At 42.5% G+C, this 144,179-nt stretch overlaps 1 protein-coding gene and 1 long non-coding RNA gene across 2 annotated transcripts; one reads left to right on the top strand and one right to left on the bottom strand.

The window, feature by feature from the left end:
* Nucleotides 1-30,519: 30,519 nt before the first annotated feature.
* On the bottom strand, nt 30,520-37,715 carry LOC307202785. The gene is made up of 2 exons (XR_013832999.1): nt 35,284-37,715; nt 30,520-34,911 (listed from the first exon to the last, which is right to left on the bottom strand). It is a non-coding gene; the product is annotated as an uncharacterized lncRNA (long non-coding RNA).
* Nucleotides 37,716-37,940: 225 nt separating this feature from the next.
* TRIM44 (tripartite motif containing 44) lies at nt 37,941-120,332 on the top strand. The gene is made up of 5 exons (XM_079952633.1): nt 37,941-38,640; nt 46,476-46,553; nt 64,629-64,868; nt 70,577-70,596; nt 120,196-120,332. The coding sequence occupies exons 1-5, from the start codon at nt 38,242-38,244 to the stop codon at nt 120,281-120,283; spliced, it is 825 nt and encodes a 274-aa protein (XP_079808759.1). The 5' UTR covers nt 37,941-38,241; the 3' UTR covers nt 120,284-120,332.
* Nucleotides 120,333-144,179: the final 23,847 nt, after the last annotated feature.

Here is a 144,179-nt window from a genome sequence, read left to right as displayed (position 1 = left end):
GAATAAAGCGGCTGAATTCCCTCTGAACTGTATGTGCTTATCAGATGAGACTACAATCTCTGCCGCATCTGGGGAGATGTCTGCCTTTGTAGACTGGAGGTCAGAGGGCATTTTGCAGGCATCAGATAAAGTAAGTGCAGTTGACATCGTTTTGAGCATACAAATATCCTTTGTAAGCTAAGAGCTTCGTCACCAACAGATTGCACCCTTTCTGGTAACAACGCTTCCCGCAAGTGATGAGGCTGGTTCGAATCATCTTGATCATAATTACTTCTGAGCCCAAGAGCACAATGATGTTTTTACAAAGGTTAGATGCTGGACCTTTAAAATACATAGGACTTGTTAACTAAGTATTGTTCTCAGACCTCCTTAACTGCCCTAAGAAGGCTCTTTCACTCCACTGCCCAGACTGACAGGACTCTTTTCTTTAACTCTTATTTATAACTCTCCACTCCTTTATCACTGTGCACAATGCACAGAGTCCCATGTGCTGGTTCTTTTGCCATTTGCATGATAATATACAATTTAGCTGTGTGATTCTTCCTAGCACTGTTTGTCAGCATGAGTTTTGTTAAGTAGCCTGGCTGCAGGGTTTTGTTTCCCCCCCAGATGTGTTCACTTAATGAAAATGCATTTAAATAATATAGCAGTGGCATAAAGTCTCAACCACCCGCAAGAGCAAACGGTTGGTGCTACAGAGATCCTTAAGGGTTTCCTTCCGCTTGAAATGTCTCTGAAAGTATCAACACAATTGCAGTTTCAAACTGCTTTAATGGGTGATACGTCTCTGCAGCAGTGCCAGAGCCGAGCCTTAGATAATTACACCTTTCAGAAAGCAGCCGGGGCTTCCTCTCTGATGATTGGTGACTATTTCAAATTATATGTAGGCAGTGATGTTTGGAAATGGGAGAATGGTTTTAAGTGGATGATGTGGGAGGGGGGCAGGAAATCTGCAAATGGGGAAAATGGCTTCATAGGGGAGATAGGCTGTTAGCTTGATTGTATTCCACCAGATTCAGAGCATGTGACTAGAATTTATTAGGGCCAGGAATCATAGAATTGTAGAGTTGGAAGGCACCATGAGGGTCATCTAGTCCAGCCCCCTGCAATGCAAGAATCTTTTGCCCAACGTGAGGATTGAACCCACAACCCTGAGATCATGCTCTCAGTACCACTGTTCTCCTGGTCAACTTGTACTTCCCATTCCCCCCCCCTTCTTCTTTCCCCTCCTTTGCTTCTCATCTCTGCTGGTCCCCCCTGCCTTAATCCCATTGGCTGATTTGATACCATAGTTGCTCTTGTTTCTCTTTCAATGAGTTGGTGATTCTCTACTTGAGCTCCACCACATAAACGTACAAGTACGGCCTGCTAGGACTAAGGATTCTTTCTCCACCTCTGCCCCACTCAAATATTGGAAATTGTAGTTTGTTCAGGGTGCTGGAACTGTAGCTCAGTGAGGCATAAATTACCGTTCCCAGGATTCTGTGGGGGAAACTTTAATGTATGTCGTGGATGTGGCCTATATCTCTGCTTAGGAAACTAAATGTCAAGCTCTAACCAAACATTCAACCTGACATTCTGCTTTTCTATGGGTAGGAAACTATTTTGTGGAAGAGCATTTTGCCATGTGGTACAACCCATGTAGTATAGAACCTCAGTAAGAACTTGACCCAAGTTGGCTTTCTGCTATTGATCACAAGCAGCCTTATGTAACCTATATGAGGGATAGGGGAACTCTCTCAGCCTGGGGGCCACAGTCTGTTGTTGACAGCCTTCCAGTAGCCACACCCCGGTGGTGGGTTGGGCCAAATGCAGAATTAAGTGGAGCAGTAGCACTCAAGGATAAGGGAGGGAGTGTGGCCTAGGGAGACTCTCAAGGGACAAAGAGATAGGTTGGGGGGGGCACACTTGGCCCCTGGGCCTCATGTCCCCCCCTATTCTGGCCTATATAGTACATTGATAAAGGGAAACCCATTTTATTCTGGATTTCAGAATCAAGCTATGGATGCAAATCAGTTGAACTTTCTCAGCATCTTTCCCAGGGCCAGGCAGATGGTCAGCAACAGGATTAGCCACAGTTGTTGAACTGTTGGTGTCTATGCAGTTGCTCTAATAAAATGCGTCATAGTATGTTGTGCACTAAGCTTTAAATCTGCTTCGGCCGCTGTATTTTGAAAAAGGAACATCCCTAGCTCTGGCGCAGCTGAGGCTATCCAGTTCTAAATAAGTGTTGAATTGCATTCCGATTAGTTCTGTAAGATCAGGTGCCGGTTCATTGTTGCCCCTCTGCCCTGCCTCTGGAATGATTCAGCCGCAGAAAGCCAATGCAGACAGGAGGGAAGAACCAATTAGTCCACTCAGCTGGGGCTGAAATCTATGAGTAAGACATCTTTTTGTCCTTCCTCGTCCTCTCTTCTTTAGGAGGGTGTGGGACAGCTTGCCAATGGCTGCTTCAGAATAGGAAAGAAATCAAGGGGAACTCTGGCTTATCTATTGCCAACGGAAAACAAAAAAATAAATTTAAACAGAGATTAAACTCTATAGTTTTGGACTAGATTCCATAGTAGTTAAGAAGCAAGACTCTGAGGGACCAAGGCTGCTTCCAGATGACCCATCTAGTCAGCGATCATCCCCATTTGTTTGCAGAGAGGTTAGATGCTGCTGCATCCGTCAGTGACATTACACACTGTTCAGGGCATTTGCCTACCGCTTCCCTGATCGCAAAAGCCAAATATAATTTTGCAACCTGAATTTGCTGGTATGTGACTGAATCCCATCCAAAAATAGTGACAGCCTGGAAGCACCCTAACCAATACCTAAACTGTGTAATGACATTTAACAATGTGCTTCAGAATTGCAGAGAAAATAGTGTGGGTTTCTCTGCAGATTAATCTGCTGGTGCCAGGGACACTGGGTCTCCGAGAAATACATTCTTCAGTTCCTATCAAGTTAAGGAACCCTCCCTCATCCATTCCTTTAAAACAGAACACTCTCTTATGCATTCTTGGTCTTCCACATTCCTTGGATTCCAACTCCTGCTTAATACCCTGCCTGAGCTTCTGCTGCTTTTAACCCAAAGAATCAAAACTTTTTTCTAAACTTTTTACTGATTGTGCTCTCAGCATCGTTCCTAGTGTGGCTTCCTTTAAGTAACTTCAGCCATTTATTTGAGCACAAATGGTAAAGCAGATTGATTGGCGAAATGGAGGAAAAACATGAACGGAAAAGTTATTCGCAAATTTACCTAACTTGTATACAGATCATTCTGTAATACTGGGTTTCCTTCCTCAGAATCTGGAGGGTTTGGGGAAAGGGACAGGAGACAGTAAGAATCCATTCAATTGCAGGAGGGTGACTTCATATGCAGCACATTCAGAAGTGTTGGGAAAGCGCAGAGGTCCTGCTGAAACCATCTCTGCATAATACCTGTACATTTTCAATAGTTACACTCTCTGCTTCTTCAGTTTAGTCATTCATGTAGGTTGCATGATATTGCTATTCAATTTGATACTGTTTCACTAATTAATTCAAGGGCATTATGAATCACTCGTGAATCATCTAGTCCTGTGGAACCAGATCCAATGAGTACACTATTCACCTTCACCCATGTAGTATGCTGCCATGTTTGAAGCGGAGATGTACTGCAAATCTGAATTTGATATACCAGTATTTGGTAACTAAGGGTCAGACTGAGTGAGACACCAATCAAACACTTAGCAACTGCATTATTGGCTTTTTAATGGGGGTGGGGGAATCCAAATGAGGATTGTGGCATCTGGCATCATCCTAGTTTGGACTGGGCCCCATGCACCTTCAGTTTGCATTGGGGGTGGGGGTTCCCATTTGCTCCAATGGCAGTTTCCCCCCTTATGCAAATAACCAGTATAGAATGCATAATCTGCATCAGGACCACAGTAGAGTGGCAAAATGTGTGCAGACTCCTTTTGTAAGTTGATCCCTTGTTTATTTGTACTGAGATGAAAAGAGAGGCCTTTTTTATTCTTGCGGAGGTGGAATCAATATGGAAGGTTGGAATCACATGCGTTTGTAGGTAGACTTCTATCTGGAGAGGTCAGGGTCTCTAAAGCAGAGCTGTGATCTGCTTACAGCTCCATGCCATTTCAGTACAGACAATAAATACTGACCACATAATGAACTGGTAGAAGGAGAAGAACAATTTATTAAACACACACAAGCCACACTAAGAACCTGTGCACATTTTCCTATGAACGAAGGACGGTTAGTGTCTCTGAACAAAGGAGAAAGGTAACTAACTTCAACTCTTAATCCCAGGGTGATGGGTTTGAGCCCCATGTTGGGCAAAAAGATTCTTGCATCTCAGGGGGTTAGACTAGATGCCCCTCAGAGTCCCTTCCAACTCTACAATTCTGTGATTATATGGATGGCTGTTTTCCACAATGCAATTTCTGTTCCAAGCTTCCAAATTCAGCAGGATGCTTGTCAATGGAATCTTCAGATGCCTTTTCCTGCCCCCAGCTCATTCACTTACCATGTTTCAGCAAAAATCAGTTCTCTAGTTGCTTGCTTGTCAAACAGTTTAAAGGTAAAGGGACCCCTGACCATTAGGTCCAGTCGTGACCGACTCTGGGGTTGTGGCGCTCATCTCGCTCTATAGGCTGAGGGAGCCGGCGTTTGTCCGCAGACAGCTTCTGAGTCATGTGGCCAGCATGACCAAGCCACTTCTGGCAAACCAGAGCAGCACACGGAAACACCGTTTACCTTCCTGCCGGAGCGGTACCTATTTATTTACTTGCACTTTGACATGCTTTCAAACTGCTAGGTTGGCAGGAGCAGGGACCAAGCAACGGGAACTCACCCTGTTGCGGGGATTCGAACTGCCAACCTTCTGATCAGCAAGTCCTAGGCTCTGTGGTTTAACCCACAGCGCCACCCGCGTCCCTTGTCAAACAGTTTAAGCTGCTACTGTTGAATAGTGGTGCTTTAGCTATGGGATTCCTTCCCGATTCTGTCTTTGCTTGAAGTCCTGGAACTGGAAGTGACCATACGCACCCTCCACGCTCATCTACCGCAATTTCATTGGCATCTGCTATTTGACTATGTTGAATTTGCTGGTGTGTACCTTGCAGGTGACAGCATTCTGAATTTTCAGAAGACCAGCTTACGCAGTGATGGTTGCAACTGCTAGATAACACGCTGCTGCAAATCTACCCCGCATGTCCACCATTAAAGTGGTTTGTGACTAGGCATATGCTTACTGCATGTATAGAGGCTGAGTCTTTTTTCAAAAATTGTTTGGGATTTTTAGCTTTGGGAAATGCATCACACCTCATTCTGAACAACTTTTTCCAGTTGCCAAATTCCCCAAAGTGCTGATAGTTTGTTTGTTTGTTTGTTTTTCAAGCAAGCTGCTGCTGCACAGATGGGGCAGAATTCAGTATTTGCACAAGTAACATTTTACCATTGCTGCATCAACAACAGAGAACTGTCTGATCACTTAACAGTTTGAAAATGTTGCCAATGCCCGGCAACGAGGGATAAAGATAGCAGCTTCATTTGGATTCCTTGGGGTTGGCAGCAGATGCTACCTTTCGCTTGCCCAGGAAAAGAAAGGAATTTTTGTGATTTGTTTTCCTTGGGGACTTGTCTTCTCCACGGCGATCACATCCACAATGTTCCCACTCTCATGCTTGGTGGGTCCAGGCCTTGTTTGACTATGAGATCACATTAGGACCTAATTCCATTTGGTGTGTTACTCTGTCTTGTTCTGGATTCACACTGTGCAATTTTAACTGGGGCTTCAAAGCTGTACAAAGACGTGCCAATGTCTCTTAACAATAATAGGGCAGACTGTGTAATCTAACAGCTCCTGCTGAGGCCAAGAATGACGGCAGGGATCGGCCACGACCTATAAACCCTTTTACCTTGAGGTTGTTCCTTGGCCCAAGGCATTAGCGAGGAAGGACTTATCTGCATGGGGGACGCGACCTAGATTTACAGGCATGAGAGGCCACGCAGTGGGGTAGATTCACACAGGCAGCAGGCTACCATCCTAAACTGTAGGCAGGCAGTCAAAACTGCTGCAGGCAACATTCTGTACTACTTCTTTGTATTTGGTTTCCCATATCTTCCCAAACTGAACTTCCATTTAGTAACCTGCCAGGTCGATGAGCGCCACCAGTCCACAAGTGCTCAAAAGCATGTCATGAGCTCCGTGGAGAGTTCTTGGCAGGTCTGGTCTGGTCAGAGTGGGAGGAGAATTGGGATGAGAGTGTGGATCAGATCCAGTGAGTTGTCTGCAGGAAGTCCTGCCTCAGTGTCTTCTGATGCAACTCGGGGTGGGAGAGGTCTCAGAAAAAAGACATTTTATCAGTGGTAGAGCCTCTTTGCTCACCATCATTACACAGGTCAACCCAGAACTTACAGAACCAGAGGAAATTATGGAAAATAAGCACCCAATGATAATTTGTGCAGTTTATGCAAGCAACAGAAAACAACCCCCCTTTTTTTTGCAGGTGGTGGTGATGCAGTTGACTAAAAAGTTTGAAAATCATGCAAAGACTAAAACATAGGTCACAGTCAAGCAGCATTTATTTGAAGGCTCAAACACCAAAGGCATTCATGCAACATTTTTACTGTCTGCAGTTCACAAGTGCAGAACTTCAGTCTGTTCTGGTCCCCAACATGGTTGCATGGGATGTAAGCAGCCTCTTCTCACCACATTCGGGAGAGGCTTCTGGGGGTGCACAAGGACCGGGATGAAAGAGAGGGGAATATGGAGTTTGAAGAAAACTGCAGTATCTGGGATTGGAGGATAGGGCAGGAAAGGAAAGGAAAATTCTACTCACTGAGATCTAGCAACTTGGCATATCAACTTGGAATTGTCATCGACAGGTAAATCTAGACCTATACAGTGCATTTTATCATTATTTTAGGGAAGGGAATCTCTCCCAGAAGCTGGGCGCTCATGCACGTTTATGTAGTAATAAGGCCTATTGAACTTTTTGCTAAACATGCCTTTAAGATGAAACGGCTTCACACACATTTTAAGCAGGCAGACATGCTAAAACCATTAGGATCTCTGAGGGAGACAGAGCTATGCTTGGAAAGAAGCATATGTAGATGTTAAAGTCAGATAAATGCATCCAGGAGCCAGAGATTGGGCTCCATATGTGTACACTAAGGAACTCACAATGATATTGGATAAACCGATAGATTGGAAGAGACGGAGGCAAATGTGGGCTGCTGTTTTTTCCGTTTTCCAATCAAAAAGCTTTTTCACGCATCAGCAAAGCTTCCCCAAAATCCTAGGAAAGCAGCAGACACTTAGGCACTTACAGGAAGTGGGATTAGTGGGCTAATAGCACAGATGGTGCGTTTAGTGGAGGCACTTTGAAGACATTCCTTGCACTGGCATCTCAACACAGCACAAAGGGAAGGTGGCTCCTTTCTGTGCCTGTACATTTCATTTGTCGGAGTTATAATTTTTTAATGCTTCTGTCTTGCTATCTTCCTCTTTTGTGTCCTGCTGTGGGGAAGAAATGCATTAATAAACTATATTTCAAAGCTGCTGGTGCAAATTTATTTCCTTTGGTGCATATGGGTTTTTGGAATGGAGCTGGGAACCTTTCAGTCACGGTCTTTCAAACTGCTGAATATTGTTCGGCTGTTTTCATTTGTAGCTCTGTCACCTTTAGGCTTCTGAAAGTTTTCTCTTCTTGAAAGAACACTTTCCTTTGCATTGCTAATGTGGTATTTAAAAAGTTGCTAGCCTGGCAAATATTTTTGTGTTTATCCTTTTCCTCCTAACCCAAAATCACGTGACTCATAAATCACAGATGTATTTGAAAGGGAGTATACTGATATAGGGTGTATACTGAGGTCACTATTCCAGCGTCCTCTTGATCTGAGGCGTAGAACTGTCCTCCTAAGAACATAAGAAGAGACTGCTGGATCAGGCCAATAGCCCATCTAGTCCAGCATCCTGTTCTCACATTTGCCAACAAGATACCAGCAGGAAGCTCACAAGCAGGGCCTGAACACAACGGAGCTCTCCCCTCCTGTGGTTTTTAGCAACTGACATTCAGAAACATGCTGCCTCCAACTGTGGACATTGATCATAGCCATCTTGTCTACTGATAGCCTAATCCATGAATTTTTCCAACCTCCTTTGAAAACCATCCAAGTTGATGGGCAATGCTATGGAGTGATTTCCATAGTTTTAACACTATGTTGTGTGAAGAAGTACAGTGGTACCTCGGGTTACATATGCTTCAGGTTACATACGCTTCAGGTTACAGACTCCGCTAACCCAGAAATAGTGCTTCAGGTTAAGAACTTTGCTTCAGGATGAGAACAGAAATCGTGCTCCGGTGGCACAGCAGCAGCAGGAGGCCCCATTAGCTAAAGTGGTGCTTCAGGTTAAGAACAGCTTCAGGTTAAGTACGGACTTCCGGAATGAATTAAGTACTTAACCTGAGGTACCACTGTACTTTCTTTTTGTCTGCCCGGAATCTTCCAACATTCAGCTTCATTGGTTGTCCATGGGAGTTTTTTTGGGGGGTGGGCGAGGGGAGATTGAGAGGTCAAGGCTGTGTGGGCACAGCAGCAAAATGAATGCCCAAGCAGCCCTACCACTGAGGTGATGCCACTGTTGGGAGAGCAGCTATGCCCACTGCACCCATTTAAACTCAGGATGAATCTTTTGCATTTCACTATGCTAGGCCAGCCCCAATGTCAGGTTTTACTTGTATTGGTGTTGGCAATGTTCAAAGCAGACACACATGCCTGACCAATTGCACAAAGGGTGGCACAAGATCTGTGGCTTGGGCTTGGGCGACATATTAAGCCAAAGCATGGCTTAGATCACAGCAGTGCAGTGACAGTAGTACCAATGGAGCAGCATAGCTACAATTTCTTCTCCAGACAGAGCCGTCTTTCCCATTGGGCTTAGTGGTGCGTTGTGCCAGGGCACAGGCATCTCAGGGGCACCCCAGTGAGGGGGGGAGCTGTGCGGCTTTGCCAGCAGCCTCCCCTTTCTCTGCACCCGCCAGCTGCGCCTCGCCAACCATATGGCTGGCGGGTGTGCAGCTTCCTTCCCAAGCCTCCGCAGGAGGAGAGCGATCCCCGCAGGGGCTTGGGAAAAGGTTGACAACTCTGGGAAATGGGGGGGGGGGCACTGGAGGGATCTTTGCAGCACGGCACCAGATATGCTTAAGACAGCCCTGTCTCCAGGAACCCCTGTATCTGAGCTAAGCTATTATTTGGCTTAGTGTGTCATCTGACCCATGTTTGGCAGCTCAAGCGACAAAAACTCCAGTTATTTTCCAGGGTTCTAAAACACATGAGGAGTTTCCACAAGAGCAGAAGGCTCCCTGATACAGTCACCCTCCAGCTTGTGGAGAACAGTGAAAACAAGGATTGAGCATAGCTTTAGCATGCTCATCGCTGCTGCATCTCCCCACTTTGTGTCTTAGTTAATATGAAATATGAACACCTGAAGAGGGTGATACACACCCACATACATCCAAAAAACGGTGGACACTCAGATGGTTCTATGGTAGAATTAACATAACTTGCATATGTGACTCCCTGGAGCTGTTTCAGTTCTCAGTTACAGTCCTTCAAACTTCTACCGCAGGGGATGCCAACCTTTGTGGGCCTTTGGGCACATTTACAAACTGGAGAAACTGTCATAGTGGCCACAGCACACTGCAACCAAGCACACACTGACTGCAACCTACTCTGTTAGCTACCGTAGGACGCTTGTTTCAACTCTAGTATTAGTGGAGGCAAAGGATAGTCAAATTACTCTGACTGCCATCTTGCACAAGGTTCTGGTGAGGAATGGAAAACTGACCCCCAAATTTGTGACTAATAAAGAAACACCAACTGAAATGCATTTCCTCTACTCAAGCGATGTTAAATAAGTGAATGAGAGTTCATCAATGGTTAGTATCTTATACACTGTATGATCTTATTCTGTTATTCTTTTACGACAACAGAAATGCAGCAAAAGAATGTCCACTGGCAGCTGCCAAGCATCTAGGAGAAAGACAAATGTGTCTGCAGAATTCAGAGGGCCAGGACACAAGGATGTGTGTGTGTGTTTATGAACTGCTTTATCATTGGCTTTTATTTGTAGAGGCTACAAAGAAGGTGTAGCAATCATCTGCAGACTCATAAAAAACAATTACTTTTTTCGAAATCAATCCAAACTACAAGCAAGGAAATAGAAAGTTCAAAATGGGAAAGTCTAGCATATTACTTCCAGGTTTGTAAAACAGATTGCTGGGAGTTTTGTGTCAGTCAGTGTGCAGGAGGGAGGCAGAAAGTGCCAGGACACTTGACCTGTACAAATCAATTTAGGGGATGTTGTCCCAAAATAGCACAAGCAGAGTCCTACTGGAACAGATCAGTAGCTATTCCAACATCCCGTTCTCACAGATGCCTGTGGGAAGCCCTCAAGAACAATGGCCCTTTCCAGCTCATGAACCCCGGCAAAAGATATCCAGCTGATTATGGGTCCCAAAAGAACAGTAATACTGAATCCAGGAATGACTGAAATCTCAAATAAAACAAGCATACTGCTCCACCTTGTTTCTATCACTATGCTTCCACTTTTGTTTTTTTGAAGTGATGAATCACTTTTCTTTTTCGTACTATTTGCCATTTCCTTTGGGGCACTGCTTTGAAAGCCAATAAGTCATTTTAAAAGGTCTGTCAACCAATTAAGAGAACATTTACTTGATTAATCATGTGGGATTTTTCACACTGATTAATTAATCAAATATAAATAAATTTGGATGCTTCCAGTGATTCAGAAAGGTGTCCTTAGTCAATCTCTCTTCCCAGGGAAAATGGGAATTATAGCTCTGTGAGGAGAATAGGGGTCTCCTAACAACTCTTGGTACCCAGTACAACAAACTACAGTTCCCAGGATTCTTTGGGGGAAGCCATGACTGTTTAAAGTGGTGTGATACTGTTTAAAATGTATGGTGCAGATGGGTACCTCAGGAAAGATGTCTGCTGTGTAATTAGTTTCTAAATAATGAAAAACCTGCCTGAAAGAATCATCCCTTTAAAATTCCTTCTCTGTGGAGAACAGAAAGTTCTAAAATAGAAGTGAGATCCCATGTGACAGATGACATGCATATAGTCTATATGCAGCCTGAATCATACAGTTTTGTAATCAATACATAGTTGGTATTACTGCTGGGCTTATAATGTGCAAATGGAGACTCAAGGTCTCATTCCATGGTTGCTAACAGGTGTTAACAACTCAACACTTACTCAAAAGTAGCCTGGAAACATATGTTCACAGAAAAAAAGACTATTCAGTTCTTTTGTGAGAAATTAGGTACCTGACAGGCAAATATCCACAGCCCTGAAGTGAATGGAAAAACTGGAGGAACACAAACCAGACTAGTTTACCCAAGAGAGAGAGAGAAAGAGAGGAGGTTTTCTGCTTTTAACAAGATTTTGGGTGAAAACTATAGCTGAGGTATGTACTTTTTCAATTCCTGGAAATTATTCTAAAGCCAAACCAGGAGCACATTATACATTTTTATGCTTTCAGTAAATGGCACGGAAGGAGAAGTATAGACACCCGAAAGGTCAAGCCTACTAGAATCGTTAAACAATCTCAATATTTTTGCAAATTGCATTGCCGCATTAGAACTCTTAAATGGATTTTTCTGTCCTGAACTTTTTTTTGCATGCTATATTCTTTCTTGAGGAAGAGCAAATCTGAGAAATCTGACAGTTGTGATTTGGGCGAGGGCTTTCCATTAAAGGTGTTAATGTGGCTTTTCAAGTGTCTGTCAGCAGGTGACAAAAGATGTTATCTAATGACTGACAGCTTTCACACTGGCTTGTGATGCACAGCTGATCTGCAGAATGTAAGGAAAGAAGGAAAAAATTACTGACAGCCTGGAAGCATATGGAAGGGTGAAATTGAATGCTGTAGATTGTACCTCCGGAGAATTTAAGCACATATCTTTGTATTATTAACAGCACCTTTCATGATTGAAGACTGACATGTGTATTTTATTATTATTTTTACACCACCGTGCTATGTAGTCCACTAGTTTTCTGTTTGCACTGCATCCATCATGGACAAGGAACATAACAAGGTACTTTGTGGCTTCCCATAGCAGTATAATGTTATGAGGACAATGCTACAGGGTTTTGTTACCTTTGGATGAGAACACTGGAGGCTGACGTTGGCTTTGTAATATTTGCTTTCTTGTTTTTTATGTACATTGAAGTGCAGGATAGTGGAGGCAAGCATACACACATACCCCAAAGCAGATTGCACAAGACTAGTTTCTGCACCTGGAGCAGGAGCTGGCTCTAAAGGACTGTAGTTCAGCTACGCAACAACTTCATTGCATACGGAAGGCCATTCCCCAGCTTCACCAACTAGGGGTGGGAGTGAACCCTGTTTGAAATCTCAGAGTTGCTACCATTCAGTGTAGACACCACTGAGCTAATGGTTTGACTTGGTACAATAAAGATTACTATACTATACTATACTATACTATACTATACTATACTATACTATTACTATACTATTACTATACTATACTATACTATACTATACTATACTATACTATACTATACTGTTGTTTTGTTGTTTAGTTGTGTCCGACTCTTGTCTTCCACTGCCTCCTGCAATTTGGTCAAACTCATGTTGGTAGTTTCGAGAACACTGTCCAACCATCTCGTCCTCTGTCGTCCCCTTCTCCTTGTGCCCTCAATCCTTCCCAACATCAGGGTCTTTTCCAGGGAGTCTTCTCTTCTCATGAGGTGGCCAAAGTACTGGAGCCTCAGCTTCAGGATCTGTTCTTCCAGTGAGCACTCAGGGCTGATTTCCTTAAGAATGGAGAGGTTTGATCTTCTTGCAGTCCATGGGACTCTCAAGAGTCTCCTCCAGCACCATAATTCAAAAGCATCAATTCTTCGGTGATCAGCCTTCTTTATGGTCCAGCTCTCACTTCCATACATCACTACTGTGAAAACCATAGCTTTAAATATACAGACCTTTGTTGGCAAGGTGATGTCTCTGCTTTTTAAGATGCTGTCTAGGTTTGTCATTGCTTTTCTCCCAAGAAGCAGGAGTCTTAATTTCGTGACTGCTGTCACCATCTGCAGTGATCAGGGAGCCCAAGAAAGTAAAATCTCTCACTGCCTCCATTTCTTCCCCTTTTATTTGCCAGGAGGTGATGGGATCATGATCTTAGTTTTTTTGATGTTGAGCTTCAGACCATATTTTGTGCTTTCCTTTTTCACCCTCATTAAAAGTTTCTTTAATTCCTCCTCACTTTTTGCCATCAAGGTTGTGTCATCTGCATATCTGAGGTTGTTGATATTACTTCCGGCAATCTTAATTCTGGCTTGGGATTCATCTAGTCTAGCCTTTCGCATGATGAATTCTGCATATAAGTTAAATAAACAGGGAAACAATATGCAGCCTTGTCGTACTCCTTTCCCAATTTTCAACCATATCTATATCTAGTTCTAACTGTAGCTTCTTGTCCCACATAGAGATTTCTTAGGAGACAGATGAGGTGATCAGGCACTCCCATTTCTTTAAGAACTTGCCATAGTTTGCTGTGGTTGACACAGTCAAAGGCTTTTGCATAGTCAAGGAAGCAGAAGTAGATATTTTTTTGGAACTCTCTAGCTTTCTCCATAATCCAGCGCATGTTTGCAATTTGGTCTCTGGTTCCTCTGCCCCTTCAAAATCCAGCTTGCACTTCTGGGAGTTCTCAGTCCACATACTGCTTAAGCCTGCCTTATAGAATTTTAAGCATAACCTTGCTAGCGTGTGAAATGAGTGCAATTGTGTGGTAGTTGGAACATTCTTTGGCACTGCCCTTCTTTGGGATTGGGGTGTAGACTGATCTTCTCCAATCCTCTGACCACTGCTGAGTTTTCCAAACTTGCTGGCATACTGAGTATAGCACCTTAACAGCATCATCTTTTAAACTTTCAAATAGTTCAGCTGGAATATCATCACTTCCACTGGCCTTGTTATTAGCAGTGCTTTCTAAGGCCCATTTGACTTCACTCTCCAGGATTTCTGGCTCAAGGTCAGCAACCACACTACCTGGGGTGTACGAGACATCCATATCTTTCTGGTATAATTCCTCTGGGTATACTTGCCACCTCTTCTTGATGACTTCTGCTTCTGTTAGTTCCTTACCACTTTTGTCCTTTATTATGGTAATCTTTGTACGAAATTTTCCTTTCATATCTCCAATTTTCTTGAACAGATCTCTGGTTTTTCCCATTCTATTGTTTTCCTCTATATCTTTGCATTGCTCATTTAAGAAGACCCTGTTGTCTCTCCTTTCTATTTTTCAGTAATCTGCATTCCATTTCCTGTATCTTTCACTATCTCCCTCGCATTTTGCTTGCCTTCTCTCCCCTGCTATTTGTAAGGCCTTGTTGGACAGCCACTTTGCTTTCTTGCATTTCCTTTTCATTGGGATGGTTTTAGTTGCTGCCTCTTGTATAATGTTACAAGCCTCCATCCATAGTTCTTCAGGCACTCTGTCCAGCAAATCTAAATCCTTAAACCTGTTCCTCACTTCCACTGTGTATTCATAAGGGATTTGATTTCCTACTTTCTTCAGTTTAAGCTTGAGTTTTGCTATAAGAAGCTGATGATCTGAGCCACAGTCAGCTCCAGGTCTTGTTTTTGCTGACTTTATAGAGCTTCTCCATCTTTGGCTGCAGAGAATATAATCAGTCTGATTTCGATGCTGCCCATCTGGTGATGTCCATGTGTAGAGTCGTCTCTTGTGTTGTTGGAAAAGAGTGTTTGTGATGGCCAGCTTATTCTCTTGACAGAACTCTATTAGCCTTTGCCCTGCTTCGTTTTGAACTCCAAGGCCAAACTTGCCAGCTGTTCCTTTTATCTCTTGACTCCCTACTTTAGCATTCCAATCCCCTATAATGAGAAGAACATCCTTCTTTGGTGTCATTTCTATAAGGTGTTGTAAGTCTTCATAGAACTGGTCAATTTCAGTTTCTTCAGCACCAGTGGTTGGTGCATAAACTTGGATTACTGTGATGTTAAAAGGTCTGCCTTGGATTTGTATCGAAATCATTCTATCATTTTTGAGATTGCATCCCAGTACAGCTTTCGCCACTCTTTTGTTGACTATGAGGGCCACTCCATTTCTTTTATGGGATTCTTGCCCACAGTGGTAGATACAGTGGTACCTCGGGTTAAGTACTTAATTTGCTCCGGAGGTCCATTCTTAACCTGAAACTGTTCTTAACCTGAAGCACCACTTTAGCTAAGGGGGTCTCCTGCTGCCGCTGCTCCACCGGAGCCCGATTTCTGTTCTTATCCTGAAGCAAAGTTCTTAACCTGAAGCACTATTTCTGGGTTAGCGGAGTCTGTAACCTGAAGCATATGTAACCTGAAGCGTATGTAACCCAAGGTACCACTGTATGATGGTCATCTGAGCTGAATTTCCCCATTCCCATCCATTTTAGTTCACTGATGCCCAGGATGTCAAAAATTATTCTTGCCATCTCATTTTTGACCACATCCAGCTTACCAAAGTTCATGGATTCTTACATTCCAGGTTCCTATGCAATATTTTTCTTTACAGCATTGGACTTTCCTTTTGCTTCCAGGCATATCCGCAACTGAGCGACCTTTCAGCTTTGGCCCAGCCGTTTCATCAGCTCTGAATCTACCGGTACTTGTACTAGTCCTCCGCTCTTCCTCAGTAGCATGTTGGATGCCTTCCGACCTGAGGGGCTCATCTTCCAGCATCATAACTTTTATATGCCTGTTGTCTTTGTCCATGGAGTTTTCTTGTCAGGGATACTGGAGTGGCTTGCCGGTTCCTGCTCCAGGTGGATCACATTTGGTCAAAACTCTCCACTATGACCTGTCCGTCTTGGGTGGCCCTGCACAGCATAGCTCATAGCTTCTCTGAGTTATTCAAGCCCCTTCACCATGACAAGGCAGTGATCCATGAAGGAGATACTATACTATACTGTACATTAAATTCACAGCTTGTCCTCTCTCCAACTCCAGAACTGCTGTTTCTTCAGCGGCTGACTTTGGTATTTTAGATTTCAGAGGAACCCTGCGGCATCCCTACCGATGCCCAGTGTGGGGGAACAAGCCACGCTGCCCTAAATCTGGCTCTGATTTCTTTCCCTGTAACACAGATCAGAACATCCAGTCCTATATGTGAATTACCTATTCCAGAGACCATCCACAGCTATTCAAGTCGTAGGGACCCTGTGATCTTCCAGCTGTTCTGGTATGACAATTGCAAATGCAATACAAATGTGACTTTTGTTACACATATTAGTGTGTGATGTTAAGCTGAGCCCCCAGTATGGAACTGCTTAATATGTCCAGTTCCACCATCAGCTCCTTTGTCTCCTTCACTACCACACCCAGTGCTTTCTCTGTGGCTAAAAGTACACTTCTAGAAGTATACCTGATGCTCCAGAAACGTTTCTGAAACACCATTTATGGTGATATATTGAGAAAGTGAGAGAAACCATTTTATGATCCATGTGCACATAAGTGTTTGCTTCACTGTTATTTTCCAGAGTACTGGCATTTTAATAGCGATCGTAAGTTTCTTTTCAGTTAACGGCAAGTATCAATATGTTCCTTATCATTTGCAGAATTTATTTTCAGTGCGGGAAGGAATTTGCTCACTGATCACAGCAGAAAGCAGATCAGAAAGTTCATCAACATTTAATTGTTTCCATTAGGACAATACGAGAACAAATGCACATTTCCCAATGGATCCCTCTATTCCTTTAGCTGTGACAATATCTACTAATCTTTTCACATTTTCTACGTTTACAAATTTTATTGGATTTATTCACATCATCCTGTAAAAGGATGGGGAAATAGACCATAGATAATAATGGTTATTAACGCTAACCCGTGCCTTGGATTTCAGGAGTGAATTAATAATAAAAAAGTGATTTCTGCTTAGATAGTAGCACACCTTTTATCCACCGATCTCAAAGGACTTTGAAGAAACTGAACAAAAGTTTGACAGAAGTCCTTCGAAGAAGAAAATTAATGTGCTAATGAAAACAGGAGGCATAGATAATTTATCCCTGTATCAGCTCAAGGAAGCTGATGTTTTTCCTTTGCCCTCTGGAGTTTGTTCTGCACAGCTCAACCTGTGTTGCGGAGGGTTGTGGTGGAGTGTGCAAATTACATGTTGTTCAAGCTAAGCTAATCAGGGGTGACATGCACAATAATTTCAGCCTGTGGTTTGCCACTGAAAAACCACTGCCTGTTCTGATTCTCAGCCATTCCAACCCATAATGTGATGAGTGTGTACATCCGCTGCCATGTGCAAGGCCAGGGCCAGTTGTGCTGGAAATACTCAAAAAGCAACCTTTGCCGTGATTTGGCAGGGCAGGCACACTTCCAGCTTTCCAAAGGCTGAAGTGGCCAGGGAGATAGTTGCAAAAAGCAAGAAGCAACTACTGGCAGGAGGAAGGGGGTGGGAAGGACAATATTAAGAGGGGAAATGACAACCTGATTGCTACAAGGAGGGCAGTTCTGTGCTTTGCTGCTCGCTTAACGGAGATGAGAAACCAGCCTGGCCAGATTAGCGTTTGTCTTTTTTTTATATATATTTTCTTAACCTTATTTCCATAACCCTCTTTTCCCGGACTTCCCCATACCTTTCCCTTTTTGCATCCTTAATTTAGTACCATTATTCAGCAACCCTTCTTAACCAATTAAATATAAATTCATTCTCTTTTTCTATTCCACCCTAAAATTAAACACAATTATCCGCTGCAATTCTACGTCTTCTTTTCCCTCAGCATTTTAACACTCCTCAATTTTATAATAATTCTTAAGATACATCTTAAATTTCTTCCAATCTTCTTCCACAGTCTCTTTCTCTTGGTCATGGATTCTGCCGGTCATTTCTGCCAGTCCCATAAAGTCAATCACTTTCGCCTGCCATTCCTCCAGCGTGGGTAGCTCTTGTGTCTTCCAATACTTTGCTAGAAGAATCCTTGCTGCCGTAGTAGCGTACAAAAAGAAATTCTTATCCTTCTTCGACACCAACTGGCCGACCATACCCAAGAGAAATGCCTCTGGTTTCTTGTTAAAGGTGCACTTAAGCACTTTCTTAATTTCATTATAAATCATTTCCCAGAAGGCCTTAATCTTTGGGCAGGTCCACCAAAGGTGGAAAAAGGTACCTTCAGTCTCTTTACATTTCCAACATTTGTTATTGGGCAAATGATAAATCTTCGCAAGCTTGACTGGGGTCATGTACCACCTGTAAATCATTTTCATAATGTTTTCTCGTAAGGCATTACATGCCGTAAATTTAATACCTGTGGTCCATAACTGCTCCCAGTCAGCAAACATAATGTCATGACCTATGTCCTGTGCCCATTTAACCATAGCAGACTTCACTGTCTCATCTAATGTATTCCACTTCAACAGCAAGTTGTACATTCTTGATAGATTCTTAGTATTGGGTTCTAACAATTCTGTTTCTAATTTCGATTTCTCCACCTGGAAACCAATTTTCCTGTCTTGTTTGAAAGCCTCCATTATTTGAAAATAATGGAGCCAATCTCGTACCTTGGACTTTATTTTCTCATAACTTTGTAGTTTAAATTCACCACCTTCTTGTTCTAAAATCTCAGAATATTTCGGCCAATTGGTTCTCATATTAAGTTTCTTTACCTCCTTGGCCTCCATAGGTGAAAGCCACCTGGGCAGATTAGCGTTTGTCAACCCTGCGTGGCTCAGGACAACATATTGCTGGGATTGGGGAAGGGGTTTGTTCCACGGTTGTTGTTGTTGCTACTGCTGCTAAGCAGATGGAATGGCTTTCACTTCCTCAGCACTGCCATGGTGCATCACGCTTTTGTTACTAGCAGAAAGCAACCTGAAAACAGAGAGCCCGGTGCGATCGGTAGATAAGTGGTAGGAGAGGAAACCGGGCAGGCAAATGAAAGATAATATTAGAAATATAATAAATTCTATAGAATACTTGTCTGCCAGGTATGATAAGCAAGCCATAATGATGTTCGTGGATGCAGAGAAAGCATTCGATAATATAGTTTGGGACTTTTTACTAAAACAGCTAGAATATATGGAGGTCGGTATGAACTTCTTCAACGGAATAAAGGCAATCTATACGGAGCAAAAGGCCAAATTGATTATAAACAACGTGGTGTCAGAAGAAATAATGGTAGCGAAGGGTACAAGACAGGGTTGCCCACTCTCCCCGTTGCTATTTATAATAGTACTGGAAGTACTTCTGAACTCAATAAGACAAAATAAGAAAATAAAAGGGATTAGAATTGGTCAAAATGAATATAAAGTTAAGGCGTTCGCAGACGATTTAGTAATAACAACAGAAGACCCGCTGAACTCAATAAAAGAGATATTGGAAGAACTGGATCAATTTGGCAAGGTGGCTGGTTTTAAGTTAAACAAAAGAAAGACTAAAATAATGGTGAAGAATTTAGATTCGAAGGCAATCGAGGAATTACAACAACAAACAGAAATAGAAGTGGCCAAAAAGGTAAAATATCTAGGAATATGGATAACCCCGAAAAATATAGACCTATTTAAGAATAACTATGAGCAGGTATGGAAAGAGATAAAAAAGGACTTGGAGAGGTGGGGGAAGCTGAGATTGTCATTCTGGGGTAGGATAGCTTTAATCAAGATGAACGTTCTCCCGAGAATGTTATTTCTGTTCCAGAACTTACCGATAATCAAGGGCACTAAGATATTTAAAGAGTGGCAAAGAGGAATCTCAAAATATGTCTGGCAGGGCAAAAAACCAAGGATTAAGTTTAAATTGTTAACAGAAGCTAAAGAAAGAGGGGGATTCGCTCTGCCAGATCTGAAATTATATTATGAGGCATCGTGCCTTTGCTGGGTGAAAACGTGGATAAAATTGGAAAATAAGGAACTATTAGACCTGGAGGGGTTCGACAACAGAGCAGGATGGCATGCGTACCTATGGCAGGGGAAGAGGAAGCACAAGGGTTTCGCAACGCATATTTTTAAAGGCCCCCTAATGGAAGTTTGGGAGAGGAATAGATTTTTACTAGAACCTAAAGTACCACACTGGCTATCCCCATTGGAAGTTATGAGCGTGAAAAAAGTAAACATGAGAGGTGATTGGATAACTTATGAACAATTGTTAACAAAGTAGGGGGGACATGGAAACTGAAACCATATGACCAGGTTAAAGAAAAAGTCTATGATTGGTTACACTATTTCCAAATAAACGAAATGTTTAGACAAGACGTTAAAGAGAGAGGATTCGCGGATAAAGAATCTAAATTCCAGACTGAAATAATAAACAATGATTATAAAATTCTTTCTAAAACGTATAATATGCTATTAGAGTATAACTTGATAGATGAGGAAGTGAAGTCTGTGATGACTCATTGGTCAAGGGACATCGGCCATAATATATACTACGAAGAATGGGAGAAACTCTGGAAAAAAAATCTTAAATTTACAGCTTGCATAACGTTAAAAGAGAACCTCATGAAGATGTTTTACCGTTGGTATATAACACCTGCAAAATTAGCAAAAATATATAAAACTTGTAATAAATGCTGGAAATGCAGGGAAAAAGAGGGACCCTTCTTCCACATGTGGTGGGACTGCAGAAAGGTCAAAGGCTTTGGGGAAAGTGTATATAATGAAATGAAAAGTATATTAAGATATAACTTTGGGAAAAAGCCGGAGGCTTTTCTGCTAGGCCTAGCAGGAAGTGATATAAAGAACAATGATAGTAAATTCTTCCAATATGCAACAACGGCCGCAAGGGTCCTATTGGCCCAAAATTGGAAACAACAGAACATACCGACGCTTGAGGAATGGAGAGCAAAACTACTAGAATACGCGGAGATGGATAGATTGACGGGGAAAATTAGATATTTAAAAGACCAAAGGTTCATTGAGGATTGGGGGAAATTTGTGGAATATCTGGAAAATATAAGTGAAGGTCAGATAACGCTAGTTGGGTTTAAAAAAGCTCTGTGAAAAGGTTGGAATATTGTCTAAAGAGAAAAAGAAGGAAAGAGAAAATAATGTCAATATAAGCTAGGATTTGTGTGAATTTGTTAAATTAGCGTATGGATGATTTCAGGGGAAGCTGAAGGAAGTCTTATAGAAAGAAATCTGTGATAACAAGGCGTAAATTGTTTTACTTTCTTGTTTGTTATGATTTAAAAAACAATAAAAATTATGCAGAAAAAAAAAAGGAAACCCAGAAAATGTTAGGGTAGTCCAAGAAAAGTGTCTGATGTAGGACTTAGGTTGGTGAACAGCAGCAGCAGCAACAGCAGCTCATCAGAACCCATAAATGACCTTCACTTTCCTTCCTGATATCAAAAGGGAAAGGAGTGATCTGAATCCATCCCCAGCCACCATCGGTTTCAATCCAGCTAAAAGGAATATGACAGCGCAATCCTAACTATGTCCAGGCAGAAAGAATTCAGCTGGGCTAGCTCTCAGGTAACAGGGATTGTAGCATAAAGCATCAAGATAGCACACTTACTTTGAATTAAATAATCCTGTTGACTTAAGTGCCACTTCTGAGTAAATGTGTATAAGACGGCTTGTGCCATTGAAACCAATTGCTTCCAATGGAATTAGTCACAGTTAATTTAAGTTCCCTTGCTCTACTGTAACTGAGCCTGTAACTAAACAACCACCTGTTTCTTCCCTGTTCCACCCGCCCCCCCCCAGCTCCATTGATCTCACCTTCCTTTGTTTCCCCTGCATCAAATATTAAATTGTAAGCTTTTCAGGACAGAGACCTGTCCCCTTGGACTCTGAAAGCACAGGCATACTGGTGGTGCTAAATGAATAAATTTAGCTGCATCATGCTGCCCATCAATCTATGGGCAGATTTCCCCTTGTGTGGGGGGAATTCCTTTTATGGACAATAAAATCACACACACACACATTTTACATGAAATTAGCATTTTGAAGATTAGAGGTTTTGCATGTATAGTATGGGAGAATGAAGAAAGATTGGGACTTTCAAAGTTATACATGATTTCATATCTAGCATTGCCAACACTTTCCCACGCAATGCGTTTTCTTTTGGTTTGGTCTCCAACACAATGAGGTTATAGAATTTTCGCTAATCAGGATGCCTACCAGTTTGCAAAAGTGCAAATTGCAAATTGCTATTAAAAGGACATAGCAGTATGAAATTAGCCATGTTACTGTTCATATAACACACATTTATGATATTCCCTTAATTTAACTGCAGTAATATGCAGAACTTTAAGATGGCAATTTTGAAAAGAAAATCTTTTATTGGGGCATAAATTTCAGGAAATTAAGAAATTACAAGGCAGCAAGACTTTACTCTGGAATCAGTAAGGCTTCTTGTTCGAAGCTAATCTGCCCCAGCTTTAGCACGTAGACTCTATCATTTCACTATCTGTAGCTTAGGAGTTAACTGAGCTCTTGCCAAACTGTGGCTAAATTCACTGGGGCTTGTTTCCATGATAGTTGAATGATGGACAAGTATATGTAGGACCTGAATATACCTTTCAAGATGGCAGGGTAAGTGTCCTTAGAAGCGCACACAGATGTAACTGGATACCAGTCCTTTAGTACTGGGAAACTAGAAAACAGTTGGACCTGGTTCTTGCTCATGTGAAGAGACCAATACTGACGTAACAATGCTTGGTACTTATGTAACAGCTTTCCCAAAATATTTAAAGCACTTTGGATACATTCTTTCAGTCATCTTATGGACCACCCCTATTATATACTTAGTCAGGGCCGGCCCACCCATGAGACCAGGTAAGATGGCACTTCAGTCAGCAGGATCCACAAGGCAGGCAGATGCCAATGTAGATCTTTCTAACCCCTTTGTTCCTGATGTAGATCTTCCATCACCCCTTTTTTCCTGGCAGGGAAGGAGGTGCCATTTTGGAATTCACCTCAGGTGCTAACATGTATTGGGCCGGCCCTGTACTTGTGGTCATTAAGATCTTTGGTCAGTCACTGTCACTTAGCCTACTTCCAGGGTTGTTGTGGCAATAAAGGTAATGATGAAAAATAAATAAATATGATGACCCATATATTGCAGGTGGGGTAAGGGAGTAAGACAACAAAAGTGACTTGCCTACAACTACAGGCTTTCATAGGCAAATTCTCATTAGCGTAACCCTACCAACTATACTATACTGACTTCATATCATCCGGTTAGACACCTAGTACAGCGTACTGCAGAAGCAGGACTCTCTAGATTTGGAAATGATTCTGACAGATTCATATTTATTTATTTTTATATTTCTCTCCTGCCCTTCCTCCCAAAGGATCCCAGGGCAGAAAACACATCTATTGGGGGGGGGGGGACCCACCATATTTAAAACATTCCAAAAAGGTTATGAAATATATTTAAAACGTTTAAAAACTGTTAAAACACCTAAAAAACAACATCATCTAAAACATACTCTACAATTGTAATTTACTCTTTTCCAAGCACTTTATGGAAAGAGATCCTACAGCTTCAAATGACATTTTGAGGGGGAAACAAAACCAAAACCAGTCAACTTTTATTACACTACAAAGCATATTTACTAGATAATAAGTCTCATTGAAGCCAGAGGGACTAAATTCTCAATAACGATACTTAGGATGTAACTGTAGAGCCACAGTCCTAGCCACCCTTCCCTTTGAGCATAGGAAACTGACCCATACAGAGTCAAACCATTGGTGCATCTACTGTAGCTCAGGATTGTCCGGCTGGCAGCAATCTCCCAGGGCTTCAATCAGAACTCTCCTAACCCTGCCTAGAGATGTTGGACATGGAAGGTAGAACCTTTTGCCTATGAGCTGTGGAGTGTAGAACCACTGAGCTGTGGTTCTTTCTGGGATGCATGTTTTATAGAACTAAGAGGGATTCAGAGTGCATAGACCCAAACTACTATCTTATTCCTGTCATTTGTGACCTGGTGAACATCTGTTATGTACTGTATTTTAAGAATTATATGCTTCAGATGGTGGTGGTATCATGGGAAGTCTCCAGGCAATAACTTCAAATTCCTGAGTTCGATGATCTTCCTGCTAAGGTCATACCCCCCCACCCCCTTTGCTTTCTAAAAAAGAGTCTATTTACTTGTTTTGTTTGTGGGTATAACACTATATCTGGAGTTAAGCTGCTCTTAATGAAAGCTTCAGTAGTCATCAACATTCATATGCTTCTCACAGAGCAGCAGGTTTGTTCTATCAATACTCGTTGGGTGACTGCTGTTAAAAATTCTGCATGACATCTCACCTCAAGGCAATCCATTCTCTCCCTCCTCCTTCCTCAGCTTCCCTCTCTCCAGCACTCCTGGAATCTGAAGTCGTTTCACATTCAGTATTTTGTTTTCCTTTGCTCTGAGTAAAATGGCATGCAAAATAAGTGGGACTATGGCAGCAGCAAAAAAAGCAGAGACATCACCTTGCCAACAAAAGTCCGTATAGTAAAAGCTATGGTTTTCCAGTAGTGATGTATGGAAGTGAGAGCTGGACCATCAAGAAGGCTGATCACCGAAGAATTGATGCTTTTGAATTATGGTGCTGGAGGAGACTCTTGAGAGTCCCATGGACTGCAAGAAGATCAAACCTCTCCATTCTTAAGGAAATCAGCCCTGAGTGCTCACTGGAAGGACAGATCCTGAAGCTGAGGCTCCAATACTTTGGCCACCTCATGAGAAGAGAAGACTCCCTGGAAAAGACCCTGATGTTGGGAAAGATGGAGGGCATAAGGAGAAGGGGATGACAGAGGACGAGATGGTTGGACAGTGTTCTTGAAGCTACAAACATGAGTTTGACCAAACTGCGGGACCCAGTGGAACCTCCTTGGGCAGAGCATTCCACAAATGGGTAACCACTACATAAAAATCCCATTCTTGTGTTGCCACCCTCCAGACCTACTTGGAGGAGGCACATGAAGAAGTACCTCAGATGATGAACGCAGAGTCAGGGATGGTTTATAAACTAAAGAGCATGGCGTTTGATCCTTGATTAGGATCTCTTATGCTTTGCTCTCCTTTGCCATTTAATCCTGCTAGGCAGTGCTTTTTTCTGGGGAGCGCAGGGGTACACATATCCCTAAACATTTTGTGAATCTTTGTACTTTTACTGTATTTATTTTTCCTGATTTGAACTATAAAATGGTGGTTTTCTTGAGTCAAAATGAGAGTACCCCTAAACGTTTTTTTAAAGAAAAAAAAAGCACTGCTGCTAGAGCTCCTCAAGTACACATGAGCAGCTTGAACACCTAACACTGCCCCTTTCATGATTCATGGTGACTTTACTGTGAGCCTTTGTGGTTGTGAAAGCATTATGCCAACTAATTTATGGGCTGAGGGGGCCACTTAATGTACAGAAAGTTGGCAGAACAGTTGTGTGAAAGTCAAAAGCTGTGAGTGTCAATTCTCCTTGCTTCTGCATCAACAGCTTTGTTGTTGTGAGTCTCATTTCTCATAAAGAGCAGCCCCCCCAAACCTGTTAGTTTTATCTCTTTCAGAGAACCCTCTGTAGACCATTTACTACATTATGCATGGTGTTCAATCCCTGTGATAACATACTGCTGTCCATGTGAAGGATTGGTGTCACCTTCACAGACATTTGATCCTTGGCTGGGCCCTCTAAAGTTCACAGGCTGATTGAAAATTCTCCTCAGTTCTTTGAGTGTATCACACAAGCAAATGCTTTGAGGCTCTGAAGGCGGAGAGGGCAGCATTGATTATCTCAACAAAAAGGCTTTCCTGTCATTTGCAAACGGACAGTGATGGCTTCAGACATCTTGGTGCCTGAGGCAATAAAATAAAATAAAATCCAAATGGTGGCCAAAACACAATGTATTAAAACGATTCATGTATTGGTTTGACAAAAGTTTGTCAAAAATTGTTGACAATTTGCTCACCTATGATACTATCCCAAAATCTGTCACCACCTCACACTATCCAATAGGTAAGAGTGGGCCTAAAAGCTGACAGCATTCAAGTTTACAAGAAGACATTATGGAGGCACATGTTTTTGATGCTCTGACAGAGAGGTATTACAGTACTAAGTTACATTTCACTAGGTCTGAATGACATTTTCCCATCAATGAAAAATGTCAAAAGGGGGTGTGGAATCATATTTTCCCTTTGTGAATCTTCTACTGATAGGTACTTACGCTTTGTTTCTGACATTTTAGTTTCCATCAAAACGCTGTTAATGATCTTTAAGGGCTTTTTTCAGAGGATCACTTTGCAGAGGAACAAGTGCACAGGTGGTAGTCATTTGCTATGTGAGATGCATCTGACTTCCCCCAAGAAAGTGCTTCAGCTTTGAGATTATTGCTTTCCCCCAGAGTTTAAAATCCACAATATATTCTGAGGGAAAAAATGTATCTCTTCTACCAGCTAATGGGATATCCGATTTGGAGTGCTGCTGCGTATTGTTGAGTTGTGCGAACGTAATGTGCACCTGCTGAATATTATGTAGGGCTAGAGATGGGAAAGCGGCTAGAACTGTGCACCATGTGGTCTACTCCACAGCACCTAAGTTACCTTGCTTCCAGTCTAGTCACACACAAAACATGCAAACATCCATCTATGTGAAAAGAAATCTCCACAAGCAGAAGAACAGATAAAAGTCATTAATGCTTTCCACCTGCATTCCCACATACACATCGCTACACGTGGTGGCAGTGGGATATATTATGGATGAATTGGCCCAGATTTATCATAAGACAAGAGTCCATATAGCATATAATGCAAAGTAGTCCCATTAAGAACCATGAGTAATGAAATACGAGAAGTGTGTTTGTGTGCACACGTAATTTATCTAAGTGTCAGAGTGTACTGAATATTAACACACTTGCTGAATCAGCCTTGGACAAATTATACAATATGTCTGCCCCAGTTTCTCCATCTGTAAACTGGGTTAATGATATTTATCTAAAGGGTATTAACCAGAATTAACTAGGTGATTAAGATGCTGCAAAAAGTCTAAGCATAAGATTAAACTGTGTCTTTATTGTCATAAATCTTGGCTATATTGTGTTACTTGCCAGTTCTCATATGTGGAATTTGCTCTTCTCTTTGCAGCTCATGATTATTGCATTACGAGATTAACACAGTGATTTCCAGATGCAAGGCAGATCCCTCTCTGAGGGAGGTACAAGACATCTGGAGGGGATTTTATTTTTATTTTTAATTTTTTTTGGCAAGGGAAAGGATCCTGCAAAAGACAGAACCAGAGACACTTTCTTCCCTGGGACGGGAGTTTAATACGGCAGCAATGAAAGCTCCTCTGCTGCTCAGGGAGGCTGCAGAAAGGTTTCTATGGAAGTTTTTGGATGTGACAGATCTTCTCCCTTCTGTCTGCTTCCCTGGCTGGCAACTTTTTTAGGAAGCAGGAGTGAACACACATACAATCTTCCTGTGGCATGTGAAGATGCTATGTGTCAGCTTCCAAAGAGATGGATGCTGGGGGAAAACCCAAACCCATATTTGTAAAACACATCTCAGAACATTCATGAGATTTAGCCAACTTGGGTTGCTGCTGCTTTTTTAAAAGCAACTATCAGAACAGTTCCTAGACCCTAAGTCCTCACAACTAGTACAATTGCTACAACAAGGCCAACAGTGGGCCTTGGCATGAACTCAAAATACCAGCACTGGTCAAAATACCAGGCTCAGAGAAGAAGAAAGTACCTTGGATCCCGAACGCCTTGTGACTCAAACGTTTTGGCTCCTGAACACTGCAAATCCAGAAGTGAGTGTTCCAGTTTGTGAAGGTTCTTTGGAACATGAACATCTGACGCAGCTTCCAATTGACTGCAGGAGCTTCCTGCAGCCAATCAGAAGCCGTGTCTTGGTTTCCAAGCCAGTAAGAAGAGGAAGACAAGGGACTCCTGTTCTCACATGCTCCACCCCTATACGCCAAGCCTGGGAATGGTATCATTGCTGAGATGCTCTAGCTCCCTAGCACCTATCTGAGAGGGTCCAGCAGCCTAGATTTAAGAAGCTACCATGATGATAAAGCAGGAAGGGCTGGAAAGGGTGAATGGCTCATTTCCTGCTGCAGGATGAGGCCTTCAACCCCCACGACTCAAAACTATGTTATAACCTCTAAAAGAGGGGTGGAGAACCTCAGGCTCCGGGAGGCCTGTCACAGTCCGGTTCATGGGCGATTGAAGTCCCGGCTGGGGACATCTGGACCTGGGGCAAGATGGCGGGATGGGAGCAGGAACGGGAGTCCAGAAGCCAGGAGTCAGGAAGCCAAGAGTCCGAGGGTCAGAGAGCTGGGAGTCAAGAAGCCAAAGGTCCGAGGGTCAGGAAGCAAGGAATTACAAAGTCAAGGGTCCAAGGATCAAGAAGCAAGGAGTCAAGGAGTCAAACGCAGCAAGGCAGGGAAAGTGTTGCTGTGGCAAAGTGCTGAAGGGGAAAATGCTGACCTTATATCCCTTCCCGGCTCTTGCCACCAGGTGCTGTGAGTTACCAATCGGCCTCACCTGTGGGCTGCACCTTGCCTCTTCAGAACAAACTTAGGAAGGCCCCAGTTCTGCAGAGTCCTATTGGTCACAGGGCCTGGCTCCTGCACGCACACCTAACAAGGCCTCTCTGTCTGGCTCTTGGGCCTCTCTCCAGGCCAGGCCTCTCCCCAGCCTTGCTTCATAATCCCTCAAGTGTTTTTGCCTGGCTGGAATGAGCCCTTGAACTTTGATAACTCCTGCTTGCCTAGATGGAGGATAAAGAGCAGTGTGGGAGCATGTATTGAAACCAGCCTTGTATTGCAAGCTAAAATTTATATACATGGCTCTGCCCACTTTTTTGCCTCTAGCCATGCCTACCACTGGTATGTGGCCCCCAGAAGGTTTCCCAGAAAGGAATGTAACCCTCAGGTTGAAAAAATTCCCCACCCCAGAAGTTCATTGAAAGGAACTACTAAACTATCTGTAACAAATGTACCATTGACAAACACATACCTCCATTTAAAATCAACAAACCATAGTTTTACCATTTTCCAGTGTTGTTTTCACATGGTTTCTTAGATGTGTTTTTGTAGCTGAAGCAAAAATACAGTTGAACAGTATGAGTTTTCTCTCAAAATTATATTGGACTGAGGGTTTCTGAAGAGCAGCAAAAAAATCAAACCCACCTCAGCAGGCTTTCACTGAAATGGGTTCATTTCATTTCAGATTATCGTTTCCCACTGGTTGCATGATTATTGCTTGCTCCTGAATGCTACTGCTAGAAACGGTAGTTTCCCACTGAAGTTAAATGAATTATTAGGGAATGGATGAAAATCTCAGCTTGGGGGATCAAAGGAAGTCAATAATTTGCAGACTTGGGTGGATAGAATTCTTATATCAAAGCCAAAGGGACACAGAGCAAGACTGAACAAATTAACTTCTTACTGCAAATAGCTTTTCCACACCTGAAGTAAAGGAAGTCTGAGGGTCACTGCTGAAAGAAGGTCTATAGCAGTGCATTAGCACTTGTTTGTTCATAATTCGCTTTTACCTTTAAAAGGAGATAGGCAGATGAAATTGAGGTCAGGATGGCTGGATTTTATTTAACATCAAATGGTTGGGTTCACAAATGTTCTAAAAATTTCACTCATGAAACGGTCCTGTTGTAGATGTAAGCTCATGAAGTATAGAAAATGCAGGAATTATAGGAGTTTCAAATGTACCTGACAGATTAGAAAGTTTCACCTTAGTTGGATGTCACAATTTCCCAGCTTACATGTTAAGAGTCTTTAGGCAATGCATGCGACTGAAGAAATGACCTCAAAGTGTTCCAAAGAAACATCGAAAGCAGACCTAAGGTTGTGACCTAATGCAATGAGTTGTTAAATAAGCAGTGGTATGGTTTGCGGTACAGAGGAGAGTGCACACTAATTTGGAATAAGTCCCACTGAGGTTGATGGGGCTTACTTCTGAGTAGACATCTTTGGTTCCACAATAGTACCAAGTAGTGTAGTCCCACAACACAAAACAGGAGCATGGGGACAGCAAGCTGCAGTGCATGTGCTGATGGAACAATCTCCTCTATGTTGGATTCCTTCCTTAATGTGGAGATAACAGATCTCCACTGGGATATCAGGTGGGCATAGTTGATCCAAAATGGCCTCACGGGCCAAATTCAGAGGTCTGGTGAGCCTAATCAAGCACACATGGTCTGTTGTGACTGGGCAAACGGTAGATTTCTGTGTTGTTAGCCAGTTGTCCAATGTCCCACATTAACTGAGCAAGTGCTCAAGCAATTGCCCTAGACTCTTCTGCATTGTATCCTCCTGACCCCCACAAAGCCAATTTAGGGGGGGGGAGTAGTGGTAGCAGAAGTCCTTGTGTGGGTTTCTGTTTGTGGGGCCAAATAAACCTGCTTGGGGATTTCAGGGGTTCCTTCTTCGACAGGGGTTCTTCAGAAAATGTTCCATATCTGAAAGTTTGAACCCTGAAAAGGAACCTACCATGCCTTTGCTGAGCATCATCACATTTTTACCAATAATTCCTGGAAAGTATATTTTTATTCTCAGATGTTCACATAATGTGTGTTACAACAAGGGGCAGATGCATTAGAAGGCATGTGACAACAATATATAAGAACAATGTTCCATTTACGTGAAATCAACTTGGATAAATAGTAAGGATTTCTAAATATGGGTAGATGTCATTGTGTTCTAGTTAGATGATACTGTTTACAATGAAGCAATGTGCAACAATAATTAGAGAAAATGATGATTAAGGAATAGTTTCATCCCAAATGACAACATAGCTTCGGGAGTTGTTAAATGGCTCTGTCCTTATTCTTTTTTGTCTTTGTGACTGTGCATAAAAGCAGCAATACGGACATGTGAATAAGTCAGCTTAGCCCACATAATAACTTATTTAGAATATTCTCAGGTAGCAGGATGGAATATTTAGGAGTTAAATCAAACCCTTTCTCTGGCAACTCTGGCAGGTTATGTTCATCCACAGACATGAAACATTAGCGACAGCTGTGACTCTTTCATTCATAACATTTCAGAAATGGATTTATTCAACAAGAGGACATTACATTTTGCTGCCATGCACTCTAATAAGATAAGATATCAGTTAATATGGGAACAGCAGGAAATCAGATAAGGTGATCTTCGGGGACTGCCTGCTAAAATGAAACTGGCCATAAACTCTCACGGCTTGTATTGCATGAAAAAGTTATCTGCTTTACAGTCTCAATATTAAAAATATGATTCCCCACTCCCTTTCTGGAATTTACTCTTTTCATTACTGTGGCAAGGAATGCAAATAGCTTTGTGATTAATCCAACAAACTGGAAATTGTAGTCATTTTTGAATAAAAAGGATAGCTCACTTAACGTACTAAAAGATTCTCTGCAGAAGAGAGTAAGTAAATCTATTTTGTGGAAGCAGGTAAATAGCTTAGTGATGCTATGAGTAAAATTAGCCAACCATTATTTTCAGGGAAAGCATTTAAGTCTATATGCAAAAGCCCAATGAAAATAGTTTCAAAAATTAAAAAACCTGCCACTTCTTCTCCATAATATATCAGTTAAGGGAAATTTTCGGTATCAGAATCTTGTCCTAGAACCTATAGCTTATTTCATAATTTCCCCAAAGACATTCAAGTATAGAAACTGCATGGCTGATTGCTTTTGACGTGCCCAGATTTGGAGTAGGATCATTTCACTGCAGAGAGTCAGGAGGTTGTGAACTCCCCACTCAGAGGTTCTTATGCAGATGTTCGACGGCCATCTGTCATGGATGCTTTGGCTGAGATTCCTGCATTGTAGGGGGTTGGACTAAATCATCCTTGGGGTCCCTTCCAACTCTACAATTCTATGATTCTGTGGTCATACATTTAGAGCACATTTAAAGCACACATGAATCCTGAAAACTGCAGTTTACCCCTCACAGAGCTACAATTCGCAGCACCCTTAGCAGGCTACAGTTCCCTGGATCCTTTGTCAGGCATGTGTGCTTAAAATGTATGGTGTGCAATGCATCCTTCTATCATCACTATTTTATTCATGCATGCTGCTTTGTTACAGCACAGTCGTACCTTGGTTAACAAACGACTTGCAAGTCAAACGTTTTGGCTCCTGAATGCTGCAAACCTGGAAGTAAGTGTTCCGGTTTACAAACGTTCTTTTGGAACCCGAACGTCTGGCACGGCTTCCGATTGGCCACAGGAGCTTCCTGCAGCCAATCGGAAGCCACACCTTGATTTCTGAATGTTTTGGAAGTTGAACGGGTTCGGCTTCCAAGGTACCATTGTATACAAATCAGTGCTCCTGGCTCCCCACCTCCATACCCTGAGAGTACAATTTTAGCCATTTGCACAGTACATGAAAATGTAAGAGATTTCTGCTGCATTCCAGACCCCTCTGTGCTCAATACACAAAACAGGATTTGTATACACCAAGATTAAAGTGTTAAGCCAGGACATGGGAGACTCAGATTCGAAATCCCCACTCAGCCATGAAGCTCCCTGGGTGCCCTTGGACCACTCCCTGACTCAGTCTAAACTACATCACAGAATTGTGGTGAAGATAAAATGAGGACCACCTTAAGCTCCTAGAAGAAAAAGTGAGATGCAGGTAAAAAAAAAACCTAGTACCTGTACCCAGCTCTACTATTTATTTATTTTTTGTCTTACAATTATACATTACATTGTGTGTTGTTTCTTATTCTGAAGCATTAAATCCTAACCGACTGCAGTATGGTCTACAGGAAGAATAAGTAAAAAAATAGTAAAATGTATCATGTTCTCTTCCTATTTTCTGTCTTGTCTGATGTGTCTACAGTGTACACTATCATTTGTGTTTTGACCAGTGGCAACAGCATGTGTGTTTGCATACTCTGGACTAGGTGTTTAAATGGATGGTGTTTGGGAAATATCAAAATATGCCTACATGTACTGCCATGTATATTCAAAGGTAGTACAGGGAAAAAGTTCAACTCCTACTCTTTGATGCATTTTTGGGTTCTTCCCTCCCACTGCCTTCTGTTGCATGAATATATATTTTAAGAAATGTATATTTTTAAAAGTACAGTTAAAAAAACTTAAAATGGCTTATGTACCTCTAACAGTTTCACACAGCATTACAAACCACAGTAAAACCAAGTTTTGTTCTGAGCAGCTTGTAAAATCTAAATCTAAAATCTAGATCAAGGATTACTAAGGTAGCATCCATGTGCAAAATAGCACCCTTGAGGTCTTCTCCCAGTGCTCACAAGGCAAACCATGAGCTATAACCCAAAAACAAACCTTGGCTAGAGCTCATGTTTTGCCGATTGACAGAAACCAGTGTCTGGGGTTCAAACCAAGGCTTAGCTCCCAGCATCCTCTACAGGAGGCTGCAAGCTCACACTAAGTCATGGTTTGGATTAGCATTATGTACAAACTGGGCCTGTGTGCAATGGTGAAAGGAACATTAAAAAGAAAGAGAGGTAAAGTTGCAAACCAATGAAAATGGCTCTTGGCTGTGCCATTAGGTTTTGAGGCAGAAATCTAAGTTTAAATGTAGATGGAGCTGCCATGCAAAAACCCTACTCATTTCTCACAAACAACTGCAAATGCACCACATTTGAAAAGACACTTGTTATTTTAGAACATCATAGCCTTAGGAAAACACAATGGGCCTCCTGCATTTCAGAACACTGTAGCTCCATTGAGCAAATGCTGCAGCAGTTAGTGCCTGTTGCTTCTTCCTTTTTTAGTATTTTCATCTGGCAACCATACCCCGAGAAATCTGTTATCCTCTTTTGTTCACTTCAAAACATGTTATTTCCGGCAATACAGACAACATATTTTAAAACATTTAGGTACCACAAAAACATCTGTCAGCTTAAGAGTTCAAACAGAGGACTCCTCAGGAATGGCAGAGGCCTGCACTAACACCCAAGAGGGGAAGCATCTTGTAAACCTTTTATGAAGGCTCAGTCCCGCAGCGCCTGCAGCGCAGATACGGCTGGGAAGATATTTCTGTGGAGTGTTAGATAATCATGGCAAGAGGGGAAAGGGTATGAAAATGGCCATATGGGGTTCTTTTAGGCTTTATTTTACTTGCAGACTGCTTGTCATGATGAACCATGTTTTCCAAGCTTCCACAGTAGGCAAACAGGGATGAGAGCTGGTGGGCTACTGCAATTTAACATGCAGTCAAGTGGCAACTTAAGTTTGGAGATGAATGGTGCTTCCTTCACCATAACTGGTCCATTGAGACCAGTAGTAGTAACCAGTTGTTAGGGTCTGTACCAGGAAGAAGCAGTATCTTTCTGCGTGCACTTCTAGGTGCTTAACCTTACTAAAGGATGGAAGAAGAGAATGGGCTTATTCCACCATGTTTCTCCAAGAGCTTTTATGATGGACCCTTCATAATTACAACTTCCTGTCATCTGTCTCTGTAAAGGATGGAGAACCTGTGATTCTATAGATGTTGATGGACTCCAGTCTGCATTAGCCTCAGTTAGCATTGCCAATGGTGAGGGATGATGGGAAATGCAGACCAAGAACATCTGGAGAGCGTAAGGCATAACAGGATGATAGAAGGGAGCTTGGTGACAATGCAGACAATTTTTGGGCTTCAAAGAGCCTTGGTTTATGACCTGCCATCCCCAATATATTCTGGGAGAATGTGTTCATATGATAAGGAAGCTGTCTGTAATAGCCAATGGGTAGAACTGCAAAAGCTATTTTTCACAAGCTATGATAGTAATTGTTGAACTGGCCCTTGAGCTATGGAAGATAAAAGGCAGCAATGTATAAAAGATCAAGATAAATACCCACAAAAAGCTTTTAATAGCCCAATTAAAATCACAATGTTCTTCTTCTAGACCAGATCACTAACTAACTCCTTAACTCACACTCAAAAGGATTGGATGTTTACGGATCATTCCTTGGTCCTTAGAAGGGACGCGGGTGGCGCTCTGGGTTAAACCACAGAGCCTAGGACTTGCTGATCAGAAGGTCGGCAGTTCGAATCCCCACGACGGGATGAGCTTCCTTTGCTCGGTCCCAGCTCCTGCCAACCTAGCAGTTCAAAAGCACACCAAAGTGCAAGTAGATAAATAGGTACCGCTCTGGCAGGAAGGTAAACGGCGTTTCCGTGCGCTGCTCTGGTTCGCCAGAAGCGGCTTAGTCATGCTGGCCACATGACCCGGAAGCTGTACACCGGCTCCCTCGGCCAATAAAGCGAGATGAGCGCTGCAACCCCAGAGTCGGTCACAACTGGACCTAATGGTCAGGGGTCCCTTTACCTTTACCTTACCTTGGTCCTTAACCCCCAGTCCTCATCTCCAACCAAAATGAAGTCTAATAACATCCAAAAACAAAGTTAAATTGGGGTTTTTTTATTTGCTCACATTTATCTTTTGTAACACATTGCTTCTTCTCTTCATTCTGTTTTCTCCCTCTCATCTAGTTACTAGTGCTTCACCTCTGATGTCTAAACTGTGAGCTCTCTTCCCACCATGTTATACTTTAACACAAGTGGTGGGCAACCTCAGGCCCAGGGACCAAATTCAGCCCTCCAAGCCTCTCTTATCTAGCTTTTGGGACTCTCCCCAGCCATATACTCCTCTCAAGGCCACACGTCTCCTTTGTACCCTCCTTGAATGTTTCTGCCTGGCTGGGACATGTCCTTGAGCTCCAGCAATGCCTCTTACTTGTATGGATGGAGGATAAAGAGGTGTGTGTGTGTGTAGAAACTAGCATACTGTCGAAGGATAAAATTTATAATGATTGTTCGGCTCACTTTTGCCTCTTCCTAAGCCATCACTGGTGTGCAGATTCATGTAAGGCTAACCAGAAGTGAATGCAACCCTTCAGCTGAGAAGAATTCCCCACTCCTGCTGTAAAGGGAATTGCAACAGTAACAATAACCCTAATGCTGACATTAAGCAGGCAGTCACAACACTTCCCAATGCGACTCCCATTCATTTTTATAACTTACATACTGCTTAATGTAACATTTACCCCTCATTTCCCTCTATAGCTCATGCAGAAACCATTTTCTTGATCCTTGGACCCACTCTTGGTCTCATCCTCTCAATCTGTTGGAGCCTGTCCTTGCATGCAGGGGACCACCTGATCTCACTGAGGGTTTGAGACTCATCAACTACCCTCTCCTGGTTTAGCTGGCCAGTTGAAGCCTTTTCCCAGGGTGTGGTTGCTGTCACATGCTGACAGCTTCTATGAGCCACAGGTGAGAGCCGAGTGCAGGGTGGGGACCCAAGGTGGACAAACCACTCCAGAAGGAGCATGAGGTACTACCCTCCTCTAACAACCCCCTGGAAGGAGTATATCCCCCAAAATGCAATGGCTGAAGAGGCACAAACATAGATTTCATAATAAGTGGCAAATTAAACAACTGCCCAAGTATCTTTGATACTTGTGCATTTCCAGCAGGTGCAATTTTGTCACACCTCTGACTGGCAAATCTGCTTCATGAGGCACTGTGCAGATGCCAAGTTGTTTTTCCTGAGTTTTGTTTGATTTCCTGATGCTATTGGCTCCGCTGTAACGTCAGGGTAAATCACGCACCAGCAATCGCCATGGGATGTTTTCATGTTCAAGTAATCTGAAGCAGAGCAAAGTTGCTGTAGCAATTTTGCAAACTGTTTGGGCGTTTAATTATGAGCCAAACTAAATTCAGTCAGAGCTGAATCCATTCCTGGCTACCATAAACGGAAATGTTATGATCTCAGATCATATAATGCTGGGTTTGCCATTGAAATTAACTTTCTAGCTATAGAGGGGCTGAAAGGTTGAGCAAAACATGAAGTCATGACTGCCATCTCAGATGTCAATGGACATACTATCTGCCCAATTGGCAACACAACTTTTCTGCTATAAACTACCTCTTTGAAACACACTTGCTGATTGAGGCAACAAATCTCCAACAATGTAAACATTTAGAGCCCTTATTGATCAATATATATATATATATAGCCCATGCAGAAGTATTATCTATTGCAACCTTTGCAAATCTGACCACCTCCAAATGTTTTGGACCACAACTCCCATCAGCCTCTGCAAGTGCAGCCGGTGATGGGTGTTGTAATCCAGAACTGGTTGGCAATGGCTGATCTACTGAGTTCAGTGGGTACAACTCTCTAGTAACTGGGCAATAGGACTTACACACTAGCCCTTACTCTGCTACTTGGAAGTAACTCACTGAACTCAGTGACAGAAGGAGTTGTTGGAATGGCCAGTTAACCCTTTCCTCCACCTTTTCGGCCACAGTTAATCTCCTTTGTCCTCTGGAACACAGGCTTGGAAACCGGGCTTTGGGGGCCAGGCGGAAACATTCCTGCTATAGTACTAGCTGCAAAATGAGGCTTAAACAAATCTGCATTAAAAAGAAAAGAAAAAGAAAAACTTCCTTATTGGAATGGCAAATCCTAGTTTTCAAAGCACCCTGAAGCCAAGAAAGAGAACCAGCCAATTTGCTTCTTTCCTTTATCTCCTCTTAGTACAATAGTGGGGAAAAGAAAACATTCTCTCGACTTCAAAGAGCTTCTGCTGATTATTGCCAGACCGGTTATTAGGCTGCTTGAGGCTCCGCTCCCAATGAATACGCCTGGCTTTTCAAGCGGGTACAGAAACGCGCGCGCATTTCCCTCCTCCTCACCACAAGAGGAAATCTCTTTTTTTCTTTTCTTTTTCTATATAAAAAAAGAGGCCTTAATGAATCCCATATGAGGATATCCCTTTTCAAACCACCATGGCTTGGCCGCGCTCGCGATGCGCGCCGCGCAGCCCCTCAAGAGCAGAGGAGCAAAAGCATCGCCGCTTTAAGTGACTCAGGAAGTTAAACACGCGCATGCACAAGCACACTCACACGGGCCCTGCGCTCCAGAAGCGAAATTAGCGCGCTTGCTACGGAATAAAGCGGGGGGTGGGCGGAACCTGTTAACAAACCATAAGATAAAAGGGTGCACTGGGAGGGATTTTGTTTTGGGTGTGTGTGTGTTTTAGATCTTGGCCCAAAGTTGTTAAGAAACCGGCAGGAAACAAACAAGGACCCGAAAGAAAGGTGGCTTTTGCAAACGAAAGCAAAACAGCAGCGCAGAGCTCCAAGTCTCCAAGCCTGGACAGTTGTCGCGGGAGGTGAGTGAGCTCCGCTTTGCAGGCGACGAGGCGGCCCGGGCATCCTGCTCTTCCCCGCCCACTTGCTCCCTTCCAGCGCCGGCCAGCGAAGGGCCTTTCCTGCCTTCGGCCAGCGATGGCTTCCGAGAGGAGAGCGAGCGGCGAGGAGTGGCTCCAAGATGGCACCTGCGACGTGTGCGAGCCCGACGAGGCGCAGAGGGCCGTGCAGGCCTGCGAGGACTGCGGCTTCTCCTTCTGCGGGCCTCACGCCCAGGAGCACAGCCGCAAGTACGCTGCCCATCGGACGGCTGGCGTGGCTTCTGCGGAGCCGCCGGGCAAGGAGGCCGCGGAGCCGGAGCGGGTCGTCGGAGAAGGGGAGCGCAAGGCGGAGCGCAGGAAGTGCGAGGAGCACGGCGAAGACCTCAGCTTGTACTGCAAGGAGCACGAGAAGATCATCTGCGTGCTGTGCGCCGTCTCGGGCTCCCACCAGCAGCACGAGATCATCACGCTCAACGACGCCTACGAAGCCGTCCGGGTAAGGATCCGGAGCAGGCGCTAGGTGGGCTAGGAGTGCGTGGTGCCCGAAAGCCAGCGGCGCTCCTTTGCTTTGGATGCAGGCAGCATGGCACCCCGGAAAGCGCACTTGTTAAAGGGCTGTGGGTGGGGACTACTTCGGAAGGCGCGTTCATAAGCGCACTGGGAAGTCTGGGTGCTGGAAAGGTTCTTCTGGGTAGCAGAATTCACCAGTCCCACCCCTCTGACTGCGTGCCGCGGCTTGTGCACCCTTTCCCTGCCGCTTCGCAGAGTCACGGGAGCTTTGGTCCAGCTGCAGAGGAAGGACTGGGGCCAGCGGAAAGGGATGTGGCAGAAGCGGGGGCGGGGCAAGGAAGTCTCTGATGGCCCGTTTTTTCTCCTTTTCAGAAATAGGCTCTAAAAGTGCTTTCCCAGCTGATCAAGCAGGAAGTGCGTTCAGACTCCTTGTTAGCGACTTTCTGTTTACCACAAGGTTGTTGAATGCATATTTTCTGTGGCACTATGGTCAGAAAGAACTACAGTTAATTGGTTCATTACCTTTCGCTCCCTGCAGTAAGCAGACTTTATGATTGCAATGGTTCTCCTCAACAAGACCATTGATGGCAAAATGGGAGCCCTGAGGATCATGTCCTGCAGGGATTGAGTGATTATTTAATTTCTATACCACTTAATATATGAAAAAAAATATCCAAGCGGTGTACAAAAAACTGAAACAACAATACAGGCCTTGAGTTGAGCACCGTTGAGTTTAATCCTCAGTTATTATAAAGTAGCTCTGAGGAGTTGACCAGAAGTATGTAGTGGTAGAAGTTTGAAGGAATCTCCATGAGTAAGGAATTTGGGTTAACTTTGTTGTAAAGAACCATGCCTATAAAGCCAGGTGGAAGTGGTATACATCTGCTAAGGTTACTATCCTTCCTGAAAGAGCCTGTCTGCATTTCACATTGCTATGACAGGAAAAATTCAATGGGAACAGCTCATCTCATAACTGAATTCTATCTCAGGAGAGGTGCACATGTTGATTTCCTGCCCACCAAGCAGCTGAGAAAGGCATGTCAGTTTAAGGGGCGGGGAAGGTGGTTTCGGAATAGGCTTTATGCAGCTGTTACCACTGGAAATCTGGATTAAAATGTATCCCTTGCTGTTGCTTTCACTGTGTTTGGAACTTGCTTGCTGCCTGACAACCATGTATGTTGCTATTGCAATCCCTGCCCCTTGTTTTTGCCAAATACATTTGGTATTTGGGAATAAGAACATAAGAGCCCTGCGGTACATTTATCCTAGTGTCCCATTTCCTGCAGTGATTATCCTGTTGCCTTCAAACAGGGTGTGAAGGCAATAGTTCTCACTAGCTATTGTTATCTTGGCATCTGCTAAGTGTACACCACCATAGGAACCTTGTGCACATGTGCTAGGTGCTCACATGCAGCTCCCTCCTACGAGCAGGGAAACAAATCAAGAACAAATCAAGAAGCTGGACTTAATCATCGTTTCCTTTTACATGCAAATTGGGAACTGTAGTCAATGGCTTCTAAGCAAGCCAGGATTTATAAGCCAATTTTAACACATCACTTCCTTATCCTGGCTTGTTGGCAACATCTGACCTATTGTTTACTGAATAGAAACAGCTTGCTATTGACTGTGTAGTACATGGATAGGCAAACTAAGGCCTGGGTGCCGGATCCGGCCCAATCCCCTTCTAAATCCGGCCCGTGGACAGTCCGGGAATCAGCGTGTTTTTGCATGAGGAGAATGTGTCCTTTTATTTAAAATGCATCTCTGGGTTATTTGTGGGGCATAGGAATTCGTTCATTCCCCCCCAAATATAGTCCGGCCCCCCAAAAGGTCTGATGGACAGTGGACTGGCCCCCTGCTGAAACAGTTTGCTGACCCCTGATGTAGTATGTAGCTTTCAGGGGCTACCCATTCTCTTGCTGAATGTGTCTATTTCCTCTTGTGCAGGCAGGAAACGGAGACTGAGAGGCCAACATTGCCATAGTCTGCTGCTACAGAATATCCCATGCAAACCAAAGAACAGCTGATACGTCTAATTTTAGGCTTTCTCTCAAACATAAGCAGTTTGTTTTTGGGCGATCCCTAGAAAAAAGTAGCTGTTCACAGAACTGTAGGAGGTGTTTCAATGATGGTGTTAACTTTTCCAGCTGCCAAAATAGATTTGGGGGAGGAGGAGGTATTCTGCAGGCTTGCAACTTCCAGTGAGAAACAGACTCCTCTTGTTCTTTGTATGCTTTTAAAAGGACTCAGTGCATATAGATGGGGGTGGGGGGTGGGGGGACTTATTTTAACTTCCAGCATATTTACTGTGTGCCCACAGAATACTGTGCCTTACAGTTCATTTTTTAAAACAACAACAACAACTTTTGTTTACTTCTGGATGAAATGTTTCATTTCCCTCAAGATATTCAGGAAGACTGTGGAAAAAGTGGGCATCTAGAGGATTGGTCGGACTGATACTTGTATAACACACAAAACTGATGAACAAGTTTTAAGAAGCATTGCCAGTCTGGTGTGTAAGGAAGGTCTCCTGCGATCATTTTTCCAAAGCTTTGCAGCTTTGGCCATTTCTTCTCCTTTTCCTTATGTGGAAACTGAAGGGGAAAGTAATATGCAAACCATTCCTCAGCACCCTTTGTGGCTGATAAATAAGAGGAGGACTTTGTAGTTGACCATGTGGGCAATTGCATTGCACTTCTCACTGTCATGCTGCAAGTAACAATTTGTGCATTGGCAGTGGCCCTGTTTGTACACATAAGAGTAAGCTACAGTTCCACACAAACTATGGGTTACCACAAACAAATTTTCTTGTGTTTGCTTGAAGAGGAGCAAGCCGTGAGTGCTGGCTTGCTTGTAATGCAAAGTTAGTTTGGCTGTTTTCCACCTCATTCATGGTCACACCAGTGATCTATGGCTTAGGCCACTGATACGATGATGTTATATGAAAATAGGCTGCTGTGTGTAGGAAGTGGATTTAAATGTGACAAGGCATGCATTGGAAATTTTCACAAGAAATGCCCTTTTGCTTCTTCTGTATAAATTGGCTCCTGGAGGGACACTTCGTGCATAAATTGGAAAGAAGTGGTGGAATGAAATGTACTTATCATTGTATGTAGGGAGATTATGATGATGATGATTTTTAATTCATCAGTGGGTTGGTAAGACATATCCTTTTATGTAGTAAACTATCAAGAAGAATTTTTCTGTGCTTCAACTCAGTTCTCTGCGCTGTATTGATTTTTATTTGGGAGTTATTTTACACATAGGAACATTTTTTAAAAAATTGTGATTCTCTACCTGTAGTCTGAAGTGTCACAGCTCATTCCACCATCTTATTTCTGTTCTGCTGCCTCTTAAGAGGTGCTTATCATGCAACATTTAGAAGACATGGGCTACCTTCCACAAGTATGCAAATCAGAACATCATGTCTGAGTGCTGTATGCAACAAGTTGTGATGTTCAGACAATAATAAACTGGAAGTGGAACATTAGTTCCACAAGGCTGGCTGGGGACAAGTTTTGCATGTTATTTAGACAAGAGTTTCTTATATTTGCAGACACATGGAAAACCTACTGACGTATAACTCTGCCTAATCTGGATATATATGTTGTATGCTCATATGGTCATGTGACATTGCCATAGTCCTCACTCTTAGTATAGCTCAATCTTGAATTTCCCTCCTGATTATGCAAGCAGATTCAGTGTTAAGCAAATAAAGGGTTGGTTAAGGTAGAAAATAATCATAGAATTGGAAGGGACCACAAGAGGCATTTAGTCTAACTCCCTGAAATGCAGTAATATTTTCCCCAACAAAGTGATCAAACTCACAATTTTGAGATTAAGAGTCTAATGCTCTACTGACTGAGCTAATGAAGTTTCTCTTGTGTAATACTGAGGTCATCACAATCAAGTTCCCTTGCAAGTTTGAACTTCTTATTTCATTAACTTTGTTTCTCCTCCTCCTCCTCCTCCTTATTCCTTGCTGTGGAAGGGGGGCAATGTTTGAAGTGTTTCACAGACATTATTTCAGTAACCCTTATAAAACCCTGTAAGCCAAGTCAATATTGTTCTGGTATGGCAGATGAGGAGCCTATTAAGAAAATATTTATTAGCCTCAGGCTACCATGACTAAGGTAGGTTTTGAACCAAGAATGACTTGGCACATGCACCTAGACTATATCCTAGAGCAGCTCTCATTTAATCCTTACAATTGGTTTTGGTTTGTACAACTTTTCTTTCCAAGGTGCTCTTTTGGGCCAGAAATGATGTAAGATTACTGAATTTAATTTTTCTAAAACACCTGAACATGTAAGCCTGCACAACCAAATGTTTAGACTTGGATCTTTCCAAATGTTGGACATATGGAGCCGATTTCATTTTTACTGGCTACGATTCATGAGTTAGCCATACATAGGAGAATATTTAAGTATTGCCTCACAGTCACAGGCAGCTAGTTTTTCGAAGCCTTCAGGGGACATGGATGTGGGAGTGATTGCCTTCATTGTTGTTGGAAAATGCTGAGGAAGTATATGCAAATTGTGTATAACTACAGAAAGTGTGTTTCATTGGGAGCAGCCCAGTAAAAATAGATCATTGTTTTGGTGACCGTTTGTCTTGGATGAAGTGCTTACCGTGATGTAGTCAAATTGGAAAGCTGCCAGAATTCAAAACTGGTGACTATCTAGGCACCAAAATAACAGTTTGCAAAAGTGTCCTATTCTTACTGTGTTTGGACATCACAAACCATGGTTTCTCTTGAATGGAACAAGCCTATCCTCTTGAATGTCTGCATGCTCCCCTTTCCCCCCCTGGTGTAACTGATGAGGAGTTCAAAAGCTTTTGCTTCTGATTTTGGTTAACAGCAGCCTAATGCAGGGGTGGGGACCTCAGGCCTACAAGTCTGAATGTGGTCCTCCAGGCCTCTCTGTCTAGCCCTTGAGACTCTTTTGAAACCACAACCCCTTACCAGCACTCATCCACACTCTTCGAGAGTGCTTTTGCCTGGCTGGGAGTGCCCTTGGACTGTGATAACACCTCTTGTTTGCCTGGATGGAAGATAAGGGTGTGTGTGTTTGTGTGTGCAGAACCTCTGGCTTTTGTGTGGCTGGAGTCAGTGTTAGAAACTCAGATCTATATATTTTTTTAAAGTAATATTTATTAAGAGTTTAAAGATTACAAAAAGAAAGAAAAAGAATTAAACATGACAATATAATAAAATACAAAAACAAAAACAAAAACACTACATGAAACATTAAATTAACAAAACAAAACAAAAACAATTAAAAACACTTCCAATATTTTCAATCTTAACTTTCATTCACTTGTTTCATTGACTTCCTCACGCCTCCCTTTTTGTATTCCACTTCAATTAACTGTTTCAGCAATTCCTTTCCATCTTCATCTGTTTTCTGTCCTGTAATTAGTCTTAACATATTCTAACCTTATTTTTTCCCTTTAATACATTAACAATCTATCTGTACCTAGTTCCTTATAACATTTCTGCCAAAGCCATATAACTTCATTCCACCATTTTTCTATAGCTCATTAATTTTACAATATTTCTGTAAATAATCTTTAAATTTTTTCCAATCTTCTTCCACCAACTCTTCTCCCTGGTCTCGGATTCTGTCAGTCATTTCTGCCAGTTCCATATAGTCCATCAACTTCATCTGCCATTCTTCCCGGGTGGGTAAATCTTGTGTCTTCCAATACTTTGCGATGAGTATTCTTGCTGCTGTTGTTGCATACATAAAGAAAGTTCTGTCCTTCTTTGGCACCAATTGGCCGACCATGCCCAGGAGAAAGGCCTCTGGTTTCTTCAGAAAGGTATATTTAAATACCTTTTTCAATTCATTATAAATCATCTCCCAGAATGTCTTAATCCTTGGGCATGTCCACCAAAGGTGAAAGAATGTACCTTCAGTCTCATTACATTTCCAACATTTATTTCCGGATAAATGGTAAATTTTTGCAAGCTTGACTGGTGTCATGTACCACCTGTAAAACATTTTCATTAAATTCTCTCTTAGAGCATTACATGCTGTAAATTTCATACCTGTGGTCCATAACTGTTCCCAGTCAGCCATCATTATGTTATGTCCAACATCTTGTGCCCATTTAATCATAGCATAGAAACTCAGATCTATAAGCTAGGTGCCGAATGGCTCCTTAAACCAGGGTTACAGTCCCCAAATAGAATATCTAGTTGCCATTTTGGGGCTAGATAGCTCGAAAATCATATTTTTCAATACAACCTTTTGGTTCCTATAATTCATTATGATTGGGCAGATAAAAGATAACAGATAGAATTCTTCAGGATGGGATATATTAGTGTGTGAAAGATTAAATGTCCCCCAGGAATGCACCTCCAGATGGTGGAGCCATCAGGCGCCATCCTGGCGCCCTGGCAACTTCACTTGGTCTCAGGGGGCCAATAGGTGCAAAATGCACCTTGCACCTGGCTAAATTCAAATGCTGGCTGGAGTGTAACCTTCTGCACAAAGTTAAAAGTCACATCCATTGCTCCAGTCTATTTTGCTTCAAGCCCTGCCCACTTTTGCCTCTCAGCCACTAGCACATTGTCTCCAGAATGTTGCATATGAGGGAAAGCAGCTCTTAGAGCTTCCTCACCCTTGGTTTACTGTTAGGCCCAAACCCTAAACTCTGATTAATCTAACTGTGCTTAGTGGAAACAAGCCAGCTTTGTAAGTCGTGGTTTGAAGCTGGCTTGTTTCAACAAACCAGCGTTAAAACTAACTGCAGCTTGCCAGAGTCAGACAATGCGGCAGGGTGTGACTAATCGAAAATGGAAGTGAAAGCTTCTGAACAGCTCCTCAGCTGTATTGGAGGGGTGAAGAGGAAACGAGGGGAGGCAACCCTAATCTTGTTCCATCATGATAAAACATTGGTTTAGATAGACACTGAAAAGTCCAAAATATCTTTCAGGAGCTAATGCTGGATCTTTAAGTTTTGGTTGACAAATACTGAGGATAAAATTCAAAATCTCTTTTCAGGCATTCAGAAAAAGGCAATCTAAACCATAAGTCATGTTAGGAAGGACAGAAAAATACTAAATAGTCCAAGTGTGCCTCTCTGAATTGCTTGTTTCACCACTGGGGCCTTCCCCATCCCTTAGCTATGAGCTGCAATTTAGTTTTGGAGAGAGGATAGTTCAAGCAAAAGTAACAAATATTCCCGGGATTCTACAAGTGCTTTGTGCTTTGTGCTTTGTGCCTTTCTTGAAGTGTGAACTCTTGATTACTTCCTTAATTAGTTCTTTCCGTCTGCTCCATCTTACAATTGGAAGCACGGAAGTGCAGGATTAAATTATCGGGCGGCCAATACCAATTACAGAAAATAAATGAAACATGGAGCCAGGTCACCATTGCCTAGCATATTCTCAGCACGGCCTTTACGCTGAAGGGTACTGAGTCACCCCTTGCAGATGGCTGCCTTCTTGACTTCGGTGAGAGGTGAAAAATGCTGAGCATCTAACAGGATTTGAGCCTGCTTGAAGCTGAGCCATGTGACACAAGCAATGAATGATTTGGCCTGTGCAATTGCATTTAATTTTCATTCCAATAGTTTTCCCAGTGCTCTTGGCAGAGACATTTCTTCTTCGTGGAGACCTCTGCTTGCTTAACCTCGGTCCCAGAAGAATGAGTGAATGTATTCAGGGGCTCATAGCAACTTAGCTAATAGAAAGTGCTGAAAGATTGGTGCTCCCCCTCCTTTTCCCCTTGCAAGCTGTCTTGTGGAAATCCTTGTTGCGTTTGTAGAGTTGAAAAGAGTCTCATGACCGTTGCCCTCTTTGTCTTTCAGAACAGAGAACATGTGGACTTGAAGATGGCCATGCTAGATATGGTGGAAAGGTTAAAGTTCAAGTGCGCAGACCCCAAAGTAAGTTAATAAAGTGCCTGCTGCCTTTTTTTTTTGTCTTTTCATTCTCCTTGAGAAAAATGCTTGCTAACGACTATCTGCACATTACATTAAGATCTAATTAAGCCTGTCAGTCAATTTTTTTTTTTGCCAGCTTCGTATGTGCCTAGAGATAAGTAGTCTCTTTCTCTCTCTTGCCCGCCCGCTTTCATTTTATGGCTTGAAATGCACAATCCGTAATTGTCTTCCCTAAACAGCATATAATTATGGTTATGATTTTTTATATTATTTATCTCATCCGTATACAGCCCTTCCTCCAAGAAGATTTGCATAGCATTTGCAGCTCAAGCCTATTGTAACTTAGGACACCTTGTCAGACCCAGTGCCTACCTTTAACCTAAACACAGATTTGGGGACCAGCTGATTAGTGTTTAAAACCCATATATTTTCATTGTGATAGCATTGCTTTTGTTACCCACATTAGGCTGCAAATCAGTAGTGGGTCTAGGCCCACCAGTTGAAAATCAATGTTGTGCTGAGGTATGATCACAGAATCATAAGAGTTGGAAGGGATCCTGAGGGTCATCTAGTCCAACTCCCTGCAATGCTGGAATCTCAACTAAAGCATCCATGACAGATGGCCATCCAACCTCTGCTTAAAAATCTCTAAGGAGAGAGAGAGAGACCACAACCTCCCTAGGGAAACCGTTCCACTCTCGAACAATAATTGGCCTAAGGTCACCCACTGGACTGTATGGCTAAGGGAGGCTTTGAGTCCAGATCCTTAATTCCAGGCCCAACTCTTGGTCTACTGAGGTATACTGGCTTCATTTCCTTAGGGGCCTATCTACTTTTGGAGTGCATAATTACCAACCAGCCTGCTGGGGGAAGGAGTGATTGTGCACCAAAACAGTAAACATTGTATTAGGGTACCAAAGATGTTCACTTCAATGAGTTGATGAGGCTGTTGGCTTTCTTGTACAGTAGTCCACATAGACATAATCGAGTGCCCTCTGGACCAAATGTTTATATGTTTATGTATTGAATGTGAGAGCGCATTTTGTTTTACTTTAATGAGAAGCACACCTGGGGGCAAAAAACCCAGATTATTTGCTCTGGGCAAATAACAGGTCATGGAAAGCAATGAGGCTTTCGGGGCCACCACTGAAATAAACCAATGATCTCTCTCCCCCCCCCCCTTTTACATAATTTATATCCTGCACCTTCAACATTGATTTATGTTCCTAAAGCAGCTCGCAAAGGAGTAAGGGACAAAAAGTACAACTTAAAATAACATGAGGCATGCAAACCAATACAGAAAATTTAGAACTACAAATTAAACAGCAACAGCTGCCAGGTGGATGTTCTCTTCTGTTCACCATTCCATTTCCTGGAGCTGCCTACACACTGGCTTTTGGTTTTTAGCCCCATCTAGCTACAAACAGAAAGTTGGATACCTGTTGGTTGAAAATTTTAGTCAGTAGAATAATGTGATATGAGAGTCATATTCAAATATTTGAAGGGCTGTCTATCTCCAGAGAGTAGGCTCAAAACCAGCATGTCCAAATTACAAGAAAGAGGATTTTGACTAAACGTTAGGAATAACATCTTGATGATGCAGATTGTTTGGTGAACTCTTCTTCATTCGAGGTTTTGATGTAGAGACTGTGTGGCCACCTATTTATTAGTGGATGCATTGCATTGGCAGCAGGGGTGGACTGATGGCCTTTTTTGGACCTTAGCACCCCTTTGACCTGGTTAGCGTGTCATGCTAATAAAACATAGCTTAGCACAGGGGTCTTATCTGTTGTTCACTCACCATGGTTTGTGAAAATAAGCCACGGTTCATTGTTGCCGTACTGACATCTATAGCTTGAAGTTATGTATGAACATGGATCCTCTTTTAACAGTAGTTTATATCTGTGATTTGTTTCATCACCCCACCCAAATTGTCCATCAAGCAACAGAAATGCTGGACGAGAGCAACTGGAAAACTCTGCTGTTCTCTATGCTCAGCAGCTCACTGGTGCTCTTCTTGAAGCTGACATCACTGCTAACAGCTTGATAACAGGGCCCTCCACCCCAAATCCGCCACACCCTTCTTTGATTCATAGCTGCATAATGTGCTGGAACTGAAAACTTAAAAGGAATTTCTTTGAGCTGTTGCTTTTGCAGACATTTCCGCTGCTGGGTGCTTGGTTGGTTTGGTTGGCAAATGAACAATTTTGGGGAATGTGCCTCCTTTAAATGTGAGCAGCTTTTCAAGTAAACGTGCAGGGGAGAAAATAGGGCTACTTCAAAAATTGTGATGGTGGTTTGGGGAATGAAAAATAGAAAGTGATTGTAGAGTGAAGAAGTGGAAGAAAAGGGTTAAACTACAGGCTGCAAAGGAGTATGGATGCTTTTTCTGGTGGGAATAGAAGGCACCAGTGACTGTTCGGTTATGCTTAAGGTTAATCAGGCACAAAGACAGCTGATGGTGGGAAGTATATGGGGTAGAAGCAAATCTATATACAGTCATACCTTGGGTTACAGATGCTTCAGGTTGCGTGTTTTCGGGTTACGCACCGCGCTGAACCCGGAAGTACCAGAACAGGTTACTTCCGGGTTTCAGTGCTTACACATGTGCAGAAACGCTAAATCGCACTTTGTTCATGCGAAGAAGTGCCGAATCGTGACCTGCACGTGCGCAGACGCGGCGCTGCAGGTTGTGAACACTGCGGATTGCAAACGTGCCTCCTGCATGGATCACGTTCGCAACCCGAGCATCCACTGTAATGAAGCAAACCATAGTTTCTTTGATGGTCTGCTTAACATCATTTGGCTTAAGCATGGTTTGTTCAAGAAACCATGGTCTAATGTGTGCAGTCTGAGCCTATATCTGCCTTGGTTCTTAAGCCTTTGCTGAGAGCCAGTGTGGTGTAGTGGTTAAGAGCGGTAGTCTCGTAATCTGGGGAACCGGGTTCGCGTCTCCGCTCCTCCACATGCAGCTGCTGGGTGACCTTAGGCTAGTCACACTTCTCTGAAGTCTCTCAGCCCCACTCACCTCACAGAGTGCTTGTTGTGGGGGAGGAAGGGAAAGGAGAATGTTAGCCGCTTTGAGACTCCTTAATGGGAGAGAAAGGCGGGATATCAAATCCAAACTCTTCTTCTTCTTCTTCTTCTGATTGCCTCCAACAGGGTGGTGAATTCTTGAGAGTTGTGTCCCCATATGGGAAGTATCCAGGGGTCTGCATACCAGTTGTAAGCGAGACCCAAGGCAGAGTGGGGCCCAGGGCAAAAGTGGGCAGAGCAATGGATGTGGCTTTAACCTCTCTACCATAGGTTACACACAAAAGTCAGATGTTTCTGCATGCACACATGCACTAGGGCCAGAGATTCCCCACGCTGGCTTACAAGGTAGCATGTTTATTATGTTTTATAACAAAGTAGATTAATATTTATCTAGTTCTGAATCTATGCATTGGTGTTCTGCAATTCTTTAACCTGCTTCAGAGAGTGAATTGTTTACTCTTTTTGTCAGCTGTCAAGTGCAGACTATATACCTCCAAAACTATCCTCCAATCTGAGTTTTTAAGCACCTGCTTTGTGCTCAGTGTTCTTCCAAAGGGGGACTTTTTGAGTGCCAACATGGGAGCTGTGTGGTTTCCGTAGTCTGCGCCCTTCCAATATTATGAAGTGGGCTCTTCACTCTGCTTTCGAAGTCAAAGTGAGAAGTGCTGTCATCAGGGTCAAGAGAACGGTAATTGTGTAATACAGTATCATATAGTGTAGTGCAAGATTTATGGGTCACACTCTTGAACTAGGTTGGCCATCTGTACAAAATTAATAAATACAAGTTGCTGTACGGGGGGGAGGGGTTGGTATTATGATTTAGGCCTGCAAACTGATTAAATGTTACTTGATTCATCAGTAAAAAGCAAGGCAGTTAATCCATGACTGTAATACTTCTGTTAAGAGATTAATTTCATTAAGACAGGTATATTTAGTGATGCCTGGGGAACTGGTGTTACCCGTCAAAGGGCTTTCTCAATAATATCACCCAGGTTGTGGAAAAAAATCCCTTGGGAAGTTAGGTTTGTGCCAACATACGTACTATTTGAAAACCTGCCCCCGCCCCAGCTGCTGAAGTTGGTGCGATTGACCATTGTATCTTGTGTTAATAGATTATTGCTTTCTTTTTGCTATAACTGCTGTTTCAAATTTGGTGTTTACACATGCTGTACTTAGGCTGAAGGTTGGAATAGAGAATAAAATACTAAATAAAATAGGTGATATTTGAGGAATATTAACAAAGAAGAAAGGACAGTTGTAGAAGAAGAAACCCTCTCAAGTTTATTTATGAAATCTGTATCACACAAGCAGTGCTTTTTTTCTAAGAAATGTTTAGGGGTACTCTCATATTCCTACTCATATAGAAATACTGCCCCTCAGTGTGGCCAAACTTAGATTCACAAAATGTTTAGGCATGTGCGTCCCCCCAGAAAAAAAGCACTTCATGCAAGCAACATGATGCCATTTTTTGTTTGTGGTAGTGTTTCATAACCATCACTGACTCTGCCAAGAGTGTACAAAAACATGTCAAATGCCCCCCCCCCCCGTGATGTATAAACAGTTGACCGTGGCTTAGGCTTCCTTTTTTATTCCCAGAATGCATTTGGAGTTGGAAGCTTCAGCATTGACCCTTGTTAAAAAAATGGGGGGGGGGTCTGAGCCAGAAATAAGTTGAGCTGTTATCCACCGAGCTCTCCAAAAATGTTTCTGCTCTGACTCCTTAAAGGTGGTCAACAACATTTGCGAGGTCACAGATCCCTTCATCTGTAGTCAACATGGCCAGTAGTCAGGAATGATGAGAGTGGTAGTCCAGTAGTGTCTGGAATGCTACAAGTTAGCCACCTCCTGGACCTAAGTCATGGGAAATGTAAAAGATGCATGATGAAAAATACAAGCACTGCAACTTGTGTTGATGTTTGGGAAGGCTCAGACCAGAATGCCCCCTTTATGTGCTTAAAGAGGGCACTCTTACAGTGTTTAAGAAGCTCTGTCTCTTATAGATAGCTTTTCTGTTCAATATGGAACTCTGAATATCCAGCATTCTGTATAAGTAAATGAGATTATAACTCCAAGGCGTTAACTATGTTCAGATCTTAACAGTCCAGCCCGTTCTGTTCCTTTCTTGCACACATCTAATTGGCTATTATGTGCTTGTGTGAAATTGTCTCCTTTTCTGCTGGCTTTAATTGTCTTGGAAGAGCTATTTAAGAAAGAAACAAACTGCTTCAATCTCTGGATGCTGCCTCATCCTTGACTTGTACAATCTGGCTCCGAAAATCCTCCAGTGCTGTTGTTCCTGTAGCAAATTTCCCGCTAGCATCACAGGACTTGATTAATCCAAATGCTGATGTCCCACAGGCACTGTAGTTATTTTTAGCATTATGGTTGTGCAAAGGGTGGGTGAAGATTTATGGCTTTGTCTAGTAAAAAATCTAGCTGCCTTTCTCTATATAAGGGACCTGGATGCATTCCAGCAGCTGCATCTGAAACAGCATCTCCTTCATAGTTGCCAGCTCTTAATAGCCCTTTTTGTTTTTTAATTAAAAGTTCTAAGATCCTGAAAATCTTGAATGAAACTAGTTGGAGACATAAGCAAGGATTCTTATTGTACTATCTGGATAGAGTGTGATATATCTAGTTCAGTCCATAAACCCATGTAACTCAATTCCAATGGTCTTGCTCTGGAAAAAAGCAGTTTCTGAACAAGTTGATGAGAAGGGGTGTGTGTGAGTGTGCTCTACTACCACCTCCTCCTCCATATAATCCTTCCTAATTGTCTGGAACATCTATTTCTGACTTCATGAAAACATCCTGTTTTCAATTGAAGTATGCCTTGTGGTTTTTACCCATCAGACTTCCATGTATAAAATTGAGTTTTGCTCCTGAGGTTTAAGAACCGTGAGAATCTTAAGTCAGTTTTAAGCTTCTAGAATTGATATGAGTTAAATAAATAAGAAAATAATGCCACTTACGAAGATGCTGTATATTTCCTATGTTTTAATCTCAAAATTGTATTGGATTTAGCACTGTGACATTTTATTCATTTATTTTTTTAATGATGTCTAAACTACCCTTCATCAAAATAGATCCCAAGGCAGTGTGCAATAATAGCAACAATCAAGAAATGCAATAAAATCTCTGTTCCTTGAGCTAACTTTTTCAGGAATGGAGTCTAAAGAACTGAGGCAAATAATTGTGATGAGAGGCGAAGTTCTAGGCCTAATAGACAAAATAAAAGCTGATGAATTGCCAGGTCTGGGTGCTATTCACCTAAGAGTTCTCAAATAACCCATATGTAAAATTCTTTATCTTCTAACAAAAATATGTAACTTCTCCCTAAGATCATCCTCCACACCTGAGGACTGGAAAGTAGTCAATATAACACCAACTTTTGGAAAAAAATGGCTCCTCAAAATTCCAGGCAGTTACCATCTGTCCTGGTGGAAAGTATTGTTAAAGATAAAATAACCAAGCACATTGAAGAACAAACCTTGCTGAAGCAGAACCAACATGGCTTCTGAAAGGATAAGTCCTGTCTCTCTAAACTATTAGAATGACTTGAGAGTATAAAAAGCATACAGATGTGGTGACTGAGCTGACATAATGTCACTTCAGTTTTCAAAAAACCTTTGTCAAGGTACCTCACCAAAGACTCCTGAGTAAATTTAGCAGTCATGAAATAAGAGACAAGGCCCTCTTGTAAATCAGGAACTGGTTAAGTAACAGGAAGCAGAGGGTAGGAATACATGGATAGTTCTCACAATGGAGGGATGTAGAAAATGGTGTTCCCCGTGTGGTGGTGGCCCAAAGGGCCACAATAAATGTGATACTGTGTACCCCTGTAAATCCTTGAGTGTGCTTCAAATAGAGAAGTTATGGTAGCCTGCCACTTTATGAAACTGATTATTTTGCAAGTTGCTGCCCCCCATTGGGGCAGAAATAGATAATATGTGAATCACAAAGATACAGCTCAAAGCTAGAACGTTAAGTTGGTACATGGTGCAAATGGCTACAGGTAACACAGGTTCCCAAACATGCACACTAATACAATGTAACAGAACATGGTGGGAATCAGAACTTAATGAGCATAAATTGCGAGTGCTTATTGCACATGTGTATTAAACATGAAATGAGGTAATGATGTATATGATTGGTGAAAATTGAAATGCTTTGTTTGAAATTTTATAAATACCACTGCCTGGACCACTGGGCGGGCTTGCAGTTTTGCAGAACAATCCGACTATAACCTATTGCTTTGCAATAAACAACACATTTTTCACATTTCTGAGTTTTATTGCCATAAAAAAGGTAAAGGAGCCCTGACAGTTAAGTCCAGTTGCGGACGACTCTGGGGTTGCAGCGCTTATCTCACTTTACTGGCCAAGGAAGCTGGCATTTGTCCACAGTTAGTTTCCTGGTCATGGGGCCAGCATGACTAAGTCGCTTCTGGTGAAACCAGAGCAGCGCACGAAAATGCCGTTTACCTTTCCGTTGGAGCGGTATCTATTCATCTACTTGCACTTTGATGTGCTTTTGAACTGCTAAGTTAGCAGGAGCTGGGACTGAACAACGGGCGCTCATCCCGTCACGGGGATTCGAACAGCCGACCTTCTGATCGGCAAGCCCAAGAGGCTCAGTGGTTTAGACCACATCGCCACCCACGTCCCTTTTTATAACTCAGGAGATAAACTATTTTTGGCTTACAACACCCCAAGGATTGATATTGGAACCTGTGATTTTTAACTTGTTCATAAATTATTTAGAGTTAGGAGTGAAAGGCGAGGTGGCCAAGTTTGCTGATGATACAAAATTATTTACGGTTGTTAAAAGAAAAAAAAGATTGTGAAGAATTCTAAAGGGACCATACAGAGTGAATGGGTGGTAAAATGGTAAGTATGGTGCAATGCAAACAAGTTCAAAGTGATCCTTTGGAGGCAAAAAATCTTAATTTCACATGTACACTCATGGGAACTGAACTAGCAGCAACTGAACAGGACTGAGACCTTGGGGTCATGGTGATAGCCCTATGAAGATGACAACCCATCGTGTGGCAACTGTGTAAAAGGCAAATTCCATGCTAGGGATCATTAGAAAAGAATTTGAAAATAAATGTTTTAGTATCATAATGCCATTACACAAATCTATGGTGTGACTACATTTGGAATGCTGTATGAGGTTCTAGTTGTCTCACCTGAAAAAAAATAAGGTAGTTGGAACCTTCACTTTACAGCTTTTGGTGTTAACCTGGCCTTTGACACTTGAGACATGTATTTTCAGGGCCAACCCTATTCCTGTGACTAATTGGTCTTAACATCTGCTGGCTAGTTTGCAAATGGTTTATGTGCCTTTTCCTGTAAGCTTGAAATATTTTGATCCCTGAATATGCTGCCATGAACACATGAATATCTATATAGAAAAGTTTTTCTTGCAGACTCTGTCTCCATCACCCATGATACCTGCCCTGTTTTAGCTACCATGATGAGTATATAGCTAAATCGCCTCACCCAGTTACTATTTTTTGAAGAGAGAAGGAGTTGAACCATTATCTTCTTTATTCTTAGTGATGAAACCTTGAGCTAAACACCATCAAGAATTTTTTTTCAGGCCAAATTGCTTTTTCTTACTCATTTTTTTTTTAAAAAAAAAACAATTCTTATTCATTTCGTGCTATTTCAAGTCTTCGGCAATATTCGCTGCCAAATGGTGATTCATTTGTGCAAACGGATAATTATGAAGCAAATGCCACTTTTGACAAGCAGAGCAAAGCTGTCAGGCTCTTTCCCCTTGAGCAACGCCACTTTTTGTTTCCAGTGCTAGATTGTATTTGACATTTAATTTAAGCGCCCTTGGTACCTACTCACAGGACTTTGCAATGATAATGGAGATAAAGCAACCGAGAGCTGCTTATGACAGAACCTTTATTCTTCCAATTGTCCCCACACTTCAGATTGCACTGAAGTGCCTTATTTGCATTGAGGAAAGTGTCTTAAGCTAGAGACTTCGGGGGGAAGAGGAAGAGACCCAGAATGATTTAATCATGAAACTCATTGTTTTTTTTACTCGTGACATAACACACTGATCCACAGAGCAACCTCTCTCTCTTTCTCTCTCTCTCTCTCTCTCTCTCTCTCTCTCTCTCTGTGTGTGTGTGTGTGTGTATGCACATGCACATGTATGCATCAAAAGTAAAGGTAATACAGACAGGAGAGATCTCTCAGCAGCAAAGAGCAGAGCAGTCGAGTAATTCAATTTGCAGTCTTCCCAGCACAATTGGTTCTCCATGTGCATACACATTCCATTGATCTGTAGCGGACTTGGCACAGAGAAAATGCCACTGGTAATATTGGCATAGGCTGTTCTCCCATGAATTGGAAAGCAGATTTTCTCCCCACCCCCCAAACCATCTCACCCCAAATGCCTTAACCTTATGGATATTCATGGCACTGCCATCTCCACGACCTTGTCAGATGCTGAAAGCTAAATAGGGGCGACTTCCAAAAAATAAATAGATGCCATGATTCGAAAATAAATGCAGCTATGCTACAGCTCTCTCTAGGGAGTTGTATCAGTTGGTGTTTAGTAGATAAGGGGAAATGTTAGCAAGCATTTGGCACGATGCTTATGAAAACCTAAGGCCAAGAGAGAGTTTATACTTTAAATCATGCTAGTGTACCTGCCTCCCTAATCTTCCCTTAAGTTTTGAGAAAAGATGCATTCATATCAACAGGTGTTTTACAAATTCCCTTGGGACCTGGTTTCTTGGGAGTGTTCCTACATGCATTATGTTTCTGAGAAAACAGTTTGCCAAAATGTTTATGAAAACAAAGAGGACATAGACATGTTTCTATATGAAAAAGTCCAAACTGTTCACATATTATGAGTGATGTACAGGTAGGTTTCTTGCTTGTGTTTTGATGTAAAGCAGCGGCGGAGAATTGGATTGTGCCAGAGAGCCATATCCTTAGTTCCCCCTGAGGGCCACCTTTGATGGGTGAGACCAGCCAGCTGTCAGTTACCTGACATTACACTGATGCATGTGACCTGTTTTCTTCTATGCAAAGCAAACCATGCAGACACAAGACTTTGCAGGCACCATTGATTGGCAGGGCCTGCAGGGAGCTGTATATTTACTTGCCCCACACCTGATGTCATGTATATGGGATCAGGTATAAAACAGGTGGCCATGGCTGGGCTTGAAACACATTAATTAGGAAACATTAATTAGCCGAGTGGGGCTAATTAATCCCATGGATTGAAAGTTCCCCACCTCTTGTCATAAAGAAGCTTAGTAGAATGAAGAGGGTCAACGTTCTGGCAACACACAGTATATGCTAACTTTATTCTGCAAAATTTCATTTCCTCTTTTTTTAAAAAAAAAAATGATTTTTTAAAATTGTAAATTTATTAAAGAAAGAGGGCAGGAAAGAGAAAAGGGGAAAACAAAAACAAAATAGTCCCTTAACATTCACAATACAATAAACATCAATACATCCATATTAATTTACACGTACAGATGGATATATGCCACTCAAATGCCTGAATGTTATCCAAACAAAGTAGGTGTTTATAGAATAATGTTCAGATGGAGCAAGGGCATTAAAGTCTTCACACCATTACATAATAGATGCTGAGTATTTATCCTTACAGGCTTGAAGTATGTCTCTTAGCGACCATAGGGTTTTCCTGTTGTAAGTCCCCATGCCACTGGTATATATGTAATTTAAAACATCCACATATATCAGAGGTTTCAGCAGTACAGTATTAATATGGACATCAACTTCAAACCAGAAAGGATTCCTCAGTGAGACATTCACAGCATTACACCTCCAGCATTTAGTTGCTTTAAACAATGCTTTATTGTAGAGACTTTGTATAGTCCAGTATACCCGAAATACTTTTTTTTGTTGAATTGGTCTCAATTTTAAATCTAAGCATTCTGTGTAGATCCTAGAGCAGTTTCCCTTGGTTTAGGTTGTATATAGCATGCAGCAAAACTGCCTCTCTCTGGATGACTTGTGGTGTGGCTACAGAAAATGCAAAAAAGCTGTTGCTGTTGGTGGGGTGGCATAGTTCATGAAGTCAGATGTGACAACATCTGCAATGCAATACGATGCCTATTCCTCATGTAGCTTTAGTGTTACCTGGAGGCCCTTCTCATGTGCGAAGGGAACATATTCACTGAATAAAATTAGTTCTCTGAGACTTCATGCGTGGGGGCTGAGTTATTTTGAAAGCAGAACTGGAAAACGGCAGCACCTGTTCCAGCCTTCAGAACAAGTGGGCACATTCTGGAGATGTTGGCAGTTCTGTATACCCAGATGTGGCTCCTTTATTTTATTTTTTTTCAAAGAACCCTTTTGATGAATCCGTTGTTGTACGTTACCCACATCCATATCTCTGCAAGTTGTCCGGATGCCGCTGATGAGTACCATCAAAAGGCAAATGCACAGCGCACTAATGAGCTTGCTGAACAGTTGTCAGAAACATCACTCCTAATGGAACAAAATTGCTTTATAAACAGACGGGCCAGGAGGCCGGTGAATGACTAATCTGAAATTCTTTGAATTGGCTTGATTCATGAGCGGAGAATCTAGTTTTAATTGGAGCAGAGGCCTGGCTATGTTTCAAGAGACCAGTGTGGTGGTGCGCTTTCCACCCTGTTGCTGTTTTGCCTCTGTGTTTTGTACCGAAGTTTCAATGAACGTCTTGTGGAGAGAGCGAGAGTGACATATATTGATGGCTGCACCGCTCTGCATCAAGGAAACCCTATCTTCAGAGCCGTTAATGCAAATCACTGTTCCAAAGAATCATTCATAAAATAGTCATTTCCCCTGTGCTCCTTGGCTGAGCTTCTTTCCCCACCCCAACATCCTTCACTTTCCCACCAGCTACCTGCTGTGCTATCCAAGGACACATTGCAGCCATCTGTATAGGTGGGTAGCAAGAATCACCACCTGGCGCTGCTTTAAAACCTGGGTATATGGACTCAGTCTTGATTTTGTGCATGTCTGTCCCACACTTTTGCCTTGAACGGTTTAATGAGCCTTTTAAAACAAAAGGAGGGTCAAGTGTATTTTGGGAGAGAGAGTGGGTTACAAACTGCGGGGTGGGGGGTAGGGACAATTTTCTTGGGCACAAGTTCATGTTTAAGAGTGGGTTGGGGGTAGTTAAATGCTTGCAAGCTTAAAATGGTTCCTCCTTTTATGCAATAGGTTGCATAGGCTTTCAGAATTAGCATGCTGTTTGTTTACAACTTGATGCTTCAGTTTCACAGAATTTGGATGTCTCAAGGTGGGGTGGGGGTGCGGTTTAGGCTAAGCATTATGGAGGTAAAAGGAGGGTTAATGATATGTAACAGGTAATATTAACAGAACTTATAGGGTACCCTATTAGCAAGTTCTCAGGGTGGTTCACAACCATAGGTTTATTGTGAGTTGAGAGAGCCCCATCTTACATTGAAGAACCCCATCTTTCCTTGACACTTGTTTCATTCTGGCTTCCATTCTGGCTTCTCTTAGATAGGAGAGACACTGACCCATATTCCTGTAACTTTCAGGATTGGTTTTTGCAATGTGTTCTATACGACAGTACAGTGGTACCTAGGTTACATACGCTTCAGGTTACATACGCTTCAGGTTACAGACTCCGCTAACCCAGAAATAGTGCTTCAGGTTAAGAACTTTGCTTCAGGATGAGAACAGAAATCATGCTCTGGCGGCGCAGCAGCAGCAGAGGCCCCATTAGCTAAAGTGGTGCTTCAGGTTAAGAACAGTTTCAGGTTAAGAACGGACCTCCGGAACGAATTAAGTACCGGTACTTAACCCGAGGTACCACTGTATGCTCAAAGATGACCTGGAAGCTTTGGTACTAATGGACCATCACCTATTCCCATGGTTCAGCACTGGCTACCACTCTGCTTTTGAGCATAAAGCAATGAGGGTTGCTGTTTTTATCATTGCTTAAAACCCACAGCTGCCTTTTGTATGAGCCCTTCTGCCTGTCATGGCCTAGTCATCCGGCACTGCTCTCTAGCCAGTCTTTCTGGGGGACAATGGCTGCAAGAAGCAGGAACCTTATGATCATGGCCCCAATGCCCTGAAATCTCCTTCTGAAAAAGTTAGGAAGTCTGCCTCCCTTTTAGGGTTTTAAAAAAGTTGGAATGCTTTCCTTTTTTTAATAGGGATTTAGCCCTTCCAACTAGTAGACTTTTAAAAAATGCTGCTTTAGACTGTTTCTGAGAAACCACTTTTCAACAGTTGTAAATAAATAAAGGTACATTCACATGAGTATCCCTAACGATGCTTTTGCTTTGATTTGTGGTTTTAGAACTGTCCTTGAAATTGCACTGTCACTTCAATGCCTCATTGAGAAGCTGAAATGCTGGCTGGCTTTTTACCTGGCAGGATATCTGGCTAATAGGATGAATGTGTCTGAAGCAAGCGAGCTGTTTCAGCATTCTCTTTTTGCTGCTTCCTACCCTTGACCTGTGCATCTCCCCCAGAATGCCTCATGAGCAATTTCCAGGACAACTCCAGCACAATGCCTTGTTTTTCGTCATCATTCAGTGGTGCTAATTTAATAGAGAATGTGGCTTATGCTCCTTGCTGACACCAGAGTCGCTGGAAAAATCCGGTGCTAACTATTGCCATTTTTCAAAAGAAGGCATCTTCTGCCAGTACCTGTAGGTTTTTAAAAAAATATTACTGTTTTATGTTGCTATTTCCCCCCCTCACCTACAATTAAAGTGCTGCAAAAACAATGTGGTTGCTCTGCAGGGTCCACACACACACACACACACACACACACAGCCTGCACAATTGCTCCTGTGTTTCAAACAATGCCCACCTGTGATTTGCAGCTTCAGTTTTTATAGGTTACTCGCAGCCAGTTTGCATTCGCATACTTGGCTGCGGGAGTCATACAGGCGTTGGGATAGAACTGGAGGGAATCTTTTGGCTGGTTCAGTGGGAGAACCTTCACTTCTAACACATTCTTAAAACGGGGCTGGTTGTTCTTTGGCAGGTATTCCTGGTGTGCAGGAAACAGACACTCAGCTTCCCTGTTACTAGCATCTCCGGGAGTGTTTGTTTTCTAGCCTACTTGTCCTAGTGAAGTGCACCATTAAGACTGCAGTTCTGTACGTATTCACCTGGGAGTAAGTCCATTAAATTTGGTGGAACTTGCATCAGAGTGCACAAGCATTGGGTTGTTGCTGCTTTCTTATGAGTTCCTCGTGTGCAGTGGTTCTGACAAATACTTCCAGATGAGCAGGCTATGGTGAAGCCAATGGACACTTGCTACTCAGTCCTATATTATGCATTCAACAGCATGAAATGGTACAGTCCTGAAGTGGTGAAGCGGATTTATCAGTTTAAATTCTTTCCAATTTTGTTGTACAAAAAGTCCTTGCTGGAAGACGATTACCTCACGTAGTAGTGCATTCTGCACTCATGTGCTGATCTTACCTCATTCAGCCACCCTCAAGATGCAACATCTGATGTGCAGGTTTTACATTTGCTAAGTCTTTTAAATCACAATGGTATGGCACTTTTTTTTAGGCCAATGGACATGCAATGAGGAATGTGATTATGAAAGTGCCATGAGACCTTTTTGATGGTGCCTGCGACCTCAACTTATACCATTTTCTGACTAGTTTAGAAATTGAATATTTTATTTGTACATGTGAGAGATTGAGTATTCTGCAGCATGCCATCTGAGTATTGCATTTTTTTTAAAAAAAGGTGGAAGAAGTAAGCATAGTTATCCTAGTTTGTGGTTGAAATGCTGTGACATTGGCAAAACTTTGCCTTGCATTTATTTCATTAGCTCTTTCCAGGCCATACCACCCATCTTTTTTGCTGCTGCTGTGAATATGGTGCCATCTATTTACAAAGAACAGATTTGACTGGTCCCTACCCCTAGGGGGGTTATCTAAAATGAATTGTAGAATCATAGAATTGTGGGGTTGGAAGGAATCCCAAGGGTCATCTGGTCTACCCCCCTGCACTGCAGGAATGTCAACTTGATCATACATGACAGATGGTCATCCAACCTCTGCTTAAAAATCTCCAAGGAAGGAGAGGCCAGTAGCTTTCATGGGAGTCTGTTCCACTGTCGAACAGCTCTTACTGGTGGACATTTCTTCCTGATGTTTAGTTGGAATCTCCTTTCATGTAATGCATGGTGCACTTTCTTTTTTGTTAAGTAGAGGTCTTGCTCCCATACAGCAGTTGTCATTTGTAGTTGTACACATGGATTTCATGCTGTGTTTTGTGTGACGATTTCTTATGTTAAAGTGCTTTCTACACAGAAATTTTGTCAGATGTGTACAGTGGACACTCGGGTTGCGAACGTGATCCGTGCGGAAAGCACGTTCGCAACCCACAGTGTTCGCAACCTGCAGCCCCACATCTGCGCATGTGCGGGTCGCGATTTGGCACTTCTGCGCGTGTGCAAGCGCCAGAACCCGGAAGTAACCCGTTCCGGTACTTCTGGGTTCGGTGCGGTGCACAACCCAAAATTGCGCAACCCAAAGTGTCTGTAACCCGAGGTATGACTGTACTTCTTCTAAGAATGGGTCTATACGTTCCATTTCTCTCACTTCTACATAACAGGAATAAAAAAGATGAGCCATGAGGCACCTCATTCCCCCATAAAGTAGTAGAGGTGTGGTGTGGGAAGAACTTATTTCCAGAAATTCTCCAACTTTGCCCCACTGCAGATTGCAGAAGTGCCGTTACAGCTGCAATCAGCCTTGCTTGTCTTCACTGTTGCAGTTCTTCTCTCTCCTGCTGCCATGAAGCTTCAGGTCTTATGTGTCAATAGATTACAACATTTGGCTCACCCTGTGGAAATACGACCTGTATTTTTGTACATGCACTACTAGAAGACAAAACCCTTCATGTTTTTTCTCCTCCTCAAGATAGAAGTTGGGAGTGAGGGTGTAAAAAGGATAATTTGAGCGAAGCTCAACTACTCGGAAATCTAGGCCTTTTTCTTAATTCTTTAAATAAGCTATCCAATTTAAGAAGCGTGAATTTATGCATCAAGTTTGTGGCTCTCGCTTGGAGGAAATCAGATATTCTTCAGGATTAGCAGAAATTTCTCGGGGAGGCGCCAACATTGACTGCTGGCACAGTGACTGCATTGCTGCTGTATTCTGGTTTAAGGCTCGTTTTCTCATCTTGAGATGTCTCTTTAAACATTTATTTATTTATTACTTACAAGTTCTTGCGTTGAACCAGATCCTTTACAAGGTGATACTGAACCATATTCTGCCTTAATTTTTATTTTATTTTATGTTTAAAATTTATTGTTCATTTAAGACACAATTTGGACTGTGTAATAATAATACTTACTATTTTCACAACATTTAAAGATGTACTTTAAAAACCGCTTACTGTTCATTTAAGACAAGATTCATTTAAGAAATAATACTTGATGTTCTACTGGTTCTAAAAGCATATTCTGCCTTAATTCAGATTTTAATTGAGATGAGATTTGCTTGGCAGACTCTATTTCTGAAGTTCACCCTTCAGCGAACTCCCATTCTTCTCTTTGTTGAGAGCAGGGATTTGAAACCTCTGAGCCTCCAGCTGTTGTTGGACTCCAGATCCCATAAGTCCCAGCCTGCTGTCCCAGTGGTTGGTGATGATGGGAGTTGTAGTCAAGCAATGGTCTAAACCACTGAGCCTCTTGGGCTTGCCAATCAGAAGATCAGCAGTTCAAATCCCCACGATGGGGGGAGCTCCTGTTGCTCTGTCCCAGCTCCTGCCAACCTAGTAGTTTGAAAGCATAAATAGGTACTGCTGTGGCAGGAAGGTAAACTGTGTTTCCGTGCACTCTGGCTTCTGTCACGATGCTCCATTGTGCCAGAATTGGTTTAGTCATGCTGGCCAGATGACCCAGAAAGCTGTCTGTGGACAAACGCCGGGTCCCTCAGCCTGAAAGCGAGATGAGCACTGCAACCCCATAGTCGCCTTTGACTGGACTTAACCGGAGTCCCTTAACCTTTTTTTTAACTATGAACACATTTTAGCTCTCCAACAGCTACTCTGCAAAGTTCTGAAAGAATATTAATCCTTGGGTTGTTTATTTAAATGATTCATCAGCAGCCCTATTTATTCAAAGAATTTATAAACTATCCACTATTTCTGGAAGAAAGACAAGTCCTTTGTTTGCTTGTTTATTCAAATAATTTTGCGCCTACATTTTCATTTACTTACTTATTTATTTGTTTTTTTAAAATCTGCACATCATTCAAAGATATTGTGGCAGTGTATGAGAGAGAGAGAGAGAGAGAGAGATTAAAACAAAGCACCAAGTTAAAAACAACAAGAATACCTGATATTCATCTGAAAAACAAGCAAAAACAATGTTCAGCAATCCGGACTTGAAGAAGCTTGGTCGAAGAGGCACCTCAAAGAGCAAATTGTTGGTGGCATCGTAATCTCTATGGTGAGGGTATTCCAAAGTGTGGGTGCTGCCCCACAAGAAGCTGCTCCCTGGATGACTTCTTAAATGTGCTTCTGGGATGTATAATATCCACAAGAGAGGCCCACAGTTTACCTGTGCTTAGAATCATAGACTAGTGCCCACCTGATCCTTCAACATTACCAATCAAGCTCTAATACCATTTTAAAACTAGTGAGTTTTAACTAGGTTTTTTTCAACCTACTGTTTCACTGAAAAGTCCTGAGTGGCACTTCTGATTTTCCCTGATTCAGAAAGTAATACACCTTATATCAGCAAAAACCCTGAAGGCAGGGTTGTGTGTCTTGCTGTGCCACCAGTGACCATAGTGTGTTGATGTGGGATTTGGCCTTCCCTATAGTGGCACCCTTTCCCAGGAGGTGTGATGGGATTCTATCACCATATGAAAACGTATTTGTTCTACCAGGCTTTTGAAGGGATCTGTTTAGCCCCCCCCCCCCCCGAGTTTGGGATGATTCCACATTGTAATACTATTCCTGCTTAAAAGTGAAGTAGATTAAATGGTCAGAAATTCTCTTTTAAAAAGCCCATTATTCTCTTATACTTCAGGTGACACAGAGTGCCATGAAGCTGTGCATTCAGCAAGAGTTCGACAAAGTACGGTGCCTGGTTTGTGAAGAGGAACACAGAGCTCTCCACTTGGTGGATCTCCAAGAAGCACTGGCCACTGCTCACACGACAGAAGTTCTGGCAGAAATTGATGTTCGCATGGAAAAATTGATGACTGAAATGGCAGAGCTCACAAGGCAGCTGAACACCTTTAATGAGCTAGCCATGCTCAAGCCTGAGGTAAATAAAGTACATGGGAAGCAGTTAACAGCAGAGGGCCGTAAAGCTTTATGATGGATGCAGAGGTTTAGTCTACTTTATTGCTTGTCAGCATTTAAAGATGGCCACAAATCCACTAAACTTCCAAGGGGATATGCAGAGTTGTAAGTAATAACGCATTATGAGTTGTGTGTGGTTATGTTGATACCCAATTGACTGAGGTGGTTTGAAAGGGCAGAAAGCCAACTGCTTCCATCCATTTCAAAGCAAGGCTGCAGTGGTTTGCTGCATGATGTTTGTATCTCAGGACTCATATAGAGTATTTTTCACATTTTTGTTACTCCTTTCAATTCTGCTTTCTATCAAAGTGGAAAGAACGCAGTAGAATGTTGCACTTTGGTTATATTTGATGGCTTCCCTTTCTTCCTTTAAAGGAGGAGCATACTGTGCTTTTTTGTCCTAGAATAGGTCTGTGTTTTTATTACAGCTTTCGGGTTGGCATGAATTTTATATGACAGCTGTTTTAGCCACTTTGGGTATACAGTAGCTATCTCCCGTATGCCACGATGATGGTCTTATATTTTCAGTTTGGGGTTTAGCAAACCACTCATATAATCCAAATACCTAGCTGTAAAAGTAAGCATGGATTATTTTAGGCATAGGCAAACTCGGCCCTCCAGATGTTTTGGGACTACAACTCCCATCATTCCTGACCGCTGGTCCTGTTAGCTAGGGATGATGGGAGTTGTAGTCCCAAAACATCTGGAGGGCCGAGTTTGCCTATGCCTGGATTATCTCATCCAGCCCCTTGGCCTGAATCACTTTAATAATATAATAGGCCTAAAGCAGACCTACACCATTTGAGATACACTAAGCTTAATTTATTATTATTATTATTATTATTATTATCATCATCATCATCGCCACCACCACCATCATTATTATTAGATTTATATATCACCCTTCTTCAAAAGATCTCAGGATGGTTCACAATAATGTAATTAACAAAAAATACCTTCCATCCAATATTTCCCCCCATTGAATACCAGAAATTAGTTACTCTGATTGGAGACATTTCCACTGAAATGCTTGGATCTACTCTGTGACTTTTCTATTGATGAATTTTACACCAAATCACCAATAGAGAAATGGTGGTCCCACTTACTCTAGCAGAGATACATCCAAAGTCAGTTAACCAATATCTAGGTGGTACAAAATATATTGTTTCTTTATTGATCCTTGTAGGGCTCAAACTCATGTCCTGTTCTCAGACAGGACAAAGGCTTGCTAGAAGATTCTACTTAATTAAGCATGCTAGAGAACTTAATAATAATGAAGGATCCTCATTTACTGGCACAGAAGGGTTCCTGAATCTTAAACAAGTTTGAATCCCAGTTCAGTGATATGTTTCCATGTGCATTCCATGGGCATCACTTTGAGCTTGCGCTAAATATCATTTAGCATTTTGTTGACCTTAATGCTGTTGGAGAGATCTGTTTGGAGCTCTTAACTGACTGCTTTGGCTTTCACCATCCGGAATCATTTTGTGGCGCTTGCAAACTTGAATGATGGTTTGCTTTGAGCCCGCATTGTTTAAGAATAACATAAACAGGAGATCTATGATAGACCCTGGTACTTTTGTTGTTGTTTAGTTGTTTAGTCGTGTCCGACTCTTTGTGACCCCATGGACCAGAGCACGCCAGGCACTCCTGTCTTCCACTGCCTCCTGCAGTTTGGTCAAACTCATGCTGGTAGCTTCGAGAACACTGTCCAACCATCTCATCCTCTGTCATCCCCATCTCCTTGTGCCCTCCATCTTTCCCAACATCAGGGTATTTTCCAGGGAGGTTTGATCTTGCAGTCCATGGGACTCTCAAGAGTCTCCTCCAGCACCATAATTCAAAAGCATCAATTCTTTGGCGAGCAGCCTTCTTTATGATCCAGCTCTCACTTATTATGTAACTTTAAACTGTGGTTAAGTACTCATAATACTAGACAAATTTAATAAGAAATAAGTTCTTGAATCTTGTACTATTTTATTATATCTTGATTTGTGGCCTGCACATTCATGGCACATGCTTACAGTTAAGATTGTCTTTACTCCCCATCTAAGACTTTATTCCAACTTCTTGAATAAAAATACAAATGTAACCTTGGTGAAACTTTAATTACCATATTTTTTTGCTCTATAAGACTCACTTTTTCCCTCCTAAAAAGTAAGGGGAAATGTGTGTGCGTTTTATGGAGCGAATGCAGGTTGCGCAGCTATCCCAGAAGCCAGAACAGCAAGAGGGATTGCTGCTTTCACTGTGCAGTGATCCCTCTTGCTGAACTGCCTTCTGAGATTCAGAATATTTTTTTTCTTGTTTTCCTCCTCCAAAAACTAGGTGCGTCTTGTGGTCTGGTGCGTCTTATAGAGCGAAAAATACAGTACTTCCTAGAAGTTGTATCACTGATTTTAAGAAACTAAGTTAAGAAAGAACTTGCACTGATTTTTTTTAAAAAATTGTTATAAGCACAGATTGAGCCTATTCCACACCCTTTGATTCACCTGTCTTAGGAAAGAAACCATATTTGGGTGGAAAGGTTGTTGATCTCTATAGATCACAGAAATATTTTTACTGTTAGTACCTTGGTATCTTTTGTTCACTTTCTGTTCTGCAGCTTTACCCCCTCGAGAAGGAAGGGTCTCTGTAGCTGTTAAGTTGTGGGTTGACATAGCAGACGACGCAGCGATTTCTCCAAGTAGCTCTTTATTCTTGTAAACTGGAATAGAACTGCCTGCAAACAGCTCAGCCGGCCTGCTTTTATAGGCAGCTGGCTGTCAACATTGTAACAACAACAGCCCAGAGTTCCCGCCTAAAATAACTGACGTGGACCTGAGGGAAAACTATCTACAGACCTGAGTGAAAACTATATACAGTATCCCCCTGCTGGCCCAGGGTGAAACTTCACTACATAACAGTAGCAGTCATTGAGTAAAGGGATTTTCTCTTCCTTTAGTCTTGTGAGGAACAGGGTTTGTTCACCCACGTCTTTAAAAATTAAATGCCAAGCCCTGTTAGTCAGTGATTTTTCCACATCAACCTTCTCCGTCTTGTCTCTGTTTCTTGCAAACTGTATACCGTGAGCTAGAGGTAAAGGGACCCCTGACCGTTAGGTCCAGTCGTGGACCATTCTGGGGTTGCAGTGCTCATCTTGCTTTATTGGCCGAGGGAGCCAGTGTACAGCTTCCAGGTCATGTGGCCAGCATAATTAAGCCACTTCTGACGAACCAGAGCAGCGCATGGAAACGCCGTTTATCTTCCCACCAGAGCAGTACCTATTTATCTACTTGCACTTTGACGTGCTTTTGAACTGCTAGGTTGGCAGGAGCTGGGACTGAGCAATGGGAGCTTGTCCCGTCGCGAGGATTCAAACCACTGACCTTCTGATCAGCAAGCCCTAGGCTCTGTGGTTTAGACCACAGTGCCACTCGCATCCCTAGTGGTCCCTAGAGGTGCTCATATGCTAATTATGCCTTGTGTGGGACAATATTTCTCTTTGTCTAAATAGTTATTATACAACTTTTTCTCCTCCCTGCCCTTTAAAAAATAGAAAATACAAAGAAACAGTGAACCTAGAAATAGAACACTTCTGCTGTAGGCTCGGTGCTAGAATAAACATTAGTTTAAACAGTGCTATAATTCAAGAAAGGACTGGATCTGGACTGATGAATTCGTAAATGTAGTTTTAAACACGCAGTATATATAAAAACAGTAACAGTCTGGATCTGTTAGGTTAATACACGAAAACTGAAATAGCGTAATAGCTCCATTTTTGTTCTGACTAATTAGCTTTCATGAGAGGAAGGGAGCAGAAAGAGAAATAGGACTGTTCCACCACTACATTCTGAGGCAGAAGTGGGGAATCTGTGTCCTTCTCGGCATTGCTGAATTCCAACTCCCATCAGCCCCAGCCAGCATAGCCAGGAATGAGGGGAGTTGTAGGCCAGAAACATCTGGAGGGCCAAAGGTTCCCACTCCTGTTCTGAAGACCATGTCTTTGCCAATCTCATGTTGTAGGGGTGGGATATGGAAAGATGCTGGCTTATGTGCTACACACCATATCTTATGAACACAGGAAGTTTCCATGTTCAGAATCATCTCATTAGGGTGCCTAAGCCATTGCTGGCTACGCTGAGTGGCAGTTGCTCTTCAAGGTCTTGGTCTAAGTTTTTTTTTAACTGGAGATGTTTGGAATGGAACTTGGGACATTCAGTATGCAAAGCCTGGCTCTCTGTTTTCCATCTGCTACTAGGCTGCTGATGTAATGTTTGCCCAAGCCTGCCTTTAAAAGCACCAGTTGCTTACCAAATAATTTAAGAAAGCATGGATGAGTTATATGCATTTCTTTAATGCCATGGATATGCTCGCTTGTCTCTTTAAACTAATGTCTATTAAATTTCTCTATTAACTGGAAGTTTATATTTTGCATCTCCTCCTTATCGGACCCTCAAAGTGAGCAGATATCAAAGCTTGTTTAATGTTGCCCTTTTCTCAGCAGAAGAGAAAATGTTGCTTGTGTAACTCCACAGTGGTATTTACATAGAACTGATTGTTGCAATGCCCTTTCCTCTCTCAGAATGTGATATAAAATGTCCTTAATGCGTGACGCTTTAATGAGCATCGAGCCAGCTTCTTTCTTTGCCTCTGCGTATGTGTTGCCTTTAGTTCACACGCCTATGTGAAGGCGAGAAGGAGCCAGCCCAATTTCTATGGGATTGTAGGTACCGTATTTTTTCGCTCCATAGGGCGCACCGGACCATAGGGTGCACCTAGTTTTGGGAGGAGGAAAACAAAAAATTATTCTGAATCCCTGAAGCAGGAACAGCAAGAGGGATCTGGCTTCTGGGATACCGTGTGGCTGTTCTGGCTTCTGGGATAACCGCGCCAAGCCTCTTCAGGGCAGCAGGATGAATGCTCCCCCTGCCCAAAGAGGCTGCACAGGGCTAAGGCAGAAGCCAGGACAGTCACGTCGCTGAAGGGGCGCAGTGCCCCTTCAGCGAAGCTGGAGAAGGAACAGAAGGAGACCCTTCTGTTCCTCCTCCGGCTTCCAGGTCAGCCGCGTCGCCATGAAGCCAAGGAGCCTGCATTCGCTCCATAGGACGCACACACATTTCCCCTTCATTTTCAGAGGGGGAAAAGTGCGTCCTATAGAGCGAAAAAATATGGTATTTATCATTTAAGCACCAGGGCATATGGGGGGGGGAACCCCATAATGTGAAATGTTAGGTACCATTAGAGCCTTGTGCAATCGTGTGCCATTTGCCATCCCAAGCACTGCATAAGTGTTATCAACTATAATTCGTAGCAGGATGAGGTGGTGTCTTCAGCAATTTTCATCCAGAACTGTTCTCAGCTGGCCAGGATGACCTGAGAATCCAGAGTGAAGGGCTCAAGCGTGCTTAATGGATGAATGGCGAGATGATCACTGTTGTTGCTGCCGCAGGCCCATTGTAATAAATTAGCTTTTCTGTGTGCCCTCCTGGTTGCATGTAGCCTGCACCTTGCAGTGTAATGATAATGACCTCCATTAGCTGAGTGGAACTTCTCTTATCATTGGACAGTAAGCCTTGCATCTGACTGTCATACATGACTTACTCACACTAGTCTAAACATGAAAATCGGTGTTTGCAGGGCTGCTCTCAACGTTGTTTTATTTTTGTTTGTTTGTGTGTTTTCCTGCAGAGCACAGATGAAGAAAACAGGTGAGTACACTGACTTCTTTCTTTCCAAGTTTATACATTTCACTAGTTTTATACTTTTCACTAATTTTACAGTCATTTTAACATTTCAAAACTTGACTTCCCTCTCTTTCTGGAGTTCCTTAAATTTATTTTTAATAACCTTTGCATATCCAAATTAACTTAATTTGCTCATTTATTCATCTACTTTAAATATGTACTCTTATAAAACTGCAGGTTATTACAATAATCATGCCAATGATTTTATCTATTTACAGTTTATCTGTAAATATTCAATAACCCATTTCCATTCCCTTATAAAAACCTGTTATCTTGATTTCTTATTCTTTCAGTAAGTTTCGCCATTTCTGCATATTCCATAGCTTTTTGTATCCATTCTTCTTTTGCTGGGACTTCTGCGTCTTTCCATTTTGTGGCAAGTAGCATTCTTGCCACTGTAGTAGCATACATTAATAAGTTTCTATACATTTTAGGTAGTTCTGTCCCTATAATTCCCCAAAGAAAAGCTTCTAGTTTGTTAAACAAAGGTTATTTTAAACATCCTTTTCATTTCATTATCTATCATTTCCCAGTTAGCTTTAACCTTACTACAAGACCACCACATATGATAAAAAGAACCTTCTCTTGCTTTCTCCTTCCTTCCTTCCTTCTACCTAATAAGCATGCAAAATTCCATTGGGGATGAGATAAACATTTTAAAAATGCACTGGAACCGTGTTTGTTTTATGGGAGGGAGTTGTAGAAGTTTGGGTTTTCAACCAAGGCTAGAGCTAGTAACACATTGAATCACTTATGTGAAAACTAGACCTGTAAGCAAGGGTTTTGTTGTTCATTTCAGTCTGAACGTATAATTCATTTTGGTAATTGCTACCATGGATCCTCCAGGGTACACCTGTTATCTCCAGTGGTTAGGGGAATCTCTGTGTGGTTCCTGAAAGTAAAGGCATGAAACACTGGGGACAAAGATAGGCAGTCAGCTGTGTTGTGTGGTGGTTGATGCTTTGAACTGTAGTCAGGAAGAGAAGCAATAAGCTTTTCTTCCCTGTTGGTATTTTCTGGTAATCCCATGTGTGTGTTTGGGATTGCATTCCTTTTTTACAGCTCCAGATCTGACTTTAGGTTCTGTTCTGTCTTTTGTTTGGGAGGGGGTGAGGCACATTTTTAACACTCTTCCCATCAGCTTTACACAAAGGGATCTAAAAGTGTTTGCCCAATTGCAAGGAAGCATGTACATTAAATAGAGAAAGCAAAACAAAAAAATCCAACTAGTTTGTAAATTTGTTCAAGCAAGCAACACCGAGAGCTGCTAGTATGGCATGAAATGAAATATTTCTCGTCCAACCGCTGATACTATTTGAATTCTTTACATTGCATATTTAGCTAACAAAATGGTACCTAATAAGGTGCAGGGATTAACTCACAATGACTTACTGTGGCCTAATTGTGCCCCCTCTGGACAATTAATGAGCTGCTGTTATGGTCTAAAGGCATATGAGTTGCAATATTGGTCTATATATAATCTTGTGACAGTGGTTATTGCCAAGTATGGAAACTGAAATCAAACTAATTTCACATTATTGTACCCAAAAGTAAGATGTCTTAGATTCCTCCCCCACTTTTTTCTTTTTTTTAAAACAGTGTTAATTATTTAGATTTTTAGTGGCCTTATAAATATCACCTCCAAGTTATAAAAATCACCTCCTAGTTATGTACAATATAAAGACAACGTCATTACAAAATCACATGTAAAATTCAGAGATTAAAGCACACATACAAAATCTGTTCCAGTGATTTTACTTGAGAAAAGAAAAGTTTTTGCCTGGTGCTAGAATGATGGCAATGTTGGTGCCAGGTGGGCTGTTTTGGGAAGAGCATTCCATAGAAGGCCCTCCCTCTTGTTGCCCCCCTCCAGAGCGAGGACTTAGAGGAGGGCCTCAGATGATGCCCTTAAAAGACTGGGTAGGTTTGTAGGGGAGAAGATGTTCTTTGGGTATTGCTGTTCTGAGCCACTGTGAGTTAAAAACAACACTTTGTACTGGTTTATGAATTTTTTACCTCTTGCTGTGCCCAGTTCTTTGCTCTTTATCTGTTTTATGTGTTTATAGATACACAATCATTTGACTGTTTTTTCTCTCCTCTGTGAATCCCTCCAATCCCTATTTGTGGGAAGGTTGATCCAATATATATTGGGCTTCATCACATTTATTTTCTGTTGCATTTTAAAACACACACACACAACTGCCTGCAGTACCACAGCAGGGAAAGGGGAATTCATTCGGACAACGCCCGCTGCAATCTTTATGAAGTCTATCAATGTGACTTCCACTATTTTGACATTGAGTTTGGTGCAGGCTGACAGGCTGAATAGATTGCTTCTTCCTCTCTTCCCTGTGGGCCTTATTTTTCATAGCCATATACTTTCCTCAGTAGGAGGGGAGACGTGCTCTAATAATACAAGGCAAGCTTGGCATTCCTGATACACATTCCAGATTGCCAGCCAAATGAATGCTCAGGTGAGTACTGCGCATGCCCATCATTTCCAATGTTCTGCATTGTACTCTGGGAACAATTTTGACTTTGTGGGAGTTGGGAAGTGTCCATTCACAAAGAGAGAAAAGGGAAATGGATTAAGTCAACAAGATGACGACGTGCAGAGCTAGAACACAATTTTTTGTGCCTTTCTGTTGGCTGCAGACATGTTGACGCTGTTTTAACACTGATATTAAGAGTACTCAAGGCAATTGGTATGGAATTTTCCAGGCTGAGTTGTTCAACTGAATTTATTGGTGTCTAAGTAGCTTGTTTTATGTTGCTCTTCCATCTCACTGCAGAACTTGCAATTTTAATGTATCTATGTTGAGTAGTTCATGGTGCTTTGAAATGGCACATCCGAAAGAAATATCAATAGTAAGACAGCTTCTTTTAAAAGTAAGGAGAAAGGTGACATTGCATCATGTAATTTTCTGGTTCTTGCAGTATGGAGTGGGCTAGAGTTGGCTGCAGAACTGGCAAAAAGCCTTTGTGTATGATATTTTCCCTAATCAGCAAAGGGTGGGTTTGGTGTGAAATGAATGGAGTTCTCCACTATGTGCATTTTTCTTGAAGCTGTCGAGCAGTGAAAATCATATCCACTGTCCCCTTAGAAGGTCAAAAACCATTTTGGGATTCAGGAAGGGTAGCCTCGGATATAGTTAGGAGATGGTTTGCTAAGATCCTTGCAAGAATTTTGCGGGCGGCAGCTAATAAAGAGATGCCTTGATAGTTTCTGCAATCCGTTCTATTACCTTTTTAAAAAGATATTGATAATTTTGGCATCCCCAAAGTCTGCTGGGATCTCCTCTCCCAGATTTTTTCAATGAGCTTGTGAAGTTGTTGTGCAAGTTCAGTTCTGCCCACTTTGAAGACTTTGGCGGGTATCCCATCAGGTCCACTGGTTTTGTTGTTTTTCATTTGGGTAATCACAACTCTCCCAGATTTGGAGATACTACAAGCTCATTTCTAGTTTGTTTTTGCAGAATTTGTGAGAGGAACTCAGCAGCTACAGGGGAGTTGCGGTTAAGAAGATGCTGGTAATGTTCTTCCCAATGCAATGCAATAGCTCTTTTATCTTTTAGAAGTGTGGTACCCTCTGTTGAGCATAGGCGGCATATGCCATTATTTATTGGCTGATAGATGGTTTTTATGGCTTTAAAGAAACGTTGTGCATCATGAGTGTCGGCTAAGTGCTAGATCTCTTGAGCTTTTTTTAGCCACCAGGTGTTCTTTAGTTCTCTGGTTCTTCTTGAACCTCAGCCTTAGCTGAGGTGTTTTTCTTAGTGGCGCAGTTTCTGTCTCTTCGCCAGATCTAAAAGGATTTCATTTTCTTCTCAATAATGCATTCAATCTCACTCAAACCAGTCCTGGTGTTTCTTGGTTTGGTATCCAATAGTTTGTTCGCAGGCTGCAATAATGAATACACAAAGAAGAGGAGGAGGAGGATGAGGAGGAGGAGGAAGAGGAGTTTGGATTTGATATCCCGCTTTATCACTATCCGAAGGTGTTTCAAAACAGCTAACATTTTCCTTTCCTTTCCTCCCCCACAACAAACACTCTGTGAGGTGAGCGGGGCTGAGAGTCTTCAGAGAAGTGTGACTAGCCCAAGGTCACCCAGCAGCTGCATGTGGAGGAGCAGAGACGCAAACCCAGTTCACCAGAGTCTACCACTCTTAACCACTACACCACACTGGCTCTCCTATATGCAAAGATTTTCCTCTGAGGCTCTCGTCTGGATACCCAGAATGGGGTACAGTGGTACCTCTGGTTACGTACTTAAATCGTTCCGGAGGTCCATTGTTAACCTGAAACTGTTCTTAACCTGAAACACCACTTTAGCTAATGGGGCCTCATGCTGCTGCCGCACCGCCGCCGCACCATTTCTGTTCTCATCCTGAAGCAAAGTTCTTAACCCGAGGTACTATTTCTGGGTTAGCGGAGTCTGTAACCTGAAGCGTATGTAACCTGAAGCGTATGTAACCTGAGGTACCACTGTAGTTATGGCGACTCCTTTGTGGGATTATTGCCTCATGGAGACTTGCCTGGCACCTAGGATAATATCTTCATTTTCTGAGGCTTTCACCCTCTATCTTCCCAATATCCCCACCCCAGTGTGGTTGCTTATTATAGGACTGCTGTTTGCAGTCTTCTTGTTTGTTATTGTAAGCTGACCGGGACATTTTGAATTGTAGAATGTTTTTAAACAAAAACTGTCTTGTATCCACTGCTGTTGCTCTGGGAAGTCTCTGCAGCAAGTCTATTTTCAGTGATGGCAGCTTTTCGAGAGTTCTCCCTAATAAGAGTAGCCTGGATTATATTTTCACGCTTGCATTTGTACTGTATTGGAAAAATAACTTCCTTATGTATGCCATATTTTCTTTCTGATGTCATTTCTGTTCCAAAGGATCAGATTTTCTCTCAGTTTCTTTATTTCATCATGCTTTATCTGAACATTGCCCCCCTCAGGAGAAAACAACAACCCCAAGCTTCTAAACTTTCCACCCATCCTAATTTGTTATCTCCTCTCTTGATGGAAAGGATACTCTTGTATCCTTTCTTAATAGCGTAGTCTTTTTCTCACATCCTGTCTAATACCAAGTCCTTCTGCTTTTTTCATTTTGCCCTTTCCTTTCTGTAACTGTCTTCTATATGCTGACTTACTCTGCAGCAGTGGCCTTCTCTGCTGCTGCTCGCCTATCTCTTCTTATTATCTTTGTCATATTTATGTCCTATGTCAAAATCATGCAAACCCTGACAGCGACCTTCAGATTTCCTACATCCAAAGAATCCTGTCTGCTCAGGAATGCCTGCCAATGAACTCAAATGCATCACATATGATTCTGGGGCATTGATTTTCACACTTTTTGCTCTCCATGAGCCTGTTCCATGTCGATTTAGCTGCCAAAAGACCTTCATGGGACAGCTGAGAAATTTCTTTTTGTGAATCAGCATTAGGCACTGCTAGGCTTTGCTGTTGCCCTACAGATTGTGTACCACAAATGTGTTCAATGCTCTCTTGCAACTTTATGCTACAGGGGGCAATCAGTAATGGTGGATATTGATCAATGTTGTGTTTCAGAGAATCGTGTCTGTTGTTCTCAGTGAAGAAGTCCTGTTAAATTTCCAAAGAATTCCGCTTTGGAAGAAATGTTGTGTTTTAGGTCTTGCAGTTTGGTTCCTGTGGGGGCCCTGCCAGTTTGGTCTCATTGCTGCTGTTTGTAGAGTGAGAGAACAAGCCAGATTAAAAGCCTGTCTCATTTGGAAACCATTAACCGTAATTCACGTTTCACACATAACGGGAAGTCTTGATGAACTCCAGTTTTGTGGGTTCCTTTACTGCTTGCACAAAGGGAGTAGTGAAGCAGCAGCAAAGGGGCTGACTGTGATCGTGTGGAACCTGGCTTATTTAGCTAGGATGTGATCAGGTGAATTTAGCCATTACGTTGTGCACAAAAATAAATTACCCACACTTTGCCTGTGTCATTGCTGCCATCTCACCTGCTCCTGCCTCACCTTCCTACCCTGCCCCCTAGCCATACCATCACCTATTGGTTGGATCAGTGCCAGCACCAGGAACTCCCCATGTACTGATGCTCCAGGGAGAAAGGATGCAAGTAGGGGTTTTTGCAGGGCAGGGGATGAACATGAAATGTGACTAGTAGGAGAAGTTTCAGGAGATAAGCAAAAATATTGCGAGGAGCATTTGGTGGTGGGAGTGGAAAAATCCACTTGGAGCCTTGGGACCAGCAAATTCTGCCTAAAAGGGGGAGTCTGAGTCATAATATCTCATGAGCAAATGTCTATACTTAACTTGAGGATAGCTGATCTATGTTGCACCTTGCCACAAGGAAAGCAGTGTGGCAAAGAATTTAGACTTTTTTTAAAAAAAAAACGAATTAGGTATCAGTACAAAATAATATCTAAAACTGCCAGCCATTTATGCTAAACTCTGCCTGCATCTGCCACCATTTTGTGACCAGTGGGATTAGAAATGTGAAGGGCTGGAGGAAATGGCAGTGAGAGAGGAGAATATGGTTCTCTTTCCCATTTTTAACAGTCCTTCGCATCTCTAGGTGGGACCTGTTAGTTTTCAGCCGCCGTAAGTGGATGCTGAATGTTGCGGGTTTGAGAACCACTGGGGGTAGGATGAACAGGGACAAATCCTGCATGTCAGTATAGAACTTGTTTTAGCAGCATTGCATATTGTTTACTGTACTGATGAGAGGCTATTTTTTACTATGGCTAGTTGACTTACTGTTTTGTTCCCTACCCTTCAGTGCAATGAGGAGTGGTATTACTAAAAGCACTTCCACAAGAGAGACTTCAGGCACCCTTTAAACACTGCAGCCTTAGGGGGAGTCCTAGTCTCACTAAATTTCTCACTGTGACAGTAATACATTGTTAACAGGATCCCAGCAGAACCTGAAATTACAAATGGGACCAATCTACTCACCTTACACAGATTGGCTCTGAGTTAATAGCCTGGCTCTCCCACAAGGGAGTAATTGTCCATTGTCTCTCCATCTGTCCTGCCTCTATCTCTATTTGATTAGAACTGGCTGAGGTGAGAGCCATTTGATGTGCATGAAAACTGAGGTTTAACCAGTGCTTAGTCACTCCTTTCTAAAGGCCTTTTTTTCCACAGGGAAATTTTTAAACAAGAAAGTTAATTACTCTAGGCAGCCCTTTTCTGTCTTTCCCTTCCTGTTCCTAGATATTTTCCGAAATCCCTTCTGTTTGCTGTTTCCTTTTATTCTTCCCTCTGAGAAGAGCATAAACTAAGCATTCGTAGAAATTTGCCAAGATATAAAATTCTCTTTTCTTATGAAGCAGATGTCATGTAGGCCTTTATACATGTGCCAATCCCCCCCCCCCGCTCCAAAAAAAAAAAAAAAAGGACATGGAGAAACCACAGTATCCAGAAAGCATATTTTCTGCCTATGTAAAAAGTGACTGCTCTTCTTTAAAAAAGAATAGTTTAACTACTATATGCCAGTAAAGATTGTGATAATGTTTCCTCATGATAGTCACTGTTTCAGGGCAAATGCATATCCAGTACTATGTTCTTAGTGTTCATTAGTGTTCCTTTGCAGCATAACTAGGTGCAGGTCCATTGATGTAGGCACATTAGAAACAACAAGAATAACATCAGTCTTCAACCTTTTCAAATCCAGGACCCATCTTCAGCCCAAACATGCATTTGGGCACCCATTACTTAAGGTTTTAACCATACATTTGTATGGTGCTGGAACTGTATGTTGCAACCTACCATATAGCATCCCTCCACCTATGTGGGGGTTATGTTCCAGGTGTCATGTGCCTAAGTGAAAATTGTGTAAGTGGGGAGCACCCTCTGAAAAGCTTCTAGATGCCCATTTCCCCCAACACCACAGCTCTCTCTTCTGTCCTTTCTCCTCAAAACTCTCTCCAACCAAACTTGAAGCTCTGTGGCACACTGGGGACAGCACGGAACAATGGCTGTTGATGCTTCACTGCCACTTGCATCAGCTGCTAGGCAGGGAGGTTGAGCAGCCTAAACACAGCCCCTCTGTGCCTCTGGGCCTCTGTGCCCTCACTGAAGTCCTCTTTGGGCTCTGGGGAGAGTCTTCTCATGACCCGCGAGGACTCTCGCAACTCTCTCTTGCCATTTCCTGGTTTGAATCTGCTTATTTATTTCCCGGCGCTGCACGTATGCACAGTCGTGCACAAGTCGAAAGCACATAAGTGAGGGATGCCTGTAATTCATTCGGCAACCCAGTATTGGGTTCCGACCCATCAGTTGCAGACCAGTGATCTATCCTTTCTTGGCAATGCTATATTTCTCCTTTGTGCCACTATAGGTTCATTGCATTTCAGAATTCAGGCGCTAATGGTCTCAAACAACAGGCAAGCAGAACTTTGTGATTAATCATTTAACAACTTGGTGCTCCAAAAAAAGGTTTTGTACATTTTGGTATGTTGCCGAGCAAATGCAGTCTAACCTCTGTGCTTACTTACATTATATGTTAATTCTGAAAGCCCTCTTCTTCATTGCTTGGGTTTAGAGTACTGCTGCTCTTGACTTTCCTTTCCAATTAAGGATCTTCTAAAAGATTTAAAACAATGAAAAATTGAAGCTGAAAATGGCGAAAGAATGAGCGTGTTCAAATAGTATACTGTTTTACAGTATACTGATTTCCAGAAGCAGTATTACTCTTTTCTCACTGGGAAAAAAGGCAAAAAACCTATATTGAGCTTGCATTTAGTTCCACGTGGCATACTCCATCAGTAAATGAAAACTTACATGTTTTTGTTTATCTCATTATGTAGAAATGAACTTCGGCCATATATGTGCCAGATGGAATGAGTAAACAGTGACTGGAGTGAATTAATCCCCACTCCCCTGCAAAAGAGTCAGGATAGTTACAAAGAATGGAGGAAAAGAACACTTCACAGTTACTCAGATGCTTATAATATCTCCACTGCCCCTCTGTAGAATCTGCTTTAGCTTTGGCTGCAGTTGCAATCTGAACTGTATAGCTTTCATGAGATTGTGGTTCCTGTCTACATGGCAGAAGGGGAAACCAGAGGGACTAGTATTGAATCCTCAAACATAACTGCATTACAAAATATAACAAGAACCCTATTGGATCAAGCCAAGAGCCAATTTAATCCATCATACTCTTTCTTTCCTACTTCCCTACAGCAGCCAGTTGCCTTTGGAAAATGCAAGAGCAAGACATGAGCAATGCAGGATTCTGCTGCTGCTCCTCAGACATTGATATTCAAAGCTTGTTCTGCCATCATGACTAGTAGCCAGTGAAATTCTTATCCTTCATGAATTGGTCTAATTCAGCCTGAAAGCCGTTTAAGATGGTGACCATTTGCGGGTCACCATCTGGTAGTGGGATGCCATAGATTTTAAGTAGGCATGGTATGAAGAAGGTGCGTCCTTTTGTCTGTCTTGAGTCTTGACTCTCCCGCCATTCATTGAGTCTAGTATAATGAGAGAGGGAGACAAACGTCTCTCTTTAAATCAAAGCAAGGCACACTTCAGTATGGGCATGTTGGGGCAATAGGTTATATCTAGCTGTGCATCTCCTCATTGATATAGTAGCAGCTTCTGTGAATGAAAAGGGGGAAAGCTGATTATCACAAATTTGCTTGGACAGCTGGCCACAATTTTTAGAATGTCTGCACTGGGAGGGTTTAGAATTTTATCGTAGCAATGAATGTGACTTTATCTCTCCCTAAAAGGGCTCTGTAAATCCCCTCATGTAACCAGCCCAATATCTAGGTGATTTGAGAATGGGATTGGTGATCCTTATTATTTCTACAGCACATTTCAGGTGCTCAAATCACTTCCTGTGCATTATCTCAGTAATCCTTGCCACAGCCATCTGAGGCAGGCATCATTATCACCCTCAAATTGCAGACAGAGAAAATATAGATTTGTTATAATTGAGTATAACATGCAAGTATCTGAAAATAAGAGCTAAAGTGGAAAAGTCCCTTTTTGTTTTAGGACTGAGAATTAAATGGGCTCTTCTATGTGGCCTCATTTTGGTTTCTGAGATGTCTAATTCTGGGCAGTCATTTGTATTGTGTCCCATAGAGCGCTGTGCTCAGGAGACTTTAGTAGACACCAGCAGATATCTTTAGAATAGCAACGGAGAAAAAGGTTGTCCTTTGTCAAATTTATCTGTCATCTCAGGGGACACAGCAGCTGGGTGTGCTTGGAATCCACTGAATAGATGGCCTATACTTGCTGTGGAACATAAAGGGACCATGATTCTTAATACATTGCTTCCATCTGAAGCCATGGTAATGCTTTGAAAAGCTTCTTCCGATGTTCATGATGAATCAAAGGACTCATGTTGGTCTTATATATATAGAACAACAACAAATACACAACACGGCTGGTACTACTATGACTGGTAGTAGTAATTGAGTCACTTTGAGAGACAACAGTTATAAGAAATGTGAAATCAAAATACAGTAAGGTGACAGCAGCTTTAGTATTAATCCAGTATTGTTTAACAATTCAGTTTATGCCCCTGTGAACCCAGGGCAGGTTAACATAAAAGAACAATAAAACTATCAAATGAAACATATAAAATACAGAATATAAAAAACAGCAACACCCAAGTATTAACAGCAAGCAATAGCAACTGATATGTGAACTCCGTACCTACTCAGGGGCTTGGGCAAAGTGATGTGTCTTCAGCTGCCACCAAAAAGTAAACCATCTCTACAGCAGGCATACTTTGAAGGGGAGCCCACAATTGGAATAGGGTGCCACTACTGAAAAGTCCCGATCCTGTGCCGCTGCCCCAAGTGTTTTGCTTGTTATATGAACTAATACAGTCATACCTTGGTTCTCGAATGCCTTGGTACTCAAACGTTTTTTGGAAGCCGAACGTTGCTTGAGTGCAAGAAGCTCCTGCAGCCAATCGGAAGCTGCGCCTTGGTTTTCAAACGTTTTTGGAAGTCGAACGGACTTCCAGAATGGATTCCGTTCAAGAACCAAGGTACGACTGTACTCAAAAGGCTGAAAGTGTGATTTTTTTAAAAAAATTGAGCTGCACAAAATCTGTCTTCGGTTCAGGTATTTACCTGAGCATGTGAGGGCTAAACAAAGGGTCAGGGTGTGCATGCAAGGCTCCCTATCTCCCACATATCTCAAGCGTGCTTCTTTGGAACTCCTTGTGTTCAGCAAAAAGATCTGCCAAAGGTTCCTACATGTGTTGTGATGAACACACTTAGAAATCTCATGTGTTGTCTTATCAGGCTTTTTGATTGCAGGGAGGTTTCTAAGCATGTTTCACGGCACTTAGATACCCTCTGCAGACCTTCATGCCAAACAAGCAAAGGTCTAAAAATCCCCCTTATTAGCTTTGCATGTTCGGGCAAGGCTATAGATAAATATAGATAAATGCACTTTGTGGGCAGGATTCAGCTAACAAGCAGAAACCTTACACAAGGACTTCTGCACGTGCTACAGGACTTTCCTCCCTCTCCTCACCCTGAAATGCTTGAGCAGATGAAATGTTTGTCATGGGCTTTTAAAAATACATATTGCTGGACCAACTATTAACTCATTGCTGGCATGGGGATTCTCAGCATACCCATGTCCTACTTGGGTAACAAGTTTTTCCAATTTTATCATTCATGGAGATTCTCCAGCAGATCTTTAACTTTGACGAATTTCATATTGGCAGAAGAATTTATACACAGAAATGCTGCTATCGGTAGCTCTCTTTTTAAAAACTAGATATGTATGTAATTTCCACTGTACTCCTTTTGTCACTGAAGCAACTCACAGAACCACAGTTTTGTCCTTGAAGTAACCTGAAGGATTGCTCCTGTAAATAAAACAAGCATTTTGGAGAAGACACAAACAACTGGGTTGTGTTTCTATGGAGCGTGAAAGGGCAGGGAGCAAGGGAAGGGCAGCTATTGCCTCCAGATACATCATCATCACCATCATTATTAACTATGGCTAGGATGAAAGTGGCTGGGAGACCAAGGCCCCAGTTGAGGGAGCGGGGCGGGGGGGGAGGTGTTGCACAGGGATGCAAACATGCCTGAAGCACCTGGCACAGGACTGGGAACAGCATCTGCCTCTAGGTCTAAAAGCTCCAGTTTATAACACAGTCACTGTACTTGTAGAAACTCCTCATGCTTGCAGGTAAGCTCAGTTGGACTCTGACGCCTAGTTCATTGGGCAGAAGGTCACTTCTGATGAAGGGAGTGCTGTCTCAGGGTACCCAGAGACTTAAGGTTCCTATCCTAAACTCACTTACTTGGGAGTAAGCCGCACATAAGTTGACGTTACTTTTGAGTGGCTAGGATTGTGCCTTAATATCATACTGGGGGCTTGCCTTCCGAGGAGACACAGTCCCAGCTTTGGTGGGGATGTGTACTCTTGCACCATTGAACTTTATAGGGCTAGCAGGGAAGCAACAGCATTTGGAAATGAAGGGAAAGACACCACTGCCCCTTGTTAGATTTAAAGTTTACAAACTAAGGCTATTTTATCAGGGCTAGTTCCATGGTGGACCTGAAAGCTGTTCTTCTGAAGTGATGCTCTTTTACAACCTACATGACAGCAAGCTTGTCCAGTCCTGCAAAGTGGGGAGGACGCCCCCCCCTGCCTTGTCTGACCCTATTCTGCTTATTTCTCATATTATTATTTTTTGAAAACTTATGCAGGATGTACCTTGGGTCTAACCGTTGTGTTATATGGCTGTCTGTGGATCAGAAGGAAAGGAAGAAATTATGTCTCTCCTAAGCTCAGTACAAACTTATTTTTGTGTGCGTGTCTTCATTTCACATTCCCTCGTTTCACTTCCTGTGACTCCTTTTCCTCTCCTGACATTTTGCTGCACATGCTTTGCTAATAGGAAGGAAAGTGTTCCCACTGTGGCTATTTCTCTGCCTCCCACCACATACCCTCCCCCACCCCCGCCACCAAAAAAAGTGTCACTGTTCATCTAGCAGCAGGTGCAGGCAAGTTGTTGTTGTCATAGCAACAAGGGAAGAGTGAGGGAAATCGCCTTAATTCCACAGCTGATCGTTAAGGGGGGACGGGAGAGAGGAGATAATTGCAGGAGAAAAGGGGAAGTCAGTAATTATATGAGTGCAGCGCAGATGAAAAGGCAGGGTGCAGATGCTGTTGGTGTGTCATACCCCACGTAGCCATTTAAGTCCCTGCAGTCTGCAAAGTGGTGCGAAATGCGAGATAATGTAGTTTCAAGCAGGTTAAATGAGCTCCTGGGGGGGGGGGGATGGCCGGGGAGGGATTCACCTTTCAGAAGGGCAGCATGCAAAAAATCATTAGAAAAGGGGTAGCGCCTGGAGTGCTGTAGACAACATGGTCCGTTTACAAGACAAACACAAAATGTCCCGGTTGGAGAGCATGGAATGCAGATGAGTTGGCACTCTCTCCCCCACCTTCTCTCACTCACTTACTTACTTGCACACCCACACACCCACACCTGCCTCACAGTGAGGATGGCGCCCCAGTAAATATTTGCACGTACACAGCTGTACAGTAGTGCCTTGGTTCTCAATCGCCTAGGTACTCAAACGCCGAAAACCTGGAAGTAAGTGTTCCGGTTTTTGAATTTTTTTTGGAAGCCAAACGTCCAATGTGGTTGTTGGCTATTGTTTCTGGGGCACCTGCACCAATCAGAAGTTGCGCCTTGGTTTTCGAACATTTCAGAAGTCAAATGGACTTCTGGAACGGATTAAGTTTGCCACTTTTGTTTTTGCTATTTATTTTGCATTTTTGTTTTTGAGTCTTTTCCGGTGAATTTGGTTTTGTGACCGTGTGGAACTCAGTTCAGCTACTGATTGCTTGATTGCGTGACTGCAGAAATGGCTAAAAGCCCCCATCCAAACAATGACTATCATCAGTGTGGGCAAGAAAAAGAATTAATTTTAATTTTTATCATCTACAATACATAGTTCAGTACATTGATTATTGCTTTCATTTTATGGATCAACAGTCTCATTAGATAATAAAAATCATGTTAAATTGCTGTTTTAGAGGTTGTTTTTAAAAGTCTGGATCGGATCAATCCTTTTTGCATTACTTTCTATAGGAAAGCGCGCCTTGGTTTTTGAATGCTTTGGTTTTGGAAAGACTTCCAGAATGGATTAAGTTTGAGAACCAAGGTAACACTGTACTTCTGATCTGTCTTAGCAATTGCATATTAAGGCAGGAATATCCAACATGGTGTCCCAACATGGTATTACTCCCTCTGGCCATGGGAGTGGTAGCCTGCATTTGTTGACTAGGAATAAAATTGTAGTGTGGGCTTTTTGGGTATCCTGATGAGGGTTTGATGCTTGCTGCCTTTCTCATAGATACTTGATAAAATAAGTATCCCATATCTTTTAGTGTCCTGGAAATAAAATGAAGCATGGCAATATTTAGTTTGCAGGTGGGGAACCTAATTAAGCCCACCAGGTTTCCTCACTTGACCTGAAAGGCGATTTTGGCCAAGCTGCACCCACCCAACATCTGATGCCTTCCTGTCAAACTGGGCATGTGAGAGGTGGGGGAGATAATGATCCACTCTGCCATCTAAACTAGCTCATCTGATTGCTGAAAAGGGGACTAACATAATATAAAAGAATGGAGGAAGGGAGGGATGCTGCTGGTATGGATTGGCATCCATTCTTTGTGTGTTGCTGGCAGGCTTAGGCCAGGAAGACCTGGGGTCAGATTTGTGTTTGACCGTGAAGCTCACTGGGGACCTGGAGCAAGGCAGGTGTTTCAGTGAAGGAATCGGACAACCTGTCTACACCTGAACCAGGAAGCCCATCCAGAATCAAGAGCTTGAGAATCAATGAGACCCTAGTCTGCATTGGGTTGAAAGCTGCATCACCACTATCTTGCCACCTGTAGGAGTTTCACTGTAGAAATTTGGACAGTTCTCCGCTTGCAGATTTCTACTGCCAGAACCTTCAGCTTTAGTTCCCAAACTCATCATCACCTCTTAATCTATTTTTTTTTAAAATATTTATTGAGATTTTTAAATACAAAAGTGCCAAAATAATAAACAATAAGACATGTGTCATAACATATTTTCAAAGCTTCTTTGGACTCCCTCACGTCCCCCGCTCCCACTTGCATCATTATAAAACTTTTTCCAGCAATTTATCAACTTGTTTACATTCTTAAGTCTCATTCATTTAATTTAGTCTAATAATTCTCCAAAAAAATTATATTTTCCTCAATCTCATTTATCATCCAGATTACGTCTAATTTAGTGGTGCTCAATTGTTTATGATCTGGCATCCTTCTTAACATCCAATTAAATTACAGTGTTTTTGTAAATAACACCTTAATTTCTTCCAGTCTTCTTCAACCCTCTCTTCTCCCAGGTCTCGGATTCTGCCGGTCATCTCAGCCAATTCCATATAGTCTATCAGTTGCATCTGCCATTCTTCCAGTGTGGGTAGATCTTGGGTTTTCCAGTGCTTAGCGATGAGTATCCTTGCTGCCGTTGTTGCATACATGAAAAAAGTCCTGTCCTTCTTTATCACCCTCTGGCCGACAATACCCAGGAGGAAGGCCTCTGGTTTCTTAGGGAAAGTATACTTAAATACTTTTTTCAGTTCATTATAAATCATTTCCCAGAAAACCTTCACTCTAGGGCAAGTCCACCAGAGGTGAAAGAATGTTCCTTCAGCTTCTTTACATTTCCAACATTTATTATCAGACACATGGTATATCTTTGCAAGCTTGACTGGGGTCATGTACCATCTATATATCATTTTCATTACATTTTCCTTCAAAGCATTACATGCAGTGAAGTTCAACCCAGTGGTCCACAACCTTTCCCAGTCCTCAAACATAATGTTGTACCCAATATCCTGTGCCCATTTTATCATAGCCGATTTAACCATTTCATCTTGTGTGTTCCATTTTAACAGCAAGTTATACATTCTTGAAAGTACCTTAGCCTTAGGTTCTAACAGTTCTGTTTCCAATTTCGATTTCTCCACCTGGAACCCTAACTTTTTGTCATTTTTAAAGACTTCTTTAATCTGAGCGTAGTGTAACCAGTCTCGCACTTTGTCCTTCATTTTCTCCAAACTCTGCAATTTCCAATTGTCTCCATCTTTTTCTAGTATTTCCCAATATTTTGGCCATATTTTGACCTCCATATTGGGTTTTTTTCGGGCCTTAGCTTCCAGTGGTGAAAGCCACCTTGGAGTTTTATTTTCCAATAAGTCTTTATATTTTGTCCAGACATTAAACACTGCTTTTCTGACAATATGATTCTTAAAGGCCTTATTGATCTTAACCTTGTCATACCATAAGTATGCATGCCATCCAAAAGCATTGTTAAAACCTTCCAAATCCAAAACGTCAGTGTCCTCGAGAAGTAGCCAGTCTTTTAGCCAGCAGAAAGCTGCGGCCTCATAGTACAACTTTAAGTCCGGCAGGGCAAAGCCCCCTCTTTCTTTCGCGTCAGTTAATATCTTAAACTTAATTCTGGGCTTTTTGCCCTGCCAGACAAACTTAGAGATATCTCTCTGCCACTTCCGGAAGCACTCCGTCTTGTCCACAATCTGTAGCGTTTGAAACAAAAACAACATTTTTGGCAATACATTCATCTTAATAGCGGCAATTCGGCCTAACAAGGAAAGTTTCAATTTTGTCCAACTGTCTAGGTCTCTTTTAATTTCAGACCAACATTTTTCATAATTATCCTTAAAAAGACTCAAATTTTTTGCTGTTATATTTACCCCTAGGTACTTTACTTTTTTAACCACAGTTAGTTCTGTCTCTCTCTGAAACCGTTCCGACTCTGTATCTGTCAATTTTTTTCCCAACACCTTAGTTTTTTGTTTGTTTAATTTAAATCCCGCCACCCGACCAAATTCTTGAATCAATTGTAACACTCTTTTCGTACTAGATTCTGGCTCCTGTAAAGTCAAAACTAGGTCATCTGCAAAAGCTTTGAGTTTGTATTGTTTCACTCCGACCTGGATTCCTTCCACCCACCGGTCCCCTCTGATCATGTTCAGGAGCACCTCCAGAACCGAGATAAATAGCAAAGGGGAAATAGGGCAGCCTTGTCGTGTTCCTTTTTCCATTTTAAACTCTTCTGTAACCACATTGTTAACTATCAATTTGGCTTTTTGTTCTGAATATATTGCATCAATCCCATTCTCAAAACCCCGTCCCACTCCCATTTCTTTTAAATTTCCCTTCATAAATTTCCAAGAGATATTGTCAAAGGCCTTCTCCGCATCTATAAAAATTAACACTGCTTTTGTATTTATATCTGTTTGCAAAAGTTCCAAAATGTCAATGATATTCCTTGTGTTAGCAAACAAGTGTCTACCTGGGAGAAAGCCTGCCTGGTCTTTATGAATTACTTCATTTAATACTTTTTTGAGTCTACTTGCCAAAACGTCTGCAAATATTTTGTAATCCACATTTAAAAGAGAGATGGGACGATAGTTCTTGAGTTGTGTCTTTTCAGCTTCCGATTTTGGTATCAATGTGATAAAAGCTTCTTTCCACGATTCCGGCGCCTTCTTCCCCTCCATAATTTCATTGCTGACCTCCATCAGTGGTTGTATCAAATAGTCTTTTAATGTCTTGTAGTACTTGGAGGTCAGCCCATCTGGCCCTGGGGATTTGCCCAATTGCATGTTTTGAATGGCTTGTTCAATCTCTTGTCTTGTTATTTTGCAATTCAGGATTGATCTATTTTCTTGTGACAATCTTTTTAGTCCATTTTTTTCCAGAAATTGTTTAATCTCAACCTCATCTTGCGGCCCTTGAGTATATAATCTTTTGAAATATCTTTGGAAGCACTTTCTGATCTCCACAGGGTTCTGAATGTTTCTTCCTTCAATTTCTAAATTTGTAACTGTATTTAATTTTTGTCTCCTCTTCAACTGCCAAGCTAGCAGTTTCCCACATTTATTTGCCGATTCAAAAGTTTTTTGTTTCATTAATTTAATCTTCCACTCTATTTCCTGGTTTATCAATTTAGAATATTGTGCTTGGTGAAGTTTGATTTCTCTCAGGATTGGCTGTAACTTCGGATTCGATCTTAACTTCTTCTCCAATTCTTTAATTTTCTCCAATATCTTATCTTTCCTCTCACTTTGTCTCCTTTTCTTTACAGCATTCTGTTGTATCAAGAACCCCCTCATTACAGCCTTACTTGCGTCCCAGATAGTTCTTTTTTCCATCGTAGTGTTCATGTTTATCTCAAAATAGTCCTTCAAGGCTTTTTGGGCCTTCTCAACAATCTCCTGATCTCTAAACAAATTGTCATTCATCTTCCATCTAAAGGAGCCGGTTGGTATTAGTGTCATGTCCATTTTTACTGCATTATGGTCGGAGCAGGTCTTTGCGCAGATTTCCACCTTTCTAACCTTGGGTGCCAGACCTCTAGATATCCATATTTGGTCGATTCTTGTCCAAGTCAGTTGGGCTTCAGAGAAGAATGTTTCCTCTCTTCCCAAGGGGTTCTTTATCCTCCAGATATCAATCAAGTCCATATTGTCTGTCATTTCGAAAAAGGTCTTTGGTAGTCTGCCGTCCTTTGTAACATTTTGACTTTGTGACTTATCCATGTTGGGATCACCTCTTAATCTAGCCTCTCTCCCGGCTTTTGTAATGATACAAGGGGATAGACTGTACAAAAGTCACTTAAAGCTCCTTGGAGGAACGTTGCAGTGCAAATGAGCTAATCATAACCTTTCAAGTCATCTTGATGGGTAGAATGGCATATAGGCTATTTGCTAAGGTGAGTTTTGTAGCATACTTACCTTCATGAGACACGCGTGCGAAAGCCTGTAGAGGTTCCTGAGGAATGGTTTTATGCTGGTGAATGTCGTTTTTGTGAAGTTAGTGACCTAATTCTGCCCAATCTGTTGGTTTGTTTCTTAGACTCCTGCTTCAGACAAAGGGATCTGTGTGACTCAACTAACAAAGCATCACTGTTTGGGACTTCATTTAAAAGTGCAATTATCTTTGCCATAGTCCCTCTATTGCACCCCCTGCTTTTTATTTCCTTGCACCCCCCTCTTCAAAAAAGCCCTTCTTTTTCAGAGGTTTTATTTGCTGCCTGGCAAGCTGCGCTATAATTTGGAGAGAAGCACTGAATGCTGGAGTTGAGGTGTTTGAGTGACATAATAATCATACTGGAAAATGTAATTTTCTCTGCGTAGTAGAGATGGGATTATTTCAAGGAGATCTCATTAATGTGCCATTTGCCAACAAAGGGCCTAGTAACCTGTCTCTTAATAAGATTAGCTCAGGGGTCAAAACACAGGAGGCTGTTAGGGTGATGTATTTGTCCTTTTGTTCTAAAGAAATACATTGACTTGGATCCTAATTTTCCTTCCTTGTACAGGACAGAGTTCATTTTTCACACAGCAGAGCTTCCCTGCCTCCTGCTTAACTCTGCAATCCCTTGTCCCCTCACAAAATGCTCTTGGGATGGGAGGACCATGAAAATGGTCTGAGCAGAGATTAGATGGGAATCACCCCTCCCCACCCCTTACGTGAACAGAGGAACAATTTAGGATCCAAGCCATTATCTTCTTACATTCAATTTCACTATTTCATCAGTCAAAAAATCATTTCACATTCTGACCTGTATGAACTATATTTCTGTGTGTCAGGGAATTCAGAGTAGTGGTTATACCTATTGATTAGAAGTAAGTCTTTTTGGATTGTTTTTCTAGGCCAGTTCCTTATTTGCTAAATGACATTGGATATTGGTGTATAAATTGTAAATATCATTGCCCAGATTAGAATTAGCTTTTTCATTAGAAAGCCTCATCTTCCCAAAGCACATTTTTTGAATAGATTCTGTGGACCATCATCTCTCAGCTCGTCCTGCTGAGTTCTAAGTACCGAAAGGACACAGTAAATGAGCACAAAGAGGCTTCAGAAAGCAGAAGAGTGCAAAGAATGACTTTGGTCACTCAACAAAGACAGCCAGGAACAGCCAGGGCTGCTTGCTGCTTGCATTACTCCTCATCATAACCTCGAACACCTAGGCTACCTGTTGGTAAAAATACTTTGTCAAAGAGGCTATTAATAAACATCTTCTGGCACAACTCATTATAAAATAAATCTCACCCCTGGAGGCTCTATGGAAAGCTGGTATAGGCAGCCTGCTGTCAAAGCCTTGGAAATGGGTAGAAACACATTTCTTTTTATGGTGTCTAATCTTATAAAATTAAGATGGAATCATAACCCCTGGTCGGCATCAGAAGGACTTGATGGAACAGCGCAAGCAGTGCCACATTCACAGCCCCAGAACTCATGCTGGCAAGGCCAACGGGTGATTATGGGGCACCACTCCCCGGTTGGTGAAGCATAGAGGCCCAGTTTGGGTGTGTTCTTGTCACATGACAACAGCAGGGTCCTTATCGGATCGAGCACAACCTGTGCCTTCCCAGTCCCACTCCTGAAATGGCCTGTTCAGGGGCTGTTCTGCTGGCTTGCACTGTTGGGGGTGTCCTGAATGGTAGCTTTTGCCTGCCCACCCACCATTTGGGTGGACATAACAGGATGCTCCACACCACTGGGGCTTCCTTGATGATAGCAGAGCTTCCTTGCTGGCAAAGTCTGGCAGAGTTGAGCAGGACTGGGCAGGAAATCACCTCCATTCCACCCCAAAGACATCCAGCATGGCAGACTGGTGATTTGGATAGCTCTATCTGTCACTGTGAATCTAAACAAAGAGGTATGACATTTTGAGGCAGAAATTCATTATCCCTCTAGTATCCAAAATAATGTCTCTTACGTTGTATAGAACAGCTGTGCTAGCATAAATAAGGCTGCTTATCTCCACTGAAAGATTTGGATGGATCTGCTGTGAATTGCTTATAAGTATGTAAGCAAAAACAGTATTGAAATTGGTACAAGGTGGGAGCTCACTGTGATCTTTAGATTTGAGAAGACGTTCAGAGTGTACCAATTTATTTTTTATAAAGGTTTTTTTAAAAAATAAATACTTACCATTTATAATATCAGGGCACCGTAAAACAATAAAACACAAAACATCATTAAAATCAGTACAAAACAATTATAAAATGGTTGTCCAGTCAAAAATGCTTCTAGCAGCTACATAGGCCTGTCAGCATAAAAAAATCTTCAGTAGATGCCTGAAAGTAAAAAGTGAGCATCCCTGCCAGATCTTTGCTGAAAGAGGGTTCCAGATCATGGGACCAGTGGCTCTAAATGCCTAACTTCTAGTTGAGGCCAATTGGGTCTCTGAAACATGGAGGACAACTCTCAGTGCTCTTCCAGATAAATCTCAGTGAATGAGCTGAGATAATAAAGGCTCAGGCAGTTCTTATGGTATCCTGGACTCAAGTTGTTGAGCACATGCAATGTTATTTACTTCCAAACTTAGAACATAGTGCTAATTATCTACACACATGCCTGCCTCATGTAGAAAAGAACTGCATAATAAATTCTGTCCCATAGCAGCCATTCTTCTTTCTTTTCTTTTCTTTTATGAACAAATAGTATTTCCTGGAAAAGACTATAAAGTACAAAAACCCCAATCAAAACCCCTTTTTGTTTTTCTTCTAGTTACCATCAGTCCTCTTTTGCTTCCATTTGGTTTTCAAACTTTGCTTCAGTCTGAAATGCTAAAGTTGTGCTATGCCCAGTAAGGCATGCATAAGTGTATGAACCCACCAAGCCAAATACAGTCCATGAGTTAGATATAGCAGTCTACAAGATGCTTTATAGTTCTGGTTTATTGCCTGCCTTGAATTCAGGAATGGAGTGAAAGTCTCAATAGTACATGACTAGGTTTGATCAATCACAAATTAAGCAGTGAGGTCTAAATGGTGGCCTCACTGTATGCCCTGAAACAGGACTAATTAGAGTGTCTCAGCTCCAGACCTGTGTAATCTGCAATAGAAATTGCTCATATACATTGTACAAACTAAAATGCTCTACTTCCTGATGCGTTTCTGTAAAACAAACCAAAATACACACAGAGATAGAAACCAAGTGTGTTCTACTTCAGTGTACTTGCACACTGTCCCCCTTTCTGGTCCTTAATTATTGAAACATTTGTCCTTTTTTATTTCGTGGTGAGTTCATGTGATTGCACACATTTATCAGAGATGCCTTTGCTAATTTAATTACCCGCTCAGCAGTTAAAAAGAGGGGTGAAGACCGCTGGGCCTCTCAGTTTGTATACTGCAACTAATCTGCACTTGATCCTTCCCTTCTTATTTGTGGCCATTTATTTTTATAGGATATAAACATTTATGTTCAGAGATTCCTGAAACGTCCTTTCATTTATTCGGCATCATGCACAGCCTTCTCTAAACAAATTGATACGTTCCAGACAATATCATCATCTGTTACTCATCCTGATCTTATATTTTTCTTTGTTATCACACTGGATTCCTGTCTTGCCTTATCATTTTAACACACAGGCACACACGCAATTGTCTAGGCCTCTCACAACCTAGTTTTGTGTTGGTAATTGTCAGCTCCTGTAGGGCAAGAGACCTGTCAACAGAGACCTGAGGGCAAGCAGTACTCCAGTTCCCAGTTCTGTCTTTGTACCTTCTAAAACAGGAAATGAGCGGTGGTTCATGCATACAAGCTGATTCCTTTCATTTGCAGCAGCCATATTATTAATGAAATGTAAATATTTTGTCACTGTTGTTTATTTTAGAAGGTTGTTCAATGGTTTCTTATGTGAGGCTGCCTTGTGCTCCAGAGTGAAGCATACAAAAATATCAAAAAATAGAATAAAAATAAATATTGGTATTTTTTTTGCAAACATGGGTGCTGCTCAAGGGGCACGAAATGCTTCTCTCCCTTGTTTATAGTGGTATTCCATGCTACATGCCACTACGAAGTGCGATAAAAAATGCTAGACTCTTTAGTTATGTGGACCGTAATGTCTTTCCTTATCATACAGTATGGAAAGTGGCTGGTCCTTGAAAGGTTACCTTTTTAAAAATCTTCATCATCATCACCTACATGCATGTGCACCTGGGCAGATAGTTAATGAAGAGAATGATCTCTCTGTCAACTTGTATAGGGAGAGAGACAGAGAGAAAAGCCTGATTCTCAAAAATAGCTCAAAAATAGAGAGGGAGAGCAGCGCAGCGCCCCTTCAGCAACGTGCCTGTCCTGGGAAGCCGAAGGAGGAACAGAGAGGCTCCTTCTGTTCCTCCTCCCGCTTCGCTAAAGGGGCGCTGCGCAGTTCTCCCTCTCAGCGCAGCGCCTTTCCTGCGAAGAAGAGGCGCTGCGCATAGAGGGAAAGCTGTGCAGTGGCCCTTCCGCAAAGCACCTCTCCTGGCTTCTGCCTGCTCCTGGCTTCTTTGGGCAGAGGGAGCCTTCATTCCGCTACCCGGGAGAGGCTTGGCACGGCTATCCCAGAAGCCAGGACAGCAAGAGGGATCGCTGCACAGCGATCCCGCTTGCTGTCCTGGCTTCTGCCTTAACCCTGCACAGCCTCTTCCGGGCAGGGGGAGCCTTCATCCCGCTGCCCTGAAGAGGCTTGGCGCAGCTATCCCAGAAGCCAGAATAGCCAGAGGCTATCCCAGAAGCCAGATCCCTCTTGCTGTTTTGGCTTCTGGGATTCAGAATAATTTTTTTCTTGTTTTCCTCCTCCCAAAACTAGGTGCGCCTTATGGTCTGGTGCATCTTATGGAGCGAAAAATACGGTAGATCTGAGGGTGGTTCACAGCATCAGAATTCAACATAAAACACAAAATGCATAATCAAAACAAGAACAAAACAAATAACCCCCTATTAATTAAGCATAGCTACTCATTGATATTGAAAGTAGCCCCAATTAATTGTGATGCCCATCTGTCATTGAGACTGAAATGGAGGGTTGAATTTCATTACTCTAGATCACTCTTACCCCTACCTACCTGCGGGGTGGAAGATAGAACTGTCTCTGTAGAATCCAAGCCACTTCAACTGATGAAGGTAACAGTAATACCTCAGCTACCTTGTAAGTGGGCAGGGAGCAGCAGGACCTCAGAACCCTCTTATGTAGATTGGGGGAAGCTAGACACATGCTGCATTTCCTATTAATAAAACTTAGTAACCAGTAAAGGCACCAGCCAGAAGTTTTGTTCTGTAAGTGCATCTGTAAGTCTTTCGTCTCACAAAACTGAACCTCTTTCCTCTAAAATCTCTGAGTTTTAAAGTCAGTGATTGAAAGGGAATGTTTAGGTCCAGTGGCTATAATTCTAGAACCGAGTTTGAAACCTTGGCCAACCATGAATTTCTTGGGTTTGAGTTTAAGACGTCTCTCGTACAATAAAAATAAGGTGGCATGGCTGTGGAGCTGGGGATCTTCTTCTTCTTCTTCTTCTTTTATACAGAAGTGTAAATATTTATGCAAGTTTCCCTGAGCCTTTCTGATAAAACACATTACATATTGAAATAAAGTATGAGCTCTTTGGGACAGGATTTGTTAATGTTGCTGCCTCAAGCAATAGGGCTGAATTTTGATGAGGATTCCTGGGTGCCACTGTTATCAGAAATAAAACACCTTGGCTCTTCTTCGCTTGTGAAAGTTCGTCATTGCTAAAGAGAGCATTGGGGCCAGTAATGGTAAAAGTTGTGATATCTGGGTGGTTCTGTTTTAAATCACATGGAAAATACTTTTCAACAACAACAACAACAAAAATAAACTGCTATATCAAAAACTAACTTCTAAGCAGTTAATAGTTTAAAATACATTTATAAAAATACAGATAGAATCAACAGAATTTAAAAACAAGTATACATGGCAAAACTACATGACTGGGTAGGCTTGCCAAAATGAAGTTTTTAGCAGGTGTCAAAAGCAGTACAATAAAGGGATCTGCCTGACATTAATAGGCAGAGAGTTCTTGAGAATAGGTCCTGCCATCCTAAAAGATTGATTTATTGCAGATGTATCATGAACCATTTTATGGCTCTTGTTAAAGTGCAAGTTCCACAGATGAAAGCAGGCATAGGGCATGTATGAGGCAAGATGATCCTTCAAGTAAACTGGTCCCATGGCGCTGAGGGCTTTATATTCTAATGTTGGCCTGGTAACAAATCAGCAGCCAATACAGATCTCTGAGCAGGGTGGAATATGCTAGTAGGTCCTCATGCCTGTCAGCCATCTTGCTGCAGCCTTCTGCATTAACTGCAGCTTCCAAACCAAGTTCAAGGGAAGCTCCACGCAGAGTGCATTCCAGTACTCCAATTTTGAAGTTACCAGTTCCTGGACCACTGCAGTCAAGCTATCCAGGTCCAGGAACCACTTCAGCCGATGTACCAGTTGCAGCTGGTGCAAGGTGCTCTAAGCCACTGAGTTCCACAGTGACAAAATACACAGAGAGAAACCAGACTGCACACACAGACTGGATCCAGAAGCACACACAGACTACAGACATGCTCCTTTAGAGGGAGTATAACTACATCCAGGGCAGGAAGTAAGCACAGGGGAAGGCAAATCGTCAAAAATGCATATGTTCCAAGTCTGCTTTTCTAGTTTATAGATTTCTAGAATCATGGTAAAAATACTTACTTACTTACTTACTTACTTACTTACTTACTTAATTCGCCAAACCTTTATTAGGCATTACAAGTATAGGCCACCATAAAACATATATAAAATTTTAAAATATATACAAATAAACAGCCATGTAAAATATATAATAACGGGGATTTTCATTGGGATTTCTTCCCACTAAATAGTGTCATTCACCACTCTAAGAGATACTATTGACAAAAACTCAGCCACCCTTGCAGTTACTTCGGGTTAATGTCAGACAGATAGAATCTGATATTTTCATTGTGCTGTGATGTTAGACTACCCAAAACAAGGGGAAAGCATGTGTTTGTGTAGCTGGTTGTACAATGGACAGTAGAAGAGAATACATTCTACAGTGTCCAGCGCATGGTAAAAATACTGTGGTTTTCTACTGGATTCAGGATCACTAGGTGAAGGGGTTTTTTGCTGACCTTATGAAGCCCAACTTTAATCAAGGTGAGTTTTGCCAGTAGTAAAATACACTTTGACTCCAGACTGCTCTCTGGAAAATGCCTTTTCCCATGCCCTTCTCTCTTGCTGGTGATTTGGTTAATCTCTGACTTTGCATTTGCTATTTCTGAGATGTTTGATCCCGCAAACAAATTAATGTCTTGCTGCTACATGCAGCATTTGAGTTAATCCATGGTACAGCCTGGGCCATCTGTACTGTTTCTCCCTTGTGAAGAAATCCCTCTTGGTTTGCTGTTAATGCATTTGATTTGACCTGAGTAATAAAACAAATCCTTTGTTCTTCAAAAGATATGTCTGTTTTAGCTTCTTAAAATTCTGTCACTTCTTTTATAAGCAGGGCTGAAGCAAAGCTAAGCTGAGTTTTTAGCTCAAATATTGCTTTCTTGGTTCAGCTGGAAACACTTGCATACCATTTTTAATTATCAGCGTATTAATTTGTTGTTTTAATATTGTCTATTGAAACTGAGTATTTATTTGAACTGAGTAGTCAGGTAGTGTAATACTAATAATAACAGTTCTTACTGAGGTATAAATGAGTTTTTCTACTGACTGTGGAGTTATTTTGTTCCCGACCCTGTGCACAAATGGCAATATGTCTTTGGAGTAATGTGTCTTTGGAGTGAAAAATCATATCAGCTTTGATGCACACCAGTTTGGGAATGTCCATTTAGTTGTGTTTTATGCTAGTAGGCAGAAAGGACTCTCAGTGTTCCTGCTTGTTTCCTTTCCTAGTTGCAGTAGTTCCCTCTGCTGCCTCTGCTTCTTCTTTAAAACCTGTAACAAACAATAATTTGAAACTTGAAAGCACAGTAACAGTCCCCCCCCCAACCATTGCTGTGTTTTACTGATAGTAAAGAGTGTGGAAAAATATCTGGGCTTCTGGCAGAGCATCCTTGCAGGTGAAGCGAAATGTTGCACACTGCTGAAGCAGAATTCAGGGACCTGGTCCGTATAGCTGAGCTAATGGGACACTAATCAAAAAGAGTGAATAATTCTGATATACACATCAGAGCTACACTTCTTAAATCTCTGCCAAGTATGCCGTGAAGATTTCTCTTTATAATGAAGGAAGCTATGTGGTTGATTCATGCCTGCTGAAAAATTGCTAACACTTCTGTGTACATGCATGTACAACCCTAAATATGGATATAGCTGGGAAATGAGTTGGTTCTGCACACTGTTGAAGTCCTAATATGGACCGGTCTTTCATGAATGATCTACTCTACTGGATGGAGTGTAAATTAGATACTTTGCTAGTTTGAGCATAGAAATGGACTTGATTACAAAAGTCATATTCTCCCAAACTTACTGTAGTTCCCATTTACAAAACTGAAATATCTCATTGTGTTGTGTTGTCATGAAGACAAGCAATGACAAGAGCGCTCTGGCAACCTATGGCTATAGGCTCCAAATGTAATCAATATATAGGAAACTATACAAAATCTGGGATCATCAAACTGTACGCATTAGTCTTCTGAGTGCTACAGTCCCTCACCAATTAAAAGGTTTTCAATCAATATTCATAACAGCCGGAAGAGTTCATGTAGCCAGCCTTGTGAGCAAAATCCATTTTTTATGTCAGCATAAACTTCCTGGAGTTCCTCTTAAAAACTTATCAGAAGCCTTCTCCTGAAGGACAAATGGCAGGACAAACTCCTATACCCAGTGCTTCATGGAACTGCCTGTGGTTTGCTGAAAGCTCAATATGAAATCATATACGAAATGTAGCCACCTTTCAATATGTCCAAGTCACTGTAGATAAAGATCTGACTGGAAACATATTGCAGATGAGAGCGCCTTGTTTTCCCAAGGCTCTTGGAAGGTTTGTATTTGGATCTGTCTTTAAACCATTTCCCTAAATACTGTTCTTCCCAAACATTGAAATATAGGCACCTACCAACACAAGGTTGTCTTCATTTAGGCACCTACCAACACAAGGTTGTCTTCATTCAGGCACCTACCAACACATGGTTCCCACAACCATTCAACACACCTTGTGTCCATTATACTCATGAGCATCAGCCTAGCAATCTACTCATAAGCTCCTACATCAGAGACGCCAAATGTAACATTTATTTATTTATTTATTTATTTATTTATTTATTTATTTATTTATTTATTAATTATTGCATTTATGTCTCCCCACCCCACCCCTGGAGCTCAAGGTTCTCCCCATTGAGCTTCATGGCCGATTGGAAATTTGGTTTCCAGGTCCGAGATTGACACACTAGCCAATATAGCACACTGTCTGTTGGTTTGAATCGCTGAAGCTAGAAAACCCAAGCAGCTCACAGTAGAAGAGGAAACAGTAAGGACACATACAGATGGAAGAGTTTGCAAGGATAGGACACCCTGAATCAGTGTCTCTTATTCAAACTGTACCCACCTTCTTTTAGTCAAGGAGGCTCATAAGATTAGCACTTGTGGCACGATCACTTGGAGAGCAGCCAAATCTTTCACTCTCTCCCCTCTTTCCCATGTCTCTCTTCCCCCCAGCTCTATCTTACATTTAATGCTACAGTCCCTGGGGAAGCTGCCTTCCAAAGAAGGCCTAATTCTGTCCTTCCTAAAGAGAAATCAGCATATGAACTCCTCTTCCCACACCTTGAAATGGCACTTTGCCAGTTTGCGAGCCTTTTTCTAATTTATGTAGTACACGAGTTTCCTCATTATCACTTTTATGGACAAGGAATCTGGAAACCCATTACTTTTAAATGTCTTGCTCTTATGGATACATTTGCTGTTCGTTGTAACGATGCCAATCATAATGAATTCATTCTGCATTCATGCAGATGTCACTGGCACTTTTGGATTGTTTCACTGTCATTTACATCAGTAAATGGACACTTAAAAGCATTGCCCATGAGCCTGTTGATCCAGCAAGAGAGCAAGGGGCACTTCTTTTTCTCAGCTAGAAAACGCTGCTGCATCTTGGGGGGGAAATCAGCAATCAATCATTATTGCTTGATGAACTGTTTCCTCCTGACAGCATAATTAAATCACAGCATATCTGACTGATTTGCTCATTTTCACTGTAGATGTTCTGCTGTTACTTCAGCGGTTGACATAATTTAACAGATCACTTACCATCTCAAGTACCTATTTTGGATTGTTCAGGTCAAGTTAAAAGGTGGGGGTAGCTTCTTAACTTGTCATTGGTGGAGTAGCCCTTGCATTTTCCAGCCCCCTCCCCCCACCAAAAGGCATCATGAATCCACAGCGTTTAAGCTAAGAGAGACAGGCGTTCCACTGACAAGTCTGTTGTCTGCAGATAAACCCTCCTTTGCTCAGTGATGCAGAATCACAGGTCACTGAACCGGGAGAGAAAAATAATTTGATGGCAGATGTTTGGAGTTCAAATAATACAGGACCTCTTCAGATTTGATATAACGAGTGTGAGGTGAGTGAGAAGAGAAATGAGTGGCCTAAGACAGATAAAGATTAATGGGAGCTCATAACAAATAGTGAACTATTTTGTCTTCTTGGTGTGCACACATGCACTCCTCAGTCACCGCAAGTCACTCAGCCCTCTTCTCAGTTACTTCATGCTTCTCATGAGTGAAGCAGTCTATGGTAAGGCCTTTCATTCTCCCAGGCTGTGGGTAACCTCCTTCAGAAGAAGAGGCAGTTTCTGGAGAAGAGAGTATTAGGGTGCCTATGCCATCTTCTCTGGTGCATTTTGCGTGAAAGACATGGGGTGCTTTGATTCAAGGGGGGCTACAGTGGGGAGCAGATCTTTGTGGAGATACCTCCTATGTCTAGATCAGCACTTCTCACTGGCCGATGGTGAAAGGGAACAGATGGCATGACTTGGACACTTCCCCATGGGCATAGATCACAGAGATTCTTTGCTCTGCTCACCTCCACTATTGCATCCAAAATCCTGCACTCGTAGTGTAGAGCTGTGGAGGCAACAGGCCAAGTCTAGACCCCTCTTACCCTTGTGCCTCACTTGGACAGGTTGGTAGGGCACCTACCACATCTGTCTGATCACCTGACAACACTCTGGTTTCAGATGGCTCAATTTCGAAGGAGAGAATCAGGAGTCTTTTCCCAGTTCTTTGCAGGGATGGTTTGGATTCAAGCTGCATCTGCAAAGGAACATTTTTCCTTTGTTGCCCGGCTTGAGTTCAATTCAAATTCAGCACTAAAGGTAAACTCTGATTGTGGCAAGGATTGATTCCGCTCGGAAGCTCTGATTGGGAGCGGGCCCAGTAGTCTTACATTTAGCACTGCATTTAAAAGGAAGCTGCACTTGCAGAAGAACTTTCAGAGTAAACACTCTTTGCTCCTTTCCAGGCATGGCTTTTCTGGTTCTACACCTGATGGCAGGTGTGATCTCAAGCATGGGCATGGCCTTCTGGGCCAGATTAGGACCTCTCACAGGCCTAACTGGGCTTAAGGGCTAAAAGTTCCCCATGCCTGGTGTAGAGTACAAAAAGGCACAAAGGCAAGTCTTGCCTCACTTACCTGCACAAAAAAAGATTAGCAGGTAAGGAAGAAAACCAGTCCCAGTCTGATTGACATATTAGCTTTCCATAAACAAACATTTTGTGATGCCAGGGAATGTCATATGACAGCCCCTCATGTTCTGTTTTGATAAATTCCCAAATTGAAATGTGCCACATCTTTCCTTTCTTCTGAATATGTAGAGTACACATTATTTATTTTGTTTGCTCACCAGTCTAGAATGTCATCCAGCGTTGGATGAAATTCAGTACGTCTTGCTGAGGTGGAATAAGCATGACTTCCACGTCCTTTCCCACTAACCTTTAGAGTTATATAGTGTCCATAAAAATCTAGAAGTGAAGCCTTTGTTAGGGGGAATGAAGAACACTAATGGAACACCCCAGAAAATGCTAGTGTTGTGAATAAGCACTAAGGAGGGAGCCCCTACCCGTAATGCTGTGTCTCCACCATCAACACATCTAACATTATGCTGTGTGTATCGTCACTGAATCTAATTTGTAGTATCTGAAAGCTGAATTGTTATTGGGGTCAGTCCCAAGGTGGCTGGAGCTGGGACCGGTAATGACTATTTTTGCTGGGTTTAACTAATTGTTCTGTTTAATGGGAGTGATGTGAGAAACACCCTTTTACTTTAGCTGCAAGCACAGCACTGTTTTTACCGTGCCTGTAATTTTCTCCTCACCTTGCCACTTGTGAGTTGCTCAAAACAGCTGAAGCAGCATAAAGAGATCTGTTTTCAAGCAAACCAGAGGGAGGGGAGGGGATGAAAAGAGCTTTATTCCCTAGATGGGCTAGGCCTTGATTGATGCGTGAACAACTTGAATGAGGATTGGAAGGATTTGGGATCACTCTGCACAATCACACCATAAACGCCCTTTCAGAGGCAAGGAAGAAATGATGAAGATACGAACAGTGGATTTAAAGTGCTGCCCCCTCTCTCAAGCACATGAGTTGATCAAACTTTGAAAAACCAAACCCTCTTTCTATATACTATATGCTTTGGGTGGGGAAAATATTTCTAAAGAGTCAAATCTGTAGATACCAACACTCCGTATTCCCAGTTCTTAGTTTCTAGACAATTACTTGGGGTATTTCCAGCCCTGTGACTGCAGTTGTTCCATCATTCCACCATGACTATTTCTCCTAGTTAACTTTAATTATAACTGGTAGAATAATGTCTCAAATTCTAACATTTTAATTTTCTTCTTACTAAATGCTTTCATTGAAGACATTCCTCCCCCCCCCCCCCCCCCGTACAGATCTTACAGTCCAATTCTTGGTATTTCCATTACTTTGGAACTGAGCAAGCAAGGAAAAACAGACTGTCTCAAGAGAATGACCTCTCCCCACTCACTACCTGCTGCATTCTATGATTTATTAACAAATCATGGGTTCATAAGCCTTGCCATTGGTTAAAGAGACTACCAGGCTAGGGTGGGGTGAGGTTTTGATGCAGTTTATATACATATTTATGAGAAGTGGGCACAGTCAAACCTCGGTTCCCAAACACCTCCATTTTGAAATGTTTGGATCCCAAATGTCAGAAACCCAAAAGTAAGTGTTGCAGTTTTCGAACGCTTTTCAGAAGCCAAAAGTCCGACGCAGCTTCTGCTTGAGTGCAGGAAGCTCCTGCAGCCAATCTTAAGCCACACCTTGGTTGTCTACATTCAGTTTGACTGTATTCAGTTCCTATTTATATACAGTGGTACCTCTAGATACAAACGGGATCCGTTCTGGAGCCCCGTTCGCATCTAGAGGTAAATGTAACTAGCGACGGCACGTCTGCGCACGCTCATGTCGCTTTTCACTACTTCTGCACATGCGCATGACGTCATTTTGAGCGTCTGCGCATGCGGCAAAACCCGGAAGTAACACGCTCCATTACTTCCAGGTTGCCGAGGAGCGCAACTCGAATGCACTCAACTCGAAGCATATTAAACCAAGGTATGACTGTATTTTAAAAAATCATAGAAGCAAGGTGTTCAAATACTTTGTGTGGTTTTGAAAATTGCTTTGAACTACAGTGGAATGGGGGAGGGGGTGAACCCACAAGATTTTGGAAGAATTCAACTGTAGTCTTTCCAGTAGAGAGTTGCTGCAACACAGGTCCTTGTTCAGGCAGAGATCTACAGAGGAACGCTTTCTTCTTCTTCTTCTTCTTCTTCTTCTTCTTCTTCTTCTTCTTCTTCTTCTTCTTCTTTTGCCTGCTTAAACCCTTTAGGATATATGTGTCGGGACTGTGTGTGTGAGACTTCTGAGGCTGCAGTGCAACCTTTTACTTGCACTCTTGCTGTGTTAAGAATGAAAGCAAGTCCATTCTTGAATGGCATAGTTGGATTTCATAACAAACAGTGGCAGATTGTAGTTCAGTGAAGTATATCCTGTTGGTTAATAATTAGTACTTGTTCATACAAGGGTTGGCACATTCCACTGATAACTACCTTTGTCTGTACATCGGGCCCCAGCAACACAGGAGGGTGTTGGCTGTGATTTGAATATCGGTAATTGACACCAGTGATTACCAAGCTTTTCAGTGAACTAACTCCCAACAGCAGGATTTCATTTCCATTGGGTACATATGTTAGTTTAAGACTTACTATGTTTAGTTAATTTTTCATTTATGTGGGTATAAAGTATTCTCTTACACATAAGTAAACTTTCCATAGCCGACTTAAATAACAGCTTAACTTGTGCCTTTTTGTTTAGGAACTCAGATGTAAAACACTTAGAATGCAAAATCACCATACAGATACCTCAATAAATACCAGAATGAGACCTGCTGTCTTAATCTATAAAGCCGTTGGAAGGTCTTATAAATTCTTCAGTGTATCACTTGCATTGAGATCTAAATCTTTTGACCAGTTCTAGCCCTGTGCTCCCATAAGTGCTTTAAATGGCTTTTTTAAATACTGAAAAGAGATTCCCCATTGCAAACTAAATTTGTAATTGTTGGCATTTGCTTTGTCTCTTGCTTCCCGATGTGACCTTTAGAAAAAGAAAACACTGACTCCACTCTAACACATGAAGGCTTTTATATGACTCCCCTGCCATTTTTTGCAGCGATTTAGACAGATATAGCATAGAAAGAGACTTGACAGTGCAGTGCTGGCCCAGATGAGCATACAAGTGTTGGTTCATTCCCATCATTTTTTACCTTTGCCACCTCTCCACTCATTGCTGCTTCCTTTGGCTGAAGAATGCCAGCAAATGTTGTGTGTTTGGGCACCTAATTCAGCTTTCCTTAGGTAGACATGAGTAGTCAAAAGGCAGCAGCAGCAGCAGCAGCATTCACAAGGAGGGTAACACTGAGAGGCTGGTTTGTTTGCCTTATGGTCTTGTTGCAAAGGTAGACTTGAAATATAGCTATAGAGACCATGTGATGAGTCTCTTGTCCCCACCGTGGAAGGATGTGTGGATCCAGAATTGGCCTCCTTGGTCGCTTACGGACTCACGGTTAAGACCGTGTTCATGGAAGACAATCTTACTCAGCTGTGAGTGATAACCAAAGAAGAAGCATTCAGCCCCGGGAAAATAAGTGCACAACTATCCTTTAGGTCAGTAGTAGCCAATGTGGTACGCTCCCAGGTGTTTTTGGATTCCAGCTCCCATCATTCTCCGCCATCATAGTCAATAGTCAGGGGAAATGGGAGCGTACTTGTGCTTTAGGTGCAACCAATAAATAAATAGCTATTTGGAGTTAAGGTGGCTTTCCTGGTACAAGATAGTGTATCTGCTTCCAAAAACACTTTAGTACAGTGGTACCTCGGGTTAAGAACTTAATTCGTTCTGGAGGTCCGTTCTGAAACTGTTCTTAACCTGAAGTACAACTTCAGCTAACGGGGCCTGCTGCGCAATTTCTGTTCTCATCCTGAAGCAAAGTTCTTAACCCAAGGTACTATTTTCTGGGTTTGTGAAGTCTGTAACCTGAAGCATCTGTAACCTGAAGTGTCTGTAACCTGGGGTACCACTGTACAAGATACATATGAGGCAAAGCATAAAGGCATCTGTTGAGGGAAGAGAAGAGAGGTGAAGCAAAGCCTAGATGCAAATGTTACCCAAATTATAGCTTAGACTGATTTGAAAAAAAAAATGTATATAAGTTTCTCAAATCAGGATGTGATTGGACAATTAGAGTCAAGTAAGTATAGCTTGGCTCACACAGAATACATTACCATAATATTGTGGTACGCTCTGCTCCTAAGGTAGGTCAGCAGCCAGCACTTGAGAGCCAAGGGGTCTAACTCGCCTTGTTAGCCTTTGCTGGGACTTTCAGGAATCTGCTCAAATGGTTGGGTCTCCTGCTTCAACACAGCATGCATCTTTCCAGAGCTCTAGAAAGCTCCTATTCCACCATTTTCTCCATCAGTGTCAATTTCGATTAACATTAACCTTATCTGATTGAAGTTTCTGAGAACACAATTTGTAATGTATACAGTAAGAGGCATTGAGTGCTGGGGGTGTTCAGTGAAGATCTGGTATTGCTGGTATTTGGCAGAATTCTTGCCTGTTAAAAACCACTCTGCCTGAAGGAAATTGGTGAGAATGGTTTCATTTTCTTTCTCACATCCCAGTCCTAAATATTTGCTTCCTTATATCTGAATGCAGCTTTTCTGGACTAAGCTATTGGCTACAACAGGGTAAGATTGCGATTTGTTATGCCATGTCAGCACATTGATCATTGTGCCCCATTCCAAGCATAAAGAAACTGTGGAAGAGCAACAACTAGGTTTTTTAGCAGCTTTCTTCCAGGAAGTATCAGTAAGAAACTGAGCACAAGCTAAATAATGACTTCACTTTTTCTGCTGCATCAAAAAAATCTTGGCGTGATAGAATGGTGTTCTGAAGTAAAGTAGTGAGAAGAGCCTGATGCTGTGCGTAGGCTTGTATGGATAGCTGCCCTTGAGGAATTATATTGGATTTTTGATTGTAGAGATCCTTGCTTTGTCTCTCGAATTGCCCATTTCCCTGTGTGTGTGTTAAGGCACCAACTGTAATATGTCTTCTTGTCATTTTAAAATTTGTTTCGTTCCAAGAGATATTGCAGAGTATTCGTACTGCTTTGAGGAAAGAATGCCATAACCTTTGAGTTTGGACCTAAGAAGGCTTATTCACCTATTGTTCTTCTAGTCCCTTCCCATGTATGATGCTGGTGGCACTGTGGTCTAAACCACTGAGCCTCTTGGGCTTGCCAATTGGAAGATCGGTGGTTCGATTCCACAGGATGGGGTGAGCTCCCGTTGCTCTCTCCCAGCTCCTGCCAACCTAGCAGTTCAAAACACACCAGTGCAAGTAGATAAATAGTTACTGCTGTGGCAGGAAGGTAAACGTCATTTCTGTGTGCTCTGGCTTCCATCATGGTGTTCCATTGCTCCAGAAGCGGCTTAGTCATGCTGGCCACATGACCCAGAAACCTGTCTGTGAACAAATGCCGGCTCCCTTGGCCTGAATGCGAGATGCATGCTGCAACCCCATAGTCGCCTTTGACTGGACTTAACCATCCAGGGACAACATACAGTGATAACTCAAGTTACATACACTTCAGGTTACATACACTTCAGGTTACAGACTCCGCTAACCCAGAAATATTACCTCGGGTTAAGAACTTTGCTTCAGGTTGAGAACAGAAATCGTGTGGCCGCGTGGTGGCAGCAGGAGGCCCCATTAGCTAAAGTGGTGCTTCAGGTTAAGAACAGTTTCAGGTTAAGAACAGACCTCCAGAACGAATTAAGTTCTTAACCCGAGGTACCACTGTATATGAGTTGTTTTTGGAAAATGGAAATCAAATTATTTGCCCTTGTTGACCTAGCTACTGCACTCTGGAACCATTTTATAACTCAAGCAGTTGGAAGTTAAATTTGTTCCACAAGAAGCATATTCGGGTTCCATTACAGGACATTTGGCACACACATAGTCAGGTAAATAGAAAGAAGGCAACCAGGAGGAAAAGATAGTTCTGCACATTTGTTGACTGACCACCAAATTGTGTCTTATTTACTGAACATACATTACATTACCATGAGGTAGCACAGTAAGCCAATTTTTTGGACCATGAGAAAAATCCTTGTCGCTGAAGAAATTCAGTTTGAACTTCAGAATATCAGGAACTTATGGCAGAATATAAAACCTTTCAAAGAATAACAGTGCTTAACAACTGGTTATACTGAGCTGAGTGAGTCCATTCCATGTTTCAGCCTCTCCTATGATTGAAGTGTGGCATGAGCCTGACTCCTTATTGGTATTTTTTTTTTATGCATTATCAAATGCATTTTTATTTTATGCATTATCAAAGCTGTACCAAGTGACTGGATGAGTCACTGCCCTGAACTTTCTCTGGCAATCAAGTGCAGAGGTGGTGGAGCTCCTAATGATCTTCTTCAAAAAAAAAAAAAAAAAAAACACAAAAAACCCTTCCACTTGCATCTTCCCAGATACAACACTTATAATTTAGAGCAGTGTATTTTTGAACTTGCAAGAAATGGAATGCAAGCAGCACAACACAGAGCCGGCTTTCATAAGGGCAATGAAATGGCTGCCTGTGTGTTGCCTTTTGCCAGTCAGTTTTGTCAGTGAGCAAGGCTGAATTCAAACTAGCTTGACATTCATGGCATAGTAATAATGTTAACGCTGTGTTGAATGGCAACCGTCAGTGCTGAGGAAACATATTGCAGGAGGGTGTAGCTAAGTTCATTTTAGAGCAGTTACTACCTTACTTTGTTTTTGATTTTTTGTAGCTTGGTTTAACATAAAGAGATTCACTAAATAGCTTGGGGAAAATAATTATCTCGCAACCTAACCTGCTTCATAGGATTTGGTTGAGGCAACTTGAGATAGACGGTGTAAAATTCTTTGCACATGGAGGAGTGTTACAGCAGCAGCAGCGACAATAATATAGTGTGAAAATTTGAATGCTCAAGAAAAAGGAAGGAACATGCTCCCAGGTTCAATCCCTAACATCTCCAGTTAAAATATGTTTTGGTACAGGACAGAGAAAAGTCCACTTGCTGGAGATCTTGGAGAATTGGAGCTAGTCACAGTAGGCAAGAACAGGCAAGCCAATGCTCTCTCTCTCAGTTCGTGTATTTCTTTGGGGTAATAACATTCAGACCAGGTTTCTTAGAAGGCACAGGCAGTTGTCAGGGGAAGTCTGGAGAAAGAGTGGAGTACTGTGTCTACCAAAGCAGTACTATCAGGGACCTGGTCTTCTGCTCAGTGTGTTTTCCTGATGCAGGATTCCCAGAGTACACTCTGCTAGGTGTACAATGTGCTGGACCCTCTTTACTGTGCATAAGTCTGAATCTATAAATGAAGAATCCCTGTGCAGAAATAGACTTCTGTGCACAAATTGTGTGCGCTGGATTACAGTGGCTATGCAAATGAAATATTCCAACAGTGCCTGGCAAATGTAGCAAATTTACATCAGTTTTTCCTCAATACAAAATCTTTATTTCTTCTAGTTGTCTGTTGTAAAAAGAGAATTCACAGTCTGTCTCTTTCTCGAGCGGCATATTCAGCATGCTTGGGTTTATCATTAGGTTGCATTTAAATTGGCAAGAGCTGGCTAAAAATAGATTTACCTCTATGGGTAGCTTTTAGAAGAAGGATCAAGAAGACTGTTCTTTTGCCAAACCAGCATGCCTTTCCCGCTCAGAGCAAAATGATGTGGTCCCTCCATTAGTAGCTGATTGATCTCCGATTATTTACCTCTGTGAGCGAGCTCTAGCTTTTCATCTCTCACTGTGATAAACACAACCAGAATAGAGTTTGATCTTGGCATTAGTTGGGAAGAGAAGAGCATATTCCATTAGAGAATTGTACATACAGAATGTCTTCAAAACCCCATCTGTTCCATCTCCAGCAGTCCAATCAAACATACACCCCCACCCCCACCCACACACCCACACATACCATAGCTGTCAACTTTTCCATTTTCTTGTGAGGAATCCTATTCAGAATAAGGGAAGTTCCCTTTAAAAAAGGGAAACGTTGGCAGCTATCACACACACACCTCCCCCCCAAAAAAAAACACCCCAAACCACATGAATGCCCCCTATTTTCAACTTTTGTTTGCCTCCTAACATGAAGAGAGAACAAATTCCAGAGCTAGGAATCCATCTCACCAGCCCATCTGTGAGTTGTGAGCTAGGCATCTGGTGGTATATTAAAGGAGAAATTTGTTGACTATTTCTATAGGATCATTAGAATAATCAAAGTGAATCATAATTTGCTCCCTAGAATGCCTTACACAATGCCATTTCCATGTGTATCTTTTTGGCAGACAACTTTCCTTAACGTGAATCAACAGTTAGCAGCAACAACTTCACCTCAAAGAGTTAGTTAGACCATGTGCTACTATTTTTTAAATCCTTTGATGCAATTCTGGAAATTCAGGTGTACCTGTACTGAATTCCACTGAAATCATGGCAATTAAAGTGCATTTATTCTAGTTGAGGAAAATTCAGGATGCCATTGAGGTGGTGGAAAGAAAAGAGGTGGCAAATAGAGTGGAGAATGAAATTGATGGACTATGCAGAATTAGATAAACTAACAGGAAGGATTCTAAACCTGCGGGATCAGAGATTCTCAGAAGACTGGAGTAAATTTACAGGCTATTTGAAATGTTATTGTGATGGACAGATTATGCTAGTAGGTTTGCAAGAAGTTTTGTAAGGTGAATTATTGGAAATATTGCAAAAAAGACAATGAGGAGAATTCTTATTAAAGACAATTAAAGGTAATATGAAATTCAGAAATGCATAATAAGTGATAAGAATGGAAAATCATCAGAGGCGTTGATGGAAGTCCAAAAAATATTGTATAAGATGTGAAGTTCTGTTGTATGAATGTTAATTAATATGTTAAAAACTAATAAAAATGTATTTAAAAAGAAAAGAAAAGAGGTGGCAAATTGCAGAGCAGACTGGCAAGTTAACTATTTGCAAAGTTGCCTTGCTAAAGGACATGAGAGCATATAAAAACACAAAGGTTGGAACCAGCAAGATCAGACTAGTCCAGTATTCTAAGAGTGGACAGCCAAAACACCAGACTTTTCCTTGTTGTAGGAAGCTTTGGAAATACTGATAAGCAGGCCAGCTTGAGGTGCAGAACAATTGTGGATCAGGAGGATGTGTAAAAATCATTCTACAACTGCTTCCTAGTGCTATATAGTTCTTAGGAAGAAGGTTGAATGTAGTAAAGAGGTCAGAGAGGACCCGAGTCCCTTTATTTTTTATTATTGTTGTTTGCTTCTATTTATAAGTCTGTCCATCATCCATATCCCAGGGTGCGTTATAACACATATCAAATGTTACAATTTAAACCCATTTTTTTTAAAAAAAAACAATTCATAGTAATATAGCACAGAGATGATTCTCTGACTGTATGCAGTTGTTTTGTCTTTGTTTTAAACAAAAAAGTGGGGGGATATAGTAATACAGCAATTGTGTTACTGTACACAGTAGTGGCTGACCACATCACAACCTCCTGCAAACCCCTGGCTTAAAAGATGGGTTTTTAACTAGAGCTTGAAACTCAAGTAAGTTGGACCACCAGATGAATCCTCAAATGGAAGGCATTTGAGACACCTGAGTGCCACCACTGAGAAGACCCTATGTCATGCCACCTCACCGTGCAGTTCCCCTGGCAGTGGAACTAAAACAAAGGCCTGCTGCTGAATGTCTTGTAAGTGGTGGCATAATAGAATCTTTGAGAATACCAGCATATTTGTGGCTTCTGAATTCGCCTCTGTTTACCAACCTGCTGCCTTGCTGTTTCAAATCTCTGGATACAGGGACAAGCAAGCCCTGTCCCAACATGTCTATTCACGTTCTGGCAGTCTGTGGTGACAGACGTCAGCTGCTTGTTCATATGTCCCCAAGAATCCTTTGTGTCTGGTCTCCTGATTTTCAAGGGAGAACTTCAGGCTAATCCCAGTGTCTTCCTTGCTTCCTGCCTTTAATCTGCACTCTGAGGAATGAAGCATGACAGCAAGAGAAGATTCTGCCTGGTCCAAGCACTGAAGTAATATATAAGTATGTAGGAAAGGGGGGGAACGAGATATATTTATAAACCAAGCGCACAGCATATTCTCATCTGTCAGTTGCAAGGTCTTATCTGAGCAGACACTCCGGTGGGAAAAACTTTTCTGTGTTCTTTTCCTTAGCTCCTCAGTAGCAAATCCTGAAGTTCCAGCAAAAGGACTTGCAAAGTCCTTTCCCCCTTCCTGTTTTAGCACATTTTTCTCTGACATTATTGTTTGTGAGTAGCTACCGTAGAGATGAAAGGGAGGAGACTGAATGCAATAAAATGGAAGTTTGGTCATATGAAGGTGAATTAGATCGGCTATTTGTCATCTCTGCTGCACAAGCTTTTTGCTGTTAGGGACAGATTAATTTTATTCAAGCCACACATCCCATTACCAGCTAATCAGGAGAATTTCCACAAAGGTGAGAGATTTGCTCATCTGTTTGACTTTGGAAAAGACGTACAATCAAACTGATTGATTGTTAATAGGTTGCTGGGAAGGGTACTGGTGGCTATTCAGCTGAAGGTTCACTCTTCCACTCCCTGGAGCGTTGCTGCTGCTAAAGGATGAGCAGAGTGCCATACTTTAAGATTTTGATTACCAGAGAACAGGGGACGATCTATTTTGCTCTGCTTTTGAACTTTTGAGGGGCATCTAACTGGTTGTTGCTAAGTCCCAGTTCAGATGCATCAATGGCTTCCTGCCATGTGAATGAGGTCTTGGGTTCAGGTGTTCCACTCTGCTATCTCCGTCTTGGCACCCAAGAGGAACTTGGATGCATCTGCTTCCACTTTCAAAACAAACCACAGTTCCATGACCTGTCCAGACATTGGGAACTGTAGTTTGATTAAACTGAAGCCAAGATCAAACTGTGGCTTCAAACGTTGGCTTCCTTTAATGAGCTATCAATTAAACAAGCCACTTTTGAATGTGAACAGGACTGTTTACATGTGTATGTGAACATATGGTTTACCTTGGAAGTATCTCTTTTGCTTTAACCTCCTCTTATCTTTTGTATACCAGGAGCAGCAGGTATGGGAGGGATCAGGGATGATGTGCATGGAGGGGTCAGGGATCCATCTAGCAGGAATATAGGAGACAGGTCTTAATCAGCTGCATGTATATCTCTGTTTCATAGGCTGTTAACAGCACTGTGGTATGGAATAAAACACCAACACTTCTGTATTCTGCAGAGCAGCAAAGTTAGTTCTGGACATGTTTGCTGCTGACAATTGCGGGCTCTGGGGACAGTATAGTCCTGTGGGTGGTCAACAAGGAGAAGGTGGGTCAGCAGTAAAAGTACTACATACAGGAAACAGGAAGCAACTGTGTCATCTCCTTATTTTGCAAGGCTACCCAAGTACTAAATGTACTGGCCCAATCTGGAGTTTTGACCATACAGAAATCACAACCTAGAAATCATTTTATTCCCCTGAAATATGCTTGTCTATGTTAGCATCACAGTGCATAGAGCAAAAAATAAAATGATATGACATGCAAAAAGACTGAAACCTGCCACATCATTCACCACTCACAAGAGACAAGCATCTTATGCCTCTTTTCTTCAATTTTTCATTGATATTCATGGGATTCTAAATTAATAAAGAGCATCAGAGGGTTTTTGGGAAGCTTCTCTACTAATACTGTCATATTCCCTGATTCCCAGAATCTGATCCCCTCAGCGAGAGTGTCAGTTTTCTGGTAAATAAGTTTTGGAGGCAAAGGGGGAGTGATAAAAGAGGGGCTGGGTGGAAGGAGCACTAATAATAATTCTCGCTCATCACTGCAGATGTTGCTCTTGGTGACATGCTAATGAGTGGCACACGCGCTGCCGTTCCAAAGAAACATCGTTGCGTATAATGTACAGAAATTGTTCTGAGAGCTTTTGAGGTGAGAATGTGCCACGCACGGCAGAGTCTGTGAGCTGCTTTTGAAACAGCTGCGTTTTTTGCTGCCTCCAACAGGGCTGCTGTGAACGTGCCCCCCCCCCCATCTACATTTCAAGCTTGTGTTTTTTGAAACAAAGAACCTGGAAGCTGCTTCACACATGTCTAATTTTCTGCATGGATATGCATAGAGAAGTTCACATACAATGTCACACCCACAGGTCACAGCCACAAGAGGAGTGGGAGGGGGGAGATGTTTGCCTGATGCTTTCTTTTGTCAGTCAGTATGTAAAACTCAACCACTTTCCCCTCCATGCACATCTAGGGTTCCTGGGTCTGTAGCCTCCAAACGTTTCTCTGGCGTGTCCACTCCACTCTGTTGATGACAATAGCAGAACGCTCATGTCTGAAGATTATGTGGGACATTTTGCTGCAGCCCCATTTTCTCACTGGCTACCCCTTTAAAGTGAATCTCTCTCTGTGTGATGATTGTGAGCTTACCTGCCCCAGTCAGGATCCCAGAGCCCTAACATCCCCAGCCCAGAGCCAGGTAAGTGAGGCCCATGAACTTTGAGAAGGAGGCGCAAGGCTTTGGCAGGGTCCTAGAGCTCCCCCCCCCACCTTCCCAAAGCTGGGCAAGCTCTTAGAAGACTTTGGTAAGGAGGCGTGAGGGCTCTAGGACACTGCCAGAGCCCTCATGGCTCTTTCCCAAAGCCAGGCAAACAGCATCCCTTTCCAAGAGATCCTGGCTTTTTTGTATGTATATCTGTGCTCCCCCTCAACCAAACCCTCACTCAAGATGCGAGTTACCGGCAATGGATTGGCATGCATACACATTAAAGGTAAAGGTAAAGGTACCCCTGCCCATACGGGCCAGTCTTGACAGACTCTGGGGTTGTGCGCCCATCTCACTCAAGAGGCCGGGGGCCAGCGCTGTCCGGAGACACTTCCGGGTCACGTGGCCAGCGTGACATCGCTGCTCTGGCGAGCCAGAGCCGCACACGGAAACGCCGTTTACCTTCCCGCTGGTAAGCGGTCCCTATTTATCTACTTGCACCCGGAGGTGCTTTCGAACTGCTAGGTTGGCAGGCGCTGGGACCGAGCAGCGGGAGCGCACCCCGCTGCAGGGATTCGAACCGCCGACCTTTCGATCGGCAAGCCCTAGGCGCTGAGGCTTTAACCCACAGCGCCACCTGCGTCCCTGCATACACATTACCTTGGTACCAAAAAATGAAATAAGGAACTCCTCTGCCCAAAAAGAATGGTGCTTCATTATACTAGGGCTCTTAGGGATCTGTTTTCAATTACCAGGGCTGGGTCCTTGAATGTGTGAGAGAAAATACCTCTGAGTACGCGAGGAGCACATTATCTTGACTACTGAGCAATTGGAAGTTATCCATGCCCACATGCAAATTTAGAAACGTGCAGGCTCATGGTGTGACAGTTGTTTGGGCTTCAGCCCCAGCACCATTCATTTTAGACATGGACCACTGCCTCTACTCCCAGCATAACACGCCCTTAGAGAGCACAAAAGTCCCTTTTTGGTTTCCTCCCTGTGCCCTTCCTAGTTGCTCTTTCTCGCTTCCAGAACTCTTTCTACTCCCCATCCACACATCTTGTGCCAGGAATCTTCTTCAATACCAGTGGGAAACCCAGAGTGTCCATCCTTGCTTCTCCAAGTGGGATGGGTGGGTTCTCCCACCTCCCTTTTCAGCCACAGCAGCTGAGTTCTTTCCAAAATAAGACAGACTTCTGAGGCAGCATTGGTGGGAGCTTTGGTTGCCTGAGGGAGGCTGGTGGTGGCTCTGCTGGGATTTAGGTGAGATTATAGGGATTAGGTGCCACGACCACCCACCCACCCATCCATTCTTCAGACCACCCCTGTCCCCACTCAACTAAACAGTTCAAGGACTGCAAGTTTTCCCCCCTTCTCTTCCTCTCCTACTCATGTGCTTCTTTGTGGGAAAGCTCTACTGTCGTGAGAAGAACGCAGTATAGATATGTGCCGTTTTGCCATATACAGGTGTGAACGGAAAACCCTGACTGACACGGCAGCTATTTTCTACACAGAAGTGCCAATCTGTATAGAAACCTCTACTGTATGAAGCAGCTCATAGTAAGAAGAGCAAGTTTTCCTCCTGTGCCTTGAACTGTTTTCCTTTCCTAGAACAGGAAGGCTATTCCTTCGGCTCTTCCCCATCCTATTCTGGAATCCTCTTTAGTCCAACAACTAAGGGAAATGATTTTGCTTCCATGAAAAAATATAGGAAAGTAAATTGATGGAGTTATTCATGTTGCCCTCACCACCTCTGGCTGTGTAAGCAAAGAACAGGATGAGGTCATTGACTCCATCATCCCATTTCCAGTATATTTGGTTGCATGGCCATAAATGGCCACTCAGCATATGACATCATTTGCTTCATTTAGGGTCTGAGCACTTTGACCAGGTGCACATCCCTTTCCCGCATCTCAGTGCCTTCAAGTCCCTTTCCCAACAACACCATTAAAATCATTTATAGAAGACCAATATGACTAAAACTAAATGCCAGCTGTCTCCAAGGGAAGGCCATTACATCCAGATAAATTAATGTATTGGGAGCAGTTGGAATCATATGTAGGTTGAGTCCGGACAATAGCTCCCTATATTTCCTCAGCATTTCCACCTTAAAGGGATATTTTCAAAGTGGGTACCTGCAAACTACCAGTGCTGGGATGGAGAAAGGGGGGGGGATGAGGAAGGACTCCCAATGTACTGTTGAGAAAGGGTAGAAATAGGTGTAACATAGGTGCCCTGTGGATAGCTCAGGTGATAGAGCATGACACGCTTAACCTCAGGGTTGTGGGTTCAAGCCCCACGTTGGGCAAAAGATTCCTACATTGCCGGGGCAAAAGATTCATGGATTGCAGGGGGTTGGGCCAAATGGCCCTCGAGTTCCCTTCCAACACTTATGACTCTATGAAAACAAGGTGTAGACTGTAGACATTAGTACATGGAGACTGTGGGTGCTGAGTGTACACCAGTCCTTCATAATCCTTATTGAGATGCACCTCTAACAAGGACATGGTGATTCATGTTGTTACTGTTGGTGTCACTCAATGAATAGCATAAGGTTCAAGTTGTCAGATGATGAAATATCTCAAGAGTTACTTATCATCTTTCCCTGTAATGGGTATGGGAACTCTGGTATGCACCTGGAGTTCCCATTTACACTTGCACTTCAATGGGGCTTCACGTCTGTGTGATCCTTTCCTTCCTATTGAAATGAACTTATTGAGCCATATGTTCCTTGTGCATTGCAGCACAGTCTTTCTGCCAGGCCAGAGGAATTGCCATTGCGACTCCATTTCCACTTGTGAGGCTGGAGTGGAAGGCTGGCCTCTGAGCAGCCTTGCATCACTTCTTTTCTGAGTTAGCATGATCCACCATTAAGATTACAACTGGAGAGTCAAGGGAGTATATATGAGGCTGTTGATGGGGCTACATTTTCATGAAATGCCCTCAGTCTCTACATACTACAATCTTTATCAAATCTGTAAGTGCCCTTAAAGCAGTTCATTGATTTTTAGCTCCTGAATTTGTCTCCTGCTTCTGCTTCCTGATGCCACGTCCTCCCCTTTGGCTGTTAAATATTTTCCAATATCCCACCTGTGTTTCTGCCCCCACCAGCATTTCTCCCCTAGCAGTAGCTTTACAGCTATATGTGCTTGAATGATATCTTACATAAACTCATTCTCAAGACACCTTGAAGGGGGGGTTGGTTGGTGTGGGTTTTTCTTTCTCATTTTTTGCCTGTTCCAGATGATGGATAGGCAGTAAAATAGACTGTGTGGAAGATGAATACACTGGGGAGCATCTCGCCATGTGTCACAAAACGCTCAAGACTTCCCGGGATCTTCACTGCATTAGCAAGCGTTCTGCTGCCGCTCTGCAGAAATGGATTGCGACAGATTGGACGTGCCACTTGCACCCCTCCTGCCACCTCTCTTTTGCCTGCTGATTTCCCCCCAAACCTTTATAGTTACATGCAGGTGTACAAGCAGTGACAGTGACAACAACAAAAAGCTACATAAACTTGACGGCCAGAAAATAGCAATAAAATCATGCTGTATTAAAAGTGAGAGGAGTAGAAGGGGGAATGAAGGCTGTGGTTTCTCAGAGGGAATTATTTTGGTTTGGGCCTTGTTGCTCAAGGGGCAGTCTGCAGTCCCACTGAACCCCCAAGTCTCTGCCTTCCTCTCCCATCACACTAACTCTGCACCCATACTATTGCTCATGTGATATTTCAGCTTCCGTAAGGAACCACAGTGCCTGAGACTTAGCTTTTGCTATTCTGCTGAGCAAGAGACAAATGAGAGCAAGAGGCTGGTCTGCACCATAAGTTGAGTAACTTCTGTTTACAGGTTTACACAAAGTGGTTGCCCAATGCTCTAGGGACCATGAGATGGCCAGGGTTCATGCTGGGAATACAAATGCTCCCTAACTTGGTCTAATTTTCTTGTTTTGCTTTGCTTTGCTTTTTGTTTTGTTATACCTGTCTGCTGCAATTGGTTGCTGCCCTCTTTTCCCTGAGTGTTGGTAGATGTGGATGCATATCTGTTGAAAGCTGTTCACAGCTGGAGCATGGCAGGTCATGCCACAAGCAGATGTCTCATGCGAAAGGCAGGTTTTGTATTCACAAATGTGTATAGATTTAACCAGATTCCTTGCGTTGGGTGGGAAAGGTGCTCCTCATTTTCCTCTTGCTTATTTCTACAACATGCTTAGATACTGCCTTCTCTCCACATCTGCTTCAGTTTTATTGCCTGCTCTGTTAACTCCCATCTCATCTTCTCATTATCTTCATTGATTCTGTGTATTAGTTTATTCAACCCCAATTCACTTAATTACTGTGAGAGGCTTTTTCTCAGTCTGCACAAACTTTGTCCCCCCTCTCTCCTTAAGGCTAACCTGAAAAAAACAGATGTGTTAATTGGCTGCTCCAGCTGCAAATCCTGACCTACTTGGGTGAGCTGTGTTCCTTCCTTTCCACCCGCAAACACAATTCATTGAACCAAGACACCAGTTTGTGCTCAAGGTATAACATACTGTTAGTCTGCCCAACACACTTTCACAGTGGGGGGAAACAGGTTGATCCTATTTATACTTCAGACTGATATACTTGTTCTGTATACTCTATCACTCCAACAGTTAGGATACTTTGGAGAACAGGCATGGGTTCCCTGGGAAGAGGGAATGCCTGATACGAGTTTTTCTTTTGGTGTGAAGGGAGTGTAGCTCTAGAGAACACATGCCTTGCCTGTAGAAGATCCAAGATTCGAAACCTTCCTCCTGGGAATAATGTCACCAGAAATCAAAAAAGAAATTAGACCACTTTTTATGTACACAACAGTAGCAGCCAGGATCTTAATTGCAAGAAACTGGAAAAGTGACAAAACACCTACGATAAATGAGTGGCAGGTCCAAATGATAGAATATTTACAGATGGCCATGATGACAAGAGAGAATTAGAGGTTATCCAAAACAGAAAGTACAGAAAGAATGGAAAATCTTTAAAGAGTATCTGGAAAAACAGTACAATAACAAATATTTCCTGACAGAAATAGAATGATCCTTGTAAAACAGCAAATATAATGGTTTTTTTATATCTGACGAAAACAGAGAAAGCAATACAATAATTTGGATCTGTGTGTGAAAAAATAGTAGAAATAATAACACAATGAGTCTAATCAGAAGTCAAATGTGTTTATTTTGTTTTCTTTTCCTTTTTTTCTTTCCCCCTTTTCTCTCTTTTTTCTTTATTCTATCCCCCCCTTCTTTTTCCTCTTCTTTTTTCTTTTTTGTGCCTCCTTTCTTGGTCTTTCTCTTTTTGATTTGTTAAGAAAGAGATCAAGACATAAAAGTGTAATATGAAAACTTCAGTAAGTTAAAAGTGATGTTGTGTAATTTTTCTGTTACTATTTATATATTGTTAAAATTGGTTAATTGTAATGAATTGATGTAGCAATTACTGTGGGTTTTTCCTTTGTTATTGTTGAATTCTAAATAAAGTATTATTTTTTAAAAAAAGAAGATCCAAGGTTCAAACCATGTCATGTCAGGCTAAGAGACTCTGGTGGCATCGTGGCTTTCCTGTGGTGTCTGAACTCAGGAAACTGTGGTTTGCATAAACTATAGTTGTGCAGAAAAGGCCAGGATTTGCAGTCAAGGATTGCTCCTGTTTTGCTTTGAAACCTTAAGCAAACCATTGTTCCATGAGTATGAATATCTTGGCAAACTGTGGTTAGCTGAGGGTTAGAAGGCTTTGCATACGGAAAGCCCCAGGTTCAGTTCCTGCCGTCTACACTTTAAAGGATTTAGTAGCAAGTGGTGGGAGAGATCAGTATTGTGTATTCTGATTGGCAGTGGCTTTCTGGGGACTCCAGCCTAGGCCTAAATGAATGAATAGCCTGACGTGGAATGTCTTTAACCATCATTTTCTGTTTGAGCTGAACCTTTTCAAGGTGTTTCATAAAGATTTACCTTGTTTAGGAAGAAGTGTTAAGAAATAAACAGAGAGAGATCAATGGTTTAAGATTAAAAATGAATTGAGGATTTTAAAGAATCCTTTAACTTGATGGAATCCTTAAAACTAGTGGGACTGAGCTATGTGATAATAGCATAAAAAAAACTTTGTGTGATGCACAGCCAAGGCAAGGCACTAGAAGATGAGTGAATCCTTTAATCACTGCAGAACAGCTGCCAGCTCTTGGTCTAACTTGGGAGGCTAGTAGTATTTAAGACAAGGGATGTTTTCTTTTTAGCAATAGCAGTAAGCAGCCGTATTCCTCCCTCACTGAGGCTGTGGAAGTTGTAGAAGAACAGTGAATGCAACTACTGAAAGCACCATCTTTGCTGGGTTGGAATATGGTGCATGTGTGTTCCTGGAGCTAAGCATTGCTTAGCCATTTAATGGCCATCACCATGCCTTTGACGGGAAGTTCTTGATGTCATTTTGAATATACCTTACATCAGCCTAACTCTATGAGCTAGGTATTCATACTTCTGGTGTGAATGTGTGGACACCATAGGCCTTGACATCACATGCAGTAATAATCCCTTTTCCTACTGTAATTCACAGGTTTAAAGGCAAGTCTGAAAACTTCTCTGTTTATTCTCCTTCCCCCCCCCCCCATTTAGGGCTGACTCTCTCCCTTCACCAAGTCCTCCCCAAAGGAATAGGCGATACAGTGATGACGATCCTTCGCCTGCCAATGGACCCTGTTGAATCAGCAAAGGTTGTTGAGCTTCTGAGGACATGTGCAGGTATTTTTTTTTATCTAGCAGCTACAACTTTATAATACAGGCACACAATGTGTGGTGCGGTCCTGGTAAGTGTTAGAGATATGGTTTGAGTAGTAGGAGGTCAGAATTCATATCTCGCTGAGCCAAGAAGCTTTCTGTGGGTTGCCTTGAGCAAGTCATAATCTCTCTGCCTAATCTAATCCACAAGATCATTAGGATAAATTGAGACAAGAACATGTTGTGATCTGTCCTGTGGCCAGGAAAACAAGTCTTTAAAAAGTCAAAGTAATGTGTTTGATGCTTCCATAATGTTAGGGAAATATCTCAGAGATATTTTTGGGGTCACATCAGCTGAGAAACAGGAGAACTGACCAGTTCACAGGCAACCAAAGAGATGAGAAAATCCCCAAAGTTGTAAAGGTCTTTTATTATGTTTGCTGTTGTAGAGCAACAGAACCAATGTGTTTCACGGCCAGAGAACATTATGGGATCAAATCAGGAAGGTGATGAATTGGATTGAAATTGAGTTAATTGAACTTACTTACCATTGAAATCAATTGGACTAAAGTTGTTTCTAACTTGTCCCATAAGGAATCTACTTTTATATCTCAAAATGTCTAACCAATTAGAGCTGATGCAGTGATAGTCTTTTCAGATCTGTTAGGAAAAAGTACTCCATTTTTATCTACTTGTGATTGAGACATGTTGAGAGTGTTTATTAATAAGTAATAATATTAATTGTTGTTGTTGTTTAGTCATTTAGTCGTGTCCAACTCTTTGTGACCCCATGGACCAGAGAACCCCAGGCACTCCTGTCTTCCACTGCCTCCTGCAGTTTGGTCAAACTCATGTTGGTAGCTTCGAGAACACTGTCCAACCATCTCATCCTCTGTCATCCCCTTCTCCTTGTGCCCTCATATTATCCCTGCCAAGAAAACTCCATGGATAATATTAATAGTAGTAGTAATAATATTTGCATTCTTTTATGCAATGGAGTTGCCTTCTGCTATGACATGCAAGCACGGCTTACCTGCGGCAGACTTTATTTTTTATAACCTCTCCTCCAGTCTCTTGTCTTGAAAGCAGTGAAGCTTGTTAGTTGCTTAGGGCACTTGAGAATCTGACTGACAGGATCTAATCTACTAAGGGAAACTGTCATGTGCGAAGGATCCCAAAATAATGCAAGAATTGGGACCAGAGTCCATCCCTCCCTTGAAACCTGAGATTTGGGACATTTAAGTGGCATGCCTCATATCTTTTACCTCTTAAGATTTTGTTCATGCCTGAAATTTTTGCTACACTACTTTCTGGGCAGTTCTTTAAAATACCCCTTTTCTGTCCATTTTTAAAACAGCAGAAGCGTATCTTCATGCTGCTGAAAGTATTTGTTTACCTTTTCACCCCTGCGTATATTCACCGACGCTGTCTGTGCCTCAATAACACTAATGGCTTTTTGTTTTTCGCAATAAAGTTGATTCATGTCCTGGGAAAAAAGCAGCCAAGCCTAGCCTATCAGTAATATTTTAAAACCTCTTGGGATTTTTCACCCCCACACGCGGCAGTCAAAAGTGAAAGGGAACAATAAAGCTTTGCTTTGGGTTTAATTCCAGGGGAGGCTGTGGATGCTGTTCAAACTCTAGGAGGCTTTTTTTTTTCCTGCGGAGAAGGCTTCACAAAAGACACTTTGTTCCCTTTCGGGACAGATGCCACCAGCCAGTAGAGCGCATTTCTTAATTATTTCTCCAGGGTCGCACCGTTTCCCAATTGCTCACAAAACACTTTCATATAGATATGCTTGGAATGGCAGAAGGGGTGGAGATCAGCTCTGAGGATTTGCTTTTTATGCATGGTGTGGCTCGCCTTGTCTCATCTCCACCAACTCGGATCTTGTTTCCTAGAAACCTTTGCTTGGCCTAAATTTATGGGACTGTTTTTATTAGGTTTCTCATCCCTCTCCCTCCCAACATCCACAATCTGCTTTGACTTTCCTGCTGTGCTTCTTTCTGATTGAGACTAAGACCAAGTGCTCCAAAAACAAAAAAATAAATTATATACTCCCAGTTTTCCAGACTAGGGTTGAAGGTGCTGAGCTTCTGCATTGTGAAGAACACAGTGAGGTGCTTAGTGACGGTCCAATGATATTGAGACAAGACATCTTGGATTAGGGGAAGAAGGGAGAATCCACAATGCAGAGAAGATCTATCTAAGCCTGCCTGCGTTTACTCCAATGTTGTGATGCCTCTGCTTCCGCCACGGAATTAATGATTAAATCTTTATTCAGCAAATCTAGGAATAGATCCTGATCGTCGCTAACTAAAATGAAAATTGACTCTTTTCTGCAACAGCATTTAAAAGAGGGTATTATTTTCCTGACTTCAGCAAGCCATCAAAATAAATAATAGCCTTTCAAACTTGCTGCTTAGGTCCTTGCTAGATAGCTCAATACAATGTGGCCATTGCAAAGTAGGAAGTGGGCAAATGCAAAGCTGTAGCAAGGGCTTTTTAGAAGCATGCATTGGGCAGAATCAGATGGAAAGTGGAAATCACATGAAACATCAAGGCATTTGTATAGAAGTCAAAACAATATCCTTTAAATCCCATGGGGTTATGTTGCAGTTGCCGGTTAGCTGGGTTGGTTAGAGCGTGGTGCTTATAACACCAAGGTCACTGGTTCAATCCCCAAATGGGCTAGTTGCATATTCCTGCGTTGCAGAGGGTTGTACAGTCATACCTTGGATCTCGAACACCTTGCAAGTTGAACGTTTTGGCTCCCGAACGCCGCAAACCCGGAAGCCAATCGGAAGCTGCGGCTTGGTTTCTGAATGTTTTGGAAGTTGAATGGACTTCCGGAACGGATTCCGTTCGACTTCCGAGGTACCACTGTATTAGATGATGCTCACAGTCCTTTCCAACCCTACAGTTCTAGTCTAATAATTATGTCCAGCATGCAGATATTGGAGACGTGTAGCAAATTCAGATTGCCAGAAGTTGTGGATAGCTGTGTCTCTGCCTCATAATGATGAGCTGAAGGAATAACCGGTGTTCTTTTGGACCAAAGAAAGAACATTGACCTCTGAGTTATGTCCAAAAATAACGCTTGAATATGTAGGTGTAACTCTTAAGTAAAAAAATCTATCCTAGTTCAGAACTTGCTGGCAGGAGTTGGTATTGGCACACCCTGAATCCAACATCCTTTTAGGAAATGTTACATAGTCCCAGCAGGGAAAGCCCCCAAACCTTCGTTGAGCCATGGGTGGGAAAGACTAATGGGGAGTAGTGTCACAGAAACCTTACATGGTTGTTATCTGTGTTTTTACCTGCTCTGTGAATAGATGGAACGTCTCTGTATCTAGAACTGACAGCCCTGCCCTTGCAGGAAGCAGGAGGCTGACTTAAAATTTAACAAGCTCTTTGTGTCAATCATCTCAGGAGCATCCTTCAGAACACAGAGGTTTTGAAAACCCGTTTTTCATGGAGCTACCCATGGGTTAAAATTTAATCTCTGTCAAAGACATCTGCTGGGCTGAGAATGCTGTCTTCTTTCTTTAAAGGGGTTAGGAAGGATAGAACCACAATGTAATACGCATTATTTAGCTTGCAGTGGGGACCTGCTAGACCCTAGCATGTTCCAACTGCATGTTCAACTTATTTCTGTTTCTCTTAAGTCATTTTTGGTCCAGGGTTTTGGCTAGTGATCAGACTGAAAGATCTAAGTAAGATAAGAAGGTGATGTGTGTGCGTGTATTTAAGTCTCAGGGGAGGTAGATTTTATAGGTTGGTTATTGTAAGAGAAGACACTCTTGTCAGGAGTTTTAAATATAGTGTCGAAGAGGCAGAAAGGCAAGATGCTCAGAAGTCAAATGCTCTACTTCGGCACAATTTCTCCTTTAGAGTACGTGAATATACTTGCACACCATTCGCATGGACTCTGCACATTTTTGACAGAGGACATAATGCTGTATCTTTACCCTCTAAGGAAGCTCCAAATAACCAAACCCACTGTCTTTTTTTAAGCAGTGGTTATAACTTACAGTTAATATGGTATGCAGCAAAATATTCCCTTTATCACACACCACAGATGGTGAGTGAATTGTCATAAAGGCAACCAACAAGGCTTGTGTCAAGGATGATGTACTGGTACAGACAGCTACTGTAAATAACAACACCTGTGGAAACAATAAATTTACAAATGGTTTGTAACCCAGTAACATCATAGTAGCCACAAAACACTCGCAGTGGAATATATCCTGGGTCTGTCGGATGATATTTGGTCATCCTCCTCCTCTAGCCCAGCTCCTCGAGCAGAGCAACCACCACAAGTTATGAAATGACTGCTTTTCTGCAGAATTTAATAGTACTAAGTTGCCAAGAAACACATGGTTTGAATTCTGGTTTCTCTCCTGAATCCATAAAGGTAAAGGTACCCCTGCCCGTACGGGCCAGTCTTGACAGACTCTGGGGTTGTGCGCCCATCTCACTTAAGAGGCCAGGGGCCAGCGCTGTCCTGAGACACTTCCGGGTCACGTGGCCAGCGTGACATCGCTGCTCTGGCAAGCCAGAGCCGCACACGGAAACGCCGTTTACCTTCCCGCTGGTAAGCGGTCCCTATTTATCTACTTGCACCCGGAGGTGCTTTCGAACTGCTAGGTTGGCAGGCGCTGGGACCGAGCAGCGGGAGCGCACCCCGCCGCAGGGATTCGAACCGCCGACCTTTCGATCGGCAAGCCCTAGGCGCTGAGGCTTTAACCCACAGCGCCACCTGCATCCCTGAATCCATAGAACCTACTAAGTCCCATCAGCACCAGCCGGCAGCATGGCTGGTGGCCAGGCATGTTGGGAGTTCTAGTCCAGCATCTGAAGGTTCACCACAGGTTCCCCATCCCTGTCAGAGTACTTAAACTCGCGACTTTCCTAGAATTCACACCATGCTTTCCTATTTCCCTTTTACCCACAGGAATTTTCCCTTGCAGAGGATGGTCCTACATTGAAAACTCCTGCGGTGAAGAAGTCCTTGGAAGATGATCTGAATCTTTGCCAGAAACAACAGTCGCCTTCTGCTTTTACAGTATGCTTCTCCTGCCTCTGAGACAACCTGTCTCTTCTCCCAGACACATCCTTTGCAAGCACACTTCTTTTCACGCCTAATGATTTATTCAATCATCAATCACCTTATTTCTACGGGTTGACAAACAATCTTCTCGAAGACAAGACTGAAAACGTGGTGCTTACGATGAATATAAAATGCCATCACAGTAAAAAGTGGAAATAACATGCTCATATTTTCATTTTAGTTGCAAGGTCCTCGACTAGGTTTCAGTCATTCAGTGCAGCTAAGATGGGGGGAAATAAAAGTTTGCTTTTTAAAAATTAGGCTTTCAATATATATTTGAGAATAAAATTTTAATTAACTGTAAAATATGCTTTTGCTATAAATAACCTTTGGAACAGTGTCATTTTATTTTTAGTACATATATGAGCCTAATGCATCAGACACAAGCTACAGACCTTTAGCATCAACTCTCATTATGGGTTTCTGTGAGATTTTGAAAACCTGAAAAACTACAGTGTGGGATGACCAATATATTAAACTTCACAATTCTTTTTAAAGGACTTTTTATTTGCCTTCCTGCTTCTGACCTTGAAGTGTCATCATGTCTGTTTTGATAATTTGTTCCTCAAGCTTTTCTGTATACAATTAATAGGAGTTTTACCTGCTGATGTGTACCTATATATCAACCCAAGTGGTTTGAGCAGCTTTTCTAGTAAACTGGAAAGAATTGTTATTGCTCTAGGCAAGTAGGAATAATTATAATGTATGCTGTAGTGTGAATGATGATAATAAAGTGGCAAAACAAGAATCATCTGTGAATGCACACCATATTAGATCTTGAGATGTCCTTCCATTTCAGTCAGGCTGTTTGCTAGAAGCAGACTGCAGTTGCAGACCCTAGAGGGGCACCTCTAGCTTCTTAAAAGCCTCAAGGGCATAGGCCCATGATGTTAATTTGCATATGCTAATTTAAACAGAGGTCTCTGAGCAAATTAAGATGATTGGCGGCTGGGGTCTCGCCAGCACTGCGCCCTTTGCAACATACACAGCTGTCCTGTAGGTGAAGTAAAATTTCAAAATTTGAAGGTGGTACATCGTGGTGTTTGGAACTGGCACTGATTATGGGAAGGACCATAGCAGAGCACATCCTTCACAAGCTGAAGGTCCCAGCTCTGAATGGCATCTCCAGGTAAGGCTGGCAGAAACCCCTGTCTGAAAACCTTGGACAGCTTCTGCCCGTCAGCATAGACCACGCTAGGTGGACCAGTGCTCTGGATTCTCATAAGGCAGCTTCCTATGTTGTTTTGATTACTTCCAATTTGTTTAAGTCTCCTTGAGTGGACTTTCTACCCTGAAAGGTGGCCTAAAAATATTCTTAAAATTATCATGGAACTTGAGAGCAATAAACTTGTGAGCCTTATGAGGGAAAGGTGGAAGCAAATGTTTTTCCACATAGGAAATGTTTGAGGAAGCTGCATAATTGATTATTTAGAGAAAGGATTTGGGAGTGTTGTGGTATTTTTTTAAGGAACTATCAAGGAAGTGCAAGAATGGTGGTTTCTAATTATAGCAAGTTAGACATCTCAAGTTAATGCTTTCAAACTAGAACAGAGGCTCAGTGAAGAAAGATGCCCCCCAGAAAAAGTTCAGATCTTCTTCAGAAGACTACGAAGGTGGACATATCTGAAAGGACTCATTGGCCAGCATCCATGCAGCGGTGGTTGTGGAAAGTGGTGTGCTGGTGTCCTGAGTGCTGCTATCATCGAGTAACAAGGGGAGAGAGGGACTGTTTGGCTACAAGTGCTGCAAGCAGATAGCAGAGCTGCAAAGTGGAGAAAGCATCCCATAAAGTCCAGTGTAGACGGATGACATCAGCACACCTTGAAACCTCCTCATGCATTGTTCTGTGAACTTACCTTCACAATGCAGCCTTGGCCTCCCCCCCCCCGCCCTCCCCCCCACTGCCTGTTACAAAAATGCCTTTTTCAGGATCTGTTTTTATTTTTTATTTTTGTTGATATTATACATACTCCCTCTGGCATACTAAAGGCAGGTAAGCTGAAAGTGATATGGAAGCAATGGTTTAAATGTACATTTCCAGGTAATTAGCCCAATGTCCTTTGCTATGGAAATCACTTGGTGAGATGCCAGTACATTTTGAAATGACCGTCCCTGGCCCAAACCAATTACCCCTGCCTTATCAATGAGGCTGACACTTGGAAGTGATAAACTCTGCAAGTCCAGACTCTTTAATGTTTTAAGGAAACACAGCTGGGAAATCTCTTTAGCACAGTAAGTGAAGGCTTGCACTGACTTGCACTGAAGTTAGCATCTTAAATTGGTTCAGTTCCTAGAAGCCAGCTCCCATGGGGCTAAGATATATATCCCCTTTTCCTGGGATCTTTTGTGGGTGGGGCAGGAATGGTTTGGTTTTTGTTTTTGCTTATAGATGCTGTCAGAATTCCAAGCAGAAATTTTTGTCCATCTGATTGCTAAAATATGTAATTCAGACTGACTGTCTGTCTGGCATATAACAACCCCATTGTAAGGCCTGTCTATAGAAGTTAGCTTTTTGTTTCTTTTCTACTGTTTCTAGTGTCTTCCATACACACTTGCCTGTGTTATGTTATGATTTGCCTGTATCTCTCCATTATCAATAAAAACAATTTTCTCCATTTGCTGCGTTCTAGATTGAGCTGAACTAGCACCTTTCTCAAACCCATGAGCATGCCTAGCTGTTTGGCAACATTTCGGACATAGAATTGTATGGTTGGAAGGGATGTGATAGGAGTCTGTAAAGGGAGGAAGGACCCCGGTACTGAGAGAGACAGTCTGATTTTATGCATATGTGTGCTAGGCTACCCTCCTTTCTACTTTGGAGGGCTTTGGGAGGAATCAGAAAATTTCATTAGAAGGCTGGTAGTAACACAGAACTGGGTAGCTCAGGGGCATGAAATGTGGGGACACAAAACATCTTGGGGAAAAGAGTGATTTCCCATGACAGGCATATTCTCTGCTTAGGCCCCACTTGTTAGGGCACAGTTTCCCCCCTTTCTACTACAACCCATCAGTTTGCCTTTCTCTATTTGCTGATAACCCTATGGAATTCTTGGAAAATTTAGAGGAAGTGTCACTGTGCTGTAGATAGAACGGGACAGAGATATACAATGGAGGGAGGCAAATTATACTGAGAGTCTTTCCAGGCAATTATTTTCCCCTCTCACATAAGAAATGTGTAGTTCCAGGTTCCAGGCATACTTTTATCAACATAGTGCTTCTGTTGCAGGGATAATACTGCATCCCCCCCATCCCTTATCACTTAGAATTTGGTTGTGAGCATTTGGAAGGAATATAATGAGTAAGAAAAGATAGGCACATCAGTCGCTTTTGAGGTGTTAATCATGCAAAATGGGATCTGTGTGGGATCTGGGCGGCTTCCAAAAAAATATTAAAATACTATAATACATCAAACATGAAAAGCTTCCCTAAACAGGGCTGCCTTCAGATGTCTTCTAAAAGTGGCAATGTGTCAACATGTTGAGCCTGGGCATCTGAGAAAGGGAAGCCTATGCACAGATCATTCTGGGTTGAGAGTTTGTGTGGAATACTCTGCACTTGGGCTTCCTCTTCTCACCCCTCCATTCATCACACATTGGAAAGAGTGGGGTGAAGAAGCCACTTGACACACCATGTCATGGACAGGGGTCAGCTTCGCCTGCTGAACAGCAACCTGAAGGGGGAGAAGGCGGAGCGACTCCACCTGCAGCTGATCAGACTTCAAGGACACAGGAAAAGGCAACAATGAGAACCAGCTGGTTTCAGCCGCCTTAAGCAGAGAGCAGTCAGATGATGGAAAAATGCTTGTAGTTCCTGGCCTTACCTTGCTTCCTGCTCATCTTGACCCCTGGATCATCTGACCACATGGTTTGCTGTTTCCTTGACTTTAGGACTGGACCTTTACTTCGAATGCTGACTTTGTCTCCAGGCAGGTACACCTCAGAGTCTCTTCTGGTTGGCCTCCCACTCCACTGAACTCTGCACGTCATTTCTCTGCAATGAGACTACAACACACCATACATTTCAATGCATGAATCATGTGACTATCACATGATTGGGCAGACCTTTCTTGGCCCAGAAGTGCAGGAGATGAATCTGATGGTTTTTCATGCCAATAGTTCTCCAGCGGCATCTGAAAAACATCATCAATTTTATATAATGATTGACAACTATATTTGAGATTCTTATTTTCCTCAGACACATAAAAGGATGCAATAAGTGCTTTGTATGAAAACAGACAATAAGAGATGCCAGTAATTCTGAAAAAATAAAATTACAACTTCAAAACAAAACTAAAATATAGGCAAACACCCCCTCTCCGCTGTCTTCCCAAAAGAAAGATTTCAGTGGCTACTAGCCATAAAGACTATGCTCTATGTCTGTTGAAGGCAATATGCCTCTGAAAGCCAGCAGGAAGAAATGGCAGGAGGGGAGAGTAATGTTGTGCTTAGCTCCTTCTTTTGGACTTACTATATGCATCTGTTTGGCCACTGTGCAGGATGCTCTTACGTTCCTCTGAAGCCTCCCATTTGTCTCTTGCTTTTTCTCGAAGAGTCCCTCTCTCACAACTTTCCAAGATGTTCATATGGGCCACTCTTCCGACATTCATTCAGTGTTGTACATTGGATGGAAAAGCTCTCTCCAGCATCTGTTTCAGCACATACCTCTAGGTATGCTAGCTTGTCAGTTGTATAACTGCACAAAGAAGTAAAGTCAGTTGCTTACCTATAACTTTCTAGGCACAGGTAAGCAATTGGTTGTTTTCAGTGGCTTTTGTGGTCACCTGCTGTATCAGTAAAGCACAGGTGTGCTTATTCAGCTCTTTTCACCCAGAGAGAGCAACAAAGACCAAGAATGTTTGCAGAGAAATGGTATTCCCAGGTGAAGTTGTTCGCTGGAATTGGGAGTGGGAGTTTAGAGTATTAAATGAAAATGATGTTAAGCTTTCTGCAACTGGACGTAACAGGCTAGTTGTCATAGCGCTTGCAGTGGAAATTACCATACTGAACCATTAATGTCACCCAGCCACTTTCGTCACCTCAGTTATTAGCAATATATATTAGCCACACACTGCTTAATGCCAGCATAGACTTCTAAGTGGTTTCCAAAGTATAAAAACCAGTTAGGCAAACATAAAAATGTAAACATCCATAATTAAAATGCACAATAAATCCAATTTTAAAAATTTAAATATAAACATATATAATTAAAATACATAATAAAACAATCCCATTAAAACAACACAGCAATTCTACAATTAAATACACGGGGCTCCTAGAATTCTGCCAGTGACCACCTTTCTTACAACACAGAATGTTCCATAAATTGTGGCTTGGCATACAGATTCCTAAAGTCTTGTATGCCCATCATTCAACAATATTTGGGTGTGTATTTTTAGGAGGCAGACAGTGGTATTGCAAAGTCCGCTGCAGCTACATGCTACTACCCTTGGATAGAGAAGAGCAAGGGCAGCATTAAGGAATAAATCCAGGGGTTTTTAATCATCTGAAAAGGCTTTCTTGTCTATCACAGATACGATGCTGAAGACATGCTCTGAAGGAGGTGATAAAATGTTTATTGGATATAGGAGGCTTTTGGCTACACAAGGGCTTTCCGGTGTAAATTGCCTTTCGTTGAGCCGATGGTTATTCTCAGTAAGAAGCTTCTGTTTGGTCTTGTTGGCATGGCAAACCCCCGCACCGTTTGCCCAGGGTCCTCTTTTAGCACATTATCAGTTTCCTTTCATGCCTGGGCTGAGTGACACCTCTTCCTCATTTTTGGCTCAGTAAAAATGACACGGAATTCAGTTCTGGCTTTCTAAGCAAAGAATCCAGTGGCAGAGCTCCCTAAGCAAAAGGGCAGCTCCAAACCCTCTGCAGTGTGTCCGAGCCACTGCCAACACTCCCAGCAGACGCTCTCATTTAAAACGACAGATCAAATAGTGCAAATGCCTTTTGCCCCTGAGATGGGATGCTGTCTGCCTGCATATAAAATATTAAATTCAGTATCAATTATAAGAACGTTGAGCTGCAAAAAAAGAAATGAAATGCATTCTGTAAGTGAAGACTCTAGGCCAGAAAAAAATGATTTAAAATGGGGTGGTGGTGTTTTTTTAAAAAAGAAAGCAGCCTTTTAGTTTGTTTTTAACTGCTCTTAATTATTGAAATAAGATGTTGACAAATAAATCCTTGAGAGATAATGAGGATACTAATGAGAAGTAGCAACATAAATATGTTCATAAAATATATATTGAAAAGTAACAAAGGCAAGGGAATTTGATCCGGAAAATTAGCCTCCTTTCAAAGAGCCAGCTAATTAAGTAAGAAAAAATAAAGCATAGGACTAGATGACACATGGTTCAATATTAATAGCTACTGCTGAAAGCTTCAACCATGTCCATGCCAGTCTGAAACTGGTTTCCAGTGAACAGAAATGGGTTGCGTAACTTCTGGTCTGAAACCAGTTCAATATTTTCTTCTAACGTCAGATCCAACAGCAAAGTAAAGCAGTTCTAGGCAGTTGTGTGTCACTAGGACACGTGTAAATGGGGAGTTGCCTGTATTCGTTTTGCGAGGAGGTGAGGTGAGAAGAAATATTTCCAGCACTTAAAGGGGTAAGAACATAAGCCTGCTGGATCAGGCCAAAGGACCAAAAAGTCCAGCATCCTGTTCTCATAACAGCCAACCAGACACATGTGAGAAGCCTGTAAGGTGGACAGGAGCACAGCAGCACTCTGTGTCCCTGTGATTCCCAGCAACTGGAACTGAGAGGCTTCCTGGCTCTGACCATGGAGATAAAGCACAGCCATTGTGGCTATAGCAAAAGACAAGTGTGCATTTATTTCTGTGCCTTCTTCCCCTGTCTCCCCATTTCCTATCTATAGATTAAACAACCCATGCTGAATATTATTTTGGACTTTTCTACTCATGGGTGTATGCATACTGTATATAGCTCCAGGAGTTCAAGTAAGATGGTGAGCACCAGGTGCTTCAACAATAATATTAATATTCAAAACGGTTTCTTAACCAATATTAAGCCTAAATTCCCCCGGGGGAACTGCTTAATAAAAGTCAGGATCTTTGTGCCGAAGGCAGCACATGACAGAATGGGGTGAGGAGGGGCGAGGGGAGGAGAGCCCAGCCCCAATATTCATTCACAACTTCACAAATCACGGTTTATGGCGCCTCAAATAGTTGTCCAAACGAGGCACTCAGTGCAGTCATTAATTTCCACCCCCTTAATTGAAGTTTGCGTCCTTCGCATTACATTATCCAAACTGTAGTGGCTTCATTCTGGAAACATAAAATATTTATACAGGGGGGAAATAGCCTAGCTGCTATTTGTTTTAAGAACTGCAGCGTCCAGGGTGACTTTCAGGGAACCACGCAATATGAATAACTTCTCACGTAGATGCAAAACTCAACCGATGCAGACGGAGAATAGATTGTAACTTGAATCTCCTGAGGAATGCTCTGCGAGGAAGGCAAGTGTGTGCTTGCTTCACCCCCTCTCTCAAGTGTTCAAGCTAAACGACTCCTGTGTCAGTTCCTGTGCTACTGTAATGGGTTTCAGATGAGCCCCATGAGCTCTCTCTGTTCTGGAAGTTAATATTACATTACCAACCTATTGCTGAGACACATGGTTGAAATTATTATCAAAGCACACTCGCCATCTCCAATGATGACGGGCTGTTTGCACATTGGCTTTATCACTTAATAACAGCAACATCAATTGATGCCTTGCATATGGGAATGGGCCATTGCAGAGATAACACACATATGACCTTACATAATGCTTTTTGGTGGCATTCGGTTTATGAACCAAGCCAGGAAGAAGAAGAGTTTGGATTTGATATCCCGCCTTTCACTCCCTTTAAGGAGTCTCAAAGCGGCTAACATTCTCCTTTCCCTTCCTTCTCCAAAACAAACACTCTGTGAGGTGAGTGGGGCTGAGAGACTTCAAAGAAGTGTGACTAGCCCAAGATCACCCAGCAGCTGCATGTGGAGGAGCGGGGATGCGAACCCGGTTCACCAGATTACGAGTCTATCACTCTTAACCTCTATACCACAACACTACACCACACAGGAGAGACAATGGCCCCCACCATATTTGAGAGATCTACAGGCATTCATTGTTTCCCCCCCCCCCACAATTTTCTTGAGTCCAGGCAATGCTTAATTTTATCCCCCATGTATATCCGATTAGTAAAGCCTCAGGTTTCTGGTGTGCTACATGACAACTCACATTGGGTTTTTGCCCTGTCTGAAAAGTCCCATTGCTTGATATGCAAGATCTGCAAAGAATCCAGCATTGCACAGGTTCCTCCATCAATTGTGGTGCTCTTGCAGAAGGGTAGAGCCAGGAGATGGGATCTTACAGCTCTGGAGGTCCTCCTTGCCCTTTTGGGACCCATGCTGAATGCTTTTGACCAGGGGAAAGAGAAGAAGAGGGCTGAATCACAGAATCATAGAGTTGGAAAGGGAGCCAAGGGTCATATAGTCCAACCCCCTGCAATACTGAGTGGTTACCATTTTAAAGGTTCTAATATGGGCCAAACAGAAGTACTTTTTATTCTGTTAGCTGATGATGGTAACTCTGCAGTTGCAGCCCCATATTTCTGAAACACCATCATGTAACCATCAATGGGTATATTAAAAAGAAGTCAAGATTTTTCTCTCTAAAAGCAAGCAAGCAAGCAAGCAAAGGAAATAATGTATTGGGAAATTTAGCTTTGTAATAACGTTCAGCAATTGTGTGGGGACCATCTCGGCTATGCGAGTGCTCAGCTTTTTATTAAATGTCAGTTTCCTGTTCCCTTTAGGAGTTTGCTCTCAGAAGCAACTCAGAGTTGCAAGAGGGACTTTGGGCATATTTCAAATAAAACCATATTTAATCACTGAATTATTCAGATTTTTCTTTTTAAAAAGTTTCACGCTGATACAAGTTTTCAAGTGAAAACTGCACTTCAAAATTAGAACCCCTACAATAATCTGTAACTGGGGAGATCCCAGGCTGAAAATCATCCTAATGCTTTTGGAATCGTTTCCAGACTCTTCTTCCTGTCTTCTGCTGTCCAGAACACCTGATGAAACTTGGAAAGAGGACATTCGTTAAACGCAGCGCAGTGGAAATGTGCGGGGTTTCTGCTTAATGCATTTTTATCAGTTTAAACCCTGCCCTATTCCTCATGATTGCTACAGCAGCTTTTCATAAACTGTTTGAGTACCACATTGGTCCACGAGCGAAAGAATTACATTGTTTCCATTTTGTTCTGAGGCCATGCTGTGCAAGCGCTGATGTATTATTTAGATTGAGCTGAATTATGTTTTGATTTGACAGGGACTGCGCTGCTCAGAGGAATCCTGAAGAGGCCTTTATCAGGAAAGCAGAAAACAGCCTCCCTTGTAATGATTCATAGCTTAATAAAAAAAGGGAGGGAGGCTGTTGCTACATAGACTACAAAGATAGGAGTTTATGTAGTATGTGGTGGGGCTTACAAGGGAATTGAGAGGCACTCTTCAGATCCTGGGATAACAATATGTCTTGGTCCAGCTTTGCTTGCTTCCCTTCCTTTGTGCACTGGTTTTCTTCCCAAAAGAGGAGATGTTGCCATCAAATGAGAGAAGCTCCTCTGAAGTGTTGCTGGTTTGAAAAGGTGGACCAGAAAGCTACCTGTAGTGGCATGACAGATATGTCTCTGGAGTTCTCAGGGCCTCACACCAGAGAGTAAAGGAGAGCCATAGTAAGCAGAGCCCTTTGCAGACAGCCTGGAGAGATACTCGGATTTGTTGCTTTGGCTAATGGCAGTAGGGAAGAGGCAGCAGCTTAAAGCCTACTAGTCAGTGTAAGCCTGAGGGCAGTTTTCAATGCGAACACGGGCCCCATCAACGATTCCAGGAGCTTGGAGAGGCCTTCCATGCCATAGTGACTCAAAAGGTAAAAGAATGAAGCAAGAATATGAAACTTGATGCTATTTAAGGTACTACCCGATCACTGCTTCACCACAGAAATGAGAGCCCATTGTTAAGCACAGGAGCCTTGGCAGAGAGTTTTGGAGATGATGTAGCAACTGTCAGGGAACCACGTGAACACTGCCTTGGGCTCAATGGTTTCTCTAAAAATGGGATATAAATGTAAGTAAATAAATAAGAGTTTTCCCTTTTAAAGTAGAGATGGCAATCAATATCTGAGATCTGAGCAAAGACTAAATGACTGGGATAACTTAGTCGGTAGAACACCAGACTCTTAATCTCAGGGTTGTGAGTCTGAGCCCCATTGGGAAAAAGATTCCTATGGTGCCTTCCAACTCTACAACTCTGTGATCCTTGATAGAAAACATAAGAACCACAGTACTGCCTTATACTTCTCTTGCTTCAGCAAAATGTTCTTACATGTTCTTATGTGAATGTTTTTTAAGTCTCAGGAGTGTCGGCAGGAAGATAGGCACACGCAGCTCAGTTACTGACCATTTATCTTTTTTAACATCCCGGAAAGCAAGGTATTTCTGCAAATCTTTCTGTTCCAGTTTTTGGCAAGCCTACCCCTGTTCTTGAGTTCTAGTGTTTCAGGAAGGATGAAGATATGAACTCCCAATGAATCTACAAAAGCCACAAATCAAACCGTAACAAATCACAGCAGAGCAGAGTGATATATTCTCATTACTCACCTTGGGGTGACGTGAAGAGTCAAACACTTTGAAAGGTCAGAAGCTTCATTTGTAGCCATGAGATCTGTTCACTAGTTGTGCACCTTTCGTTCTTCAACCTGTCAACTCTGAAACTGTGGTGCATGATTGGAGCAAGGAAAAAAATATGCCCTTCTCCTCTAGCAGGGATTTATATACTACCTCTGTGAACTTTTGGGTCTGTAGCGCAACATCCTGTAGGGAGCATGTTCTTTTGCAACCGTGCAGAAAGCCACTCCTAAGAAAAAATGTGACTCTATTGTTAGCTTCTTCCCAGAAAGCTGAGCATACATGATGCTTTTAATTCTGCATAACTTAAGTTTTTGTGGCAGGGTTTCAGTGCGACCTGGCCTGCATCCACTAACAAAAATCAGTGACAGAACTGGCACACTCTTAACAGCCATATTAAATATTTTTATATATCTGCAGAAATTCACCCCGTACCTCTGCCAAAGGACTATACTGAATCACTTTGGCTCGTTGAAAATGATGCGATGGAAGGCAAGCATCTCTGCTTCCTGCAGCCTTAGAATCAATTCTAGCAGCCAGCTTTGGGAAGAGTGATTTGACAATATGAAGCCAAGGATACACTGTACACATAGCACCTCTTTTATTCCATCAGTAGACTTGGATTTGGGCTGGAGAAACCATTGAAACACAGACATTTGCATGAGCATCCCTATCCATTGCTTTGTCAGCAGGCTGGACTAGGAAAGTCCTGTCCCCTGCCAACACATGAGCTTTAATGATACATAAATAGCCAGATGCTAGAGGTGGTCATCACTGCAGTTTGGCCAAATATCTAATGGGATGCTACAGCAGGGTGGGAAATTTGTGGACCTCCAGATGTTATTAGGCTTCTGTCATCCCTGAACCTCAGCTATGCTGGCTGCGGCTGATGTGAACTGGAATCCAGGATCATTTGGAGTCCCACAAGTTAGTCATCCCTACTTTCAAAGATTTGTGCCTGTGGAACAGCTACCAAGAACAATGGATAAAGATGAAAAATGAATGTGCGTGTGAGAGAGAGTTTTCTGGTGATATGAAAATACTCAGTTGCTAACTGCTATTAGTAGAACATTAGGTAACCCAGATGGTAAATACGTTGCATGGAATTCAGTGTCAAACTGATACAATCATTCTATTAGCACCATCTTTTCTGCTTTCCAGATGGAATTATCTCCCCTTTCCTTCCATCCATGCACTGTTCAAGGTGGGCAGGTGGGTGTTTTCAGACCCTCCAGAGTGAATTTTGAGGAGGTGGGGGCATGCAGGAGGAGGAGTGGGCATAAGTCCTGTTGTGCTAGTAGGAGTCCTTGCTGGCTTCTCCCAGCGCACCAGGTGAGTTGAATCTGGCCCATCATTATTAAATAAAAGCAAATGAGAATTTAATCATTCCTTATGGATTCTGGTGAACTAAAGGTAAAGGTAAAGGTACCCCTGCCCGTACAGGCCAGTCGTGTCCGACTCTAGGGTTGTGTGCTCATCTCACTTAAGAGGCCGGGAGCCAGCGCCGTCCGAAGACATTTCCGGGTCACGTGGCCAGCGTGATGAAGCTGCTCTGGCGAGCCAGCACCAGCACAGTACACGGAAACGCCGTTTACCTTCCCGCTATAAAGCGGTCCCTATTTATCTACTTGCACTTAAGGGTGCTTTCGAACTGCTAGGTGGGCAGGAGCTGGGACCGAAAGACGGGAGCTCACCCCGCCACGGGGATTCGAACCGCCGACCATACGATCGGCAAGTCCTAGGCACCGAGGTTTTACCCACAGCGCCACCCGCGTCTGGTGAACTATCTCTTTGCAAATGGCACATGAGCCACCTCATCTGTTCTTAGCAGAAAATTCCCCATCAATGATGGGATTGAAAAACAACAACTTATCAACTGCTATTAAAGAGCACTATCAGTGTTGTTAGCGGTTTGGAGACTAAGCTGTTAGGGGACTAAGCTGTTAATCAGAAATTCACCTCTACCACAAACTGACTAGGTGACTAGCACTCTTCCTCCAAGACAATATATGTGAACTATTTTAACATTATACCATATGCTAGTATACTTGTGTGCACACAACATGGGGAGTAGCCCAAAATGACAATGAAGAAAGAGAGGAAATATATGCTGGGAGCAGAAGGAGGTTATAGGAAAGGCAACAAGAGCACCATACTGCCTCAACTTAGAATCAGATAATTGTAGGGTTGGAAGGGACCCAGTGGATCATCTAATCCAACCCCCACAATGCAGGAACCACAGCTCTTGTGAACTTCTAGTGCTGTTTCAGCCAAGTCCAAGGAATAATGGGAATGTTGTACAACAGGGATGTGGAGTTAGAAACTGAGATATGAAAGCTAGGAGCTAAGTGGCACCTTAAACATAAGTTATGGGTGCAACAATGGAATGCCTAGGTGCACTTTTTTTAATAACAAGAATACAAAGCTGAAAATGAATGAACTGCAGCTAAAATATTATGTTCATTTTTCACATGGTCTAGTCTTTCCCCTGATCTCACGGAGTGCACAAAATCTCACCAGAAACCAGTGCCAATGTTGGTGTCGCTTCTCTGCCAGAGATGGAGGCGGGAGGAAGGGGGCGGTAGCTGGGTGGAGTGGCACTTCCTGTTTTATCCCAAGTGGTAAAACAGGATGTGCTGCCCTTGTGTAGGGTTGTTGTACTGAAGATGGGAAGGGGGGACAATGACCTTGTAAGCCACCCTGGACCCCTTAGTGGAAAACTGGGGTAGAAATGTAATAAATAAAGCTGAATAAGCATATGCTTAAGTTTTCTCAGTTGAACTCACTGGGACTCACTAACATGGTCAGCTGCTGTCTATTGTCCCAGTAATGTCTTAGTCCTGGGAAACCACATAACAAGTGGCTCATAAACTACCCATCCAAACTCGACAGTCTCCTCTCTACTGAAAGGTAAGATGTGATGCTGGATCAGGGGAAAGCATAAATCCTTCTGTGGAAATGAGCAGTGCACTGCTACTCTAGCTGGGAGGAATATTTCTTCCCAGCGCCAGCTGGTGATCAGTTTATTCCCTCAAATCATGTGGATTGATGGACCTTGTCATCTTATCCTAGTCTCTGGAACTGCAAATGCAATCCTGGTTCATATGAAAGGACAGGCCTTGTTTAAAACTTCCTGAGTCTTTTGCCTCCTGCAGGATTTGATGCATGTAAATTCCAGAGGCTCTAGAAATCAACCCCAAGTGGTGGTGATGGTTTGGGGTGGGGTGGGGGGAGCCTGTCTTAGGATCCTCATTTGGGGATAAACTAGGTAAGATGCTGGAGACCTGGGATCGGGTTCTCTCTACTTTAGATATGTATGGAACTAATTAGCAGGCCCTACATGGCTACTTTGAAGATCAGGGATGTGGTGCTTGGGAAAGAAGCTACACTCTCCTCAGTTAAACCTCTCCTCTTGAAACTGCTTTTAACTCTGCAGTGGGGAAAACACTGAGGTGTGTGTGTGGTACCTGAATGTTTTCTCTGTGAAGCTAATAGCATCTTTCAGGTGGCTGTTGTAACAATCTAGATTAAAGAAGTCACCACAAGCTACAAAATCAAGTGGGTGTGAGTCAAAAGTGTGGCCTTGCAACCCCATTGTATTATTAGCTTTCCATCTGAGTTTGAAGAGGGCTCCAGTCATGTAACACCTTTTTGCATTTTGTCTGCATATATGTGTATATTTAAAATAAAGTCAGTTGCATAGATAAGGGGGAAGTGATACTTAGTGGATTGACCATCTTGGTAGCCCCCACAACATAACTGAGTTCTGCAACAAATTTCAGCAGGAAGTAGGGAATGCCATCTGTGAGGCTCTGAGCTAAAACAGTCAAGAATTCAGCTTCTCTGCTTGCAGGTTATAACCAGTCTTACTGAAGCCAGTTTTCGTACAGTGGTACCTCGGGTTAAGTACTTAATTCGTTCCAGAGGTCCATTCTTAACCTGAAACTGTTCTTAACCTGAGGCACCACTTTAGCTAATGGGGCCTCCTGCTGCCGCTGCACCGCCAAAGCATGATTTCTGTTCTCATCCTGAAGCAAAGTTCTTAACCTGAGGTAATATTTCTGGGTTAGCGGAGTCTGTAAACTGAAGTGTCTGTAACCTGAAGCGTCTGTAACCTGAGGTACCACTGTACTTGATTTGCTCTCTTTTTTTCCTGTGGGTCATCAAGGGGGGTGGTGATGCTGTTAAGAGCTGTGGGAGAAGCATTCAAACTTCCCCTCCCGCCCCTTCTGATAACTGTAAATCCTACAAAGTTTTCACTCTGTCTGCCAAGAGTTTTATCAGGAATTTGCCACATACTTTTGCACACTCTATCTAGCCATGGAAACAAGAAACTGAATGTGTGTGTGCAGTGCTTTTTTTCTGGGGGGATGCAGGGGGGCGCATACCCCTAAACATTTTGTGAATCTAAGTTTGGCCTCATTGAGGGGCAGTATTTCAATATGAGTAGGAAAATGAGAGAACAACTAAACATAATTTTTTTTGGGGGGGGGGGAAGCACTGTGTGTGTGTTTAAATGGAATCTAAAATGTTCTGTTTTATGAACTCTGAGCTCGGTACTATATTCCGTGGCCGTGCAGAAATGGATAATGTGTGCAACCTTGCCACAGAAAGAAGACAGAAAAGAAGTGACCAAGTAGCATGAGGGAGGGATGGAGAAAACTCTGTTCAGGCCTCAAAACATGGCATGTGGTGCCAGCTGAACATGAGCTCTCTCTAGGACAGGGTTGTTTGACTCGAACTTCCATCAGTCCCAGCAGAATGGCCAGTGGCCAGGGATGATGGGAGCCAAAGTCCAACAACATCGGAAAGATAATAGGTTAGCCCCCCCCCCCCCGCACTAGGCAGGGAGTGAGGGTTGCTGCGGGCAACTGCTTAGAAACCAGAGGAAGTTAATAAGTGCTATGTGATCACTTGGCAAGCTGCTGAACTGCGTCATCCTGCCAAGTGGTAAAGACAATAGCCTTGTGCAGGCATTACCAGCAGGGAGGCAAACACACTGGGTATGTGGAGGGGAGGAAGCAGGGACAAATGCACGAGCTCCATCCCTCTTTCTGTCACCTTCCAGCTTGTGGGAAGTGCCCGTGTGAAGCAAGGAGCCATTTTGTATAGGAAAGTGCCTTATACTGTGTCCCCCTAGCTCAGCGTAGTCTACACTGACTGGCAGCTACTCCTTGGAGGCTTCAAACATGGGGGGGCTCTGCTTTCCTGGCCCTGCCTGGAGTTGCCATTGATTGAACCAGGGACCTTCTGCATGCAAAGCAGCTGTTCTACCCCTGAGCTGCAGCCCTTCCCCAACCATGGATCCTCCCCAGGTATTTTAGAGTTCTAGAAGGTGCGAGATGCAGCCCCTGCTACAAAAACGTTCCTTGCTTCATACAGCCATGCACCACTAACTGGAAGGCAACCAAAACAGTGACAGAGCAAGGGCTCTCATCCCACTGCCCGCCTCTTATAGGAATCTAAGGAACTTGGAGACTTGCATGATTTTCCAAGGGGCTCGTCCACACTTCTTCTTGTCCCATACATAGAAACCATGGGTTTGAGCAGCTTTCTGCTTGCTCTGCGCTTTCTAGGCAGTGTCCAAGCAGTGTTGCCTTTACCCGGCCGCTTTCCCCCAGGAGATGCCCTCTTTAGTGCTAAATTGGAACAAATGGCATTCTGTGGCAAACCTGACTGCTGTTTGTTCCGATTCAGCAGGAGACAATGCATTTTCCCTGGGGGGAAGTGGCAGGCCTAAACAGAGTTTGGAATAGGCCCAAGGTGACCAACTGGGTTACTTGGAAATGGTGGTAAAGTGCCCCATTGTCTCCATTCACCTTCACAGAAGCCTATAAACCTCTTTGCTTAACAAATTTATTTCCTTATATGAAGCCAGTGATGCCTTGAAGAAGTCGGGCTGGCAACACGTCCCTCAGAAGCAGTTTCTCTCATTGTCATGGCACCTGTGTGGTGGCAGCTACTACAATAGCGAGGGAAGCCACATCTGCTCAACTTTGTGACTCTGGCTGTGCGCGGTTCAAAGGACAAGCAGTCCTACTGGAAGTCAAGATGAACAGCGAGAGGCTTGGCCAAGCCTGTATACCACGTGCTCCACTTTCCACTTGCTTCACCTGGAGCACAAGCCATTGTAAAATGTCTCTGAAAGCTTAAACCGCTCTTTCCATCTGGCTAAGTAACTACGAGAAGGAAGCTGGACCACTTCACTGGGCCTTGGATGACAAAGTGGCTCTTCAATTTATCTTGCCTGTACAATATTTGATTTGCTATCCAGCCCCTGCTTGACATTTATTAATGTTTTCTTCCACTTGTGCCGTCCTGCAAGCTTTAGGTGAGTGTTTCTTTTCAGGGCATTCAATTTATTTTTCTGCACAAAGTTTCTATTAAACATAACCTCTCTAACAGCAGGCGGGATTACGTCGTAATAGGATCCTGTAATAGCATAAACAGTCGCAAAGACGAGAGGATGAAAACTGGCTCAAGCACATTTGCTTCCTAGGATCTGAATTCCAAGACACAATCCAAACAGGGACCAAGAGGAAGTCTATAAATTCTGGGGGCTTTAGTGTTGAGGCCTGTTATGCAAAGTCAAGTCCAAGTGGGGAACAAATTCAGTGCATATTGCTTGCAAAAAGGAGATGCTGCAAACCATATTAAAATCCAGAGAGGAAGGGGCCTGCCTTTCCCAAAGATGAGCATTCCCTGGAAATTTCAGAGGACTTATGCATTTGGAAATGACAGACAGAGTAATGGATAGATGACAAAATGACAGGTGCTGAAGCACTGCACTGAATCATGATGTTTTGCTTTCCCAGGCAGTCTTTTCAGAGGGCCAACCTTCCCTTTAAGACTTCTGGTTTCATTTCATTTCATTTACATTTCATTTTGGTTTCATTTACAGGTGTGCATTTAGAACAAGAGTGGGAAACCAGTGGCCTCTCATTCTCATTGGCTGTGGCCAGCATGGTCAGGGATGGTGCGATTTGTGGTCAAACAACATGGAGAAGGGCCACAGATTCCCTATCCCTGATTTAGTGGGATTGGAAACATAGAAAGATGTGTGTGTGTTTGTCTTTTGTGAAGAAAGGAGCACTTTGGCAAGTGCAGCGTAACCTGCAGATGTGAGAAATGCTGAATCTACTGATATCTTCTCTTCCACATGTTAAAGGTACAGGACCATTGGGTCCTTTTTGCACTGGCCTAGCCTAGTCCTAGATGTTGAGTGCAGTCAAAAGGACCACAAACTCATGAAAGTCTTTGCAGAGATCTGGCAAGATGGCTAAGCTGCAGACAACTGAAAAGACAAAGGCACACAGTGAGGACATTCATGGGCCTCATCATATGGTGTAAAAATGATGTGGTTGTTGCTGGATGCCCACCATGTGTCATCATATTCCAGTGGAACCCATCGTGTGACATTCATTTCCCCTTTAATCATTAGTGTTCACTAGGGTGACACTAGGTTGTTGCCAGATTGCAAACCAGAAAATATGGGTGCACTTTTAAATTCCTAAGCAGAGTGAGAGTCAAAATAACCAACCACAACCACAACCTTTTTGCTTCCAGTTGACCTGTTTGTTTTTCAGTGGTGGTCTTTCTCCTCCTAACACAGCAGAGAAACTTATCTGCTGTTGCATGCAGGAGAATAGAGTAGATCAGAAGAGCTCCTCCTTTTTCTCCTGCTTCATCAAGGAGTTTTGGGGCACACACCAGTTCTGCGAAGCAGTCCTCAGCTTATCTGACCTCAATTCACATTTTAGCTTGTTCATGTGAAGAGTTCCTGAAGTTAACTTGCTTCCACTTAAGAATGTAGAATCCAAATTCCTAACCGAGTCTTTGGAACCCGGCAACCAGCCCTTAGTGATTGCAATGCAGCTTATTATTGTTTCAAGGATTAGAAGGCAAACTCCCCCCCCCCCTACTCTGGTGAGGAGAGAGCTGTGGAATGCTGTCTGGGGCCATCTCAGGCAAACAAAGATCTCCCCAGACCAGGTGCTTAATGCCTCATGGATTCAGTTAACCACTTGCATGCTTCCATTACAGGCCATTTTTAAACTACTGTGTCTAAATAGAACTCTC

The sequence above is a fragment of the Podarcis cretensis genome (assembly GCF_951804945.1).
Source record: "Podarcis cretensis genome assembly, chromosome: 1".
NCBI classification, from domain to species: Eukaryota; Metazoa; Chordata; class Lepidosauria; order Squamata; family Lacertidae; genus Podarcis; species Podarcis cretensis.
This window is presented reverse-complemented; position numbering and strand designations above follow the sequence as displayed.

What these genes read in the sequence shown, in the direction of transcription:
- TRIM44 (XM_079952633.1), top strand. Translation starts at nt 38,242, where the DNA reads ATGGCTTCCGAGAGGAGAGCGAGCGGCGAGGAGTGGCTCCAAGATGGC. An exon ending in ACGCCTACGAAGCCGTCCGG is followed by an intron (nt 38,641 to 46,475) that starts GTAAGGATCCGG and finishes TTTGTCTTTCAG; the next exon opens with AACAGAGAACATGTGGACTT. An exon ending in TAGCCATGCTCAAGCCTGAG is followed by an intron (nt 64,869 to 70,576) that starts GTAAATAAAGTA and finishes GTTTTCCTGCAG; the next exon opens with AGCACAGATGAAGAAAACAG.